This window comes from Pan troglodytes, chromosome 20, assembly GCF_028858775.2.
Source record: "Pan troglodytes isolate AG18354 chromosome 20, NHGRI_mPanTro3-v2.0_pri, whole genome shotgun sequence".
NCBI classification, from domain to species: Eukaryota; Metazoa; Chordata; class Mammalia; order Primates; family Hominidae; genus Pan; species Pan troglodytes.
The window spans coordinates 60,759,615-60,880,146 of record NC_072418.2 but is presented as its reverse complement, the minus strand read 5'-3'; the positions used below and the strand labels follow the sequence as shown (position 1 = coordinate 60,880,146).

The window sequence follows — 120,532 nt, the reverse complement described above, 5'->3', positions numbered from 1 at the left end:
ATTAAATTATTTATTTGGAGACAGAGTCTTGCTCTGCTGCCCAGGCTGGCCTCAAACTCCTTTGCTGAAGTGATCCTCCCTCTAAGCCTCCCAAGTAGGTAGGTGAACAGGCACAATTTTTCTCCACCTTGGTATTGTTCAATGTTTTTAATAAAGAAAAAAAAATCTCATTTTAATGACAAAACCAACAAGGGGGCCATTTTTAATCACATGCTGACCTTAATTCCATCTCTTCTTAGACATCACTGTTAAAACTTCTGGGCCGGGCGAGGTGGCTCACACCTGTAGTCCCAGCACTTTGGGAGGCCACCTCGGGTGGATCACCTGAGGTGAGGAGTTTGCGGCCAGCCTGGCCAAAATGGTGAAACCTTGTGTCTACTAAAAATACAAAAATTAGCTGAGTGTGGTGGCAGGCACCTGTAATCCCAGCTACTTGGGAGGCTGAGGCAGGAGAATGAATTGCTTGACCCAGGAGGAGGAGGTTGCAGTGAGCTGAAACTGCGCCATTGTACTCCAGCCTGGACAACAAGAGTGAAACTCCTTCTCAAAACAAACAAACAAACAAACACCTGTAAAGTCAGCTGGGAGCAGTGACTTATGCCTGTAATGTCAGCATTGTGGGAGAAGGAGGTAGGCAGGTCAGAGGTCAAGAGTTTGAGACCAGTCTGGCCAACATGGTGAAACCTTGTCTCTACTAAAAATACAAAAATTAGCTGGGCGTGGTGGCAGGCATCTGTTATCCCAGCTACTTGGGAGACTGAGGCAGGAGAATCGCTTGAACCTGGGAGGTGGAGGTTGCAGTGAGCCAAGATGGCGCCACTGCACTCCAGTCTGGGACAGAACGAGACTTTGTCTCAAAAAAAAAAAAAAAAAAAGAAAGAAAGAAAAACTTCTGTGAAGTGTAAATTTTTTTCACCATCCACTCATGTTTCAATTGACCTATTTCTGTCATCGCATTTATTAGATAGTCGTTGGTAATAAGTTTCTGTAACTGGCATTTCACCTGTTTTTCTGGTATCATATTAGTTCCTCATGCAGAACACTCCCCGCTGTCACAAGAGAAACAAATGATAATCACTTCCCAGGAAAGATAACAAGCTCGATAATTTAACATACGCCTAGTGTCTCCAGGTGGAGATTATCACCACCATTACCAATACCAAGCTGAGATTTCTCATTGTTCTTTACCTGAGACTGACTTCAAGTTCCTAAAATGAGTTGAAAATATAAGTTAGAATACCAAGTAAGGGATATTACATGAATAAATGTTTTGCTCAATGAATTGGACACAATAATTGACTATATAAGCAGGAGAGTTGTTTTTCCGTGGGAACGACTGATTGACCTTTGTACTCTTTCTTTAGCCTCTCCTCTATCTTCCTTGGCATGGTCCTATCTGGATTAGTTCTCTTTTGTCCCTGGCAGACTGAAAAACCAACTCTAATGCCTCAGAGTGAGGCAGGAGAATAGGGAATTAGGGTAACCAAGAATGAAGGCATAAGCAAAAGAACAGCAGGTGCAGCTAGTTCTAGGCAAGATGAGGCAGCACACAGGCCACGTCCTCACTCCTGTGGTAACAAGACAGAAGTCTCCACTTCAGCCTCTGATTGGTTGTGCACCAGTCCTTCATAGGATTGGAGGCCTTTAAAGAACTCTTGGGGTATTATAAAATTCTAGCTTATTCATGGCAAAAACCGCAATTACTTTTGCACCAACCTAATAAAACCCTAAAAAACATTGTAATCGGGGTTCTTGAGCCGCTTGGTCGCCTGCTCCCACACCTACATTCCACTTCTGTGGAGTGTACTTTCCCCTCAATAAATCTGCGCTTTCATTGGTCCGTTCTTTCGTTGCCTTTTTTGTGTGTTTTGTTCACTTCTTTGTTCAATGCGCCAACAACTGGACAACTCACAGTCAAGACATTCTATCCGGTAACAAGAGTGCATTCATGTGAATTATAACAGAGTAATGTTTATCAGCCTCTGCTTCCAGTGCAGGCATTTTGTGTCTAAACGATTGTATAAAGTGATACACGAATTTGGATTTGTAGCCTTTGGGGGCCTTCACAATATTTTTAGCGCCTGGGAGCTTGAATTTACAGAAATGTGAATTAATATTTTTGCAAACACTTGGGTGGTCAGTTACAAACAGGGATTCCCCAGGAATCTCAATATGGCCTCTAAGGAGGGGCGAGACCATCCTCTGCCCTAAAAGGGTACGCGCTTTAATGAACCCCCTGAGGTAGAGCTGGGACTTCCCTGCAGAAGCGCCTTTGGGAAGCGGCAGCTTTACTACCTTGGAACCTGGGGAACTACATTACCCAGAAAGCTCTACATTGAATGACAGCGCAACAGAACCAGTAAGGGCTCAGAATAAAGGCGTTTCTGTGTGCGCACGTAACGTAGTGGCGGGATTCTCAGCGTTCTCTGGTAGCGACCATTTTGGTTAATGTTGGGTGTGTTTCTGCGGTTTGTGAGGTGAGAGGCGCAGGAGCTATGGGTCCGAACCGCGGTGTCTGAACCCAGAAGGTGAAGAGTCCTTCTTGCTGCACAGAGGCAGATCTTAGGCCCCGTAACGGCGCCCGCCGCTCCCGGCAGTGCTTTCCCCGCGTACTCGGATGGCGCCGGCCGCGCTGAGGCTCCCGGCTCAGGTAATTGTGCCTTCCCTGCCCTCAGGTCACCTCATCCTAACCCGAGTCCTGAAGCAGCGAGAGAGCGGCGACTGTTCACAGGTCTGCAGCCCGGACCCGGCGTCGGGACACTGAGGCGTTCGCGGGAGAGGTCCTTGTTTCTGACACCTGTGGGATGCGGTGGGGAGAGCGACAGGCACAGGGACCGGCGCGGGCTATGGCCTGGAGAAGGACAGACCCGGGAGGATGGAACCTGGGGTCCACAGGCGCCTGTAGGGAACAACGTGTGAGGCGAAGCTTCTCCTGGAAGAGCAGGCTGGGGGCTGTGTATTCGCTGTGAAGACGCTAGAAGCCATGGAGAGTTTCGAAGAAAGGAGGGATGCGATCCAAGTCCAGGCTTTTAAGGTTTCCCAAAGGCCAAAGGAAGAACATAGTAGAGGAGATGAGGACCTTGGGGTTCTGGGAGGTTGACTCCTTTGTTGATAGATCACATAGGTGGTAGAGATGACATTTTGCACTGAGACACGCAGGTCAGACAACCAGTCTGAGGTCACCTGGCTCCAGCGATAAGAAAAGGTTCAAGGAGACCTGAGCTTATCAGATCCCCTTTGTAACGTCTGCTTTCCCCTCAGACACTCCTGGCTACAAAAGCACGTAAAGAACCCACTGAGGGGGTCGGGCAAGGTGGCTCCCACCTGTAATCCCAGCACTTTGGGAGGCCGAGGCGGGCGGATCACCTGAGGTCGGGAGTTCGAGACCAGCCTGACCAACATGGAAAAACCCCGTCTCTAACAAAAATACAAAATTAGCCAGGCGTGGTGGCGCCGCATGACTGTAATCCCAGCTACTCAGAGGCTAAGGCAGGAGAATTGCTTGAACTCGGGAGGCAGAGGTTGCGGTGAGCCATTGCACTCCACCCTGGGCAACAAGAGCGAAACTCTGGCTCAAAAAAAAAAAAAAAAAAAAAAAAAAAAAAAAAAAAAAGGAACCCACAGAGGGAATTAGAGGGTGTTCCATTCCCTCACTGGCCTTATTCCCCATTCACATGTTCTCTAGCTTGTGATGTCCTGGGACTCTTACTTGCCATTTTTTCAGTCCTTTGATCTGAGAACACTGGAGAATCCTAAGTCCATGACACAGGATGTATGGAGGTATTCCCATTTCTGTCAACCCATGTAAACATACTTTGAAGGTTAACTACAGAGTTGGTACCAGGTCATGAAATGCTTAGAGGTAAAAATTCGGTGGGGAGGCAAGAGGGCGGCGAGGAGGTGATGTTACCACAGTCCCATTTGTCTGCAGGCATCATCTGGCTGCAAAGAAAAGAACACACTGTGTTTGAGGGAGGAGGAAGGAGGATCAGAGTTTAAACTCCTGCCATAATGCAGGTGAGGGTTACTAGACCATATTAATGAGTAAGGAGCTGTGGCTGGATTCAAGATTCACAGTTTGTAAAATGGCAACTAGATTTTCCTTTTTTTTTTTGAGCGGGAGTCTCGCTCTATCGCCCAGGCTGGAGTGCAGTGGCACGATCTTGGCTCATTGCAAGCTCCGCCTCCCGGGTTCACGCCATTCTCCTGCCTCAACCTCCTGAGTAGCTGGGACTACAGGCGCCCGCCACCATGCTCAGCTAATTTTTTGGATTTTTCAGTAGAGACGGTTTCACTGTGTTAGCCAGGATAGTCTCAATCTCCTGACCTCGTGATCCACCGGCCTCGGCCTCCCAAAGTACTGGGATTACAGGCATGAGCCACCAAGCCCGGCCATGCCCGGCTAATTTTTAATATTTTTAGTAGAGATGGGGTTTCACCGTGTTAGCCAGATGGTCTCGATCTCCTGACCTCGTGATCTACCCGTCTCGGCCTCCCAAAGTGCTGGGATTACAGGCGTGAGCCACCAAGCCCGGCCGGTAACTAGATTTTCTAATGGACTGTGAGGGCATGAAAGGGGAATCAGGTATGACCACCAGGTTTTTGGTCTTAGCATCTGCAGTGATGGAAGCTGCATCAACTGAGATGAGCACATAGTAGGTATAATATTCATTGGGGATGTGAAGAATGTTGTTTTGACCATGTTAAGAGTCTGAGATAGTTTAGCCTCCATTATGACATTGACACACTTCAAATTTTCATGGTAAATCTTTTGTGGGGGCCAGGAAGGGGTGGTTGCAGGCTGAGGGCTGAATTTCTTGCTTGGGTCCCTGGCTGACATTGCCACAGGAGAAGGAGGCAAGGGCTCATGAAGATAGGGTATGTCAGACAACATGGTTTGTCAGGGGGCATAGGCTTCCAAGGGTAGAATAGATAAGAGATGTAAGCAGAAGCATAGAAATAATTGAAGGAAGATGACACTTGGGCCAAGGCTGGTACTTATTCACCACTCTGTGGACTCACCAAGATTTTGAGAAAACTTTGTTGGTGCTTGGGGGTTTTCATTCGGCCTGGTGGATACATGCTCAGGGTAAATTTGGTTATCTGTGACAGACATTGGGCCTGGGGTGGACAGCTGATGGGCTGGGATTTTATTTATTTTTTTCTTTTGTTTTCCACTTTTCTTAGACCATTCTCCATAACAAGGGAGTGGGATTTAAATGACTCTAGGTGGACAGAGGAAAGTCGTCATTATAGAGGGGTCACCAAGTGCAACACAGAAGTGGAATAGGGCCATGGATATCTAAAGCCCCACCTGGTTCTGTGGGGATGTGGAGCCATGCAAGAAGGCCTTCATAGAATGACTTGGGACTGCATTGCTATTGGGAGCCATGAGAGTTCTGTGGTAATATTGGATCCTGTTTGAATTTGCCAAGCATACTCTGAATTCTGTCAGCCACATTGTGGCATAAGGCCGAAAATGAAAGCCCAATGTGATGTGCAACCTTGGTGTGTGGTGATACTGTATGACCTCAAATGGCCTGAGCACAAATCCCCTTCCCACTCTGTTCTATTGGATAATGTATCCTGGCCTAACAACCCTTTTCATTAAGGGATCAGGCACAGCTTCTGGTTATTATACTTTGTACTGGGTTTCAATTCCATTTCTACTCAGAATTATTTAAGCAAGTCAGTGGCACCCTCCTGAGAAATCAGGGGCTATCACACCCTCTTCATCCTACAAAGTGTGCATAACACTGTCCCTGGTTTCCATTTGTTGTCCACAGTGCAACCCCCATGTGGCCCTCTCTGCCAGGCTGTGAGTTATTTGATTTTGAAATTGCTGTGGATGGCATCTGTACAGTCTCAGGTGTCAATTGTTTCCCCAACACTATAACCCTAAGGGGAGAATCCCACTCAGAGCAGTAGAAGGAAAAGAAGGGGATTAAAATACTTTGTTGGCCAGGCTTGAAGGCTCATGCTGTAATCCCAGCACTTTGGGAGGCTGAGGTGGGAGAATGGCTTGAGGCCAGGAGTTTGAGATCAGCCTGGGCAACTTAGCAACACCCCATCTCTTAAAGTGGTTGATGTTGCACATACGTAAGATCCCATCTCCACAGAAGGCTGAGGCCTGGGGCTAAGGGGTTTGAACTTTCCATGAGCCATGATCACACTACTCCCCTCCAGCTTAGGCGACCAAAGGAGAACCTGACTAAAAGAAACCAAAACTGTAGTTTGTGTTAAGGCTCAAAAGAAGCTGATGGTTGGGGGATGTCATGTTGGGCTGGCCATGACATGTGCCTGTGCTATCTAAAGAATGATGTGTAAGGCCGGGCGTGGTGGCTTATGCCTGTAATCCCAGCACTATGGGAGGCCGAGGTGGGTGGATCACCTGAGATCAGGAGTTTGAGACCAGCCTAGCCAACATGGTGAAACCCCATTTCTACTAAAAATACAAAAATTAGCCAGGTGTGGTGGTGGGTGCCTGTAATCCCAGTTACTTGGGAGGCTGAGGCAGGAAAATTGCTTGAACCTGGGAGGTGGAGGTTGCAGTGAGCTGAGATCCCGCCACCGCACTCTTGTCTGGGCAACAAGAGCGAAACTCCATCTCAGAAAAAAAAGAAGGATGTGTATTTAGAGAGGGAGTATGTCTAATGGACCCAGGCAACTGCACTGGGCTTTATGTGAGCTCGGATATACCACAGGCATTAGCTGTCAGGAGGGGGTGGACCCTTTTATGTTAAGAGCACAGCATAGCCGGGCACGGTGGCTCACGCCTATAATCCCAACACTTTGGGAGGCTGAGGCGGGTGGATCACGAGGTCAGGAGTTCAAGACCAGCCTGGCCAAGATGGTGAAACCCTGTCTCTACTAAAAATACCAAAATGAGCCAGAAGTGGTGGTGGGTGCCTGTAATCCCAGCTACTCGGGCGGCTGAGGCAGAGAATTGCTTGAACCCAGGAGGCAGAGGTTGCAGTGAGCTGAGGTCATGCCGCTGCACTCCAGCCTGGGTGACAGAGCGAGACTCTGTCTCAAAAAAAAAAACCAAAAAACAAGCACAGCATAGATCCCTATTTTTCCCCTACTTCTTAATTGCTGATGGCTATACTGAGTGACCAGTGGGCCCACGAAGAGACAAAGGCACCAGTGGACTAGTTTCTCCTCTGTGCTGAGGATGTTGGGAGGAGGATGGGCAAGGGGGTGGGGGTGTGGGAGAGGTGGATTGTGGTACCTCAGCATAGGAGCTGTTTGTGGTTTCATCTGTCACCATCATAGCAGGGCACTGTGGCATTTGAAGATGTGGCTGTGAACTTTTCCCAGGAGGAATGGAGTCTCCTTAGTGAGGTTCAGAGATGCCTTTACCATGATGTGATGCTGGAGAACTGGGTACTTATATCCTCCCTGGGTAAGTTCCTCACACCCTATCCTATTTCCTGAATAGATCTCTGCCCTTCCCCTTTTTTCCCATTGGCAAGACTGTCTTTTATCATGTCAGGACCATGGGCACAGCTTCCTTCTCCACTTCTCTGGGTAGGTTTTGTGGTTGGTAGGTCTGAGGTTTGTGTACTGCCTTTTCTCCTTGAGCAGTCCCAATACGTGCTTTGCTGCAGACTCTCAGGGAAGGAGTCAGAGTCAGGTGTCTCGTAGTCAATCTAATGCATTTCACCTTGCATGTCCCTGTGTTGCTGTTTGACTTTGTCCAGATCTGAGACTCCTGTGTGTCCAGGTTCTACTTCCTTCCTTTAGCTGACATTACTTGATGCCTGCCTGTGGCAGGAATTGCCATCACTCCCGTTGTCACTGCCTACATAGACCAAAGGCAAGACCCTCCTTAGAAATTCTGTTTTTAGGCCGGGTGCGGTGGCTCACGCCTGTAATCCCAGCACTTTGGGAGGCCGAGGTGGGTGGATCACGAGGTCAGGAGATGGAGACCATCCTGGCTAACAAGGTGAAACCCTGTCTCCACTAAAAAATACAAAAAAATTAGCTGGGCGTGGTGGCGGGCACCTGTAGTCCCAGCTACTAGGGAGGCTGAGGCAGGAGAATGGTGTGAACCTGGGAGGCGGAGCTTGCAGTGAGCTGAGATCGCACCACTGCACTCCAGCCTGAGCAACAGAGCAAGACTCCGTCTCAAAAAAAAAAAAAGAAATTCTGTTTTTAGTAATTAGTTTCCTTTCCTGTGTGTTGTCATGTTTTGAACCACTGTTGCTGAAAACTACCCAGCACATATTGGCAGGAGGAAGAGGATAGGGAGTCCAGTGATGTGGCCTTTGTGACCAGCCAGCATTTCGATTTAATCAGGTGGAAATGGCCTTCCTGGCTCATCACTGTTTGCTGCCACAGAGGCTAGTTGCCCCAGTTCTGCCCTATCTTTGCCTTAGTACTTACGTCATCCAGGTTCCATGTACTTCATCATTGTAATGGTGGGATGGAGAGTCCTCAGTGCTGCAGAAGAGGCAGTTGAATCCAGGCTCAGCCTGATGTGCTCAGAGGGAGCCTGTCACTGAGGAGTGGCACCTGGTGGGAGGGCATGAGTTCGAGATTTTCTTCAAATCGTATCAGAAACCTATTCTATTTGACTAGAATTTTTGTGGCCAGTAGGCACTGTTTCTGTCTTTTCCTTTCCATTCTTGAGAGCATCAGATTTGTCAGTTGTACACCTTGTCACTTGTACTCTGATGTCCATTCCCCAACGAATCTTCCAGTCTCTGGACTCCACATTTCACCCATTTATTTTCTCATGTTTACTTCTAGAGTGCTGTCCGATACTGGCATACACATTGTGTATTAGCAAGTGTGTACAAATTGTGTTTTGGTTTTGTTTTTGTTTTTGAGATGGAGTCTCTCTTTGTCGCCCAGGCTGGAGTACAGTGGCGTGATCTCAGCTCACTGCAAGCTCCACCTCCTGGGTTCACGCCATTCTCCTGCCTCAGCCTCCCGAGTAGCTGAGACTACAGACGCCCGCCACCACGCCCGGCTAATTTTTTTGTATTTTTAGTAGAGACGGGGTTTCACTGTGTTAGCCAGGATGGTCTCGATCTCCTGACCTCGTGATCCACCCACCTTGGCCTCCCAAAGTGCTGGGATTACAGGTGTGAGCCACCGCACCTGGCCAAGTGTGTGCAAATTGTTAAACTGTTCTGACCAAGAGCTGTTGTCTTATAAATCATTTTCTTAGGCCTGGACATAGCCTTCTATATAGCATTAACATGTCATCAGATAATTTCCTGCAGACAAGTGGTTTGCAAAGGAAAGAGTTATACAGCAGGTGCATTGGCTTACACCTGTAATCCCAGCACTTTGGGAGGCTGATGTGGGTGGATTTCTTGAACCTGGGAGTTTGAGACCAGCCTGGGCAACAAGGCAAAACCCCACCTCTACAAAAAGTAGCTGGGCATATTGGCCTGTGCCTGTGGTCCCAGCTACTGTGGAGGCTGAGGTGGGAGGATCACCTGAGCCCAGGAGACAGAGATTATGCCACTGCACTCTGTGCTGGATGACAGAGTGAGATCCTGTCTCTCAAGAAGAAAAAAAAAATTGTAGACCCTGGCTCAATTCTCTGTGTTGCATGTATGCTAATGCCCTTCATATCATGAGGCCGAGATTCTGTGACCTTTATAGCCCAGTAATGATAGCCTCATCTTCCACGTGAAGCCAACTTTCTGTTCCTGCAAATATTTCCATGGAGTAATTCCTTGGTTTGTCAGACACGCTTGTGGGTGGGCTGTGCCTTCCCACCAGAGTTAACTTGAATTCATCAGCATTTTCTTGCTTTCAGGTTGTTGGTGTGGATCAGAAGATGAGGAGGCACCTTCTAAGAAGAGCATTTCTATACAAAGAGTGTCTCAGGTCAGCACTCCTGGGGCAGGTGTGTCTCCCAAGAAGGCCCACTCTTGTGAAATGTGTGGCGCAATCTTGGGAGACATTTTGCACTTGGCAGATCATCCGGGGACACATCACAAGCAGAAACTGCACAGGTGTGAGGCATGGGGGAATAAATTGTATGATAGTTCAAACCGTCCGCACCAGAATCAGTACCTTGGAGAGAAACACTATAGAAGCAGTGTTGAGGAAGCATTGTTTGTGAAGAGGTGTAAGTTCCATGTGTCAGAGGAGTCATCTATCTTCATTCAGAGTGGAAAGGACTTTTTGCCCAGCTCAGGATTACTGCTGCAGGAGGCCACTCACACTGGGGAGAAGTCAAACAGCAAACCTGAGTGTGAGTCTCCCTTTCAGCGGGGAGATACTCATTACAGCTGTGGAGAATGCATGAAACATTCTAGCACCAAACACGTATTTGTTCAACAGCAGAGACTTCCCTCTAGAGAGGAATGTTATTGCTGGGAATGTGGGAAATCCTTTAGCAAATATGATAGTGTCAGTAATCATCAGAGAGTTCACACTGGGAAAAGACCTTATGAATGTGGAGAATGTGGGAAATCTTTTAGTCATAAGGGCAGCCTTGTTCAGCATCAGCGAGTTCATACTGGAGAAAGACCTTATGAGTGTGGAGAATGTGGGAAATCTTTTAGTCAAAATGGTACTCTCATTAAACATCAACGAGTTCACACTGGAGAAAGACCTTATGAGTGTGAAGAATGTGGGAAATGTTTTACTCAGAAGGGCAATCTCATTCAACATCAACGAGGTCACACTAGTGAAAGACCTTATGAGTGTGAAGAATGTGGAAAATGTTTTAGTCAAAAGGGCACCCTCACTGAACATCATCGAGTTCACACTAGAGAAAGACCTTATGAGTGTGGAGAATGTGGGAAATCTTTTAGTCGAAAGGGACACCTTAGGAACCATCAGCGAGGTCACACTGGAGAAAGACCTTACGAGTGTGGAGAATGTGGGAAATCTTTTAGTCGAAAGGGCAACCTCATTCAGCATCAGCGAAGCCACACTGGAGAAAGGCCTTATGAGTGTAGGGAGTGTAGGAAATTATTTAGGGGCAAGTCCCACCTCATTGAACACCAGAGAGTTCACACTGGAGAAAGGCCATATGAATGTAATAAATGTGGGAAATCATTTCAAGACAGCTCTGGGTTTCGTGTTCATCAGAGAGTTCACACTGGAGAAAAACCGTTTGAGTGCAGTGAATGTGGGAAGTCATTTCCTCAAAGCTGTTCCCTCCTTCGACATCGGAGAGTTCATACTGGAGAAAGGCCTTATGAATGTGGAGAATGTGGAAAGTCATTTCATCAGAGCTCTTCCCTCCTTCGACATCAGAAAACTCACACTGCAGAAAGACCTTATGAGTGCAGAGAATGTGGGAAATTCTTCTCCAGTCTCCTTGAACACAGGAGAGTTCACACTGGAGAAAGGCCTTATGAATGCAGGGAATGTGGAAAAACATTTACTCGAAGGTCTGCGCATTTTAAACATCAGAGACTTCATACTCGAGGAAAGCCTTACGAGTGCAGCGAATGTGGGAAATCCTTTGCTGAAACCTTCAGTCTTACTGAACACAGGAGAGTTCACACTGGAGAAAGGCCTTATGAGTGCAGTGAATGTGGAAAATCATTTCATCGAAGCTCTTCTCTCCTTCGACATCAGAGAGTTCACACAGAAAGAAGTCCTTACAAGTGAAAAGAAATTTGGGAAATTCTTTAGCTAAACCTCTGTGCATCTTCTTGATCAGAGGGTTCTTACTGGCTCAGGACCTTATGAGTGTGACAAACGTGGGATATTCTTTATGCAGAAGTCTTGTTTTATTACATACAGAAGAGCTCCCACTGCAGAAGGGCCTCTTGAGTGCGATGAATGTGAGAAAGCCTTCTGCCTTCTGTCATTGGGTAACAGATTGTTCTCATAAGGAAAACACTGTACACATACATGAAATATTATTTCTTGTAAAACATAACACTGGAGGAGATTTCTTATGACGGAGCCATCTGCCTAAATTGACATAACTTCAGCATCTGCATAAACTCAATTATGTTGGAGCTGTGTGGCATTTTTCACCCTGCCGGGTTCCCTTGCCAGACATGACTGTCAGTTATCTGGCAAAAGCCATTTTATGTCAGCCACGAGGCAGGTGTTCACTGTGCATCATTCATGCACCCCATGATGTTCTGGAAGTAAACCTTGGTTGTCTTTCGTTGGCCAGAGGAATTGGTGAGTAGTCTCAGCTGTCATTCCTTTCTCATTTCTTTTGGATGAGCGAGACCATGGATCTCTCTCAGTACTGGTCCAGAGGGGTCTTCTGTCAGCTTGAAAAGATGGACTACCTTTTTCAGGGACCTTATGGGTCTCATGTGATATTTTTTTTTTTTTTTTTTGAGACGGAGTCTCGCTCTGTCGCCCAGGCTGGAGTACAGTGGCGTGATCTCAGCTCACTGCAAGCTCCGCCTCCCGGGTTCACGCCATTCTCCTGCCTCAGCCTCCCGAGTAGCCGGGACTACAGGTGCCCACCACCATGCCCAGCTAATTTTTTTGTATTTTTAGTAGAAATGGGGTTTCTCCGTGTTAGCCAGGATGGTCTCGATCTCCTGACCTCGTGATCTGCCCTCCTTGGCCTCCCAAAGTGCTGGGATTACAGGCGTGAGCCACCGCGCCCAGCGGGTCTCATGTGATTCTTTAGGCTCTTAAGTTCCAACCAAAGAACATTCTGCTTCCCATTGCTCTGATTTGCGCAATGAATAAGGCCTTATTGTTTAAGCTTCCTTCAGTCTTGAGAGTTGTATTTACTCTTTCGGGTGGTTTGGAAACAACTGGGTTCTGGTGTCATAAAGGGGCAGACAGCTTTTGTTGGGATCACTAGACTTTGTGTGCCTCAGAGGGGACAGTATGATGACAGAATATACTGTCTCTTCACTTGTGGCATAGTTTTCATGGCTGCCCAAGGCCCCCAAAGACTCCAGAACTTTGTGGTCCTTATTTGTTGACTAGATACTCCAATAATTTCTGGGTTTATAGATCAACCTGAGAAGGGAACAGTGTTTGTGACATCCTCTGATGCTTCTGAGATCGACACGAAAATTTCCTCTCTTTTACAAGGGATATTGCATTCTGCTCAGTACTGCTGCGGGAAATCTGTTCCCTAGGTCCTGGAATGCAGCCATGTGCCCTGATATCCAGAGTTTCGTAGTGTGGTGTCCCAGGTTATGAGATTATAACAGGAAGTCATAATTTATAGAATTTCTGCATTTATAGGCAGTGGAGGACACTGCAAGAACAGAGTTGGAATGCACGTCATCCACATTGATTCAGTTACTATGTATGTGGTGGACTGTCAGGTACAGAAATTCTCAGAACCTCCATAATTATGAATCTTGTGTAGCTGAGGCCATTGTCAAAGGAAATAATATAAAGGATTCGTGTATTCCTGTACCCTTTCTCGGCTGTTCACCTCAAGGCAATTCCTGCATTGGCAGGAGGAAGAGGATAGGGAGTAGGGAGATCTCTTAGTCCAGTGATGTGGTCTTTGTGACCAACCAGTGTTCCAATTTAATCAGGTGAAAATGGCCTTCCTGGCTTATCAGTATTTGCTGCCGCAGAGACTCATTGCTGCACTTAGGACATGAGGAGATTTTGTATAGTTGTCAAGCATTTTTGTCAAAAATAATAGAAAATCCATGTTTTTCTTTTTTTTCTTTTTTCTAAGACAAGGTGTTGCTCTGTGACCCAGGCTGGAGTACAGTGGCGAGATCATAGTTCACTGCAGCGTCGAACTCCTCAAGCAATCCTTTTCCCTCAGCCTCCCAAAGTGCTGGGATTACAGGCCTCAGCCATCATGTCCAGCCCACATTTTTCTTTTGAACCAATTCTTTAAAGCCATAATAAGGAATAAATGACATTCTGTAAACTATACATATTTAAACTGTACCATGTGGTAAGTTTAGACTTTCATAGAAACCCATGAAAGTGGCCGGGCACGGTGGCTCACGCCTGTAATCCCAGCACTTTGGGAGGCTGAGGCAGGCGGATCACGAGGTCAGGAGATCGAGACCATCCTGGCTAACATGGTGAAACCCCATCTCTACTAAAAAAATATAAAAAATTAGCTGGGCGTGGTGGCAGGCGCCTGTAGTCCCAGCTACTCGGGAGGCTGAGGCAGGAGAATGGAGTGAACCCGGGAGGTGGAGCTTGCCGTGAGCCAAGATCGCACCACTGTACTCCAGCCTGGGTGACAGAGCAAGACTCGGTCTCAAAAAATATATATATATGTGTATATATGTGTATATATGTGTGTGTGTGTGTGTATATGTATATATATGTATATATGTATGTGTATATATGTTTATACATGTATGTATATGTATGTATATATATGTGTATATATATGTATGTGTGTGTGTATATATATATATTTTTTGCATCCCTTGGCATAAATGGGTTAGGTAAGTGTGTCACTAAATAGAAAAATACTCCCGTCTGCAATGAATTAGAAAGTTGCTTTTGATTCTTTCTTTATTTTTTTTGTTTTTGAGACAGAGTGTCCGTCTGTCTGCCCAGGCTGGAGTGGCACGATCTCAGCTCACTGCAGCCTCCACCTCCAGGGTTCAAGCGATTCTCCTGCCTCAGCCTCCCGGGTAGCTGGGATTACAGGCATGCACCACCATGCCTGGTTAATTTTTGTATTTTTAGTGGAGATGGGGTTTTACCATGTTGTTCAAGCTGGTCTTGAAGTCCTGACCTTGTGATGATCCGCCCGCCTCGGCCTCCCAAAGTGCTGGGATTTCAGGCATGAGCCATAGTGCCTGGCCCTTTTTTTTTTTTTTTTCGAGACAGTGTCACTCTGTTGCCCAGGCTGGAGTACAGTGACACAATCACAATTCACTGCAGCCTTGACCTGCTGGACTCAAGTCATCCTCCCACCTCAGCCTCCCAAGTTGCTAGGACAGGCATGTGCCACCACGCACAGCTAATTTTTAAAATTTTTCTGTAGAGATTAGGTCTCACTATGTTGCCCAGGCTGCTCTCAAAACTCCTGAGCTCAAGGGATCTTCCCACCTTGGCCTCTCAAAATGCTAAGATTACAGGATGAGCCACTGTGCCTGGCATGCTTTTGGTTTTTTTCTTGAAATTTAACAAAGTGGTGTCCCATATATTTAAGTATCAAATGTATAACTGAATTTTCTTTCTTTTCAGGGATCTCAAGGGCATTTCCCTTTGCCCACCTCACCTTTTCATATTTGGTAAACTGTATGCATTTGCCTCCAGCCCAAGGTTATAAATATGAACTGATTATGATCTGCATGTTCTCTCTTTGGGTTCAAGCATTTCCTTACAGAAGAGCCACCGTGGAAGTCATGGGTAAATATGTGTTGAATTGGTAACTCCCTCTTGGAGAATTTCTTGTGAATTACACAGCAATAGGGGAACTCATTTAACTGGAGACATAATCTCAATTTGTAAAGTGTGGCCCATTTTCTAACATTTTTATTTTGCATACCCTCCCCTCTCTTCTGGATTGATGAAACTAACAAAGAGGTTAATAAAAGCCCATCTCGTCATGTACAGGGACTCATGCCTTTAATTCCAGTGTTTTGGGAGACTAAGGCAAGAACATCCTTGAGGCCAGGAGTTCGACACTGTATAACAGATATATCTGACAGCAGTAACTCAAGCACACCCTAAGAATGACCCTGTGGTCTAAGAAGAGTGTTGGTTCAGCGTTCCAAACGAAGAAATCCAGGAGTGGCCAACCTGGAGGTTTCTGAACCCCTGGCCTGTTCCTTGGAATGAGGCCCTTTGTTTTGAGCTAGGCGGAGGGTGATAAGTGAAAATACTATATAAACTGCATGCTTCTTTCAAATGATAGTGGTTTTCTTGTCCAGCCTGCCGCTCCTGGACTGCCCTGTATCTAAGTCCTCAATAAACCCTATGTCTCATTTTCTTTCTTTCTTTCTTTTTTGAGATGGAGTTTCGCTCCTGTTGCCCAGGCTGGAGTGCAGTGGCGTGATCTCGGCTCACTGCAACCTCCACCTCCCGGTTCAAGCGATTCTCCTGCCTCAGCCTCCCAAGTAGCAGGGATTACAGGCATGTGCCACTACACCTGGCTAATTTTGTATTTTTAGTAGAGACGGGGTTTCTGCGTTTTGATCACGGTGGTCTCGAACTCCCAACCTCAGGTGATCCGCCTGCCTTGGCCTCCCAAAGTGCTGGGATTACAGGCGTGAGCCACACGCCTAGCTCTATGTCTCATTTTCTAGCTCTGGCTCTCATTCAGTTCTTGGACATGGTGCCATCCTTGTTGAAGTCAACAGGGTAGGGATCAAGCATGATAGAGACCAGCTGGGCAACACAGCACAACCCTGTCTCTACCAAAACAGCTGGGCATGGTGGCAAATGCCTATAGTCCTAGCTGTGTGGGAGACTGAGGTGGGAGGATCATTTGAGCCCAGGGATTTGAGGTTACAGTGGGCCATGGTTGCCCCATTGCACTCTATCCTAGACAGCAGAGTAAGACCTTGTCTCTCACCTGGCGAAATTAACAGAAGCTTTTCATATTACTTTGCTGAAAGCTCTTAAATTGGTTTTGCTTAACCTATAAACAACTCCTTTCAGAAAACAAGTATTCCGTTGTGAGAAAATTACCTATCATGCCATGAGGTTGGATGGAGGATTGTATGAACCAACTTAATTCAAAGGGGATTGACCAGGCATGGTGGCTAACGCCTGTAATCCCAGCATTTGGTAGGCCAAGGCAGGTGGATCGCCTGAGGTCAGGAGTTCGATACCAGCCTTGCCAACATGGTGAAACCTCGTCTCTTCTAAAAATCCAAAAATTTGCTGGGCGTGGTGGTGGATGTCTGTAATCCCATCTACTCTGGAGGCTGAGGCATCTTTTTATGTATTTATTTATTTTTTTGAGACATAGTCTCACTCTGTCACCCAGGCTGGAGTGCAGTGGTGCAACCTCTGCTCACTGCAACCTCTGACTCCTGGGTTCAAGTGATTCTCTTGCCTCAACCTCCCAGGTAGCTGGGATTACAGGCGTGCGCCACCATAACCATACCCAGCTAATTTTTGTATTTTTAGTAGAGACAGGGTTTCACCATGTTGGCCAGGCTGGTCTTGAACTCCTGACCTCAGGCGAGCCACCCGCCTCAGCCCCCCAAAGGGCTAGAATTACAGGCATGAGCCACCACACCCGGTAGGCGAATCGCTTGAACCCAGGAGGCGGAGGTTGCAGTGAGCTGAGATCGCACCACTGCACTCCAGCCTGGGTGACAGAGTGAGACTCTGTCTCAAAAAAAAAAAAAAGAAGAAGAATAATAATCTCATTTTAAAGCCAAAACCATCAGACTGACCATTCCAATTATGTGCTGAGCATAATTTAATCTCTTGGACATTGGTGCTAACATTTCTCTGAGATCCTAAGCTTTTTCACCATCTACTGATGTTTCCATAGACCCACTTCTGTCAAAACTGTTTAATAATTACCTAGTCAATGTTTTCTTGTTTTTTGCTTTTTATATTTTTGGGGGAGCGGGAGGGAGACGGAGTCTCGCTCTGTCGCCCAGGCTGTAGTGCAATTGCACGATCTAGGCTCACTACAACCTCTGCCTCCCGGGTTCAAGCAGTTCTTCTGTCTCAGCCTCCAGCACTTGCTACCACGCCTGGCTAATTTTTTTTTTTTGAGATGCCTAGGCTGGAGTGCAGTGGCGTGATCTCCGCTCACTCCAAGCTCCGTCTCCTGGATTCACGCATTTCTCCTGCCTCAGCCTCCCCTGTAGCTGGGACTACAGGCACCCGCCACCAGGCCTGGCTAATTATTTGTATTTTTAGTAGAGACGGGGTTTCACCGTCTTAGCCAGGATGGTCTCGATCTCCTGACCTTGTGATCTGCCCACCTCGGCCTCCCAAAGTGCTGGGATTACAGGCGTGAGCCACCACGCCCAGCCTACCTAGTCAGTATTAATAGGCTTTTGTATCTTGCAATTTACAACTGTTTCTCTTATGTAATATTAATTTTTCATGCAGAACACTCCCTCCTCTCAAATCAATGATAATCACTTCCCATCAATGACATGAACTCATGGCTTTTACAAATGCCCAGTATGAACAGATGGAGAGCACCAACTTTAAGTACTGTTTGAAATGCTTGTTCTTTAGTGCCGTAAAGAAATAGCACTTGACTTGGCCGGGCGCGGTGGCTCATGCCTATAATCCCAGCACTTTGGGAGGCCGAGGTGGGAGGATCACCTGAGGTCAGGAGTTCAAGACCAGCCTGACCAACATGGAGAGACCCCATCTCTACTAAAAATACAAAATTAGCTGGGCATGGTGGCGCATGCCTGTAATCCTAGCTACTCAGGAGGCTGAGGCAGGAGAATCACTTGAACCTGGGAGATGGAGGTTGTGGTGAGCCAAGATCGCGCCATTGCTCTCCAGCCTGGGCAACAAGAGCGAAACTCCGTCTCAAAAAAAAAAAAAAGAAAGAAATAGCACTTGAACATAAATTTAATTTCCTCAGCAAGGCCATTTTTACTTTCTGCAGAAACGGTGTACTCGCCAGCAGTTTTGCTGTGAGATTACACTGAACAAAGGAAACAGGGTCATTTATAACCTGCCTGACGCATCCACCTTACTGCTGTGTCCGGTTTCCACTGGCTAAATACAAATTCACATTCTGTATTTGTCCTGATTGACTAGCAACTTAGAACATTTTTAAAAGAGGCAAAGGCAAGAGGAAAACGAAGGAGGAATTAACTTGTGGAATGCTAAGAAAGGCAAAAACACCTTCAAATAAGAGGAACAGGCTATGACAATGCTTGCTTGGACCAGTGTAAACATGCCAGGGCAAATATTTAGGCTAAATTGTGGGAGCTAAGAACATAAAGTACATGGATTTTTTTTATTACGGCTAGAAGATATTTAAGAATGTTAGCACAGGTCTTTGAATAAATTTTGCTTCTAAGAGAAGTTACTATTTATTCCTAATTAGATGGGAGGAAAGTCTTTGAAGAGGAACCTGTACTTTACTTTTTACAGACTGTAGCCATCACTACTACCAAGATACCATTTATTTTATTGTTTTTTGTTTCTTTGTTTGAGAGAGTCTCGCTCTGTCGCCAGGCTGCAGTGCAATGGTGGGATCTCAGCTCACAGCAACCTCTGCCTCCCGGGTTCAAGCGATTCTCCTGCCTTAGCCTCCTGAGTAGCTGGGACTACAGGCGTGTGCCACCACACCCGGCTAATTTTTTTTTGTATTTTTAGTAGAGACGGGGTTTCACCATGTTAGCCAGGATGGTCTCGATCTCCTGAACTGGTGATCCGCCTGCCTCGGCCTCCCAAAGTGCGAGGATTACAGACGTGAGCCACCGTGCCCAGCCTTATTGTTCTTTATAAGACTGATGTCAAATTACTAAAAGGAGTTGAATGTAAGTTAGAATATCAAGTAAAGGATACTAAGTGGGAAAAAGTGTTGTTCAATTAATTGAATGCTATAATGATTTGTGAACCCCCCAAATTTGAGACAGGTCTCAGTTAATTTAAAAAGTTTATTTTGCTGGCCAGGCGTGGTGACTCATGCCTGTAACCCCAACACATTGGAGGGTGAGGCAGGCGGATCACGAGGGAGATCGAGACCATCCTAAACAAGGTGAAACCCCCGTCTGTACTGAAACTACAAAAATTGGCGTGATGCCACGTGCCTGTACTCCCAGCTACTCGGGAGGCTGAGGCAGGAGAATCACTTGAACCCGAGAGGCAGAGGTTGCAGTGAGCCGAGATCGCGCCACTGCACTGGAGCCTGACCAAAGGGCGAGACTCCGTCTCATAAAAAAAAAATTTATTTTGCCAAGGTTGAGGACACATGCCCATGACACAGCCTTAGGAAGTCCTGATGACATGGGCCCATGGTGGTTGGGGTACAGGTTGGTTTTATACATTTTAGGGGGACATGAGACATCAGTGAATATATGTAAGAAGTACATTGGTTCCTACCAGAAAGGCGGGAACAACTCGAAGCAGGGAGGGGACTTCCAGGTCACAGGTAGACAGGTAGAGAGACAAATAGTTGGATTCTTTTTAATTTCTGATAAGTCCTTCCAAAGGAGGCAATCAGAATAGGCATCTATCTCAGTGAGGAGAGGGAAGACTTTGAATAGAATGGGAGGCAAGTTTGCCCTGAGCAGTTCCCAGATTGACTTTTCCCTTTAGCTAAGTAATTTTGAGGCCACAAGATTTTCCTTTCACAGATTCTATCAGCAGGAGAGTTGTTTTCTGTAGGAATCACAGAGATTCAGCTTTGCACTCCTGCTGTAGGGGAGCACATCCCTAACTTCCTTCATTTGCCTTAGGCACTCTAAGGCTTCTGAGGGCCTTCGGACACACTATAACACAACAACGCTTATCAGCCTCTGCTTCCAGTGCAGGTATTTTGCGACTGAACGACTGTTTCAAACGGTGTGGTAATTTGGATTTTTAGCCTTTGGGAGAATCCTAAATAATAGTTTCAGCTTGAGCTCCCTATTATTTACCTTGAGCTCCCCGAAATCTGAAACAGTATTTTTCCAGATTCTTGAGTGATTAGTTACAGACACTAGTCTCCAGGAATCTCAATATGGCTTCTAAGGCTAGGTGAGACCCCTCCTCTGCCCTAGAAAGGCGCCTTTTTTTTTTTTTTTTGAGACAGAGTCTTGCTCTGTCGCGCAGGCTGGAGTGCAGTGGCGCGATCCCAGCTCACTGCAAGCTCCGCCTCCCAGGTTCACGCCATTCTCCTCCAGCCTCAGCCTCCAGAGTAGCTGTGACTATAGGCGCCCGCCACCACGCCCAGCTAACTTTTTTTTTTTTTGAATTTTTAGTAGACACGGGGTTTCACCGTGTTAGCCAGGATGGTCTCCATCTCCTGACTTCGTGATCCGCCCACCTCCGCCTCCCAAAGTGCTGAGATTACAGGCTTGAGCCACTGCGCCCGGCCAGAAGGGTGCGCTTTTTAAGGAGAACCCCTGACCTGATGGCGGGCTTTTCCTGCAGACGGACTCTGGGTATCGCCCTCTTTAGCGCCATGGAAAGTGGGGAACTACATTACCCAGAAAGCTCTGCGTTAAACGACAGCCGGTCAGAGCCAATGAGCACTCGGAAAGAAGGCATTTCCACGTGTGCACGTAACGGAAGGCCAAGACTTCCGGGGTCTCTAGTAGCGGCTGTGTATCGGTGACGCGGGTGTTTCCCCAGTTTGTGGCCCCTGAGTGCTGGGTGGGACCGCGGTGACTGAACCTAGAAGGTGGAGAGGAATCGTCCTCGGTGCCCAGAGGCGGCTCTGCAGCCCCGTGACGGCGACCACTGCTCCCGGGCCGTGCTTCCCCAAGTAGTCCGATGGCAGCGGCTGCGCCGAGGCGCCCGACTCAGGTAATTGTGGCGCCTTCTGTGCCCTCACGTCACCCCATCGTCACCCAGGTCCTAAGCCAGCGAGGGAGCGGCTCCTGCTCACGGGTCTGTAGCCGGTACCCGGCGTAGGAACACTGAGGCGCTCGCAGGAGGGGTCCCTGTGTAACTGTCCAGTGGGTTCACCTTGCCAGCTGCCTAGACAGAGCCGATTTATGAAGACTGGGGAATTGCAGTGGAGAAATAGTAATTGACGCAGAGCCGTCAGGCTGTTCTGGAGACAGGAGTTTTATTATTACTCAAATCAGTCTCTATTAGCATTCCGGGATCAGAGTTTTCAAAATTAATTTGGCGGGTAGGGGCTTGGGAAGTGGGGAGTGCTGAACGGTCAGGTTGGAGATGGATTTATAGAGGGTTGAAGTGAGTTTTTCATGCTGTTTTCTGTTGTGGGTGGGATGGCAGAACTGATTGACCCAGATTACCGGTCTGTGTGTTGTCAGCTGATCCATCTAGTGCAGGATCTGCAAAATACCTCAAGCACTGATCTTAGGTTTTACAATAGTGATTTATCTTCAGGAGCAACTTGGGGAGGTTCAGACTCTTGGAGTCAGAAGCGGCATGACCCCTAAACGGTAATTTCTAACGTTGTAGCTAATTCGTTAGTCCTGCAAAGGCAGGCTGTTCTCCAGGCAAGAAGGGGGTCTTTTCAGGAAAGGGCTATTATCAATTTTGTTTCAGAGTGAAACCATGAACTGAATTCCTTCCCTAAGTTAATTCAGCCTATACCCAGGAATGAACAAGGACAGCTGAAAGGTTGGAAGCAAGACGGAGTCAGTAAGGTCTGATTTCTTTCACTGTCATAATTTCCTCAGTTATAATTTTGCAAAGCCGGTTTCACCTGTTTCTGACACCCGTGGGATGCGGTGGGGAGAGCAACAAGCACAGGGAGGGGCGCAGGCAATGGCCTGGAGATGGACGGAGCCGGGAGGATGGAACCTGTCTGGAACAAAGTGTGAGGTGGAGCTCTCCCTGGAAGAGTAAGCAGGCCAAGGGCTGTGCATTCAAGGTGAGGACGCTAGAAGCCATGGAGAGTTTTGAATAAAGGAGGGACATGATCCAAATCCAGGCTTTTAAGGTTTCCCACAGGACATTCAAAGGAAGAATATCGTAGAGAGGATGAAGACTTTGGGGTCTTGGGAGGTTGAATCCTTTTTGTAGCTCACATAGGTGGTAGAGATGACATTTTGCACTGAGACAAGCAGGTCAGACAACCAGCCTGAGTGCCACCTGGCTCCGGGGACAAGAAAGGGTTCAGGGAGTCCTGAGCTTATCAAATCCCGTGACATGTTTGTAATGTCTGCCTCTCCCCTCAGGCACTCCTGGCTGCAGAAGCACTTAGGGAACCCACACAGGGAAGTGGAGGGTGTTCAATCCCCTCATTGGTCCTGACCCCATCCACAGGTTCTCTAGCTTGTGGTGTGCTGGGACTCTTAAGTGCCATTTTTTCAGTCCTTTGATCCGAGGACCCTGGAGAATCTCTAAAGCCAGGATACTGAGGCCATGGCAGGTTATATGCAAGTATGCCCATTTCTGTCAGCCAGTGTAAACACTCTTGTAAGATTAACCCAGGATTTGCTACCAGGTTGTGAAATGCTTAGAGATAAAAAGGATCAAAGTCAGAAGGTGATATTACCACAGTTCTACTGGCTACCGGCTTCATCTGGTTGGACCTTGGTGCACACACTATGGGTTGAGGGAAGAGGAAGAAATGTCAGAGATAAGGCTCCTGCCATAATCCAGGTGAGGGTTAGTGGATCAGATACGTGGCAAATCACATGAGTCTGGATACAGGATTCACTTTTTGTAAAGAGACAGCTAGGTTTTCTTTCTGTCTGTCTTTTTTTTTTTTTTTTTTTTTTTTTGTGGAGTTTCGGTCTTGTTGCCCAGGCTGGAGTGCAATGGTGCAATCTTGGCTCACTGGAACCTCTGCCTCCCGGGTTCAAGCGATTCTCCTGCCTCAGCCTCCAAGGTAGCTGGGATTACAGGTGCTTGCCACCACGCCCAGCTAATTTTTGTATTTTTAGTAGAAACGGGGTTTCATCATATTGGCCAGACTGGTCTCGAACTCATGACCTCAGGTGATTCGCCTGCCTCAGCCTCCCAAAATGCTGGGATTACAGACATGAGCCATCATGCCTGACAGACAGCTAGGTTTTCTAATGTGGATGATAAGGGCATGAAAGAGGAATCAGGCATGAGCCCAAGGTTTTTGATCTTAGCAGCTGTAACCATGGACGCTGCATCAGCTGACATGAAGTTGGTATTGACATAATATTGACTGTGGATATCAAGAGTGTTGATTTGGCCATATGAAGAGTCAGTGACCAATAAATGGTGGCATCAAATGGATAACTAGACATACAGGATGGGGTATCTGGGAGGGTGTTGATACTGGAGACATCCAATATATGAAAGCTAATGGGTGAACTTCAGTACGTTAGTTATGGGTCCATTTAGGAGGACATGCTTCAGATTTTGGTGGTAAATCTTTTCAGGGGCCAGGAAGGTGTGACTACAGGCTGAGGAGTGGATCTCTTACTTACGTCCCTGAGTGATGTTATTGGGCTTCCTAAACACCTGACAGGGTGTGAGTGACCATCATGGCAGGATGTATCAGACAGTAGAGTTTGGAAGGGGACATAGACATCCGAGGAGAGAATAGACGAGATAGATGCATGCAGAAGCATAGGAGTAAGGAAGATGACACTTATGCCTGAGTTGGTGCCAAGTTGTAACTATTTATCACTGTCTGGACTCATAAACGTTTTGATATGACTTTGGGAGTGCCTGGGGAGTTTCATTCAGCCTGGTGCATATGGGCAGTGAAAAATATGCTCATCTGTGATAGTAGATGTGGTTTGGTTCACAAATCCAGGGGCTGGGCTTTAAACAGCATTAGATGGACAGAGGAGGGTTGCTACAGCTGAGGTCTCAGCTGGTGCAGCACAAAAGTGAAATAGGTCCATGGATATCTGAAGCCATATGTGGTTCTGTGTGGCTATGGAGTCATTCCGGGAGACGTTCACAGGATGATTTGGGATTACCACTGCTATTGTAAACCATGGAAATTCTGTGTTAATATTGGATCCTATTTGTATTTGTCAAGCATAGTCTGGATGCTTATCCACATTTTGGTATAAGGCCAGAATTGAAGGCCCAATATGATGTGTCACTTTGACATCTTGTGAAAGTGGGACAACCTTAAAAGGTGTGAGTACAAATCTCATTCCCACTCTGCTCTCTTGAATAATGTATCCTAGCCTAACAGCCCGTTTTATCAAGGTGATAAGGCAGGGTTCCAGGTTGTTATATTTTGTGGTGGGTTTCAATTCCATCCCTACCAGCAGAGTTATGGAAACAAACCATTGCATATTCCCAAGGGAATCATGGGCCGTTATACCCTCTTCATCTTGTGAAATAATTTTATTTGTGGGGGCTGGGTGCAGTGACCCACCCCTGTAATCTCACTTTTGGAGGCCAAGGCGGGTGGATCACTTGAGACCAGGAGTTCAAGACCAGCCTGGCCAACATGGTGAAACCCCCTCTCTACCAAAAAAAAAAATACAAAAATTAGCCGGGTATAGTGGTGCGTGGCTGTAATCCCGGCTACCTGGGAGGCTGGGGCATGAGAATCACTTGAACCCAGGAGGCGGAGGCTGCAAAGAGCCAAGATCATGCCACTGCACTCCAGCCTGGGTGACAGAGCTAGACTATGTCTCAAAAAAACCCCCAAAAAACAAAGTTCTATTTGTGGGGATGCCAGAGAGAGGCTGATGGTAGGGAAAACTCAGGTAGGGGTGGCCATGGGGATGTGTCTTTGCAGTATAAAGAATGATGTATATTTAGAGAGGGAGTTTGTCCAGTGGGCTCAGGCAGCTGCCCTGGGCTTTACATGAGCTTGGATATTGCTATTCAGAAGGGGATGGACCTTTTTATGTCAGGACCTCAGCATGGATACCTGTTTGTCCACTTACTGCTTATTGCTGATGGCAATTGACCAGTGGGCCCATGAAGAGACAAAGGCACTAGTGGACATAGTTTCAACACTATGTTGGGGACCTTGGGAGGAGGATGGGCAAGGGTGGGCGTGTGGGAGAGGTGGGTTGTGGTACCTCAGCAGAGGGGCTGCTTGTGGTTTCATCTGTCACTATCATAGCAGGGCACTGTGACCTTTGAAGATGTGGCTGTGAACTTTTCCCAGGAGGAGTGGTGTCTTCTTAGTGAGGCTCAGAGGTGCTTGTACCGTGATGTGATGCTAGAGAACCTGGCTCTCATATCCTCGCTGGGTAAGTTGCTCACGCTCACCTTTGTGACCTGAGCTAGTGTTACTGTTCCCCTGTTTTTCATTGACAGGACTGTCTTTCTCACTTAAGGAGCCTGGACACAGGTTCCTTCTACACTTCTCTATGTAAGTTGTGTGGTTGGTAGAAGTAAGGTGTGTGTATTGCCTTTTCCTCTCCTTAAGCACCTCCAACACCTGCTTTGCTCCAGGCTCCCAGGGAAGGAGTCAGAGTCAGGAGTCTAATAGGCACCTAAGTGTATCCACTTTGCCTGCTCTCTGGCTGTCAGGTGACTGTCCAAATCGGTAGCTCTTGTGTGCCCAGGTTCTATTAACACTTCCTTCCTCTATCTGACAATGCTTTGTGCCTCCCTGTGCCAAGAATTGCCTTCATTGACATTGTCACTACCTACATAGACCATAGACTCTTCTTGCAAGACCCTGCTTAGGAATTCTTTTGTAATACTTACCTTACTCTCCTGTGGGCTGTCAGGTGCTTAGTTGTCCTGAGCTAGTGTTGGGTGTTCATCTCTGCTCTCTCTCCCTTCATACTTATATCATCCAGTCCTATGTACTGGGTGTGAGATGGAGAATCCTCCGTGTTTGACAAGATGTGGTTCAATTCAGGCTCATCACGATAGGCTCAAAGGGAGCCTGTCCCTCAGGAGTGCCATGCTGGGGGAGGGCATGACTTCAGGGGTTTATCCAAATCATACCAGAAAGCATTTATATTTGCCAAGTATTTTTGTGGCAATATGAGTAGGCACACACTATTTGTCTTTTTCTCCCCATTGTTGAGAGTTTCACATGTGTTAGTTCTGTACCTTTTCACTTCTACTGTGATATCCACCCCAGCACTAATACTCACATCTCACCCATTTTTCTTGTGCTTTCATCTGCACTTGTCTCTGATATTGGTGTATCGATTACGTATTAGGAAGTGTATGCCCATGGTTAAACCATCCATGACCACCCTCTGCTGTGTTGTACTCATGTTTTCTTGGTCTTGACATATGCTTCTATATTTATATTTTTTGAGATGGAGTTTTGCTCTTGTTGCCCAAGCTGGGGTGCAATGGCACAATCTTGGCTCATTGCAACCTCTGCTTCCCAGGTTGAAGTGATTTTCCTGCCTCAGCCGCCCAAGTAGCTGGGATTACAGGCCTGCGCCACCACACCTAGCTAATTTTTTCTTTTTTTAGTAGACACAGGGTTTCACCGTGTTAGCCAGGCTCGTCTCCAACTACTGAACTCAGGTTATCCACTTGCCTCAGCCTTGCAAAGTGCTGGGATTACAGGCGTGAGCCACCGCGCCCAGTCCATATGCTTCTACATAGCACTCACATGTCATTAGGAGATAAGGTCCCGTACACAACTTGTGTTTAGAGGAAGGAGCTGTGGACCCTGCCTCTACTTCCTGTGTTGCCTGTATGCTTGTGCTTTTTACATCATGAGGCCTCCTGGATTCTGTGACCTTTATAGCCCAGTAATGCTAGGCAGCTCATTCTTCTTCTTCTTCTTCTTCTTCTTCTTCTTCTTCTTATTATTATTATTATTATTTTGAGATGGAGTCTCGCTCTGTTATCCAGGCTGCAGTGCAGTGGTGCGATCATGGCTCAATGCAAACCTCCACCTCCCGGGTTCAAATGATTCTCCTGCCTCAGCCTCCCGAGTGGCTGGGATTACAGGCGCCCACCACCACATCCAGCTAATTTTTGTATTTTCAGTAGAGATGGGGTTTCACCATGTTGGTCACGCTGGTCTTGAACTTCTGACCTCAGGTGATCCACCCGCCTCAGCCTCCCAAAGTGCTGGGATTACAGGCGTGAGCCACTGCGCCCGGCCAGCAGCCCCATCTTCAACTTGAAGCCAACATTGTGTTCCTGCAAATATTTCTATAGATTAATTCCTCAATTTGTGAGACGTACTTGTGGGTGGGCTGTGCCTTCCCGTCGGAGGTACTTTGCACTTGACCAGCATTTTCTTGCTCTCAGGTTGTTGGTGTGGATCAAAAGATGAGGAGGCACCTTGTAAGCAGAGAATTTCTGTACAAAGAGAGTCTCAGAGCAGGACTCCTAGGGCAGGTGTTTCTCCTAAGAAGGCTCACCCCTGTGAAATGTGTGGCCTCATCTTGGAGGATGTTTTTCACTTTGCTGACCACCAGGAAACTCATCACAAGCAGAAGCTGAACAGGAGTGGAACATGTGGAAAAAACTTGGATGACACTGCAAACCTTCATCAGCACCAGAAGCAGCATATTGGAGAGAAATTCTACAGAAAGAGTGTCAGAGAAGCATCGTTTGTAAAGAAACGTAAGCTCAGGGTGTCACAGGAGCCATTTGTCTTCCGCGAGTTTGGGAAGGACGTTCTGCCCAGTTCAGGATTGTGCCAAGAAGAAGCCGCTTACCCCGTAGAGAAGAAAGACAGTGAAACTACGCATGGCCCACCCTTTCAGGAGGGAAAAACTAATTACAGGTGTGGAAAACGCACAAAAGCCTTCAGCACCAAACACTCAGTTATTCCACACCAGAAACTTTTCACTAGAGATGGATGTTATGTGTGCAGTGATTGTGGAAAATCCTTTAGCAGATATGTCAGCTTCAGTAATCATCAGCGAGATCACACTGGAAAAGGACCTTATGATTGTGGAGAGTGTGGGAAATCTTATAGTCGAAAGAGCAGCCTTATTCAACATCAGCGAGTCCACACTGGAAAGACAGCTTATCCCTGTGGGGAGTGTGGGAAATCTTTTAGTCAGAAGGGCAGCCTTATTAGCCATCAGCGTGTTCACACTGGAGAAGGGCCTTATGAGTGTGGAGAATATGGGAAATCTTTTGGTCAAAAGGGTAACCTCATTCAACATCAGCGAGGTCACACTGGAGAGAGAGCTTATCACTGTGGGGAATGTGGGAAATCTTTTCGTCAGAAGTTCTGCTTTATTAACCATCAGCGTGTTCACACTGGAGAAAGGCCTTACAAGTGTGGAGAATGTGGAAAATCTTTTGGTCAAAAGGGCAACCTCGTTCAACATCAGCGAGGTCACACTGGAGAAAGGCCCTATGAGTGCAGGGAATGTGGGAAATCATTTAGGTACAGATCCCACCTCACTGAACACCAGAGACTTCACACTGGGGAAAGACCTTACAATTGTAGGGAATGTGGGAAATTATTTAACAGGAAGTATCATCTTCTCGTTCATGAGAGAGTTCACACTGGAGAAAGGCCATATGCGTGTGAGGTATGTGGGAAATTATTTGGTAATAAGAACTGCGTGACTATACATCAGAGGATTCACACTGGAGAAAGGCCGTATGAATGCAGTGAATGTGGTAAATCATTTCTTTCCAGCTCTGCGCTTCATGTTCATAAAAGAGTTCATTCTGGACAAAAGCCTTACAAGTGCAGTGAATGTGGAAAATCCTTTGCTGAATGTTCCAGTCTCATTAAACACAGGAGAATTCATACTGGAGAAAGGCCTTATGAATGCACCAAATGTGGAAAAACATTTCAGCGAAGCTCTACCCTCCTTCATCATCAGAGTTCCCACAGGAGAAAGGCCTTATGAGTACAGTGAATACGGGAAATCCTTTGCTGAAGCATCCCATCTCGTTAAACACAGGAGAGTTCATATTGGAGAAAGGCCTTATGAGTGCTGTCAATGTGGGAAACATCAGAATGTCTGCTCTCCTTGGTCTTAAGAGACTTCGCGTTGGAACGGAGTCTCATTCTGTCACCCAGGCTGGAGTGCAGTGGTGCAATCTTGGCTCACTGCAACTTGGGCCTCCCAGGTTCAAGTGATTCTCCTACCTCAGCCTCCCAAGGAGCTGAGATTACGAGTACACCACACCATGCCCGGCCAAATACTTGGTTTTCGGTACCACAAGAACTATGAGCTGGTTATCCACTTCATGTGGAATCATAAGTGTCCCCAAGTGACAATACGTATAGATTGCTGGGCAGTGAAACAGTTAAGATGTCACCGTAGCTTGCTTTCTATTCAACATCTTTCTAAGATTACCTTACTATTTCTTTTGTTCCAAGTTTGTATTTCCTCAGAGTTCTCACATATGGAAAGGATACACACTTTGTAGAAACAAGAACTTTATGTTATCCAAGTTCCAGGATAGCCATGAGCTCCAGTTACCTCAGAGCTCCGAGTCCTCTACTCAGTACCCGTTGAGATTTATGTGTTCTGAGGCTTTTGTCTTCTAGCTACTTACTTCATTCTCCATGGGTAACGTCATCCATCCACATTAACTAATTTCCTCACTCCAAGCTCTTTTCTAGAGATAATCTCCAGTCCCTGTGCAGACACTGTCATTGCACTTTCTGCTGAAACGGTAGTTTCTTGCCAGCAAGGTGAGATTATGGAATCCAGAATCTTTTTTCAGGGGCCACATGCCCATTTCCCCACTTGCATGAATGTCGACACTGCAGCCACAGTTTTGGCCGTAAATGTGAATTTGGCAAGTAACCACTGTTCCCAAATTGGGAAATGTCCCAATCAGAAGAAGATTATCTGGGACACTGATACTGACAGGGAGATGGGACATTCTGAGGGACCCGGAGGCAGGGTGCCACCTCCTCAGCTTCCCTGAGGGCTGCCTAGAATCTCTGTTTCCTCTCACTCTGAATTATTCTTCCTCTCATGACTGACCAAACACATGGAACCTCACAAAGTCCGTTTTAAGAGCTTTATCTTGTGAAGTGAAGAACATGAAGACAGTTTGAATCAAAGTTATTGAGTGGACACTTAATGTCTTTATAACATTTTTTACATATGTGTTTGTGTTTTGGGGGGAGCATAATTTGCAAATGGAATATCTGTTATTTTACTAAGATGCTTCATGGATACAAGAGTTAAAACTTCCTGTCCCATTTAGTGAAACAAAAGGTTAAGAAATGTGGATAAAGCTTGTAAGTTAGAAATGGCAAGATAATCAGCTATATGAAGAATCTCAGCTGGGTGTTTTGGCTCAGGCCTGTAATCCCAGCACTTTGGGAGGCTGAGGTGGGCGGCTTACAAGGTCAGGAGTTCAAGACCACCCTGGACAATATGGTGAAACCCTGTCTCTACTAAAAATACAAAAATTACCCAAGCATAGTGGTGGGTGCCTGTAGTCCCAGCTGCTTAGGAGGCTGAGGCAGGAGAATTCGTTAAACCTGGGAGGCATAGGTTGCAGTGAGCCGAGATTGCACCACTGCACTCCAGCCTGGTGACAGAGCGAGACTCCGTCTCAAAAAAAAAAAAAAAAAAAAAAAAAAATCTCAATCCCTAAATGTTACCTTTTATAACAGCAGGTTATATGGGCTTAGATATTATCCCTAAATTTTTTTTTTTTTTTTTTTTTTGAGACAGTCTCACTCTGTCACCCAGACTGAAGTGCAATGGCATGGTCTCGGCTCACTGCAACCTCCGCCTCCCAGGTTCAAGTGATTCTCTTGCCTCAGCCTCCCGAGTAGCTGGGCCTATAGGTTCCCTCCACCACGCCCAGCTAATTTTTGTATTTTTAGTAGAGATGGGCTTTCACTACGTTAGCCAGGCTGGTCTCAAACTCCTGACCTCATGATCCACCCCCCTCGGCCTCCTAAAGTGCTGGGATTACAGGCATCTGCCACCGCACTTGGCTTATCCCTAGAAATCCTATGATAGCATGATGTATAGGCACCTAAAGGCATGGCACTTGAGAAATGTGAATAAAAGATTGTAAATTACAAATAGCAAGGTACAGTCAGATGTTAACAGTCTCAACCCCTAAATGTCACCTTGTATTACAGTATGTTATATAAGTACATACAGGCACATACATGAAATAGTGATACTTCATTCTCAGTAATATTTTTCATCCTTCTCACTAGAAAGATCTTTGATGATTTTTAATCAACATAGGAGTTTCAATGATATCTAGAAGTTTAAAAGGGCTCGTTCAAACAAATTATGACTATACACCCTGAAGAGTATGTGTCTGTCTCTTGTGGTGTAAATTTTTATTTTATTACACCCAATTATGTTCCCACAAAACCTTTATAATTGGGAAATTAAGGAGCCTTCCTCGGAAATGGAGGTTGCAATCAGCTGAGATGGTACCACTGCACTCTAGCCTGGGCAAAAGAGCAAGGCCCTGCCTCAAAAAAAACAAAACTTTTTTCTTCATAAACTACAGTTTATATAGGCAAAACTTTCAGTACTAAGCAATTTTAGTCTCTGCAGGCTCTTGTCTTGAATTAAAACAATTTTTGTTAATTCTCTTACGAAGTTAAATCTTCCTGCTTGTATGGAACTTATATGTTGAAATTTTTTTGTACAAAAGATTCATACATCTTTCCTGTTTGAAATTATTTTACTGTGCTTCATCAATCTAATGTTTGTTATTTTTATTACACCAGTAATTTCCTCATTGTGTTGAATCTGAAAGTGGCATAGAAATTGATACATACCTAGAAATGTTTAGCCAGTCGGTGTGTATTTGATGTAGCAATTTTTTCCTTTGAATCACATACTCTAAGAGAAGTAACTTCCTCTTGCTAACCTCTACTTTGCCTAAGTGATGAATTAATCCTCTTTAGATGATTATAGTTATCTTTTCAACACTTAGCAAGAAAGAATCTATAAAGAAGAACTATAAATCTGTAAAGAAGAACTTTCCCAGCCGGGCGCGGTGGCTTTGGTTCAATGCTTCTCAGCCTTTTGGCTAAGATCAAGTGTGAGACGCAGTTTCACTCTTATTGCCCAGGCTGGAGTGCAATGGTGAAATCTCGGCTTACCGCAACCTCCGCCTCCCAGGTTCCAATGATTCTCCTGCCTCGACCTCCAGAGTAGCTGGGATTACAGGCACCCGCCACCACACCTGGCTACTTTTTTATATTTTTAGTAGTGACAGGGTTTCACCCTGTTGGTCAGGCTGGACTTGAACTCCTGACCTCAGGTGATCCACATGCCTCGACCTCCCAAAGTGCTGGGATTATAGGCATGAGCCACTGCACCCAGCCCCCAGCATCATTTTCTTCAGAGAACATTCGAGGATTCTTCATGATGGCTGGGCTTTTTTTTTTTTTTTTTTGAGACGGAGTTTCACTCTTGTTGCCCAGGCTGGAGTGCAATGGCACAATCTTGGCTCACCACAACTTCTGCCCCCTGAGTTCAAGCAGTTCTGCCTCAGCTTCCCGAGTAGCTAGGATTATAGGCATGCACAATCACAGCCGGCTAATTTTGTATTTTTAGTAGAGACGAGGTTTCTCCATGTTGATCAAGCTAGTCAGGAACGCTCGACCTCAGGTGATCCGCCCGCCTTGGCCTCCCAAAGTGCTGGGATTACAGGCGTGGGCCACCACTCCCGGCGATGCCTGGGCTTTCATTGGGTATTAAGTCTACAAACAGCACCTTCAATTTAAACTGTCAATTACAGTTCTTAAGATTTAGGAAGTGATGGAGCTTGGAAAGTTATGAGATTACAAAATCCGTGAAAGTCCATTAGAAAAACCACAAGATGGAAAAACGTATAAACCAGGCCACAAAGAAGCTTCAGAGGTCCCTGCTGTCCCAGGGACAGATACCTGCAGTGTCCAGCATCTCAGTGAACATGACCTGCTTTCAAAGGCAGGGGCTTAAAGCGAGGGTGGCATGGGACCGGTGGAGGCAAAGTGTTGGGGTGATCAGACCCAACACCTGGTCACTGGGGCTATGAAGTCTGGCAGAGTCAAAGGAATGAGACAAGACAAGAGTACATAGGGTGGGTCTCAGGGGCCAACGCCAGTATGGAGGCTGCAAAGGCCCTGAGCTCTAGGAGCCCACACTGTTTATTGGTAATCAAAGAAGCAGGTGAAGAGGACGTGCGGACGTGGGGGTAGAAAGCGGTGCATCAAGCGTAGCTGTGATGGCTTAGCATATGCTCTGCTACTTGAGATAAGGGAGAATAGGTTCTTCTAATTCAAGATACAATCAGTTTATGATCTTGGGAGAACAAAGTGCAAGGGGCCAGTGAGTCTGGACACACTCCAAAGGCTACAGGGGGTTTTATGCCCTGAGCCCTGGGTTCTCTCCGAGCCACAAGGGGTTTTATACCCTGGGTTTAGATTGTAGTGCGGCAGGGCAGCCTTCCACCCTTTGGCACAGAGGTTGGTGTTCCAAAGGTCATGAGGGGTTTTAGACCCTGGACCCAGGACATGTTCCAAGACTCTTTTACATTATGTCAGAAAAACGAGCCCTGCCTCAGCTCTTCTGCCAACATGTCTCCCTTTTTTGTCCTGCAAAACCGCCACAGCTATCATTGCTTGTTCTTGGCAGCGGCTTTCTCTCCAGAAGCGGCTTCCGCATCTGTAGATTAAAAGGAGACAGCACAAGCACATAATTATTAGAACAAAATCTACAAGTGTAGAGTTTCCAGTGGTCTTAATCCATTTAAGAGAATTGATTGCAGACAACCCATTGGCTGCCTCGCTGAAAATATCAGTTCCAGGGAGCAGGGCTAAGTGAGCCTGAGAGGCTTCAAAAACCTGCTCTTTTACTTTTACAATATCAAGGGTGAGATTTTCCTCTCTGCCCACTAGATGGCATTTAATTTCCCATTGGTGTTCTGTTTCATTCTAACTATGAGGAGTAACGCAAAAATCGGATGTATTCCAGTCACATTGCATTTGAATTCTAGTTTCTAAACTTATGATGCAATCCCCCATCCAAGTTACTGTCTGAGGGACATCATTAATTTGACTAACTATATTTTGATCTGTTTGGGCCTGAGAGCTCCATAATTTCATAGAATTCTTTTTCCATTTATCAACAAATTTGACAGTTTGCACAGATGAGTGTAAAGCCACACTAGCTACTGCAGCAGTGGTGGTAACTGCAATGAGGCCAATTATAGCAAATATAAGAGCAACTATAAATCTTTTTGAACGGGATAAGAGTTTTGTAAGGATCTCAGTTATAATGTGAATGGATGGTGATGCCTCCCATGGTCTATTTGGAGACACAGGGATCCAAACTCCTTCTCTGGCTCTAATTAACAAGATAGTTTGATTTTTATCAAGATGTCGTTAATGCAAGTAAACAAGTGACATTCCTGGCAGGTGATAAAACGGGTATTTATGTCAAGAGTAATATTTCCGGCCTGGCGGGGTGGCTCACACCTGTAATCCCAGCACTTTGGGAGGCTGCGGCAGGCGGATCACGAGGCCAGAAGATCAAGACCATCCTGGCTAACACGGTGAAACTCCGTCTCTACTAAAAAAAATAAATAAATAAAAAGCCACAAAAAATTAGCCGGGCATGGTGGTGGGCGCCTGTAGTCCCAGCTACTCGGGAGGCTGAGGCAGGAGAAAGGCATGAACCAGGGAGGCGGAGCGTGCAGTGGGCCTAGATCACACCACTGCACTCCAGCCTGGGGGACAGAGCAAGACTCCGTCTCAAAAAAAAAAAAAAAAAAAAAGAGTAATATTTCCTACTGCTAACATAAAAGGTGGTCGGACACAATTTTGATTCCAAAAGGTCCTGTTAGAAAGAAAAGAGAGAACATATTTATATTTACCTCCCTCCCCTTTATACTTATTATATTTACCCTCCCAAATTTTGATTGAACTTTGAGCCATAGCTAATTTCCATAATCCTGAATGTTCCTGTCCTATGGCAGGAGATATCATTTTTGGAATAGGGGTGACAATGCCACCAGGGCTCCATATAATAGGGACATCAGCTTCCGTCTGAATGTACTGTGTATGGTTCTCTTTCCAATGAGTCCATCAGCTTATTTTATAAGAAGGCCCTTCAGTGCAATTTTTCTTAAAAATCCCCTTAGGGGACCAATCAATGACGATTCCATAGGAATTATTTTGTAGCACCCCAGCCTTACTTGCTACACAATTTCCCCAATGCCAAGCACCCACACCTTCAAACCAAACTCTATTTTGTTTACATTCGAGTTTGTCTGGTCAGAACTGCTGAGTTTCAGGGCTGGAATGGTTATATTTTAAACTTTGCCCTGAAATCATATATAAAGTAGCCTGTGATTTATTTTTTCCAGGGATTACTGCCAACCATACTTGTGTGCCAATTCGTAAGCATCCAGCAGCAGGTCCTAGGCATATTGGAGGATATTTATATCCTATTGATATATTCATTTTCATCCCTTCCTCATTAGGATGCATCGGCACTCTGTTATCTATGGGCTCAGGCATCGAGGTTCTGTCATTGTTGTACACCTCAATAATAGGGTCCATCCAACTCACAGACCTAATTAAAGGAGGAAATGGGACATAAGTCCAATAAGTAAAATTTTGAGTTGCTTTTACAGTAGGGAGGCTTACCGCCACAGTAAGTACCACCATCATAGCCACCATTAGGTTACTAGTTGTTTTTGATTTGTTCTGTGCTCTCAGATTGTCATCTGCCATCTGTGCCAGTTTCTTGATTTGTCCCCATGTTGGAGGGTCTGCCTGGCGAGTATTCTTGGTCTTTTCCTTTGTCTCTGAGATGTTCATTCATGCCATCACTCGTATAGGGAGTTCTGGCTCTTCCCAGAGTCCTCTCTTCCTGGTGTGGCTCATGATAGACCTTCAGATGTTTGGTGGGCACCCACAGAGGCACCTGATTGTCACTTGGAGAGACAGAAGCAAATCCTCTTCCCCATGTAATTATTTTTCCTTTTCCCCAACTCTTTGTATGTGCATCCCTCCACTGTATATCTTGTCTGGCATTTTTATTTTCCTTTTGTGCTGTTAAGTGTTGTTCAGCTGCTGTCATGGGCTGATCCTTTTGTAAATTTAAAAAATTTAATGTTAATAAAGCGAGGTGTAATTGTATATGTAGGGTTTTATATACCTGGTCTCCCTCTTTCTGTTTTTGTAACTGAGTTTTTAAGTTAACAATGAGCTCTTTCAACTGTCTCTCGTCCCTGTGAGTTATATGGAATACTTGTAGTATGAGTCATATTTCACTGCTGTTAAAATGCAGCCATGGCTGCCGGGCGCGGTGGCTCACACCTGTAATCCCAGCACTTTGGGAGGCCAAGGCGGGCGGATCACGAGGTCAGGAGATCAAGACCATGGTGAAACCCCATCTCTACTAAAAATACACAAAAAATTAGCCGGGCGCAGCTGCGGGTGCCTGTAGTCCCAGCTACTCGGGAGGCTGAGGCAGGAGAATGGCGTGAACCCGGGAGGCGGAGCTTGCAGTGAACCGAGAATGGCCGCTGCACTCCAGCCTGAGCGACAGAGCAAGACTCCGTCTCAAAAAAAAAAAAAAAAAAAAAATGCAGCCATGGCTTTGCTGCAATACTCTGGGCCATTATCGGTTTTGGTTTTTTCTGGGATTCCCATAACTGCAAAGCAAAAAAAAGGTTTTTTAACATGAGCTGTAGCTTCCCCTGTTTGATATGTGGCCAGATAAAATGTGAATAAGTATCTACTGAAACATGAACAAAGGACAATTTTCCAAAAGTGGGAATGTGTGTTATGTCCATCTGACAGACGGAATTTGGAGATAGACCTCTAGGGTTAACTCCTGCTCCCTGATGTGGCAGATGCAGGACTTCACCGGCAGAAAAGTGTTTTACAATCTCCTTAACCTGCTTCCAGGATAAGCCGTATCTTTTTCTGAGGCCTGCAGCATTAAGATGGGTTAAGGAATGGAACGTTTGTGCATCGGCAAAAGCTGCAGAAACCAGTGCATCCGCCCTTTGATTAAGTTAAAAGGACCAGGGAGTTTAGTATGTGCTCTCATATGAGTAATATAGAAAGGGGAATGTCTTTGTTGTACTGCTTGTTGTAAAGAATGAAATAAAAGATTAAGTTGTTCATCAATATTTTGTGTGGTTTGCACCACATAAGCTGAATCAGAAACAATATTAACTGGCTTTTTTAAAGTTTTCAGTACTGTAATTACAGCTATAAGTTCAGCCCTTTGAGCAGAAGCAAAGTCAGTTTGAAAAACTTGTTGTTGACGTCCCACAAATGAGGCTTTTCTATTACTAGACCCATCAGTAAAAACAGTAATGGCCCCTTCATTAAGGGCTTTTTGAGTAATAGAAGGCAATATCCAGGATGTTAATTTTAGAAATGGAAATATCTTAGATTTAGGATAATGATTATCAAGAATGCCAACAAAACCTGCCAAATTAACGTGCCATTCCTGGGAATTAATGTAAGTTTGCTGAATTTGTTGTTTGTTTACTGGAACTGTAATTTGATTTGGATCATATCCCATTAACTTTGTTGTGTGCAGCCTTGCTTGTCCTATTAGTACAGCAATTTGATCTGAATACAGAGTAAGCGTTTTGGTTGTATTGTGAGGTAGAAAAAGCCACTTAACCAGATCATTCTGTTGAACAATAACTCCTGTAGGTGAATATTTAGTAGGAAAAACTAAAAACTGTAATGGCTGCATAGGGTTAATTCGTTTCACTTGTGCTTGTTGAATTTTTTCTTCAAGTAATTGAAGTTCCCCTAATGCCTCTTTGGACGGGGAGCATTTACTGTTTAAGTTAGAATCACCTTGTAAGGCAGAAAAAAGGTGAGACATAGCATAGGTAGGAATGCCTAAAGTTGGACAAATCCAATTAACGTCTCCTAATAATTTTTGAAAGTCATTTAAAGTTTTTAAATTATCTCTTTGAATTTGAACCTTTTGAGACTTAGTAGCACTTTGTTCTACCTTCATTCCTAAATATTGAAAGGGAATAGAAGTTTGGATTTTATGGGGGGCTATGATTAATCCTGCAGCAGTTATAGACTTTTCTGTTTGTAGCATAGTGTTAATTCCTCCCTAGTGTCAGCTGCACATAAAATATCATCCATGTAATTGATAATATAACATTTTTAAAATTGTTCTCTAACTGGCTTAATAGCTTTTCCAACATAAGTTTGACAAATAGTTGGACTACTTAACATGCCTTGTGGGAGTACTTTCCAGTGGTATCCGCTGATTCTTTGTTATTTATAGCGGGAACAGTAAAAGCAAATTTTTCATAATCTTGGGTAGCTAAAGGAATGGTAAATAAGCAATATTAGAGGCCAGTATTTTGGAATCATTGTTGGAGAGGGCAGCCCTGGTTGCAGTGAGCGCATGGGTTGAATTACAGCATTAACAGCCCTTAAATCTGTTAACATTCTCCAGTTACCTGATTTTTTCTTTTTCTTTTTCTTTTTTTTTTTTTTTTTTGAGACAGAGTCTGGCCCTGTCACCCAGGCTGGAGTGCAGTGGCACGATCTCAGCTCACTGTAAGCTCCGCCTCCCTGGTTCAGCCATTCTCCTGCCTCAGCCTCCCCAGCAGCTGGGACTACAGGCACATGCCGCCACACCCGGCTAATGTTTGTATTTTTAGTAGAGACAGGGTTTCACTGTGTTAGCCAGGATAGTCTCAATCTCTTGACCTTGCCATCCACCCGCCTCGGCCTCCCAAGTGCTGGGATTACAGGCATGAGCCACCGCGTCCGTCTGATTTTTTTCTTAATAACAAACAGGAGAATTCCAAGGAGAGAAAGTAGGCTCTATGTGTCCCTTTTGCAATTGTTCCTGTACTAATTCTTTTAAAGCCTCCAGTTTTTTCCTGTTTCAGCGGCCATTGCTCCACCCAAACTGGTTTGGCAGTTAACCAAACAAGAGGAATGGGAGCTGGAGGCTCAGCAATAGCCGCTCCTAAAAATGATACCCTAATGAGGTTCGATCTGTTCGCCCTTTTAGTTCTAAAGGTTCTGGTTGGTCACTTTCATTCTTTCCTAATCCTTTTCCTGGGAGATATCCCACTTTTCTCATCATTTGTTTACTGTTATTACTATACTGATCCATAGGAATAGATATTTCAGCACCCCATTGTTGCAATATGCCCCTTCCCCATAAATTGACAGGAATAGCTATAATAATAGGTTGAATTGTCCCTTCTTGGCCATCCAGCCCTAGACATGGCAAAATTAAGGAACTTTAAAAAACTTCTGAAGCAGCTCCTACTCCAACAATACCAATGGATGCCTTTTGTTTGGGCCAGTGTCAGGGCCATTGATTTAAAGCAATAATAGAAACATCAGCTCCAGTATCTACTAACCCTTCAAAGTCCTTTCCTTGGATGGTTACTGTACAAATAGGTCTCTTATCAGACATTCAATTAACCAAATATACAGCTTTTCCTGCTGAGTTAGTACTACCAAAGCCTCCTGTTCTTTTTACAGTGCTGTTTCCCAGTTTTGTATAAGGTAACAGCAACAACTGAGCAATTCTTTTTCCTGGGGAAACAGACCACAGAGTTGAGGAACTAACAACTAGTTGAATCTCTCTGGCATAATCAGAATCAATTATTCCTCTATGTACAGTGACACCTTTTAAATTTAAGCTAGACCTTCCAAGCAATAGACCAACTTTTTCTGAGGGTAAAGGGCCCCTAACACCCATGGGGACCTTCTTTGGTGGCTCCCCAGGAAGTAGGGAGATGGGAATTGTGCTGCAGAGATATATGGCAGCACTGCCTGCTGTGGTGGGGGACAATTGTTGTACGTTTGTAAGGGCACTGACTGTGCGGATATGCCTTGGTTTGTTGAGGGGCCTGAGGTGTGCCCCTCTTCCCTTTTCCCAAAAGAGGTTGTCCATCTTTACTAAATTTAGAATGACACTGTTTTGTCCAGTGATTGCCTTTCTTATACCGGGGGTATACATCGGGACTTTTCTGTTGATTGATGGTAATAGTTTTGCCTTTTGATTTCCTTTTCTACATTCTTTTTTGTGTGTCCAAATTGCCCACAATTAAAGCAAGAGCCTGAAAAATGGGACGTATTTTTTTCCACCTTTAATCCAGCCATAGCTTGAGCTAAAAGAGTAGCCTTGTGTAAGTTACCCCCAATGCCATCACAAGCCTTAATATATTCAGCCAAATGAGCCTTCCCTCTCATAGGTCTAATAGCATTTTGACACTCTGTATTAGCATTTTCATATGCAAGAAGCTGTATTACAACATCTTGAGCTGTTTTGTCAGTTATGGCCTTATTCACAGCCTCCTGGAGCTGAGCAATAAAATCAGTATATGGTTCTTTAGGTCCTTGTCAGACAGAACTGAAAAAAGGATATTTTTCTCCTGTAACATTTATTCTGTCACATGCCCGTAAGCACACAGTGCATAACTGAACAATGGCAACATTCTCCATTACTGCTTGATTTTCTAATTGACCCCAATTAGGACTGACTCCCTTTAACTGTTGAAAGGAAACAGGCACAGATGGCTGTGCTTGTGTTTTTTCCCTTGCCTGAGTTTGAGCTTCATCAGCCCACCAGGTTTTAAACTGTAAGTACTGAGATAGAGTGAGAACAGATTTTGTTAAAGTATCCCAGTCATATTTTATCAATCTATTATCAAGAGCCACATTTTTTAGTACAGTTTGTACAAAAGGAGAATTTGGCCCATATTGACTAATGGCTTGCTTAAATTCCATTAATAGCTTAAAAGAAAATGTGGCCCAACTAGCTATATTTTTCCCTCCTTGCTGGGTGATAGTAACAGGAAATTGCCATGCTTCAAGGTCTCCCTCAGCTCTAGCCTTTTGAATAGAATTTTGTATAGCACCACCAATTCCTCCAGACTTTAATGTTGCAACTACAGGAGCAGTAAATTTTACAGCTAATTCATTTTCTCGCCCATTATGGGGAGGGAAAGGAGGTGGCCATTCACTTAATTCAGCAGGTGGAGCTGACGGGCTAGTAAAACATACCCTTTTCAGTTTCCCTTTCTTAATTTCCTCTGGTTTTTGCTCCTCGCATTCAGAATCTGAAGTTAGTTTTTTACACACTTGTCTTCCTCATCTGAATCTGTCTCGTGATCTGTTTGAAATGGCTCAAGAGCAGCCTTTATCAATGCCCACACCAACCAATCAGAAACTGGAATTTTGGCTCCTTCTTTATAAGCCTTTTTAAAATCTCTGCCAATTCTTTTTTTTTTTTTTTTTTTTTTTTGAGATGGAGTCTCGCTCACAAAAGTGGCTCGCTCAAAGGCTCTCGTGCCCCTTGTTTCAGGTGCGCTCTCATGGCGACTGGCCAAAGAGGCACCCCTCTGTGCAAAAGTAAAATTTCTTTGGTAAAAATCCTTTGTTCGAGTGTTCAATTTCCTTAAAATTTTGAGCGTTATTCCTGACACTATGTATAAACAAGTACCTAGGGTGGACGCATTCCTCCTCTGACTTTCGGGAAGAGCCTGCTCTGTCTATGGAGTGGCTATTCTGTCATCACTTTACTCTCTTAACAAATTTACTTTTCTTTGCACTGTGGACTCACCCTGAATTCTTTCTTGTGTGAGATCCAAAGAACCCTCTCTTGGGGTCTGAATTGGGACGCCCTTTCTGGTAACATCTTTCTGGTGAACCTTGAAGGGATGATACTGAAGAAACCCACCGGCCCAAAGGAAATAGGCTGCAGCACTAATTGGCCGACTTTGGGTAAGTGGTGGAGCACCTGGGTAAAGGATGAGATTGGGTTAGAGGCCCAGCTTAGGGAGTTAGTCTCTCCTAAGACAGAGAGGGTTAAAGTTTCCTCTCAATAAAAGGCAAGGACGTGGCCAGGTGCGGTGACTTACACCTGTAATTCCAGCACTTTGGGAGGCCGAGGCGGGCGGATTGCCTGAGACCAGGAGTTCGAGACCAGCCTGGCCAACATGGTGAAACCCCATCTCTACTAAAAATACACAAATCAGCCAGGTGTGGTGGCACACACCTGTAATCCCAGCTACTAGGGAGGCTGAGGCAAGAGAATTGCTTCAACCCAGGAGGCAGAGGTTGCAGTGAGCCAAGATCACACCACTGCACTCCAGCCTGGGCAACAGAGTGAGACTTCATCTCAAAAAAGAAAAGAAAAGAAAAGAAAAGGCAAGGAGGCTTGACTGACCCTGGGTTTGAGGCCCAATTTAGGAAGGTTAGAGTCCTTCCTAAGATGTAGTCCTTCCTAAGAGTTAGAGGCCCCTCTCAGTAAAGTCCCTCTTGGCTAAGAACTGGTTTGGCACCACAGGATGTTAACTTTGCATTAATCTGTCTTGTCCTCTTTGCTGTATGAATCAATCTCTTGGTTGCTCTGCTTCAGTGTCATTTTCAGGGGACTTCATTTAACTTGTCTTAGGGCTTTTATTATACTCTTCCCCTGTGTGCCTTCTGATTTCCATCCATTTGCTTGTGAAACATTGGGAACAAAAAGCATTGAAGGCTCCGTTTCTAAAATTGCGTATTCAGGTTTGGTATTTAACAGCTATGAGCAATAAGATTAGATAGATGTGGCTATGATTTTTTTTTTTTTTTCCTGAGACGGAGTCTCGCTCTGTTGCCCAGGCTGGAGTGCAGTGGTGCAATCTCGGCTCACTGCAAGCTCCGCCTCCCAGGTTCATGCCATTGTCCTGCCTCAGCCTCCCAAGTAGCTGGGACTACAGGCACCCGCCACCATGTCTGGCTAATTTTTTTTTTTTTGTATTTTTAGTAGAGACGGGGTTTCACCGTGTTAGCCAGGATGGTCTGGATCTCCTGACCTCGTGATCTGCCCGTCTCAGCCTCCCAAAGTACTGGGATTACAGGCGTGAGCCACTGCACCCAGCCGGCTATGCTTTTTGCAGCTATGCCAACTAGGTGTGATCAAGAAGCACTAGGATACAAATCAGGGGACTTTTCTCCTTGCTGTTTTGTTTCATTTACAGACTAAAAACAAAATGAAACAAAATAAGAAAACCCACTTCTTTTCTTTCTTTGATTTGGGCAAATCGGCTTCTTTTTTTTTTTTTTTTTTTTTTTTTTTTTTTTGAGATGGAGTCTCACTCTGTTGCCAGGCTGGAGTGCAGTGGCATGATCTCAGCTCCCTGCAACCCCCATCTCCTGGGTTCAAGCAATTCTCCAGCCTCAGCCTCCTGAGCAGCTGGGACTACAGCCACCATGTCCAGCTAATTTTTGTATTTTTAGTAGAGACGGGGTTTCACCATGCTGGCCAGGATAGTCTTGAGCTCTTAACCTCGTGATCCCCTCACTTCAGCCCAAAGTGCTGGGGTTACAGGTGTGAGCCACTGCACCTGGACTTTTTTTTTTTTTCGAGACAGAGTCTCACTCTGTCACCCAGGCTGGAGTGCAGTGGCACCATCTCAGCTCACTGTAACCTCCACCTCCTGGGTTCAAGTGATTTCCTGCCTCAGCCTCCCGAGAAGCTGGGATTACAGGTGCACACCAACGTGCACGACTAATTTTTTTTTTTTTTTTTTTGAGATGGGGTCTCTCTCTGCCACCCACACTGGAGTGCAATGGTGCGATCTCAGCTCACTACAATCTCCACCTCCCAGGTTTAAGTGATTCTCCTGCCTCAGCCTCCCAAGTAGCTGGGATTACATGCATGCACCACCACACCCGGCTTATTTTTTCAATTTCTAGTAGAGACGGGGTTTTACCATGTTGGCCAGGCTGGTCTCGAACTCCTGGCCTCAAGTGATCTGCCCACCTCGGCCTCCCAAAGAGCTGGGATTACAGGCATGAGCCCCCGCACCCGGCCATGACTAATTTTTTGTATTTTTAGTAGAGATGTTGTTTCACCATGTTGGCCAGGCTGTTGTCGAACTCCTGACCTCAGGTGATCCACCTGCCTCTGCCTCCCCAAGTGCTGGGATTACAGGTGTGAGCCACCACACCCAGCCAACTGACTGGTAAGAAATTCTTGCTGGGTGCAGTGGCTCACGCCTGTAATTCCAGCACTTTGGGGGGCCCAGGCGGGCAGATCACCTGAAGTCAAGAGTTGGAGACCAGCCTGGCCAACATGGTGAAACCTCGTCTGTACTAAAAATACAAAAATTAACTAGGCATGGTGGTGCGTGCCTGTAATCCCACCTACTCAGGAGGCTGAGGCAAGAGAATCGTTTGAACCCGGGAGGCGGAGGTTGCAGTGAGCCGAAATCACACCACTGCACTCCAGCCTGGGCAACAGTGCGAGACTCCGTCTCCAAAAAAAAAAAAAAAAAAAATCAATAACAAAAAAGAAATTCTTACCCTTTTGCTGGCATTCCAGCATTCCAGGCTTCTGGTTTGCCTTTCCCTGAGAGCCTCTAGTGACCCAGCTGGCTGCACCACAGCCCTGGGGGCCAATCTGCAATACAAAGCTAAATTATCTTTTTCCATTCTGGCCAGAGCAAAATACGTGTGACAAAACATACACATTAGCCACTCGGCTCCGCCTGGAATATCTAACAGGCAAGGCTTAAACTTGCCCTGGTTGGGCCCCATCATCTTTAATCCAACCTCCGACCATGAGTTTCAACTTGGTCTCTGGGCAAGATGGTCACCCTGAATAACAGAAAAGATAAGAAAGGGAAAGGAGACAGAGAAAAACATTGCCTGTGGCAGGGTGGGGAAGGCCAGGAGCTTAGAGAGGCCAGAGAAGCCCCCCCACCATTGCAGTGACACTGAAAAGTTCAGGTGGCTGCTTGTCAGTAGCAAGGGGATCTTTTCCAGCAGTCCCATCAGCTTGCAAGTTTTCCCTTTTGGGGAGGAAAAAGCTCCCCATGTCCCATGATCCTGTACATTCCTAGTCCTGTCACCCATAGCCATCAGCAAGGCAGATTATTCCAAAGAGAACAGCAGTTAACAGCCCATTGTGCCAAACCCATTCCTAGCCAAGAGGGACTTTACTGAGAGGGGCCTCTAACCCCCTAACTCTTAGGAAGTAATCTAATCTTCCTAATTTGGGCATTGAACCAAACTTTGGTCAAGTGTCCTTGCCTTTTATTGAGAGGAGCCTTTAACCAGGAGAGACTCTAACTCCACTAAGTTGGGCCTGTAAACCAATCTCATTCTTTATCTGGGTATATGCACCCCACTCACTCAAAGTGAGCCAAGTGGTGCACACAGATGATTTTCCTCTGGGTTGGGGGTTTCTTCAGTGTCAATGAAAAGAGTCAAACTCTGTAGACTATGTGAAGAGATTTATTCTGAGCCAAATATGAGTGACCATGGCCTGTGACACAGCCCTCAAGAGGTCCTGAGAACATGTACCCAAGGTGGTCAGGGCGCAGCTTGGTTTTATACATTTTAAGGAGGCAAGAGACATCAATCAAATACATTAAAGAAATACATTGGTCTGGGCCGGGTGCAGTGGCTCACGCCTGTAAACCCAGCACTTTGGGAGGCTGAGGTGGGCAGATCACAAGGTTGGGAGCTTGAAACCAGCCTGGCCAACATAGTGAAACCGCGTTTATACTAAAAATACAAAAGTTAGCCGGGCATAGTGGTGCGCACCTGTAGTCCCAGGTACTCAGGATGCTGAGGCAGAAGAATTGCTCGAACCCAGGAGGTGGAGGTTGCAGTGAGCCGAGATCATGCCACTGCACTCCAGCCTGGGTGACAGAGCAAAACTCCTGCTCAAAAAACAGAAAAGAAAGTAAAGGAATAAAAGAGTGGGTACTCCATAGACAGAGCCGCCCGGCTAATTTTTTCGTATTTTTAGTAGAGATTGGGTTTCACCCTGTTAGCCAGGATGGTCTCCATCTCCTGATCCTCCCACCTTGGCCTCCCAAAGTGCTGGGATTACAGGGGTGAGCCACCACGCCTGGCATGGCTGCCCATTTTTATGGTTATTTCTTGATTTTTTTTTTTTTTTTTGAGGCGGAGTCTCACTCTGTCACCCAGGCTGGAGTGCAGTGGTGCAATCTCGGCTCACTGCAAGCTCCACCTCCCGGGTTCACGCCATTCCCCTGCCTCAGCCTCCCAAGTAGCTGGGACTACAGGCACCCGCCACCACGCCCAGCTAATTTTTTGGATTTTTAGTAGAGACAGGATTTCACCGTGTTACCCTGGATGGTCTCGATCTCCTGACCTTGTGATCCACCCACCTCGGCCTCCCAAAGTGCTGGGATTACAGGCGTGAGCCACCGCGCCCGGCCCCTATTTCTTGATTATATACTAAACAAAGGGTGGATTATTCATGCCTCCTTTTTTTAGACCATATAGGATAACTTCCTGATGTTGCCATGGCATTTGTAAACTGTCATGGCACTGATGGGAGTGTTGCAGTGAGGACGACCAGAGGTCACTCTCATGGCCATCTTGGTTTTGGTGGGTTTTAGCCGGCTTCTTTACTGCAAACTGTTTTATCAGCAACGTCTTTATGGCCTGTATCTTGTGCTGACCTCCTATCTCATCCTGTGACTTAGAATGCCTTCACTGTCTGGGAATGCAGCTCAGCCTCATTTTATCCAACCCCTATTCAAGACGGAGTTGCTCTGTTAAACACTTCTGACAGCTGTGGTTTCTTCCCACAAAGAGGTTGCAGATGGGGTTAGGTTCTTGTTCTGCCAGCTTGGCTCCTTCCCAATTCCTGTTAACTTACTGATTTATTAGGGCCCCATAGATTAGAAATTATCATTTAGGAGTCATGCAGCCAGGGGCCACAAGACTGTAAACATCCCCAGTTGTTCCTAGGGATGGTATAACTATTGCAAAAGCTAAGATTGGTGCTGGAGATATTTTTCAGACCCTGAACTTGATGGATCTGATGGCACCACTCAGATGGATAAACTGGCTTATCTGGTCTTGTGCCTCCCTCTCCCCCAGAACCCACTCAGCACAAGAGAACAACTTTGACTCCCTATGATTTCATCTCCAACCCAACCAATCAGCATTCCCCAATTCATGGCCCCCTATCTACCAAATTATCCTTAAAAAACCCCAGTCTCAGGAGGCGGAGGTTGCAGTGAGCTGAGATCGTGACATTGCACTTCAGCCTGGGCAACAGGAGCAAAATTCCGTCTCAAAAAACAAAAAAACAAACAAATAAACAACAACAATAACAAAAAACCCCAGTCTCGCAATTTTCAGGGAGACTGATTTGAGTAATACTAGTAAGACTCCAGTATGCTGTTCCTCCAACTCTGTGTGAATAAAACTCTTTTTCTTTTGCAATTCCCCTGTCCTGATAAATTGGCTTTATCTGGGCAGTGGGAAAAATGAACCCTCTGGGTGTTTACACATTCATTTTAACAATACAATAATGGTTATTAATCTTTGCATTAATCTTTGCTTCCAGTGGAAGAATTTTGCATCTGAAGGACCATCTGAAATGATAGGTGAATTTGGATCTGTAGCCTTTGGGAACATCTACACTAACTCTGAAATAATATTTTTCCATACACTAGGGTAATCATTTACAGCCAATAATCCCAAGAAATCTCAATGTGAGTTCTAAGGAGAGGTAGGATGATCCTCTGCCTAGTAGAAAGATCTGCAATCTTTTATTTATTTATTTATTTTTATTATTTTTACTTTTTCCAACATGGAGTCTTGCTGTGTCGCCCAGGCTGGAGTGCAGTGGCAGGATCTCGCTCACCGCAACCTCTGACTCCCATGTTCAAGAGATTCTCCTGCCTCGGCCTCCCGAGTAGCTGGGATTACAGGCGCATGTCACCATGCGGGTTAATTTTTGTATTTTTAGTAGAGGCGGGGTTTCACCATGTTGGCCAGGCCGGTCTTGAACTCCTGACCTCAGGTGATCCACCTGCCTCGGCCTCCCAAAGTGCTGGGATTACAGGCGTGAGCCGCCCGCACCTGGCCCTTATTTTTATTTTTTAGATAAGAGGTCTTGTTCTGTTGCCCAGGCTGGAATGCAGTGGCACGATCTCGGCTTACAGCAGCTTCGAACTCCTGAGCTCAAGCGATTCTCCCTTCTCAGGCTCCCTAACCCTAACCCCAACCTTAGGGCAGCTGGGACCACAGGCCCGCCCGACCACACTCCGCTAATATTTTTTCATTTTTGTAGAGACAGGATTTTGCTTTGTTGCTCAGGCTAATTTCTAACTCCTGACCTCAAATGATCCTTGTGACTTGGCCTCCCAAACTGGTGGAATTACAGGCGGGAGCCACCATACCAGTCAGGACGCACATCTTAAGGATACTCCTGAGGTGGAGCTGGGCTTTTCCTGCAGAAGCGCCTCTGGGAATTGCGCCCTTTACCCTCCTTGTTGCCTAGGGAACTACATTACCCAGAAAACTCAGCCTCGAATGATAGCGTAGAAGACCCCTGAGGGCTCAGAATAAAGGCGTTTCCTGTGTGCACGTGACAATGGGTCCGGACTTCCGGCGCCCTCTGGTGGCGGCCATTTTGATTGGTGTTGGGTTTATTTGTCGGAGAGGCTCCTGAGCGCTAGGTCCGCACTGTGGTGACTGAACCCAGAAGTCGGGGTGCAGTTGCCCTCTGCTGCACAGAGGCGACTCTGGAGCTCTGTGACGGCGCCCAGCGTGACCCACTCCTGGGCCAGGATACGGACCGTCATGCCCATATCTCCTGGCTGGTCGCCCTCTCCTCCCGACCCTGCTTAAAACCACGTGGTTCGATGGCTGCCGCGGCCACGCTGAGGCTCTCCGCTCAGGTAATTGTGGGGCCTTCTGTGTCCTCAGGTCACCTCATCGTCACCCAAAAGCAGCGAGGTAGCAGCGCCTGTTCACGGCTCTGCAGCCCGGACGCCGGCGTTGGGACACTGAGGCGCTTGCAGGAGGGGCCCCATTTCTGACACCCGTGGGATGCGGTGGGGAGACCGGCAGGTACAGGGACTGGCGCGGGCAAAGGCCTGGAAGTGAACTGAGCCAGAAGGATGGAATCTGGGGTCCACAGGTGCCTGTTGGGAGCAAATTATGAGGCGGAGCTCCTCCTGGAAGAGCAAGCAGGCTGGGGGCTATGAACTCACGTGAGGACGCTAGAAGGCGTGGAGATTTTCCAAGAAAGGAGGGATGTCATGAGCATTGTAAGGGTAGAGATAATCAGGTCCATGCATGTTTCTGTCTTTCCACAGTGTCAGGTGATATTTGAGTCCACAAAAGCCATGAGCTAAATGGAGTTCGGAGGAGGCAATTCTCTTGTGATTCCAGTTCACTTGGTAGTCGGCCATGGGCACAGAGGCTGAAGACACTCCACAAGTCAGTCAATATAGCAAACAATACACAATAGTATACTTAACATGTAAGTGTTATAGGTTAAACATAACACTGTTGTACCCGGGCGAGTTAGAAAAACGCCACACTTTGAGACGAATTAAGAGTCCTTTATTCAGCTGGCGGCCAAAGAGACGGCTAACGCTCAAAATTCTCTCGGCCCCGAGGAAGGGGCTTGATTAACTTTTATACTTTGGTTTAGGAAGGGGAGGGGAGCTTAAATGCAACAACTCTTCAGAAGTAAAAACATGCAAAAAATTAAAAGGATAAATGGTTACAGAGAAACAAACAATTTAAAAGACAAATGGTTACAAAAAGGCAAGGTACCAGGTGTGGCGCTCTAAATCCTTCATAAGAGTTAGATATGGGCACTACGCCAGACACAAACTCAAGGCTTTATGGTGTTATCTTTTGAGCAAAATCCTGGGAACTTCATACATGGTTTGTTCCCAGTCCCTTATCAGTTAATTGGACTCCTTTGATATGTTGAGAATCTGCTTACACAAGTTAACTCCTTGAGGAAAGGGGGATGGGTAAGGAGTCCTTAATGTCTTGTAAATCAAGGGGGCCAGGTGGAGCTCGTCTGGCTTTCTCAGCTAAGGGAGAGTCTATTCATGTGGAAACGAGGCTAGGTGATTAAGAGAGCAAAAGGGAGAGTCTAAAAACAGGATCAGTGAAAACAAGGTTGGGCATTACAACACAAGGAACAAAATAATGCTTAGCATCAAGAGGAAAAAGATATAGGAGCAAACGTTATGGAACCAGTTTAGAGGGAGCAAAGAAGACAAAAGGCATCTTGGTCTGGGCCAGTTGGTGGGCAATTGGCCTGCAGTCTTACAAGGAAGAGTCTTTGAGGTGGCAGAGCCTTAGGCAGCAGATGCTGAGTTTTGAGCTGCTGAAGGCCTAATCTTTTACAGTTACAGAATCCTCTGGTGAGAACTGATAGTGGAAGAGTTTGCTTGTTTGTGACCTTACCTGGTTAGATGTAGTCTTTATTTTTTATTTTGTTTTATTTTCTTGAGACGGAGTTTCGCTCTTGTTGCCCAGGCAGGAGTGCAATGGTGTGATCTCGGCTCACTGCAATCTCCGCCTCCCGGGTTCAAGCGATTCTCCTGCCTCAGCCTCCCAGTAGCTGGGATTGCAGGCATGCGCCACCACACCCGGCTAATTTTTTGTATGTTTAGTAGAGACGGGGTTTCTCCATGTTGGTCAGGCTGGTCTCAAACTCCCGACTTCAACTGATCCGCCCGCCTCAGCCTCCCAACTTGCTAGGATTACAGGCATAAGCCACCGCACTCAGCCTATTTTATTTATTTATTTATTTTACTTTTTGAGACAGCGTCTCAGTCTGTCACCCAGCCTGGAGTGCAGTGGTGTGATCTCGGCTCACTGCAACCTCTGCCTCCCGGGTTCAAGAGATTCTCTTGTTTCAACCTCCCGAGTAGCTGGGATTACAGGCACCCGCCACCACACCTGGCTAATTTTTTGTATTTTTAGTAGAGATGGGGTTTCGCCATGTTGCCTAGGCTGCTTTTGAACTCCCAAGCTCAGGCAATCCGCTCGCCTCGGCCTCCGAAAGTGCTGGGATTATAGGCGTGAACCACCGTGCCTGGCCGTCTTTATTTTTTTGTTTATTAAACAAAGCATCTTACCCTTGATGGCAGAGTGCCCTGTGAAATACAAATTGTCTTTTTCTAAGATGGAGTTAGTTATGTCAAGTGTGCTCTATACAAAGGACAGGATCAAAATCTGGATTTTAAAGGTTTTCCGAAGGCCAATCAAAGGAAGAACAGAGTGGAGAGAAGTGATGAGCACCGTGGGGCCCTGGGAGGTTGAATCTTTGTTGTAGATCACATAGGTGGCAGAGATTACATTTTACATTGAGGCACGCAGGTCAGACAAGCAGTCTGAGGTCACCTGACTGCAGGGCCAAGGAGGGGTACCTGGAGGTCTGAGCTTATCACATCCTATCAGGGACACATTCCTGTAATGTCTGCCTCTCCTCCAAGCACTTAGAAGCATTTTAGGAACTCAGATAAGGAAATGGAGAGTGTTCCATTCCCTCACTGGTACTGACCCCGACCCATATGTTCTCTAGCTTGTGGTGTTGTGGGACTCTTTATTTTTTATTTTTTAAAATATTTTCTATTTTAAATTTTAAATTTTTGTGGGTATATAGTAGGTGTATGTCTTTATGAATTATAGGAGTTTTGTTTTGTTTTGTTTTTTTGAGAAGGAGTCTCACTCTGTCACCCAGACTGGAGTGCAGTGGCGTGATCACGGCTCACCACAACCTCCGCCTACAGGAGATATTTTGATACAGGCAAGCAGTGGGTAATAATCATACTAGGGTTAATGTATTCGTCACCTCAAGTATTATCCTTTGTGTTTCAAACAATCCAATTATACTCTTTTTGTTATTTAAAAATGTACAATTAGGTTGTTTTTACTGTAGTCACCCTGTTGTGCTACTAAATACTAGATCTTATTCTCTTTTTCTAGGTCTTATTCTCTTTTTCCAGATCTTATTCTCTTTTTCTAGATCTTATTCTTTGTTTTTTTTTTTTTTTTTGAGACACAGTCTTACTCTGTCGTCCAGGCTGTAGTGCAGTGGCGCAATCTCGGCTCACTGCAACCTCTGCTGCCCAGATTCAAGCGATTCTCCTGCCTCAGCCTCTGGAGTAGCTGGGATTACAGGCGCCTGCCATTGCGGCTGGCTAATTTTTGTAGTTTATAGTAGAGATGGGGTTTCACCATCTTGGCCAGGCTGGTTTTGAACGCCTGACCTCATGATCCACCCACCTCAGCCTCCCGAAGTGCTGAGATTACAGGTGTGAGCCACCACCGCGCCCTCACATTTTCTTTTCTTTTTTTTTTTGAGATGGAGTCCCTCTCTGTTGCCCGGGCTGGAGTGCAGTGGTGTGATCATGGCTCACTGCAACCTCCGCCTCCTGGGTTCAAGCGATTCTCATGTCTCAGCCTCCCAAGTAGCTGAGACTAAACACGTGTGCCACCACACCTGGGTAATTTTTTGTATTTTTAGTAGAGATTGGGATTTCACTGTGTTAGCCAGGACGGTCTCCATCTCCTGACCTCCTGATCCACCGGCCTCGTCCTCCCAAAGTGCTGGGATTACAGGTGTGAGCCACTGTGTCCGGCCTACATTTTCTTTATCCATTCATCTGTTGATGACCACTTAGGTCACTTCCAAGTCTTAGCTGCTGTGAACAGTGCTGCAGCAAACATGGGAGTGCAGATATCTCTGTGATATACTGGATTCCTTTTGGTTTATACCCAGCAGTGGGATTGCTGGATTATATGCTAGCTTAATGTTTAGTTTTTTAAGGAACCCCCAAACTGTTCTACATAGTGGTTGTACTAATTTCCATTCCCACCAACAATGTACGAGAGGTCCTTTTTCTTCACATCCTCACCAGCATTTGTTATTGCCTGTCTTTTGGATATAAATAAGCCATTTTAATGGGGTGAGATGATGTGCATTCTCTTATGACCAGTGATGTTGAGCACCTTTTCCTATACCTGTTTGCCATTTGTATGTCATTGTCTTTTGTTTGTATTTTTGAGACAGGATCTTGCTCTGTCACCCAGGCTGGAATGCTGTAGTGTGATGATGGCTCACTGCAGCTTCGACCACCTGGGCTCAGGCTATCCTGCTACCTCAGCCTCCCAAGTGGCAGGGACCACAGGCATGTGCCACCTTGCCTTGGCTAGCTTTTAAACTTTTTTGTAGAGATGGGGGTCTCACTGGTTAAACAGGGTGGTTATAAACTCCTAGGCTCAAGTGGTCTTTCTGCCTCAGTCTCCCAAACTGCTATGATTATAGCTGGGAGGCACTGCTCCTGACTGTATGTCTTCTTTTGAGAAATGTCTATTGAGATTTTTAAATGGGATTATTAAGGGTTTTTCCTATAGAGTTGTTTGAACTCTATATATTCTGGTAATTAATCCCTTTGCAGATGGGTAGTTTGCAGATATATTCTCCCATTCTGTGGGTTATCTCTTCACTTTGTTGATTGTTTTCTTTGCTGTACAGAAGCTTTTTAACTTGATCTGATGCCATTAGTCCAATTTTGCTTTGGTTGCCTGTGCTTGAAAGGTATTACTCAAGAAGTCTTTGTCGGCCAGACTCGGTGACTCAGGCCTGCAATCCCAGCACTTTGGGAGGCCAAGGTGGGCAGGTCACCTGAGGTCAGGAGTTTGAGACCAGCCTGGGCAACATGGGGAAACCCCATCTCTACTAAAAATACAAAAATTAGCTGGGTGTGGTGGTACATGCCTGTAATCACAGCTACTTGGAAGCTGAGGCAGGAGAATCACTTGAACCTGGGAGGTGGAGGTTGCAGTGAGCCGAGATTGTGCCATTGCACTCCAGCCTGGGCAACAGAGTGAGACTTCATCTCAAAAAAAAAAAATAAAGAAATCTTTGCCCACTTCAGTCTTTTTTGGTAGTAGTTTCATAGTTTTAGGTTTTAGATTTAAGTCTTTTTTAATCCATTTTGATTTTTTTTTTTTTTTTGAGACAGGGTCTCTCTCTGTCACCCAGGCTGCAGTGCAGTGCTGCGATCTCAGCTCAATGCAGCCTCCGCCTCCCAGGTTCAAGCGATTCTCCTGCCTCAGCCTCCCGAGTAGGTGGGACTACAGGTGTGCACTACCACATCTGGCTAATTTTTGTATTTTTAGTAGAAACGGGGTTCCACTATATTGGCCAGAATAGTCTCGATCTCTTGACCTCATGATCCACCCGCCTTGGCCTCCCAAAGTGCTGGGATTACAGGCATGAGCCATCATGCCTGGCCAGTTCTATTTTTTTTTTTTTTTTTTTTTGAGATGGAGTCTCGCTGTCGCCCAGGCTAGAGTGCAGTGGCGTGATCTCAGCTCACTGTAGGCTCTGCCCCCCGGGGTTCATGCCATTCTCCTGCCTCAGCCTCCCGTGTAGCTGGGACTACAGGTGCCCGCCACCTCACCTGGCTAATTTTTTGTATTTTTAGTACAGATGGGGTTTCACCCCATTAGCCAGGATGATCTCGATCTCCTGACATTGTGATCCGCCCGCCTCGGCCTCCCAAAGTGCTGGGATTACAGGTGTGAGCCACCACACCCGGCCAGTTCTGTTTAATTATTTTAATTTCTTTGCCAAATTTATCTGATAGAATTCTGAATTCTTTCTCTGTGTTTGTCTTGAGAAATTCCTCACAATAGCTATCTTGAATTATCTGTCTGAAAGGTCACGTGTCTCTGTTTCTCCAGGATTCGTCTTTGGTGCTTTATTTAGTTTGTTTGGTGAGGTCACCTTTTCCTGGATGGTGTTGATGCTTGTAGATGTTCATCAGTGTCTGGGCATTAAACAGTTAGGTGTTTATTGTGGTCTTCACAGTCTGGGCTCATTTGTACCTGTCCTTCTTAGGAAGAGTTTCCAGGTATTTGAAAGGACTCGGGTGTTGTGATCTAAGCTGAATCTACTTTAGCAGGAACCCTACACTCAGTAATGCTGTGACTCTTGCAGACTCAGAGAGCTATACCAGCTTTGTAGTCTTGAATAAGATCTGAAAGATTTCCCTTGATTAACAGGTAGAGACTCTTGTTGGGTCTTCCCTCACTTTGTCCCAGCATGTCTCTGTCAGTGCTGAAGTGCCTGAAACTGGGAGTTGGGACAGAAGCACCCCTTTAGCTACCATCACTGGGACTGTGCTGGGTGAGAGCTGAAGCCAGCACAGCACTGGGTTTCACCCAAGGCTCCTGTGACCACTACATGGCTATCGCCTGTGTTCCCTCAAGGCCCTAGCCCTGTACAGTCAGCAGGTGGCAAAGCCAGACAGGCTTATGTCCTTCTCCTTAGGGCGGTGAGTTCCCCAGGCCTCAGGTTGGTATACAGATGCCATCCATGAGCCAGGGATTGGAGTAAAAATCCTTAGAAATCTACCTGGTGTTCCTTTGCACTGCAGCTGAGTTGGCACTCAAACTACAAGCTACAGCCCTTCCCACTCTTCCGTCCCCTTTCCACAGGCAGAGCAGCCTCACTCTGTGGCCACCACCAGCACGGGCCCACAGGGAGTGCTGTCAGACTACCACTGAGGTTCCATTAAGGGCTAAGAGCTCTTCAGTCAGCTTGTGGTGAATGTTGCCTGGTCTGAGGCTGACTCTTCAAGACTCACCCAGGGCAGGTCCAGCAATGTCATCCACGAGCCAAGGCCTGGAATCAGGGATCCCAAGAGGCTTCTTGGTGCTCTATCCCTCTGTGGTTGAGCTGGCAGCTGAGGTGCAAGACAAGGTCCCCTTTACTTTTTCCTCTGTTATTCTCAAGCAGGTGGGGTCTCTGACCGTAACCACCACAGCTAGCAGTGTGCTGTGTTACATCTGAAGCTGGCGTGTCTCAGAGTCTCACCCAGTGCCATCGCATACTACCTGGGTACTGCTGCTAGTTATTCAGGGTCCAAGGGTTGTGTAGTCAGAAGGTGATGGGTCCTCCCATGACTGAATTCTTCCCTTCAAGGCAGCAGGTTCTGTTTTGGTCCAGAGTGTGTCTAGAAATATTATCTGGGTGGGCCTGGAATGGGGCCTCACAACCCTGCCCAGTGCCCTATCCTGTGGCTGAGGTGACATCCAAAATGCAAGACAAAGTTCTTTTTGCTGTTCCCTCTCCTCTCCTCGAGTGGAAGGAAGGAGCCACGTAGCCTGGGGTTGCATGAGGGGTGGCACAAGCACACCCTTAGCTACCTCAACTGGTGTCTCAGTAGGTTGTGCTCCCCCAACCCAACCAGGTCCCCTGGCTCGGAGCCCAGCTCAGCACAGGACATGCCTAGGGGTTGCAGTCCTTGTGGCCTCGACCGCCTTTCAAGTTTATTTAGGACTTCAGAGCCCTCCAGCCCACAGTGGCAAGGCTTGCCAGATCTCAAGTCCTGACCATTGGGGTGGGCGATTCCCCTCTGGCTGGGCTGGTCGTTATGCTTACTCCCTGGGTAGGCGTCCGTTGAGTTCAGCCCAGTTTTGCTTTCTGCTATGACAGGGAAGCACTGAGTTCTGTGCAACGTCTGACAGTCACTGCGCTTTCCCTTCCCAGGAGCACAGATTCTCCACAACAGGCAGGCACTGCTAGGGGATGGGGAGGGGTGGCATTGGCAACTCAAGACTCTACAGCCCCTTTTAGTGCCATTTCCAGTAATACAAAATTAAATCCAGGTACTGTGAGTGCTCATTTGATTTTTGGATCTCATAAAGGTGATTTTTTTCTGTGTTGATAGTGTTTAAATTTTGTGTTCTGGGCTGGGTGTGGTGGCTCACGCCTGTAATCCCAGCACTTTGGGAGGCTGAGGCAGGCGGATCAACTGAAGTCAGGAATTTGAGACCAGCCTGGCCAACATGGCAAAACCATGTCTCTACTAAAAATACAAAAATTAGTCAGGTGTGGTGGCAGGTGCCTGTAATCCCAGCTACTTGGGAGGCTGAGGCAGGGAGAATTAGGGAGAATTGCTTGAACCCCGGAGGCAGAGGTTGCAGTGAGCCAAGGTAGCACTACTGGACTCCAGCCCTGGTGACAGAGCGAGACTCTATCTTAAAAAAAAAAAAAGAAAAAAATAAAAGGTGTTCTGTTAAGGGTATGATGGGTGCAGCTTTCTATTCTGCCATCCTGCTCTGTTGCACCTCTCGAACTCAGTCCTTTCAACCGGAAACACTAGAGAAACCCTAAACCCTAGGCCCTAAGTCCATAACGCAGGTTGTATGGAGGTATTCCCATTTCAGTGAAACTGTGTAAACACTTAGAAGGTCAGCCTTGGATTTGGTAGCAGTATGTGAAATGCTCAGAGATAAAACTGATCAGAGTGGGGAGGTGATGTGACTTCTCTGCCTGGCTCCACATTGGAGAAAGGAACATGGGGTTAAGGGAGGAGGAAGGAAGACAGCTGAGGCTCATTCTGTCATCCAGGTGAGGTTTAATGGATGATTGTTGGCCAAGGAGATGTCGCTAGAATTGTGATTTACATTTGGTAAAGGAGCAGCTAGATTTTCTAATGCGGTCGGTAAGGACATGCAAGAGGGTTTCAGGTATGACGCTGGGGTTTTTTTGTTTTTGCTTTTTTTTTTTTTTTAGGTGGAGTCTTGTTCTGTCACCAGGCTGGAGTGCAGTAGCATGATCTCTGCTCACTGCAACCTCTGCCTCCCAGGTTCAAGCAATTCTCCTGCCTCAGCCTCCTGAGTAGCTGGGACTACAGGAGGCACATGGCATCACGCCCGGCTAATTTTTGTAATTTTAGTAGAGACAGAGTTTTTCACCGTATTGGTCAGGCTGGTCTTGAACTCCTGACCTCAGGTGATCCACCCACCTCAGGCTTCCAAAGTGCTGGGATTACAGACTCGAGCCACCGTGCCTGGCAACCCTAAGGTTTTTGGCCTTAGCAGCAGCAGTGATAGAAGCTGTATCAGCTGAGATGAGCAAGTTGGGAGTAGGCATAATATAGTCACTGGGAATATAAGGAGGGTTGTTTTCACCGTGCTCAGACCCTGAGATGCTTGTCCACATAGGTTGGGATATCTGGGAAGGAATTGATATTGGAGACATCCAGTATATGATAGCTAATGTGTGGACTAAGGTGCGTTAGCCATGGGTCCCATTTTGGAGGGCACACTTCATAATAAGGTAGTAAATCTTTTAGGGAACCAGAAAGGACTGGTTGGAGGCTGAGGACTAGATGTTTTGCCTGGGTCCCTGGCGGACATTATTGGCATTCATAACCTGTGTTATGCATTCACACAGGAGAGGGAGGTAAGTGACAATGAATGTAGGGTGTATCAGAGGGCATAGCTTGTCGTGGGGCAGACTTCCATGGAGATAATAGAGATGAGATGCAGGCAGAAGTACAGAAGTAATTGAGGGAAAGGTCATCATTGCTGAGGGGCTGGCAAGTGTAGCACAGAAGTGGAATAGGGTCATGGATAGCTGAAGCCACACATGGTTCTGTGTTTCTATGGAGCCATGCAAGGAGGTCCTCACAGAATTACTTGAGACCACCACTCCTTTTAGGATCCAATAGAATTGCAATTCTGTGGTAATATTGGATCGGTTTGAATGGGCCATACACTCTGGATGGTGTCAGCTACGATGTAGTGTAAGGCCAAAAATGAAGGCCCAGTGTGATTTGCCACCTGGATGCCTGGTGATATTGGTATAACCACAAATGGCCTGAGTGCAAGTTTCTTTCCCATTTAACTCTCTTTTTATATATTTTAAATCTTTTTCCCTTGTGTGCATGTGTATGTGTGCGTGTGTGTGTGTGCATGTATGTAGAAAAAGACCTTGCTGTGTTGTCCAGGCTGCTCTTGAACTCCTGGAATCAAGCAGTCCTTACACTTTGGCCTCCCAGAGTGCTGGGATTACAGGTGTGAGACACCATGACTGGCCACTTCACACTCTTAAGTAATAATATCTGTACAGGTGCAGCGGCTCACGCCTGTAATCCCAGCACTTTAGTAGGCTGAGGCGGGTGGATCATTTGACATCAGGGGTTTGAAAGCAGCCTGCCCAATATGGTGAAACGCCATCTCTATTAAAAATATAGAAATTAGCTGGGCATGGTGGTACATGCCTGTAATCCCAGCTACTGAGGAGCTGAGGCAGGAGAATTGCTTGAACCCAGGAGGCGGAGGTTGCAGTGAGCCGAGATTGCACCACCCCACTCGAGCCTGGTGACAGAGTGAGACTCCGTCACAAAAAAAAAAAAAAAAAGGTAATGTATCCTAGCCTCTTAAGCCTTTCGATCAATGGGACCAGACAGAGTTCCTGTTATAGTTTGTAGTGAGTTTCAATTCCATTTTTATGTCCAGAGTTATTCGAATAAGTCAATGGCATCCTCCTGAGGGAATCAGGCCATTACACTCTCTTCATCTTACAAAGCTTGCATGCCATGGCCATGGTTGCTCTCTCTTATCCACAGTGCAACCCCCATGTGGCTCTCTGTGGTGAGTGGTGTCCCTCTTATCAGGCTGTTAATATATTTGATTTTTTTTTTTTTTTTTGAGACAGAGTTTTGCTCTTGTTGCCCAGGCTAGAGTGCAACGGCGCAATCTCGGCTCACTGCAACTTCTGCCTTCTGGGTTCAAGCGATTCTCCTGCCTCAGCCTCCCAAGTAGCTGGGATCACAGGTGCCCGACACCACGCTCAGCTAATTTTTTGTATTTTTAGTAGAGCCGAGGTTTCACATTGTTAACCAGGCTGGTCTCAAACTCCGGACCTCAGGCAATCCACCTGGCTCAGCCTCTGAAAGCACTGGAATTACAAATGTGAGCCACCGCGCCTGGCTCAATACAATTGATTTGTAGATTGCTCTTGATGACATGTGTAAAATATCAGATGTAATTTGTTTTACCAACATTATAACCCTAGGGGTAGATTTCAACCCACACTAGTTGAAGAAAAAGGAGGGAATTAAGATACTTTAAGCTGGCTGGGCACAGTGCCTCATGCCTGTAGTTTTAGCACTTTGGGAGGCCGAGGTGGGAGGATTACAAGGTCAGGAGTTCGAGACCAGCTTGGCCAACATGGTGAAATCCTATCACTACTAAAAATACAAAAATTAGCCAGGTGTGGTAGTACATGCCTGTAATCCCAGCTGCTCGGGAGGCTGAGGCAGGATAATTGCTTGAACCCAGGAGGTGGAGGTTGCAGTGAGCCGAGATCATGCCACTACACTTCAGCCTGGTGACAGAGTGAGACTCTGTCTCAAACAAACAAACAAACAAAAAATATATACTTTAAGTTGTTTAAAGGCCAGAGAGAGGCCAGTGGTGTGTGGCAGTCACCTGGGGATGGACATGGAATGTACCTGGAAGTCTAAAGAATGAGGTGCGTTCAGAGAGGGTATCTCTGCTGTGCTGAAGGTGCCACATTGGGCTTTCCATGACCTCAGCCATACTAGGGAAAGTGCCTGTCAGGAGGGGGTGGACTCTTACGTCACAACCACCACACAGATACCTATTTGTTCAACTAACTATTGTTGGTGGCTGTACCCCATGACCAGTGGGCCTAGTTTCTCCTATGTTTGAGGACCTTGAGAGGGGGATGTGCAAGAGTAGATGTGTGGGAGAGATGGATTGTGATACCTCAGCATAGGGGCAGTTTGTAGTTTCATCTGTCAACATCATAACAGGGCACAGTGACTTTTGAAGACGTGGCTGTGAACTTTACCTGGGAGGAATGGAATCTCCTTAGTGAGGCTCAGAGATGCCTGTACCGTGATGTGACGCTGGAGAACCTGGCACTTATATCCTCCCTGGGTAAGTTGCTCACACTCACCCTGTGACCTGAGCTAGTCTCTGTTTTCCCCTGTCTTTCCCCATTGGTAAGACTTTCTCATGTCAGGAGCATGGACACAGCTTCCTGCTTCAGTTCTGTGGGTAGGTTCTTGGTTGGTAGGTCTGAGGTGTACATACTGCCCTACTCCTTTCTTGGAGCAGCCCCAGCACCTGCTTTACTGCAGGCTCCCAGGGAGGGATTCCCAGTCAGAAGCCCACCTTGTTAGTCCTGTGGATGTTTGGGTGTCCTTGTCCAGATTTCAGGTTCCTGTGTACCCACAGTCTACTTCCTTTCTCTAGCTGCTATTTTCTTATGCCTTCCTGTGGCAGGAATTGCCTTCACAGACTACATCACTGCCTATATAGACCAGAGGCTGTTCTTGCAAGACCTTCTTTAGAAATTCTCCTTGAAATACTCAGTTTTTTTCTCTCATGGGCTTTCATGGGCTGAGTTGTTCTGAGACAATATTGGCTGTTCCCTTGTTCTGTCTTTCCCTTAGTGTGTGCATCATTCATGTCCCATGTATTTGGTCATCATTGTGGTGGGAGGCACAGTCCTCCATTTGATCCAGAAGATGCAAATGAATTCAGCCTCAGCATAATAGGCTCAGAAGGAGTGAGTCCCTAAAGAGTGGCACCCTGGGCTGGGGATGGTGGCTCACTCTTGTAATCCCAGCACTTTGGGAGGCCCTGGCAGGTGGATCATGAGGTCAGGAGTTCAAGACCAGCCTGGCCAAGATGGTGAAACCCTGTCTCTACTAAAATACAAAAAGTAGTCAGGCCTGGTGGTACATGCCTGTAATCCCAGTGACTCGGGAGGCTGAGGCAGAGAATTGCTTGAACCCAGGAGGGGAGGTTGCGGTGAGCCCAGATTGCACCACTGCACTCCAGCCTGGGTGACAGAGCGAGACTCCATCTCAAAAAAAAAAAAAAAAAAAAAAGTGGCACCCTGGAGGAAGTCATGGAGTCAGGGCTTTATTGAAACCATACCAACAACCTCTTCTATTTTAGTAGTAGTTTTGTGGCAAGGCAAGTAGGCACACATAATTTGTCTTTTCTTCCTCATTCTTGAGAGCATCACACTTGTCTACCTTATCGCTTCCACTCTTTCTTTTTTAACTTTTGACCTACTTGTACATGAACTTGTACCCTAATATCCATTCTCCTATCTAATCTTCATATCTCTGGACCCCAAATCTCATCCATTTACATACGTCACCATCTACAGTGTTCTCTCCAGTGTTGGCATAGAGATTTGTGTTAGCGAACATATATACTTTGTTAAACTCTCCTCGAGTAGCTGCTGTGTTGTGCTTGTGTTTTCCTTGGCCTGGACAAATCCCTCTCTACAGCACTCACATGTCATGAGGACATAAATTCTGCAGATGAGTGGTTTGCAGATGCAGGGATTGTAGACCCTGCCTCTACTCCCTGTGTTACATACATGGTTGTGTCCTTTAACTTATGAGGCCTCCTACATTCTGTGACCGTTATAGTCCAGTAATAATACATAGCACCATCTTCCACCTGAAGCCAACATCCTGTTCCTCCAAGTAGTTCCTTGGAGTAATTCCTCAGTTTGTCAGATACACTTGTGGGTGGTCTGTGCCTTCCCACCAGAGTTAACATGCACTTCACCAGCATTTTCTTGCTTTCAGGTTGTTGGTGTGGAGTGGAAGATGAGGCGGCACCTTCTAAGCAGAGTATTTATATACAAAGAGAGACTCAGGTCAGGACTCCTATGACAGGTGTGTCTCCCAAGAAGGCCCACCCCTGTGAGATGTGTGGCCCGATCTTGGGAGACATTTTGCATGTGGCAGATCATCAGGGAACACATCACAAGCAGAAACTGCACAGGTGTGAGGCCTGGGGGAATAAATTGTATGACAGTGGAAACTTTCATCAGCACCAGAATGAGCACATTGGAGAGAAACCCTACAGAGGGAGTGTTGAGGAGGCGTTGTTTGCGAAGAGGTGTAAGTTGCATGTGTCAGGGGAGTCATCCGTCTTCAGTGAGAGTGGGAAGGACTTTTTGCCCAGGTCAGGATTACTCCAGCAGGAGGCCAGTCACACTGGGGAGAAGTCAAACAGCAAAACTGAGTGTGTGTCTCCCATTCAGTGTGGGGGAGCTTACTATAGCTGTGGAGAATCCATGAAACATTTTAGCACCAAACATATACTCAGTCAGCACCAGAGACTTCTCCCTCGAGAAGAATGTTATGTGTGCTGTGAATGTGGGAAATCCTTTAGCAAATATGTTAGCTTCAGTAATCATCAGAGAGTTCACACTGAAAAAAAACATGAATGTGGAGAATGTGGGAAATCCTTTAGCAAATATGTTAGCTTCAGTAATCATCAGAGAGTTCACACTGAAAAAAAACATTATGAATGTGGAGAATGTGGGAAATCCTTTAGCAAATATGTTAGCTTCAGTAATCATCAGAGAGTTCACACTGAAAAAAAACATGAATGTGGAGAATGTGGGAAATCCTTTAGCAAATATGTTAGCTTCAGTAATCATCAGAGAGTTCACACTGAAAAAAAACATTATGAATGTGGAGAATGTGGGAAATCGTTTAGCAAATATGATAGCTTCAGTAATCATCAGAGAGTTCACACTGACAAAAAACATTATGAATGTGGAGAATGTGGGAAATCTTTTAGTCAAAAGAGCAGCCTCATTCAACATCAGCGATTTCACACTGGAGAAAAACCTTATGGGTGTGAAGAATGTGGGAAATCTTTTAGTTCAGAAGGACATCTTAGGAGCCATCAACGAGTTCACGCCGGAGAAAGACCTTTCAAGTGTGGAGAATGTGTGAAATCTTTCAGTCATAAGCGCAGCCTTGTTCACCATCAGCGAGTTCACAGTGGAGAAAGACCTTATCAGTGTGGAGAATGTGGGAAATCTTTCAGTCAAAAGGGCAACCTCGTTCTACACCAGCGAGTTCACACTGGAGCAAGACCTTATGAGTGTGGAGAATGTGGGAAATCATTTAGTTCAAAAGGACATCTTAGGAACCATCAGCAGATTCACACTGGGGACAGACTTTATGAGTGTGGAGAGTGTGGGAAATCTTTTAGTCATAAAGGCACCCTCATTCTACATCAGCGAGTTCACCCTAGAGAAAGATCTTATGGGTGTGGAGAATGTGGGAAATCTTTTAGTTCAATCGGGCACCTTAGGAGCCATCAGCGCGTTCATACTGGAGAGAGGCCTTATGAGTGTGGAGAATGTGGGAAATCTTTTAGTCATAAGCGCAGCCTTGTTCACCATCAGCGCATGCACACTGGAGAAAGACCTTACAAGTGTGGAGACTGTGGGAAATCTTTTAATGAAAAAGGACACCTTAGGAATCATCAGCGAGTTCACACTACAGAAAGACCTTTTAAGTGTGGGGAATGTGGGAAATGTTTTAGTCACAAGGGTAACCTCATTCTACACCAGCATGGCCATACTGGAGAAAGACCTTATGTATGTAGGGAATGTGGAAAATTATTTAAGAAGAAGTCTCACCTCCTTGTACACCAGAGAATTCACAATGGAGAAAAGCCATATGCATGTGAGGCTTGTCAGAAATTTTTTAGAAACAAGTACCAACTCATTGCACATCAGAGAGTTCACACTGGAGAAAGGCCTTATGAATGCAATGATTGTGGAAAATCGTTTACCCACAGCTCTACATTCTGTGTTCATAAGCGAATTCACACTGGAGAAAAGCCTTATGAGTGCAGTGAATGTGGAAAATCTTTTGCTGAAAGCTCCAGTTTCACAAAACACAAAAGAGTTCACACTGGAGAAAAGCCTTATGAGTGCAGTGAATGTGGAAAATCTTTTGCTGAAAGCTCCAGTCTCACTAAACACAAGAGAGTTCACACTGGAGAAAAGCCTTATAAATGTGAGAAATGTGGGAAATTATTTAACAAGAAGTCTCACCTCCTTGTACACCAGAGTTCACACTGGAGAAAAGCCATATGAGTGTGAGGATTGTCAGAAAGTTTTTAGCAAGAAGGACCACCTCATTGCACACCAGAGAGTTCACACTGGAGAAAGGCCATATGAATGCAGTGATTGTGGGAAGTCATCTACCCACATTCCGTGTTCATAAGAGAGTTGACACTGGTCACACCACCTTATGAGTGCAGTGAATGTGGGAAATCCTTTGCTGAAACTTTCAGTCTCATTAAACACAGGAGAGTTCACACTGGAGTAAGGTCTTGTGATTGCAGCAAATGTGGAAAAAAAGTTACCTGAAGGTCTTTTCTCCTTGAATATCAGAGAGTTCACACTAGACAAATAAAATACATTTGGGCAATTTTGTAGCCACACCTCTTTGCTCCTTCAAGATCAGAGTTAACACTGGATCAGGGCCTTACCAGTGTGACATGTGAGATATTTATGTAGAAATCTAGCTTCATAACAGGAGACTTCCCACTGCAGAAATGCCTTTTGAATGTAATGAATGCAAGAAAGCCTTCAGGCTTTTTATTGGAGCCTCAAACATTGACATGAGAAAAACGCCATAGATGTATATGGAATGTTATTTCTTTTTCAATGTAACCCTTTGAGAGTGCCACCTACCTAGATTGAATGTCATTTATTGAGCATCTGCAAAAGTTCCAAGCGTCCGGTAGCTACAGTGCATTTTTCACTATACCCAGGTACCTTGCTAGATTTTTTTTGAGACAGGTTGTCACTGTGTCGCTCAGGATGGTGTGCAGTGGTGTGTTCACATTTCACTGCACCCTTGATCTGGGCTTAAGTGATTCTGTTGCCTCGGCCTCCTGAGTAGCTGAAACCACAGGCATGCACTACCATGCTCCACTAATTTTTTTAAGTTTTGGAGAGACAGGGTCTCACCATGTTGCCCAGGCTGGTCTTAAACTCCTGGCTCAAGCGATCCTTCCACCTTGGCCTCCAAACATGCTGGGATTACAGGTGTGAGTTACTGTGCCTGGCCTTTTTTTTTTTTTTTTAACTTTTAATTTCTGATCGAGTCACAGGATTTGTTGAGTAGCTTTAGCACTTCTTCCTTTGTCATTTTTTTCTGTCTGATAAGTCATGCCATGGACGTTACCCATTTTTATCCCAGAGGCCTCTTACGTTGACTTGAAAAGACGGACTATGTCTTTCAGAGATCTTGTGGGTATCACATCAGTCTTGACAAATTTTCTACCCTCCAAGTTATGATCCTAAGAACAGCTTGCCTCCCATTTCTCCGGTTTGTGCTATTATGAAGGCCTTATTGTTTCAGCCTTCTTCAATCTTGAGGGTTGTTGTCACTGTATGGGTGGTTCAGAAACAAGTAGGTCCTGTTGCTATGAAGGGGGTCACAGCTTTTGTTGGCATAGCTAAACTTTGTGGCTCATGGAACAGTATGAATGTAGAATGTAGCTTTCTCCACTTGTGGACTGCTTTGCATAGCTGCCAGAGGCCTCCAGAGAAGACCTTCAGGGCTTTGTGGTCTTTATCTGTAGCACGGATACTAAAATTTGTGGGTTCATAGGTCAGCTGGATACAGGGCATTTTTTGTGACAATTTCTGGCATTTTTTGAACAAGACAAAATTCTTTTACGAGGTATATTGCATTGTACTTGGTACGGCTGAGGGAAGTCTGTTGCCCAGCTCTTGCAATGCAGACACATGCCCTGATATCCAGAATTCTGTAGGATAACATCACAGATTGTAATGCTATCAGGTGAAATTATAATTTTATAGAATTACTTTATTTATAGGCAGTGGAGAAGACAGAATAATGTAACTGCAACTCATGTCTTTTTTTTTTTTTTTTTTTGAGGCAGAGCCTCGCCCTGTTGCCCAGGCTGGAGTGCAGTGGCATAATCTTGGCTCATGGCAACCTCTGCCTCCCAGGTTCAAACGATTCTCCTGCCTCAGCCTCCTGAGTAGCTGGGACTACAGGCACATGCCACCACACCCAGCTAATTTTTGTATTTTTAGTAGAGATGGGGTTTCACCATGTTGGCCAGGCTGGTCTCGAACTCCTGACCTTGTGATCTGCTGGCCTCAGCCTCCCAAAGTCCTGGGATTATAGGTGTGAGCCACCACGTGCAGCGTAATGCATGTCTTTAAAAAGGGCATCCACAATGATCCAGTCACTACTTATATGATGAATATGCAGATACAGGAATTATCAGGACTTCCATAATGATGAATGTTGTATTGTTGAGGCCATTGTCAGAGGAAATAATCTAAAGGTTTTGTGAATTCCTGTACTCATTCTGGGCTGTTCTCCTCAAGGTCATTCCTGCATTAGCAGGAGGAAGATGATTGATAGGGAGAAGGGAGATCTCAGTTCAGTGATGTGGCCTTTGTGACCAGCCAGCCTGTTAATCAGGTGGAAATGGCCTTAGTGCCACATCAATATTTGCTACTGTGGAGGCTAGTTTTCCCACTTAGGGCATGAGAAGAATTGGTGTAGTCAGTATAGAGTTGCCAAACCTGTTTTCCAAAAATAATGGTAAATCTATATTTTTCTTTTGAACTGCATTTTTAAAATTATTATTATTATTTATTTTGAGACGGAGTTGCCCAGGCTGGATGGAGTGCAGTGGCACGATCTCGGCTCACTGCAAGCTCCGCCTCCTGGGTTCACACCATTCTTCTGCCTCAGCCTCCCGAGTAGCTGGGACTACAGGTGCCCGCCACCATGCCCAACTAATTTTTTGTATCTTTACTAGAGACGGGGTTTCACCATGTTAACTAGGATGGTCTCGATCTCCTGACCTCGTGATCCGCCTGCCTTGGCCTCCCAAAGTGCTGGGATTACAGGCATGAGCCACTGTGCCCAACCTTTTTTTTTTTTTTTTTTTTTTTTTTTTGAGACAGAGTCTCACTGTCACCCAGGCTGGAGTGCAGTGGCATGACCTTGGCTCATTGCAACCTCTACCTCCTAGGTTCAAGCAATTCTCCTGGCCTCCCATGTAGGTGGGACTGGAAGCATGTGCCACCATGCCCAGCCAAGTTTTGTATTTTTAGTAGAGACGGAGTTTTGCCATGTGGGCCAGGCTGATCTTGGACTCCTGACCTCAGGTGATATGCCTGCCTCAGCCTCCCAGAGTGGTGGGAATACAGGTGTGAGCCACTGCTGCCAGTCTGAAGTATATTTTAAAGCTGTGATGAGTTATAAATGACATTCAGTAAGCTATGCATATTTAAGCTGTAGTATGTGATAAATCTTGAGTTTCATATAATCCCATGAAACCATTAACATAGTCACAATAATGAACGTAACACCTTTATATTTACCTGGAACCTTTTTATAAAGGCTTTCTTTCTGTTCCCCAGACAACCAATGATTTACTTTGCTGTACAGTAGAGTACTTTCCATTTTCTGAAATGTTAGATGAGTGATGTAATAAAATGTTTCCTCTTATAATCCCTGGGTGCTCTCTCGTATCATTTTTTTTGTTTTTTAATGACCAAAATGTTTTCTTTTTTTTTTTTTTTTTTTTTTTTGAGATGGAGTCTTGCTCTGTGCCCAGCCTGGAGTGCAGTGGTGCAATCTCAGCTCACTGCAAGCTCCACCTCCCGGGTTCATGCCATTCTCCTGCCTCAGCCTCCTGAGCAGCTGGGACTATAGGCACCCGCCACCACGCCCGGCTAATTTTTTTGTATTTTTAGTAGAGACGAGGTTTCACCGTGTTAGGCAGGATGGTCTCGATCTCCTGACCTCAAGATTCGCCTGCCTCAGCCTCCCAAAGTGCTGGGATTACAGGCTAGAGGCACCACACCCAGCCCAAAATGTATCTATTTAATATTCATCACAAGGGCTCCACCAAGGCTTAAATTAAAAGACAAAAGAAAAATAGTACCACAGCTCAAGATACAGAGTTCTACACAGAAATCACGGAAAGGGCAGACCATCTAAGGGAAAATTAAAAAGACAACACAAGGATAGGCTGGGCAGCCTGGGTCAGAGCTCCTGGCTGGTGACCTACTTTGAGTAGCTTTCTTGCAGGTACTTCCTTATTTTTATTTTTATTTTATTTTTTTTTTTTGAGGCAGAGTTTCACTCTTGTTGCCCAGGCTGGAGTGCAACAGCGAGATCTCGGCTCACTGCAACCTCCACCTCCCAGGTTCAAGTGATTCTCCTGCCTCAGCCTCCCGAGTAGCTGGGATTACAGGCGTGTGACACCACACTTGGCTAATTTTTTTATTTTTTTAAATAGGGATGACGTTTCTCCATGTTTGTCAGGCCTTGGACTCTCTACGTCAGGTGATCCACCCACCTCAGCCTCCCAAAGTGCTGGGATTACAGGTGTGAGCCACTGCGCCTGGCCCTTGCAGGTACTTCTTAAAGCTATGGGGTTTTCCCAGAGCTTGGTAGCATGTGTGTTCAAAGGGCTATCAATGTTGAGTTGTCCTAGCAGGCACTGGATAGAGAGCAGGATGGTCCTGATATCATACGGGGCAGACCACTTCTCCTTCAGGATGTCCAGGCATATGTTACCCTGGGTGTCCACGTTAGGGTGGTAGCAGGGTGTGAGGAACTTCACTGTGGGTGCATCGTAAAGGTAGGTAGTCATTGAGGAACTCCAGCAAGAGCTTATACCTCAGATCTTCATACACTGTGCCAGCTGCTTCATGGATGGTGTCCATTTGATAAGGCTTTCAGGGCAGGCAGAAATTCTTTTGTCACCAGGCATCATGAGGGTCATCAGCTCCTGCTGTAGCCTTTTGCCTACAGGGCCCCAGGCAGTGCCCCTGCTGGGCTCAGCTCCTTTATGGGCGGTGGTGACACTAACAGTGGCTGGGTCAAAGTTTTGTGAGGCTATCTGGGTGGCACTGGCAGAGAGACAAGAACTCAGAAAACGTGAGTGCATCTGTGATCATCATGTTTATTTTTTATTTTTATTTATTTATTTTGAGACGGAGTCTTGCTCTTGTCACCCAGGCTGGAGTGCAGTGCTGTGATCTCGGCTCACCACAACCTCTGCCTCCCGGGTTCAAGCCATCCTCTTGCCTCAGCCTCCCGAGTAGCTGGGATTACAGGCACGTGCCACCACGCCCGGCTAGGTTTTTGTATTTTTAGTAGAGACAGGGTTTCTTCAAAGTTGATCAGGCTGGTCTCGAACTCCCAACTTCAGGTGATCCACCCACCTTGGCCTCCCAAAGTGTGGGGTTACAGGTGTGAGCCACCGCACCTGGCTGAAAAATAATGCGGTGGCTCTGGCCAACATGGTGAAACCCCGTCTCTACTAAAAATACAAAAATGAGCCGGGCTTAGTGGCACACACCTGTAATCCCAGCTACTTGGGGGGCTGAGGCAAGAGAATCACTTGAACCCAGGAGATGGAGGTTGCAGTGAGCCGAGATCACGCCACTGCACTCCAGCCTGGGCGACAAAGTGAGGCTCCATCTCAAAAAAAAAAAAGAAATAGTTTTAAGTTCTCCCATCCAAGTAGTAACCAGGCCCGACCCTGCTTAGCTTCCGAGATCAGACGAGATCGGGCGCGTTCAGAGTGGTATGGCCATAGACGGAAATAGTTTTAAGTTCTCAATCAACTTCAACTGAATGGTTAGTGGTCAGTTTTGTAATCACAATGACATTCTTGCAAACAAATACAATGTGTGGCATCTCTCTTTGATATACTGGATAGTTAAAAATTGTTTTAAAGCTTTGCCTAATATTTTGTGATTTATCTCAATGTAATCTGTATAAGTAGTAAAATTATAGATGACTCCTTTCCTTTTTTTTTTTTTTTTTTAAGACAAGGGTCTAGCTCTGTTGCCTAGGCTGGAGGGCAATGGCATGATCACAGCTTACTGCAACCTCTGCTCCTGCATTCAAGCGATTCTCGTGCCTCAGCCTCCCGAACAGCTGGGATTACAGGTGCATGATACCACATCCGGCTAATTTTTGGATTTTTAGTAGAGACAGTGTTTCACGGTATTGGCCTGACTGGTCTCGAACTCCTGTCCTCAAGTGACCCACCTGACTTGGCCTCCCAAAGTGGGATTACAGGCATGAACCACTGCACCCAGCCTAAATTACTACCTTTTATGTTGCACATTTTAAGTAACTTTTGTCATTTCCATCTTGGGTTGTTGCTTTTTTGTTTTTTGAGACAGAGTCACTCTGTCGCCCAGGCTGGAGTGCAGTGGCATGATCTTGGCTCACCGCAAACTCCGCCTCCTGGGTTCATGCCATTCTCCTGCCTCAGCCTCCTGAGTAGCTGGGACGACAGGCGCGTGCCACCACACCTGGCTAACTTTCTGTATTTTTAGTAGAGATGGGGTTTCACTGTGTTAGCCAGGATGGTCTCGATCTCCTGACCTTGTGATCCGCCCACATCATCCACCCAAAGTGCTGGGATTACAGGTGTGAGTCACTGTGCCCGGCCGTGTTGTCACTTTTAATGTGCTTTGGTTTTAATTTTCTGTAGAAAAGTAAAACAAATTTTTCCCTTTAAATTTAATCCTTGCTTTTAATGACTTAATCCTTGCTTTTAATGACTTGTGCACCCCAATTTACTAAGAAAATAAACCATTTAAAAAATAATCTTGAGTTGGGCATAGTAGTTTATTCCTGTAATCCCAACACATTGGGAGGCAGAGGCAGGCTGTTGACTTGAGCCGAGGAGATTGAGACCAGCCTGGGCAACATGGCAAAACCCTGTGTCCACAAAAAATGCAAAAATTAGCCAGGCAGGGTGCCTGTCTGTAGTCCCAGCTACCCAGCAGGCTGAGGTGGCAGGATCACTTGAACCCTGGGGGTGGTCAAGGCTGCAGTGAACCATGATCATGCTACTGCATTCCAGCCTGGGCAGCAGAGCAAGATTCTGTCCAAAAATAACATAAAAAGTATGTGTGTGTGTGTGTGTGTGTGTGTGTATGTACACACATATATATGTATATATGTGTGTACATATACACACACATATATATGTATATATATATATAAAATGCCTTTATGTGTAGGCTTGATTTAATTTTCAATTTTATGTGAAGCATAAATTGAGCAGTTTTTCTATCTCAATTTTTAATCTATTTTAACATTGTATTACATTATCTATTATTTTCTCTGCAAATTGATAAGCAACGTACACCCCTCAGACATGGACTGTGATTTCTTTTTTTTTTTTTTTTTTTTTTGAGACAGAGTCTTGCTCTGTTGCCCATGCTGTAGTGCAGTGCCATGATCTTAACTCACTGCAACCTCCGCCTGCCAGGTTCAAGCAATTCTATGCCTCAGCCTCCTGAGTAGCTGGGATTACAGGTGCGCACCACCACACCCAGCTAATTTTTGCATTTTTAGTAAAGACATGGTTTAACCATGTTGGTCAGGCTGGTCTGGAACTCCTGACCTCGTGATCCACCCACCTCGGCCTCCTGAAGTGCTGGGATTACAGGCATGAGCCACCACACCCAGCCAGGAAAGTTCTTCTTTATAGATTCTTTCTAGCTATGTGTTGAAAAGAGAATTATAGTCATCTAAAGAGGATTAATTCAACACTTAGGGAAAGTAGAGGTTAGCAAGAGGAAGTTACTTCTCTTAGAGTATGTGATTCAAAGGAAAAAATGTGCCACATCAAATATACATGGACTGGCTAAACATTTCTAGGTACATGTCGATTTATAAGCCACTGTAAGATTCAACACAATGAGGAAATTACTGGTGTAATAAAAATAAACATTAGATTGATGAAACACAGTAAAATAATTTCAAACAGGAAAGAGGTATGAATCTTTTGTACAAAAAAAGTTTGACATATTTAATTCACATACAAGCAGGAAGATTAACTTCATAAGAGAATTAACAAAAGTTGTAAAGTTGTATTAATTCAAGACAAGAGACTGCAGAGACTAAAATTGCTTAGTACTGAAAGTTTTGCTTATATAAACTGTAGTTTATGGAGAAAATAAAGAAATTTTTTGTTTTTTTTGAGGCAGGTTCTCACTCTATTCCCCAGGCTAGAGTGCGATGGCACCATCTCGGCTGATTGCAACCTCCATTTTCCAGGAAGGCTCTTTAATTCCTCCTGATTACAAAGGTTTTGTGTGAACATAATTTGGTGTAATAGAAAAAAATTTACACCACAAGAGGCAAACATACTCTTCAGTGTGTGTGGTCATAATTTGTTTGCACGAGCCCTTTTAAACTTCTAGATATCATTGAAACTCCTATGTTGATTAAAAATCATCAAAGATCTTTCTAGTGAGAAGGATGAAAAATATTACTGAGAATGAAGTATCACTATTTCATGTATGTGCCTGCATGTACTTATATAACATGCTGTAATACAAGGTGACATTTAGGGGTTGAGACTGTTAACATCTGACTGTACCTTGCTATTTGTAATTTACAATCTTTTATTCACATTTCTCAAGTGCCATGCCTTTAGGTGCCTATACATCATGCTATCATAGGATTTCTAGGGATAAGCCAAGTGCAGTGGCAGATGCCTGTAATCCCAGCACTTTAGGAGGCCGAGGGGGGTGGATCATGAGGTCAGGGAGTTTGAGACCAGCCTGGCTAACGTAGTGAAAGCCCATCTCTACTAAAAATACAAAAATTAGCTGGGCGTGGTGGAGGGAACCTATAGGCCCAGCTACTCGGGAGGCTGAGGCAAGAGAATCACTTGAACCTGGGAGGCGGAGGTTGCAGTGAGCCGAGACCATGCCATTGCACTTCAGCCTGGGTGACAGAGTGAGACTCTGTCTCAAAAAAAAAAAAAAATTTTTTTTAGGGATAATATCTAAGCCCATATAACATGCTGTTATAAAGTTATAAAGTATAACATTTATGGATTGAGATTTTTTTTTTTTTTTTGAGATGATGTGTCTCTCTGTCACCAGGTTGGAGTGCACTGGTGTGATATTGGCTCAGTGCACCTTCCACCTCCCAGGTTCAACCACCTCCCAGGTTCAACCGATTTTCCGGCCTCAGCCTCCCGAGTAGCTGGGACTACAGGCACTACAGGCACCCGCCACCATGCCCGACTAATTTTTGTATTTTTAGTAGAGACAGGAATTCAAGTAGAGACAGGAATTCACAATATTGGCCAGGGTGGTCTTGAACTCCTGACCTTGTGATCCACCCACCTCAGCCTCCCAAAGTGGTGGGATTACAGGCCTCAGCCACCACACCTGGCCAAGATTCTTCATATAGCTGATTATCTTGCCATTTCTAACTTACAATCTTTTATCCACATTTCTTAACTTTCTTTTGTTACACTAAACGGGACAGGAAGTCTTAACTCTTGTATCCACCAAGCATGTTAGGAAAATAACAGAGATTCCATTAGCAAATTAAGCTCCCCAAAAAACACAAATACATAGCTAAAAAATGTTGCAAAGACACCAAGTGGCCAGGGCGTGTTGGCTCACGCCTATAATCCCAGCACTTTGGGAGGCTAAGGCGGGCGGATCACGAGGTCTGGAGATCGAGACCATACAGTAAAACCCCGTCTCTACTAAAGAAAAAAATACAGGCCAGGTGCAGTGGCTCACGCCTGTAATTCCAGCACTTTGGGAGGCCGAGGTGGGTGGATCACGAGGTCAGGAGTTTGAGACCAGCCTGACCAACATGGTGAAACCTGGTCTCTGCTAAAAATACAAAAATTAGCTGAAATACAAAAATTAGCTGGGTATGGTGGCACGCACCTGTAATCCCAGCTAATGAGGTGGCTGAGGCAAGGAGAATTGCTGGAATCCAGGAGGTAGAAGTTGCAGTGAGCCGAGATTGCGACACGGCACTCCAACCTGGGCAACAGAGCAAGACTCTGTCTCAAGAAACAAAACAAAAAAATTAAGCTGACGTGGTGGGCGCTTGTGGTCCCAGCTACTCAGGAGGCTGAGGCAAGAGAATGGCGTGAACCCGGGAGGTGGAGTTGCAGTGAGCCGAGATCATGCCACTGCACTCCAGCCTGGGTGAAAGAGTGAGACTTCTCAAAAAAAAACACAGAGTGTCCACTCAATAACTTTGATTGAAACTGTCTTCATGTTCTTCACTTCACAAATATAAAGCTGTTACAGTGGACTTTGTGAGGTTCCATGTGTTTGGTCAGCCATAAGAGGAAGAATAATTCAGAGTGAGAGGAAACAAGAGAGATTCTAGGCAGCCCTCAGGGAAGCTGAGGAGGTGGCACCCTGCCTCCGGGTCCCTCAGAATGTCCCATCTCCCTGTCAGTATCAGTGTCCCAGATAATCTTCTTCTGATTGGGACATTTCCCAATTTGGGAACAGTGGTTACTTGCCAAATTCACATTTACGGCCAAAACTGTGGCTGTAGTGTCGACATTCATGCAAGTGGGGAAATGGGCATGTGGCCCCTGAAAAAAGATTCTGGATTCCATAATCTCACCTTGCTGAGAAGAAACTACCGTTTCAGCAGAAAGTGCAATGACAGTGTCTGCACAGGGACTGGAGATTATCTCTAGAAAAGAGCTTGGAGTGAGGAAATTAGTTAATGTGGATGAATGACGTTACCCATGGAGAATGAAGTAAGTAGGTAGAAGACAAAAGCCTCAGAACACATAAATCTCAACGGGTACTGAGTAGAGGACTCGGAGCTCTGAGGTAACTGGAGCTCATGGCTATCCTGGAACTTGGATAACATAAAGTTCTTGTTTCTACAAAGTGTGTATCCTTTCCATATGTGAGAACTCTGAGGAAATACAAACTTGGAACAAAAGAAATAGTAAGGTAATCTTAGAAAGATGTTGAATAGAAAGCAAGCTACGGTGACATCTTAACTGTTTCACTGCCCAGCAATCTATACGTATTGTCACTTGGGGACACTTATGATTCCACATGAAGTGGATAACCAGCTCATAGTTCTTGTGGTACTGAAAACCAAGTATTCAGCCAGGTACAGTGGCTAACACCTGTAATCCCAGCACTTTGGGAGGCCGAGGCAGGTGGATCACTTGAGCTCAGAAGGTAGAGAGCAGCCTGGGTAACATGGTGAAACCCTATCTCTACTAAAATAAATAAATAAAATTAGCCAGGTATAATGGCACATGCCTGTAGTCCCAGCGACTCAGGAGGCTGAGGCAGAATCGCTTGAACACAGGAGGTGGAGGTTGCAGTGGGCCGAGATCGTGCCACTTCACTGTAGCTTAGGAGACAGAGCTAGACTCCATCTGAAAAAAAAAAAAGAAAAGAAAACCAAATATTCCTTGCAGCAAAGTGACATCACTGAGGAATGAATGAAGTCCAACATACGTCTTTGTTATTTCATTATTTTTAAATATCTTAATGAAATGGGAAATAGATAAAATTCATTTTAAAAAACAAGCCTACAGGTGAGGCCAGGCAGGGTGCCTCACCCCTGTAGACCAAGCACTTTTGGAGGCCTAGGCAAGTGGATCGCCTGAGCCCAGGAGTTCGCGATCAGACTGGGCAAAAAGGTAAAACCCTCTCTACAGAAAATACAACAGTTATCCAGTTGTGGTGGTGCATACCTGTATTTCCAGCTACTCTGGAGGCTGAGGTGGGCAGAGTGCTTGAGCCCAGGAAGCAGAGGTTGCAATGAGCTGAGATTGTGCCACGGTACTCTAGCCTGGGAGACAGAGCGAGACTTTGTCTCAAAACAAAAAAAAATGCAAAACATAAACCACTGACTCAAAAAGTTATAACCACTTATTAAAATAATAAACAATTTCAAATACTAACCATACTCCCTCTTGGTAAGACAGAACAGAAATCCTTGGACACTGATGGTAGATAGATATACAAACGAGCAATAATTTCATTCTTAAGTCATAGTTTGGCATTGCTTAAAAAGTTGTACATTAGGCCAAGCACAGTAGGTCACACCTGAGAAGCTGAGGCGGGCAGATCACTTGAGGTCAGTTCATAACAAAGCCTGGCCAGCATGGTGAAACCCCATTGCTAATAAAAATAAAAAAAAAGTTATCCAGGCATGGTGGTGCACACCGGTAATCCCTGCTACTCGGGAGGCTGAGGCAGGAGAATCAGTTGAACTTGGGAGGCAGAGGTTGCAGTGAGCCGAAATCATGCCACCTAACTCCAGCCTGGGTGACAGAGTGAGACTCTGTCTCAAAAAAGAGTTGTACTTTAATCTATCACGTGACCCAGGCACTGCACACCACCATATGACCATAGTGAAACATACCTACATGAACAACTGCATTCAAATATAGCAGTTTCATTTATAACAGACAAAAACAAGAAGCGTGTCATTCGTTTTTCTTTTTGTAGAGAGGAGGTCTGGCTATGTTGCCCAGGCTGATCTCTAACTCCTGGCCTCCAATGAACCACCTTGTCCTCCCAAAGCATCAGGTTTACAAGCATGAGCCACCATGCCTGGTTCAGCATGTCATATTCTAAGCAATACGAAAAGAATGAAGGCCAGTTGCAGAGGCTCATGCCTGTAATTTCAGCACTTTGGGAGTCAAGGTGGGTGGATCACTTGAGGTCAGGAGTTTGAGACCAGCCTGGCCAACATGGTAAAACCCCATCTCCACTAAAAACACAAAAATTAGCTGGGCGTGGTGGTGTGTACTCATAATCCCAGCTACTCAGGAGGCTGAGGTAGGAGGATTGCATGAACCCAGGAGGCCCAAGTTACAGCAAGCCAAGACTGCACCACTGCACTCCAGCCTGGGTGACAGAATGAGACTCCGTTCCAACGCGAAGTCTCTTAAGACCAAGGAGAGCAGACATTCTGATGTTTCCCACATTGACAGCACTCATAAGGCCTTTCTCCAGTATGAACTCTCCTGTGTTTAACGAGATGGGATGCTTCAGCAAAGGATTTCCCGTATTCACTGTACTCATAAGGCCTTTCTCCTGTGGGAACTCTGATGATGAAGGAGGGTAGAGCTTCGCTGAAATGTTTTTCCACATTTGGTGCATTCATAAGGCCTTTCTCCAGTATGAATTCTCCTGTGTTTAATGAGACTGGAACATTCAGCAAAGGATTTTCCACATTCACTGCACTTGTAAGGCTTTTGTCCAGAATGAACTCTTTTATGAACATGAAGAGCAGAGCTGGAAAGAAATGATTTACCACATTCACTGCATTCATACGGCCTTTCTCCAGTGTGAATCCTCTGATGTATAGTCACGCTGTGCTTATTGCCAAATAGTTTCCCACATACCTCACACGCATATGGCCTTTCTCCAGTGTGAACTCTCTCATGAACGAGAAGATGATACTTCCTGTTAAATAATTTCCCACATTCCCTACAATTGTAAGGTCTTTCCCCAGTGTGAAGTCTCTGGTGTTCAGTGAGGTGGGATCTGTACCTAAATGATTTCCCACATTCCTTGCACTCATAGGGCCTTTCTCCAGTGTGACCTCGCTGATGGTGAACGAGGTTGCCCTTTTGACCAAAAGATTTTCCACATTCTCCACACTTGTAAGGCCTTTCTCCAGTGTGAACACGCTGATGGTTAATAAGGCAAAACTTCTGACGAAAAGATTTCCCACATTCCCCACAGTGATAAGCTCTCTCTCCAGTGTGACCTCGCTGATGTTGAATGAGGTTACCCTTTTGACCAAAAGATTTCCCATATTCTCCACACTCATAAGGCCCTTCTCCAGTGTGAACACGCTGATGGCTAATAAGGCTGCCCTTCTGACTAAAAGATTTCCCACACTCCCCACAGGGATAAGCTGTCTTTCCAGTGTGGACTCGCTGATGTTGAATAAGGCTGCTCTTTCGACTATAAGATTTCCCACACTCTCCACAATCATAAGGTCCTTTTCCAGTGTGATCTCGCTGATGATTACTGAAGCTGACATATCTGCTAAAGGATTTTCCACAATCACTGCACACATAACATCCATCTCTAGTGAAAAGTTTCTGGTGTGGAATAACTGAGTGTTTGGTGCTGAAGGCTTTTGTGCGTTTTCCACACCTGTAATTAGTTTTTCCCTCCTGAAAGGGTGGGCCATGCGTAGTTTCACTGTCTTTCTTCTCTACGGGGTAAGCGGCTTCTTCTTGGCACAATCCTGAACTGGGCAGAACGTCCTTCCCAAACTCGCGGAAGACAAATGGCTCCTGTGACACCCTGAGCTTACGTTTCTTTACAAACGATGCTTCTCTGACACTCTTTCTGTAGAATTTCTCTCCAATATGCTGCTTCTGGTGCTGATGAAGGTTTGCAGTGTCATCCAAGTTTTTTCCACATGCTCCACTCCTGTTCAGCTTCTGCTTGTGATGAGTTTCCTGGTGGTCAGCAAAGTGAAAAACATCCTCCAAGTTGAGGCCACACATTTCACAGGGGTGAGCCTTCTTAGGAGAAACACCTGCCCTAGGAGTCCTGCTCTGAGACTCTCTTTGTACAGAAATGCTCTGCTTACAAGGTGCCTCCTCATCTTTTGATCCACACCAACAACCTGAGAGCAAGAAAATGCTGGTCAAGTGCAAAGTACCTCCGACGGGAAGGCACAGCCCACCCACAAGTACATCTCACAAATTGAGGAATTAATCTATAGAAATATTTGCAGGAACACAATGTTGGCTTCAAGTTAAAGATGGGGCTGCTGGCTGGGCGCAGTGGCTCACACCTGTAATCCCAGCACTTTGGGAGGCTGAGGCGGGTGGATCACCTGAGGTCAGAAGTTCAAGACCAGCGTGACCAACATGGTGAAACCCCATCTCTACTGAAAATACAAAAATTAGCTGGGTGTGGTTGTGGACACCTGTAATCCCAGCTACTCGGGAGGCTAAAGCAGGAGAATCATTTGAACCCAGAAGGCGTAGGTTTGTAGTGAGCAGTGATTATGCCACTGCACCCCAGCCTGGACAACAGAGTGAGACTCATTCACAAAAAAAAAAAAAAAAAAAAAAAAAAAAAGATGGGGCTTCTTAGAATTCCTGGGCTATAAAGGTCACAGAATCCAGGAGGCTTCATGATGTAAAGAGCACAAGCATATATGCAACACAGGGAGTAGAGGCAGGGTCTACAGCTCCTTCCTCTACAATCAAGTTGTGTACAGGATCTTATCTCCTGATGACATGTGAGTGCTATATAGAAGAATATGGGCTGGGCACGGTGGCTCACTCCTGTAATCCCAGCACTTTGCAAGGCCGAGGCGGGCAGATCACCTGACGTCAGGAGTTCGAGACCAGCCTGGCTAATATAGTGAAACCCTGTATCTACTAAAAATACAAAAAGTCAGTCAGGCATGGTGGCATGTGCCTGTAATCCCAGCTACTTGGGAGGCTGAGGCAGGAGAATCGCTTGAACCCAGGAGGCAGAGGTTACACTGAGCCGAGATCATACCATTGCACTCCAGCTTGGGCAACAAGAGCAAAACTCTCTCTCAAAAATATACATACACACACACACACACATATATATACACATACACACATATATATACATCTGTATATATATAGAAACATGTGAAGACCAAGAAAACATGAGTACAACACAGCAGGGGGTGGTCATAGATGGTTTAACCATGGGCATACACTTCCTAATACGTAATCAATACACCAATATCAGAGACAACTGCAGATGAAAGCACAAGAAAAATGGGTGAGATGTGGAGTCCAGAAATGTGAGTATTAGTGCTGGGGTGGATATCACTGCAGAAATGAAAAGGTACAGAACTAACACGTGTGAAACTCTCAACAATGGGGAGAAAAAGACAAATAGTGTGTGCCTACTCATATTGCCACAAAAATACTTGGCAAATATAAATGCTTTCTGGTATGATTTGGATAAACCCCTGAAGTCATGCCCTCCCCCAGCATGGCACTCCTGAGGGACAGGCTCCCTTTGAGCCTATCGTGATGAGCCTGAATTGAACCACATCTTGTCAAACACGGAGGACTCTCCATCTCACACCCAGTACATAGGACCGGACGATGTAACTATGAAGGGAGAGATAGCAGAGATGAACACCCAACACTAGCTCAGGACAACTAAGCACCTGACAGCCCACAGGAGAGTAAACTAAGTATTACAAGAGAATTCCTAAGCAGGGTCTTGCAAGAAGAGTCTATGGTCTACGTAGGTAGTGACAATGTCAATGAAGGCAATTCTTGGCACAGGGAAGCACGAAGGATTGTCAGATAGAGGAAGGAAGTGTTAATAGAACCTGGGCACACAAGAGCTACCGATTTGGACAGTCACCTGACAGCCAGAGGCAGGCAAAGTGGATACATTAAGGTGCCTATAAGACTCCTGACTCTGACTCCTTCCCTGGGAGCCTGGAGCAAAGCAGGTGTTGGAGCTGCTTAAGGAGAGGAAAAGGTGGCTGGGCGTGGTGGCTCACGCCTATAATCCCAGCACTTTGGGAGGCCAAGGCAGGTGGATCACGAGGTCAGGAGATCAAGACCATCCTGGCTAACACGGTGAAACCTCATCTCTACTAAAAATACAAAAAAAATTAGCCAGGCGTGGTGGTAGTCGCCTGTAGTCCCAGCTACTTGAGAGGCTGAGGCAGGAGAACCGCATGAACCCAGGAGGTGGAGCTTGCAGTGAGCCGAGATGGCGCCGCTGTACTCCAGCCTGGGTGACAGAGCGAGACACTGTCTCAGAAAAAAAAAACAGGAGAGGAAAAGGCAATACACACACCTTACTTCTACCAACCACACAACTTACATAGAGAAGTGTAGAAGGAACCTGTGTCCAGGCTCCTTAAGTGAGAAAGACAGTCCTGTCAATGAAAAACAGGGGAACAGTAACACTACCTCAGGTCACAAAGGTGAGCGTGAGCAACTTACCCAGCGAGGATATGAGAGCCAGGTTCTCTAGCATCACATCACGGTACAAGCACCTCTGAGCCTCACTAAGAAGACACCACTCCTCCTGGGAAAAGTTCACAGCCACATCTTCAAAGGTCACAGTGCCCTGCTATGATAGTGACAGATGAAACCACAAGCAGCCCCTCTGCTGAGGTACCACAACCCACCTCTCCCACACACCCACCCTTGCCCATCCTCCTCCCAAGGTCCCCAACATGGAGTTGAAACCACATCCACTGGTGCCTTTGTCTCTTCATGGGCCTGCTGGTCAAATGCCATCAGCAACAAGAAGTACGTGGACAAATAGGTATCCATGCTGAGGTCCTGACATAAAAAGGTCCACTCCCTTCTGGGCTGGGTGCGGTGGCTCACGCCTGTAATCCCAGCACTTTGGGACACTGATTCGGGCAGATCTTGCGGTCAGGGGATAGAGACTATGCTGGTTAACATGGTGAAACCCTGTCTCTACTAAAAATACAAAAAATTAGCCGGGCATGGTGGTGGACACCTGTAGTCCCAGCTACTCGGGAGGCTGAGGCCGGAGAATGGCATGAACCCAGGAGGTGGGGTTTGTAGTGAGCCGAGATCACACCACTGCACTCCACCCTGGCCAACAGAGCGAGACACCATCTCAAAAAAAAACAAAACAAAAAAGCCCACACCCCCTTCTGAATAGCGATATCCAAGGTCACGTAAAGCCCAAGGCAGCTGCCTGAGTCCATCAGACAACCTCGCTCTCTAAATATATATCATTCTTTATACTGTACAGACACATGCCCATGGCCACCCCTACCAGAGTTTCCCCAACCTTCAGCCCCTCTCCGGCATCCCCAGAAGTAAAAGTTTATTTTTGGGGGATTTTTTTGAGACATAGTCTAGCTCTGCCACCCAGGCTGGAGTGCAGGAACACAATCATGACTCACTGTAGCCTCCGCCTCCCAGGTTCAAGTGATTCTTGTGCCTCAGCCTCCCAAGTAGCTGGGATTACAGCCATGCACCACTACACTCGGCTAATTTTTTTTTTTTTGAGACGGAGTCTTGCTGTGTCCCCCAGGCTGGAGGGCAGTAGCATGATCTCAGCTCAGTGCAAGCTCTGCCTCCCGGGTTCAGGCCATTCTCCTGCCTCAACCTCCCGAGTAGCTGGGACTACAGGTGCCCACCACCACAGCTGGCTAATTTTTTGTATTTTTTTTTTTTAGTAGAGACGGGGTTTCACTGTGTTAGCCAGGATGGTCTCGATCTCCACACTTCCTGATCCACCCACCTCAGCATCCCAAAGTGCTGGGATTCCAGGCGTGAGCCACCATGCCTGGCCTGTATTTTTTTTTTTTAGTAGAGACGGGGTTTCACCATGTTGGCCAGGCTGGTCTTGAACTTCTGGTCTCAAGTGATCCACCAGCCTTGGCCTCTGAAAGTGAGGAGATTATAGGGGTGAGCCACCACACTCAGCGCCTATAAATAAAATTATTTCACAAGATGAAGAGGGTATAACGGCCCATGATTCCCTTGGGAATATGCAATGGTTTGTTTCCATAACTCTGCTGGTAGGGATGGAATTGAAACCCACCACAAAATATAACAACCTGGAACCCTGCCTTATCACCTTGATAAAACGGGCTGTTAGGCTAGGATACATTATTCAAGAGAGCAGAGTGGGAATGAGATTTGTACTCACACCTTTTAAGGTTGTCCCACTATCACAAGATGTCAAAGTGACACATCATATTGGGCCTTCAATTCTGGCCTTATACCAAAATGTGGATAAGCATCCAGACTATGCTTGACAAATACAAATAGCATCTAATATTAACACAGAATTTCCATGGTTTACAATAGCAGTGGTAATCCCAAATCATCCTGTGAACGTCTCCCGGAATGACTCCATAGCCACACAGAACCACATATGGCTTCAGATATCCATGGCCTTATTTCACTTTTGTGCTGCACCAGCTGAGACCTCAGCTGTAGCAACCCTCCTCTGTCCACCTAATGCCATTTAAAGCCCAGCCCCTGGATTTGTGAACCAAACCACATCTACTATCACAGATGAGCATATTTTTCACTGCCCATATGCACCAGGCTGAACGAAACTCCCCAGGCACTCCCAAAGTCATCTCAAAACGTTTATGAGTCCAGACAGTGATAAATAGTTACAACTGGCCAGGCACAGTGGCTCACGCCTGCAATTCCAGCACTTTGAGGCCGAGGCAGGCAGATCACCCGGTCAGGAGTTCAAGACTAGCCTGGTCAGCATGGTGAAACCCTGTCTCTACCAAAAATACAAAAATTAGCCTGCTGTGGTGGCAGGTGCCTGTAATACTAGCTACTTGGGAGGCTGAGGCAGGAGAATTGCTTGAACCCAGGAGGTGGAGGTTGCAGTGAGCCGAGATGGCACCATTGCACTCCAGCTTGGGCAACAAGAGCGAAACTCCATCTGAAAAAAAAAAAAAGTTACAACTTTGGCACCAACTCAGGCCTAAGTGTCATCTTCCCTGAATTACTCCTGTGCTTCTGCATGCATCTATCTCTTGTCTATTATCTCTTTGGATGTCTATGTCCCCTTCCAAACTCTACTGTATTAAATGTCCTGCTATGATGGTCACTCACACCCTCTCAGGTGTTTAGGAAGCCCAGTAACATCAATTGAGGACGTAAGTAAGAGATCCAGTCCTCAGCCTGTAATCACACCTTTCTGCCCCCTGAAAAGATTTACCACCAGAATCTGAAGCACGTCCTCCTAAGTGGACCCATAACTAATCATAGTTCACTCATTAGCTTTCATATGTTGGATGTCTCCAGTATCAACACCCTCCCAGATACCCCATCCAGTATGTCTAGTTATTGATTTGATGCCACCACTTATTGGTCTCTGATTCTTCATATGGCCAAAACAACCCTCTGGATATCCACAGTGAATATTATGTCAACACCAACCTCATCTCAGCTGAAGCAGTGTGCATGGTTACAGCTGCTAAGATCAAAAACCTTGGGCTCATGCCCGATTCCTCTTTCATGCTCCTATCATCCACATTAGAAAACCTAGCTGTCTGCAAGGCATGGTGGCTCGTGCCTATAATCCCAGCACTTGGGGAGGCAGAGGCCAGCGAATCTCCTGAGGTCAGGAGTTTGAGACTAGCCTGGCCAACATGGTGAAACCCCGACTTTACTAAAAATAGAAAAATTAGCCGAGTGTGGTGGTACATGCCTATAATCCCAGCTACTCAGGAGGCTGAGGCAGTAGAATCACTTGAACCCAGGAGGTGAAGGTTGCAGTGGGCTGAGATTGTGCCACTAGACTCCAGGCTGGACAAGAGAGTGAAACTCCGTCTCAAAAAAAAAAAAAAAAAAAAAAAAAGAAAACCTAGCTGTCTTGGCTGGGCGCATTGGTCCATGCCTATAATCCCAGCACTTTGGGAGGCCGAGACGTGACGATCACTTGAGGTCAGGAGTTCGAGACCAGCCTGGCCAACATGGTAAAACCTCGTCTCCACTAAAAATACAAAAATTAGCTGGGCATGATGGTGGGTGCCTGTAATGCCAGCTACCTTGAATGCTGAGGCAGGAGAATTGCTTGAACCTGGGAGGCAGAGGCTCCAGTGAGCCAAGATTGCGCCACTGCACTCCAGCCTGGGCAACAAGACTGAAATTCCACGTTAAAAAAAAAAAAAAGAAAACCTAGTTGTCTCTTTACAAAAAGTGAATCCTGAATCCAGACCCATGTGATTTATACCACTTATCTGATCCATTAACCCTCACCTGGATTATGGCAGGAGCCTTATCTCTGACCTTTCTTCCTCTTCCCTCAACCCACAGTCTATGCAACAAGGTCCAACCAGATGAAGCCTGTAGCCAGGTAGAACTGTGGTAATATCACCTCCTGACTTTGATCCGTTTTATCTCTAAGCATTTCACAACCTGGTAGCAAATCCTGGGTTAATCTTACAAGGGTGTTTACATTGGTTGACAGAAATGGGAATACCTCCATATAACCTGCCATGGCCTCAGTATCCTGGGTTTAGAGATTCTCCAGGGTCCTCGGATCAAAGGACTGAAAAAATGGCACTTAAGAGTCCCAGCACACCACAAGCTAGAGAACCTGTGGATGGGGTCAGGACCAATGAGGGGATTGAACACCCTCCACTTTACTGTGTGGGTTCCCTAAGTGCTTCTGCAGCCAGGAGTGCCTGAGGGGAGAGGCAGACATTACAAACATGTCACGGGATTTGATAAGCTCAGGCCTCCCTGAACCCTTTCTTGTCCCTGGAGCCAGGTGGCACTCAGGCTGGTTGTCTGACCTGCTTGTCTCAGTGCAAAATGTCATCTCTACCATCTATGTGATCTACAAAACGGATTCAACCTCCCAAGGCCCCAAAGTCCTCATCCTCTCTCTCTATGATGTTCTTCCTTTGATTGGCCTTTGGGAAACTTCTTAAAAGCCTGGATTTGGATCATGTCCCTCCTTTCTTCAAAACTCTCCATGGCTTCTAGAATCCTCATGATGAATGCACAGCCCCTGGCCTGCTTGCTCTACCAGGAAGAGCCCCATCTCACACGTTGTTCCTGACAGATGCCTGTGGACCCCAGGTTCCATCCTTCCAGCTCTGTCCATCTGCAGGCCATTGCCTGCACCCCTACCTGTGCCTGTCACTCTCCCCACTGCATCCCACTGGTGTCAGAAACAGGTGAAACCGACTTTGCAAAATTATAACTGATGAAATTATGACAGTGAAAGAAATCAGACCTAACCGACTCCATCTTGCTTCCAACCTTTCAGCCGTCTTTTGTCATTCCTGGGCACAGGCTGAATTAACTTAGGAAAAGAATTCAGTTCATAGTTTCACTCTGAAACAAAATTGATAATAGCCCTTTCCTGAAAAGACCCCTTTCTTGCCTGGGGACCAGCCTGTCTTTGCAGGACTAACAAATTAGCTACAAGAATAGAAATTACGGTTTAGGGGTCATGCAGCTTCTGGCTCCAAGAGTCTGAACCTCCCCAAGTTGCTCCTGAAGATAACGTTACTATTTATTGTAAAACCTAATGTGAGTTTCTGGGGTGCTAGTTGAGTTGGTCTCCCCTGTGTGAGACACCCATGGGAAGCCATGGGCGGCCTCTGAGGAGAAAAGTCTCCTTATTGCCTTCATGTCTTTATGCCCCGAGAGCATAACTCTTCAGCAGCATTCCATGGGTTGCTCAGGGAGATCACACTCCCTTGAAGCAGTGGAGCATAATGAAACATCTTGGCTCCTCCTGAAACCCGCAGCCACCCGTTTCAGTTAAGTTAAAGATCTTAAGTAGTTTAGACACACACCTTTGTTCAAGGAAATTCACAGAAACAGCCAGTGCTTTACATCTTATCGAATGACTCACGAGTTCTCCTTTACTGATTAATCCTTTTCCTGATCCCTTCCTCCCCCTCCAATCAGCCATAAGAACAAAGAGCTTGTAAACCAATAAACTGGGTGGAGCCAAAGAGCTCTGGGCCGCCAGGAAGCCTCCAATGCTCTGGCCACCTGGACCCGCCTTTTAAATGCGTATTCTGTCTCTTTCTAACTCCTTTGTCTCCGCCGGACTCGGGGTATCTGCTGGGTGGTGTGGGGCTGGTTTCCCCAACATCTAAGATCAGTGCTTGAGGTATTTTGCAGATCCTGCACTGGATGGATCAGCGGACAACACACAGACCGGTAATCTGGGTCAATCACTTCTGCCATCCCACCCACAACAGAAAACAGCATGAAAAACTCACTTTAACCCCCTATGAATCCATCTCCAACCTGACTGATCAGCACTCCCCACTTCCCAAGCCCCTACCCGCCAAATTAATTTTGAAAACTCTGATCCCAGAATGCTCAGGGAGACTGATAAAACTCCTGTCTCCCGAACAGCAGGGCGGCTCTGCATGAATTATTATTTCTCCACTGCAATTCCCCAGTCTTCATAAATCGGCTCTGTCTAGGCAGCTGGCAAGGTGAACCCACTGGATGGTTACAAGGAGAGGCCTCCTGCGAGCGCCTCAGTGTCCCTACGCCGGGTACCGGCTACAGACCCACGAGCAGGAGCCGCTCCCTCGCTGGTTTAGGACCTGGGTGACGATGGGGTGACCTGAGGGCACAGAAGGCGCCACAATTACCTGAGTCGGGTGCCTCGGCGCAGCCGCTGCCATCGGACTACTTGGGGAAGCACGGCCCGGGAGCAGTGGTCGCCGTCACGGGGCTGCAGAGCCGCCTCTGGGCACCGAGGACGATTCCTCTCCACCTTCTAGGTTCAGTCACCGCGGTCCCACCCAGCACTCAGGGGCCACAAACTGGGGAAACACCCGCGTCACCGATACACAGCCGCTACTAGAGACCCCGGAAGTCTCGGCCTTACGTTACGTGCACACGTGGAAATGCCTTCTTTCCGAGTGCTCATTGGCTCTGACCGGCTGTCGTTTAAAGCAGAGCTTTCTGGGTAATGTAGTTCCCCACTTTCCATGACACAACATGGTTACCAGGTTCTGAAATGTTCATGGCTCAGATGCACCTCCAAGCCTTTGCACCTATTGGTTCCTCTACCTGTATTACTCTACCTGGGGTGAAGCCTGTAATACACAGCATTTACCTGAGCTAGGTCCCTCAGTGTGGCTGCTGCCATCAACTGTGGGTGGAGCAGGCATCACCCCAGCCAGTGCCTATGAGCCTCAGACCTGCCACTTGGGAGCAGAGATGACTACTCCTCTTGTGCCTTCTCAGTCCCAACCCAGTACTCCCTGGCCTGACAAGCATGCCCAGAAATCCCTCATCCTGGGCCTTGCAACTAGCGCCTTCTGGGTAAAGTACTTCTCAGAGCTCTCAGCCAACAATGGTGGTATCCTCCAAGAGCAAACCGAATGCAGACCATGTTACACTCTGAGGGCTGCTGGAAAGCCCTGCTCACACCTCAAGGGAGGAAGACTATTGATTCTTTGTAAAAGCATCAAATAGGTATCACATCAGACTCTAGGAATCTCATCCTGCACCCAGAGAATAAAAATACTATTTGAGATGCTCCCAAACTTTACTTATCTAAGTGGCCATATCATTGGCATCATTCAGACTTACAATGTGTGCACTCAGAGCTGAGAACATTAAGTATTGATTGCTCTTTAAATTCACATAGACTGAATCATTACAGTCAGTTTTGCGAGTTTCATTGTTTTGTTGGGAACAAAAGAAAATTCTCCATAAGACATGATGACAGGATGGGTACAAAAAACAGTGAGCAAAAATGAATAAGACCTAATATTTGCTACCATAACAGGGTGGCTATAGTCAAAATAATTTAATCATATATTTAAAAATAACTAAAAGAGTATAACTGGACTGTTTATAATACAGAGGATAAATGTTGAGGTGACTGAGACCCCATTTACCCTATGTGATTATCACATATGGCATGGCTACATCAAAATATCTAATGTAATCTACAAATATATACACTACTATATACCCACAAAAAATAAAAATAAAGGCCAGACATGGTGGCTCACACCTGTAATCCCAGCACTTTGGGAGGCCAGGGCAGGTGGATCACCTGAGGTCGGGAGTTCGAGACCAGCCTGGCCAACATGGAGAAACTGTGTCTCTACTGAAAGTACAAAATTTTCCAGGCATGGTGCTGCATGCCTCCAATTCCAGCTACTCGGGAGGCTGAGGTAGGAGAATTACTTGAACCCTGGAGGTGGAGGTTGCGGTGAGTCGAGATCATGCCATTGCACTCCAGCCTGGGCAACAGGAGTGAGACTCTGTCTCAAAAAAAATAAAAAATAAAAAATAAATAAATTGCTGGGTGCGGTGGCTCATGCCTATAATCCCAACACTTTGGGAGGCTGAGTCAGGTGGATCATGAGGTCAGGAGTTCGAGACCAGCCTGACCAATATGGTGAAACCCCATCTCTAATAAAAATACAAAAATTAGCCGGGCACGGTGGCTCACGCCTGTAATCCCAGCACTTTGGGAGGCCGAGGTGGACAGATCATGAAGTCAGGAGATCAAGATCATCCTGGCTAACACAGCAAAACCCATGTTAAAAAAATTGCTGGGCATGGTGGCAGACACCTGTAGTCCCGGCTACTCGGGAGGCTGAGGCAGGAGAATCACCTGAACTCTGGAGACAGAGGTTGCAATGAGCTGAGATCGCACGACTGCACTCCAGCCTGGCGACAGAGCTAGACTCCGTCTAAAAAAAATAAAATAATAATAAGGATCTAATGACAGGGAAATAGACGGATGTTGGTACACCCTGAAGCAGGTAGTGAAGCTGGCAGTTGGCCACTGGTTCCCACAGAAAATTGCTCTACTGATGCCAGCAAACCCCAAAAGTGGAGCTCAATCTAGGAGGGTTCCTGGCTTCATAAAGGAAATAATTCAAGAGCAAGCCAAGAGTGTAAAGTGAAGGCAAAGCAAGTTTATGAGAACAAGAGAACAGGAAAATGGCTGCTCCACAGACAGAGCAGGGCTACTCCACAGGCAAAGTAGCACCCGTGGATTGTTGGCTAGCTATATTTACAGCTACTCCTTAATTATGTGCTAAATAAGAGGTGGGTTATTCATGAATTTTCTAGAAAAAGAGTGGGGAGTCCCCAGAACCAGGGGTTCCTTCTCTTTTAAACTACATGAGGTAGCTTCTGGGCATTGCCATAGCATTTGTAAATGGCCATGGTGCTGGTGGGAGTGTCTTTTAGCATGCTAATGCATTATAATGAGCATATAATGAGCAGTGAGGCAATGAGGGTAACTAGAGTTCATATTCTTGCCATCTTAGTTTTACTGCTTTCAGCTGGTTTCTTTAGTGCATCCTGTTTTGACCAGATCCTGTTTCATCATGAGCAGGGTCATGACCAGTGCTCAGAACACAAGTCCTGCTGATCTATGTCACTATGAGGATCACTATGTCCATATGATTCTTAATTCATATGCTAAGGTGTACTCAATTTCTTTAATCACATTGACATCTATCTCAAAGGAAGAGCAACTTAGCCAATGCCATTGTGGTACACACATCAGTGGCTACAACTTTCACCATTAAAGCACAGGTTAAAAAGGCCATCTGAATAACAATATAAACATGGCATCTGAGCTCCAAAATTTCATCTCCTTACAAGAAAGTGGTTATTATTTTCCAGTGACTGCAGGAATAGTTTCACACTGGGAACTGGGATTATCTCAGAATAAATGTTTTTTTTTTTTTTTCTTTTTTGAAACAGAGTCTCACTCTGTTGCGCAGGCTGGAGTGCAGTGGTGTGATCTCAGCTCACTGTAACCTCTGCCTCCTGGGTTCAAGTGATTCTCCTGCCTCAGCCTTCCGAGTGAGTAGCTGGGATTACAGGCATGCGCCACCATGCCTGGCTAATTTCTGTATTTTTAGTACAGATGGGGATTCACCATGTTGGCCAGCCTGGTCTCAAACTCCTGACCTCAAGTGATCCACCCACCTGGGCTTCCCAAAGTGCTGGGATTATAGGTGTGAGCCATCGTGCCTGGCCTCAGAACCAATTACAGGTGCGGTGGCTCATGGCTCAGGCCTGTAATCTGAACACTTTTGTAGGCCAAGGCAGGCAGATCACTTGAGGCCCAGAGTTTGAGATGAACCCGGTAACACAGTGAAACCCCATCTCTACCAAAAATACAAAAAACAGCTGGGCATGGTGGCTTACGCATGTAATCCCAGCTACGTGGGAGGCTGAGGTGGGAGACTCACTTGAACCTGGGAGGTGGAGGTTGCAATAAGCCAAAATCACACCACTGCACTCCAACCTGGTAGAGAGTCTTGAAAAAAAAAAAAAAAAAAAAAAAAGTATGCAGCAACTAAAATATCCATAAATGGATGGATGAATGAATGAATATACAATGACATTTCACGGCAGACTATACTTCTCAGCAACATAAAACGAATGAACAACTCATATATCTACATTGACATCAAAATAAGCATGATGCAGGAGAGCACCCAGGGATTATAAGAGGAAACACTTTATTACATCAGTCAGAAAATTCCAGAAAATGGAAAGTACTGTATCATACAGCAAAGTAAATCAATGGTTGTTTGAAGAGCAGAGAGAAAAACTTTATAAAGGCTCCAAGTAAATACAAAGGTGATAGATTAGATAAATTCATTATGGTGACTCTGATGATGGTTTCACGGGATTATAATAAAATTTAAGACTTATCCTACAGCTCAAATATGTGTACTTTATTGGATGTCATTTATATCTTTATTTTATTTTTAAGATGGGGTGTCACTCTATCACCCAGGCTGGACTGCAGCGTTGCAATCTTAGCTCACTGCAACTTCTGCCTCCCAGGCTCAAGCAATCCTCCCACATCGCTAAGACTAAGGTACATGCCACCATACCTGGCTATTTTTCCTAGAGACAATGTTTTGCCATGTTCCCCACACTGGTCTCAACCTCCTGGGCTCAAGGAATCTGGCCTCCCAAAGTGCTGGGAATACAGGCATGAGCCATGATGCTCAGCCTATATCTTATTACAGCTTTTATAACATGGTTTAAGAGAAAAATACAGATTTGCCATCATTTTTGGTGACAGGTTTGGCAATTTTATGTTGACTTCACCAATTCTTCTCATGCCCTAAGTGGGGAAACTAGCCTCCATAGAAGCAAATATTGATGTAGCAGGCAGGTCATTTCTACCTGATTGAACTGGATCACTGGCTGGTCACAAAGCTACATCACTGAACTGAGATCTTTTTCCCTATTCTGTTCCTCCTGTTAATACAGGAGTTACCTTAAGGTGAGCAGCCCAAAAGGTTACATGAATTCACAAAACCTTTAGATTATTTCCTCTGACCAAAGCTTAGCTACACAACATTCATCATTATGGAAGTCCTGAGAATTTCTGTATCTGCTTATCCATCACAGACACAGTGACTGGATAACTGTGGACACTCCTTTAAAAGACATACATTTCAGCCAAACACAGCGGCCCACACCTGTAGTCCCAGCACTTTGGAAGGCGGAGGTGAGCAGATCACCTGAGCTCAAGAGTTGAATTCAAGACCAGCCTGTGCAACACGGTGAAACCCGTCTCTACTAAAACCACAAAACATTAGTGGTGTGGTGGCATGCACCTGTAATTCTAGCTACTTGGGTGACTGAGGTGGGAGAATCGCTTGAACCCAGAAGGCACAGGTTGCAGTGAGCCGAGATGGTGCAACAGCACTCTAGCCTGGGTGACAGAGTGAGACTGTGTCTCAAAAAAAAAAAAAAAGATATATTTCAAAAACTTTATTGCTGTCCCCTCTGCTGACTATAAATGCAGTAACTAAGTAACCATAAAATTATAATTTCATCCTATAGCCTTACAACCTGTGATGTTGCCCTACAGAATTCTGGATGTCATGGCACATGTGTGCCTTGTAAGATCTGCTGAACAGAGTTCCCTCAACAGTAACGAGCACAGTGCAATATACCTCATAAGAGAGAATTTTGTCTGGTTCAAAAAAAATCACCAATCTTTCAGTGTGATATTGACACTAAAATAAAAAACCCACCAGAGGTTGTTATAAAAACTGCCCTGTACCCAGCTGACCTATGAACCCACAATCTGTAGTATCCATGCTACAGATGAAGACCACAAAGCCATGAAGTCGTCCACTGGAGGCCTTGGGCAGCTATGCAAATAGGCCACAAGTGAAGAAAGCTATATTCTGCATTCATGCTGTCCCTTGGGCCACGCAGTTTAGCTATGCTGTCCTTCAAGGTAGCAGGACCCAGGCTGGAGTGCAGTGGCACGATCTCAGCTCACTGCAACCTCTACCTCCCGGGGTTCAAGCGATTTTCCTGCCTCAGCCTCCTGAGTAGCTGGGACTACAGGTGCGCCACCATGCCCGGCTAATTTTTATATTTTTAGAAGAGACGGGATTTCACTATATTGCCCAGGCTGGTCTTGAACTCCTTCCTGTCCTTGTGATCCACCCACCTCAGCCTCCGAAAGTGTTGGGATTACAGGCATGAGCCACCATGCTTAGCCAAAATAGTCCATCTTTTCAAGTCAGCACAAGAGTCCTCTGGGACAAAAATGGGGAAGGTCCATGGTGTAACTTATCAGAAAGAAATGAAAAAGCAAGAAGTGCTGAGGCTACTCAACAAATCCTTCTGTGACCAGATCTGGAATTAAAAATTAAAGAAATAAAAAAGTCCCAGCATGGTGACTTACGCCATGCCTATAATCCCAACATTCTGGGAAGCCAGGCAGAAGGATCACTCGAGACCAGCAGTTTAAGACCAGACTGTGCAACACAGCAAGACCCTGTCTCTACAAAAAATATAAATTTAAAAAATTTTTTAAAAGGCCAGAAGCAGTGGCTCACACTGTAATCCCAGCACTTTGGGAGGCCAAGGCAGGTGGATCACGAGGTTAGGAGTTCAAGATCTGTTTGACCAACATAGTGAAACCCCATCTCTACTAAAAGTACAAAAATTACCTGGGTGTGGTGGCAGGCGCCTGTAATCCCAGCTACTCAGGAGGCTGAGAAAGGAGAATTGCTTGAACTCAGGAGGCAGAGGTTGCAATGAGCCAGGATCACACCACTGCACTCCAGTCTCGGTGACAGTGAGACTTTGTCTCCAAAAAAAAAAAAAAAAAACCAACCAACCAACCAACCAAACAAACAAAAAACTTAAAAAAAAATATTTCTCGTGAATGGGAGACAACCAAAATATACTTCTAGAATACGAAATAGGTGAATGATGCAATGTGGGTACCTACCAAGTAGCTGAGATGTAATGGCTTTTGCCAGATAAGTGGCAGTCACATAAGTCTAGCAAGATAACAGGGCATAGTAAAAAATATAATACAGATGCCACATGCCTGGAGTTTTTTCAATTTGGGCACATGGTGCCCTCAAAGGATCTCCTCCCATGTTACACAGAAAAACATAATTGGCTGAGCACAGTGATTCAAACCTACAATCTCAGCACTTTGGGAGGCTGAGGTGTACAGATTGCTTGAGCTCAGGAGTTCGATACCAGCCTGGAAACATGGTAAAACCCTATATCTACTAATACGAGAAAATAGCCAGGCATGGTGGTGCATGCCTGTGGACCCAGCTACATGGAGGCTAAGGTGGGAAGATCACTTGAGCCTAGGGGGTGGAGGATGCAGTGAGCTACGATCGCAGCACTGCACACCAGCATGGGTGATGGAGTGAGACCGTCTCTCCAAAAAAAGGAAAAAATAATAACATTCCCTATATATCTAACCTATACATCTACAGTGTTTTTCTCATCTCAGTGTTCTAGGATTCAATGACAGAAGGCACAGTGCTTTTTTGCAAACATTACATTCAAAAGGCATTTCCGTAGTGACAGCTCTCCTGTGAGTTTTGAAGCCAGACTTCTGGATAAATAGCCTATATTTGCCACACTAGTAAGGCCTTCATTCAGTGTTAAGTATAATCCTGAAGGAATACAGAGGTGTGGCTACAAAACTGCCAAATTTATTTTACTTGTAAGGACTTTTCTCTAGTGTGAACTCTCCAATGTCCAAGGAGAGCGGACTTCTTTCGGGTAAACATTTTCCACATTTGCTGCAATCACAGGATCTTACTCAGGTGTGTGCTCTCCTGTATTTAATGAGACTGGACTCATTCTCTGCACTCATAAGGCCTTTCTTTCATGAACTCTCTGACGGTAACGAAGTGAAGAGCTTTTCCTAAATTTTTTTTCACATTCACTACACCCATAAGGCTTTTCTCCAGTGTGAACTCTCCTATGATTAGTGAGACTGGAGATTCCAGCAAAAGATTTCCCACATTCACTGCACTCAAGGCTTCTGACCAGTGTGAACTCTCCTGTGACTAGTGAGATAGGAGCTTGCAGCAAAAGATTTCCCACATTCACTGCACTCATAAGGCTTCTGACCAGTGTGAACTCTCTTATGAACAATGAATGCACAGCTGTGGGTAAATGACTTCCCACAATCACTGCATTCATATGGCCTTTCTCCAGTGTGAACTCTCTGGTGTGCAGTGAGGTGGCACTTGTGCCTAAAAAATTTCTGACAAGCCTCACATGCATATGGCTTTTCTCCACTGTGAATTCTCTGGTGTACAAGGAGGTGAGACTTCTTCTTAAATAATTTTCCACATTCCCAACACATATAAGGCCTTTTTCTAGTATGGCCATGCTGGTGTAGAATTAGGTTACCCTTGTGACTAAAACATTTCCCACATTCCCCACACTTATAAGGTCTTTCTGTAGTGTGAACTCGCTGATGACTCCTAAGGTGTCCTTTTTCATTAAAAGATTTCCCACAGTCTCCACACTTGTAAGGTCTTTCTCCAGTGTGCATGCGCTGATGGATCCTAAGGTGCCCCTTTGAAATATAAGATTTCCCACATTCTCCACACTTGTAAGGTCTTACTTCAGTGTGAATGCGCTGATGGTAACTAAGGCTGGGCTTCCGACTAAAAGATTTCTCACATTCTCCACACTTGTAAGGTCTCTCTCCAGTGTGAATGCGCTGATGACTCTTAAGGTTCACGTTTGAACTAAAAGATTTCCCACATTCCCCACACTCATAAGGCCCTTTTCCAGCGTGAACTTTTTGATGGCGCCTAAGATGTCCTTCTAAGCTAAAATATTTCCCACATTCTTCACACCCATAAGGTTTTCCTCCAGTGTGAAATTGCTGATGTTGAATGAGGCTGCTCTTTTGACTAAAAGATTTCCCACATTCTTCACACCCATAAGGTTTTTCTCCAGTGTGAACTCTCTGATGATTACTGAAGCTAACATATTTGCTAAAGGATTTCCCACATTCTCCACATTCATAATGTTTTTTGTCAGTGTGAACTCTCTGATGATTACTGAAGCTAACATATTTGCTAAAGGATTTCCCACATTCTCCACATTCATAAGGTCTTTTCCCAGTGTGAACTCTCTGATGATTACTGAAGCTAACATATTTGCTAAAGGATTTCCCACATTCTCCACATTCATAATGTTTTTTGTCAGTGTGAACTCTCTGATGATTACTCAAGCTATCATATTTGCTAAACGATTTCCCACATTCTCCACATTCATAAGGTCTTTTCACAGTGTGAACTCTCTGATGATTACTGAAGCTAACATATTTGCTAAAGGATTTCCCACATTCACAGCACACATAACATTCTTCTCGAGGGAGAAGTCTCTGGTGCTGACTGAGTATATGTTTGGTGCTAAAATGTTTCATGGAATCTCCATGGCTATAGTGAGCTCCCCCACACTGAATGGGAGACACACACTCAGTTTTGCTGTTTGACTTCTCCCCAGTGTGACTGGCCTCCTGCTGGAGTAATCCTGACCTGGGCAAAAAGTCCTTCCCATTCTCACTGAAGACGGATGACTCCCCTGACACATGCAACTTACACCTCTTCGCAAACAACGCCTCCTCAACACTCTCTCTGTAGGGTTTCTCTCCAATGTGCTCATTCTGGTGCTGATGAAAGTTTCCACTGTCATACAATTTATTCCCCCAGGCCTCACACCTGTGCAGTTTCTGCTTGTGATGTGTTCCCTGATGATCTGCCACATGCAAAATGTCTCCCAAGATCGGGCCACACATCTCACAGGGGTGGGCCTTCTTGGGAGACACACCTGTCATAGGAGTCCTGACCTGAGTCTCTCTTTGTATATAAATACTCTGCTTAGAAGGTGCCGCCTCATCTTCCACTCCACACCAACAACCTGAAAGCAAGAAAATGCTGGTGAAGTGCATGTTAACTCTGGTGGGAAGGCACAGACCACCCACAAGTGTATCTGACAAACTGAGGAATTACTCCAAGGAACTACTTGGAGGAACAGGATGTTGGCTTCAGGTGGAAGATGGTGCTATGTATTATTACTGGACTATAACGGTCACAGAATGTAGGAGGCCTCATAAGTTAAAGGACACAACCATGTATGTAACACAGGGAGTAGAGGCAGGGTCTAGAATCCCTGCATCTGCAAACCACTCATCTGCAGAATTTATGTCCTCATGACATGTGAGTGCTGTAGAGAGGGATTTGTCCAGGCCAAGGAAAACACAAGCACAACACAGCAGCTTCTGCTTGAGGACAGTTTGTAACAAAGCGTATACACTTGCTAACACAAATCTCTATGCAAATACTGGAGAACACGCAAATGGTGACATATGTAAAATGGATGAGATTTGGGGTCCAGAGATGTGAAGATTAGATAGGAGAATGGATATTAGGGTACGAGTTCATGTACAAGTAGGTCAAAGGTTAAAAAAAAGAGTAGAAATGATAAGATAGACAAGTGACAAGTGTGATGTTCTCAAGAATGAGGAAGAAAAGACAAATTATGTGTGCCTACTTCTCTTGCCACAAAAATGCTACTAAAGTAGAATAGGTTCCTGGTATGCTTTCAATAAAGCCCTGACTCCATGACTTCCTCCAGGGTGCTGCTTTTTTTTTTTTTTTTTTTTTTGGAGACAGAGTCTCGCTCTGTTACCCAGGCTGGAGTGCAGTGGCATGATCTGGGCTCACCACCTCTGCCTCCTGGGTTCAAGCAGTTCTCTGCCTCAGCCTCCTGAGTCGCTGGGACTACAGGCACATGCCATCATGCTCGAGTGATTTTTTTATATTTAGTAGAGACAGGGTTTCACCATCTTGGCCAGGCTGGTCTTGATCTCCTGACCTTATGATCCACCTGCCAGGGCCTCCCAAAGTGCTGGGATTACAGGAGCGAGCCACCATCCCCAGCCCAGGGTGCCACTCTTTAGGGACTCACTCCTTCTGAGCCTATTATGCTGAGGCTGAATTCATTTGCATCTTCTGGATCAAAAGGAGGACTGTGCCTCCCGCCACAATGATGACCAAATACATGGGACATGAATGATGCACACACTAAGGGAAAGACAGAACAAGGGAACAGCCAACATTGTCTCAGAACAACTCAGTCCATGAGAGAAAAAAACTGAGTATTTCAAGGAGAATTTCTAAAGAAGATCTTGCAAGAACAGCGTTCTGGTCTATACAGGCAGTGATGTAGTCTGTGAAGGCAATTCCTGCCACAGGAAGGCATAAGAAAATAGCAGCTAGAGAAAGGAAGTAGACTGTGGGTACACAGGAACCTGAAATCTGGACAAGGACACCCAAACATCCACAGGACTAACAAGGTGGGCTTCTGACTGGGAATCCCTCCCTGGGAGCCTGCAGTAAAGCAGGTGCTGGGGCTGCTCCAAGAAAGGAGTAGGGCAGTATGTACACTTCAGTCCTACAACCAAGAACCTACCCATAGAACTGAAGCAGGAAGCTGTGTCCATGCTCCTGACATGAGAAAGTCTTACCAATGGGGAAAGACAGGGGAAAACAAAGACTAGCTCAGGTCACAGGGTGAGTGTGAGCAACTTACCCAGGGAGGACATAAGTGCCAGGTTCTCCAGCGTCACATCACGGTACAGGCATCTCTGAGCCTCACTAAGGAGATTCCATTCCTCCTGGGTAAATTTCACAGCCACGTCTTCAAAAGTCACTGTGCCCTGTTATGATGTTGACAGATGAAACCACAAACCACCCCTATGCTGAGGTATCACAATCCATCTCTCCCACACATCTACTCTCGCACATCCTCCTCTCAAGGCCCTCAAACATAGGAGAAACTAGGCCCACTGGTCATGGGGTACAGCCACCAACAATAGTTAGTTGAACAAATAGGTATCTGTGTGGTGGTTGTGACGTAAGAGTCCACCCCCTCCTGACAGGCACTTCCCCTAGTATGGCCGAGGTCATGGAAAGCCCAATGTGGCACCTTCAGCACAGCAGAGATACCCTCTCTGAACGCACCTCATTCTTTAGACTTCCAGGTACATTCCATGTCCATCCCCAGCTGACTGCCACACACCACTGGCCTCTCTCTGGCCTTTAAACAACTTAAAGTATCTTTTTTTGTTTGTTTGTTTGTTTGAGATGGAGTCTCCCACTACTGCCAGGCTGGAGTGCAGTGGCACAATCTCGGCTCACTGCAACCTCTGCCTCCTGGGTTCCAGCAATTCTTCTGCCTCAGCCTCCTAAGTAGCTGGGGCTACAGGCACCCGCCACCACATCTGGCTAATTTTTATATTTTTAGTAGAGACGGGGTTTCATCATGTTGGCCAGGATGGTCTTGATCTCTTAACCTCATGATCCATCTGCCTCGGCCTCCCAAAGTACTGGGATTACAGGCGTGAGCCACTGTGCCCGGCCACAATTTAAAGTATCTTTTTTTTTTTCCTTTTTTTTGAGACGGAGTGCAATGACACGATCTAGACTCACTGCAACCTCTGCCTCCTGGGTTCTCCTGAGGATTCTCCTGCCTCAGCCTCCTGAACAGCTGGGATTACAGGTGTGCACCACCACACCTGGCTAATTTTTGTATTTTTAGTAGAGATAGGATTTCACCATGTTGGCCAGGCTGGTCTCGAACTCCTGACTTTGTGATCCACCCACCTCAGCTTCCCAAAGTGCTGGGACTACAGGCATGAGGGACTGTGTCCAGCCAACTTAAAGTATCTTAATTTCCTCCTTTCTCTTCTACTAGTGTGGGTTGAAATTTCCCCCTAGGGTTACATTTTTGGTAAAACAAATGACATCTGATATTCTACAGATGTCGTCAAGAGCAGTTTCCAAATCAAATGCATTGAGCCAGGCGTGGTGGCTCGCACCTGTAGTACCAGTGCTTTAGGAGGCTGAGCCGGGTGGATCGCCTGAGGTCAGGAGTTTGAGACCAGCCTGGCCAACATAGTGAAACTGCATCTCTACTAAAAATACAAAAAAACTAGGCCGGGGGCGTGGCTCATGCCTGTAATCCCAGCACTTTGGGAGGCTGAGACGGGCAGATGACGAGGTCAGGAGATCGAGACCATCCTGCCTAACACGGTGAAACCCCGTCTCTACTAAAAATACAAAAAATTAGCTGGGTGTGGTGGCGGGCACCTGTAGTCCCAGCTACTTGGGAGGCTGAGGCAGGAGAATGGCGTGAACCTGGGAGGCGGAGCTTGCAGTGAGCCGAAATAGCACCACTGCACCCCAGCCTGGGCTACAGAGCGAGACTCCATCTCAAACTAAACCAAACCAAAAAAAAAAAAAAAAAAAAAACTAGCTGAGCGTGGTGGTGGGCACCTGTGATCCCAGCTACTCGGGAGGTTGAGGCAGGAGAATCACTTGAACCAGGGAGGCGAAGGTTGCAGTGAGTCAAGATCGCGCCATTGCACTCCAGCCTGGGCAACAAAAGCAAAGTTGTGCCTCAAAAAAAAAGAAGGTATCACATATATTAACAGCCTGATAAGAGGGACACCACTCACCACAAAGAGCCACATGGGGGTTGGATTGTGGATAAAAGAGAGCAACCATGGCCATGGCATGCAAGCTTTGTAAGATGAAGAGAGTGTAATGGCCTGATTCCCTCAGGAGGATGCCATTGACTTATTTGAATAACTCTGGACATAAAAATGGAATTGAAACTCACTACAAACTATAACAGGAACTCTGCCTGGTCCCATTGATCGAAAGGCTTCAGAGGCTAGGATACATTCCTTTTTTTTTTTTTTTTTTGTGACGGAGTCTCGCTCTGTCACCCAGGCTGGAGCGGGGTGGTGCAATCTCAGCTCACTGCAACCTCCGCATCCTGGGTTCAAGCAATTCTCTTGCTTCAGCTCCTCAGTAGCTGGGATTACATGCGTGTACCACCATGCCTGGTTAATTTTTGTATTTTTAGTAGAGATGGTGTTTCACCATATTGGGCAGGCTGGTTTCAAACTCCTGATGTCAAATGATCCACCCGTCTCGGCCTCCTAAAGTGCTAGGATTATAGGCATGAGGCACTGCACCCGTTCAGATATATTACTTAAGAGAGTGAAGTGGCCAGTCATGGTGTCTCACACCTGTAATCCCAGCACTCTGAGAGGTCGAAGTGGAAGCACTGCTTGATCCTAGGAGTTCAAGAACAGCCTGGACGACAAGGCAAGACCCTGTTTCTACATACATACATGAGAGAAAAAATTTTAAATATATAAAAAGAGAGTTAAATGGGAAAGAAACTTGCACTCAGCCATTTGTGGTCATACCAATATCACCAGGCATCCAGGTGGCAAATCGCATTGGGCCTTCATTTTTGGCCTTACACTACATCGTAGCTGACACCATCCAGAGTGTATGGCCCATTCAAACCGATCCAATATTACCACAGAATTGCAATTCTATTGGATCCTAAAAGGAGCGGTGGTCTCAAGTAATTCTGTGAGGACCTCCTTGCATGGCTCCATAGAAACACAGAACCATGTGTGGCTTCAGCTATCCATGACCCTATTCCACTTCTGTGCTACACTTGCCAGCCCCTCAGCAATGATGACCTTTCCCTCAATTACTTCTGTACTTCTGCCTGCATCTCATCTCTATTATCTCCATGGAAGTCTGCCCCACAACAAGCTATGCCCTCTGATACACCCTACATTCATTGTCACTTACCTCCCTCCCCTGTGTGAATGCATAACACAGGTTATGAATGCCAATAATGTCCGCCAGGGACCCAGGCAAAACATCTAGTCCTCAGCCTCCAACCAGTCCTTTCTGGTTCCCTAAAAGATTTACTACCTTATTATGAAGTGTGCCCTCCAAAATGGGACTCATGGCTAACGCACCTTAGTCCACACATTAGCTATCATATACTGGATGTCTCCAATATCAATTCCTTCCCAGATATCCCAACCTATGTGGACAAGCATCTCAGGGTCTGAGCATGGTGAAAACAACCCTCTTTATATTCCCAGTGACTATATTATGCCTACTCCCAACTTGCTCATCTCAGCTGATACAGCTTCTATCACTGCTGCTGCTAAGGCCAAAAACCCTAGGGTTGCCAGGCACGGTGGCTCGAGTCTGTAATCCCAGCACTTTGGAAGCCTGAGGTGGGTGGATCACCTGAGGTCAGGAGTTCAAGACCAGCCTGACCAATACGGTGAAAAACTCTGTCTCTACTAAAATTACAAAAATTAGCCGGGCGTGATGCCATGTGCCTCCTGTGGTCCCAGCTACTCAGGAGGCTGAGGCAGGAGAATTGCTTGAACCTGGGAGGCAGAGGTTGCAGTGAGCAGAGATCATGCTACTGCACTCCAGCCTGGTGACAGAACAAGACTCCACCTAAAAAAAAAAAAAAAGCAAAAACAAAAAACCCCAGCGTCATACCTGAAACCCTCTTGCATGTCCTTACCGACCGCATTAGAAAATCTAGCTGCTCCTTTACCAAATGTAAATCACAATTCTAGCGACATCTCCTTGGCCAACAATCATCCATTAAACCTCACCTGGATGACAGAATGAGCCTCAACGCTGTCTTCCTTCCTCCTCCCTTAACCCCATGTTCCTTTCTCCAATGTGGAGCCAGGCAGAGAAGTCACATCACCTCCCCACTCTGATCAGTTTTATCTCTGAGCATTTCACATACTGCTACTAAATCCAAGGCTGACCTTCTAAGTGTTTACACAGTTTCACTGAAATGGGAATACCTCCATACAACCTGCGTTATGGACTTAGGGCCTAGGGTTTAGGGTTTCTCTAGTGTTTCCACTTGAAAGGACTGAGTTCGAGAGGTGCAACAGAGCAGGATGGCAGAATAGAAAGCTGCACCCATCATACCCTTAACAGAACACCTTTTTTTTTCCTTTTTTTTTTTAAGATAGAGTCTCGCTCTGTCACCAGGGCTGGAGTACAGTAGTGCTACCTTGGCTCACTGCAACCTCTGCCTCCGGGGTTCAAGCAATTCTCCCTAATTCTCCCTGCCTCAGCCTCCCAAGTAGCTGGGATTACAGGCACCTGCCACCACACTCGACTAATTTTTGTATTTTTAGTAGAGACATGGTTTTGCCATGTTGGCCAGGCTGGTCTCAAATTCCTGACTTCAGTTGATCCGCCTGCCTCAGCCTCCCAAAGTGCTGGGATTACAGGCGTGAGCCACCACACCCGGCCCAGAACACCAAATTTAAACACTATCAACACAGAAAAAAATCACCTTTGTAAGAACCAAAAATCAAATGAGCACTCACAGTACCTGGATTTAATTTTGTATTACTGGAAATGGCACTAAAAGGGGTTGTAGAGTCTTGAGTTGCCAATGCCACCCCTCCCCATCCCCCAGCAGTGCCTGCCTGTTATGGAGAATCTGTGCTCCTGGGAAGGGAAAGCGCAGTGACTGTCAGACGTTGTACAGAACTCAGTGCTTCCCTGTCATAGCAGAAAGCAAAACTGGGCTGAACTCAACGGACGCCTACCCAGGGAGTAAGCATAACGACCAGCCCAGCCAGAGGGGAATCGCCCACCCCAATGGTCAGGACTTGAGATCTGGCAAGCCTTGCCACTGTGGGCTGGAGGGCTCTGAAGTCCTAAATAAACTCGAAAGGTGGTCGAGGCCACAAGGACTGCAACCCCTAGGCATGTCCTGTGCTGAGCTGGGCTCCGAGCCAGGGGACCTGGTTGGGTTGGGGGAGCACAACCTACTGAGACACCAGTTGAGGTAGCTAAGGGTGTGCTTGTGCCACCCCTCATGCAACCCCAGGCTACGTGGCTCCTTCCTTCCACTCGAGGAGAGGAGAGGGAACAGCAAAAAGAACTTTGTCTTGCATTTTGGATGTCACCTTAGCCACAGGATAGGGCACTGGGCAGGGTTGTGAGGCCCCATTCCAGGCCCACCCAGATAATATTTCTAGACACACTCTGGACCAAAACAGAACCTGCTGCCTTGAAGGGAAGAATTCAGTCATGGGAGGACCCATCACCTTCTGACTACACAACCCTTGGACCCTGAATAACTAGCAGCAGTACCCAGGTAGTATGCGATGGCACTGGGTGAGACTCTGAGACACGCCAGCTTCAGATGTAACACAGCACACTGCTAGCTGTGGTGGTTACGGTCAGAGACCCCACCTGCTTGAGAATAACAGAGGAAAAAGTAAAGGGGACCTTGTCTTGCACCTCAGCTGCCAGCTCAACCACAGAGGGACAGAGCACCAAGAAGCCTCTTGGGGTCCCTGATTCCAGGCCTTGGCTCGTGGATGACATTGCTGGACCTGCCCTGGGTGAGTCTTGAAGAGTCAGCCTCAGACCAGGCAACATTCACCACAAGCTGACTGAAGAGCTCTTAGCCCTTAATGGAACCTCAGTGGTAGTCTGACAGCACTCCCTGTGGGCCCGTGCTGGTGGTGGCCACAGAGTGAGGCTGCTCTGCCTGTGGAAAGGGGATGGAAGAGTGGGAAGGGCTCTAGCTTGTAGTTTGAGTGCCAGCTCAGCTGCAGTGCAAAGGAACACCAGGTAGATTTCTAAGGATTTTTACTCCAATCCCTGGCTCATGGATGGCATCTGTATACCAACCTGAGGCCTGGGGAACTCACCGTCCTAAGGAGAAGGACATAAGCCTGTCTGGCTTTGCCACCTGCTGACTGTACAGGGCTGGGGCCTTGAGGGAACACAGGCGATAGCCATGTAGTGGTCACAGGAGCCTTGGGTGAAACCCAGTGCTGTGCTGGCTTCAGCTCTCACCCAGCACAGTCCCAGTGGTGGTAGCTAAAGGGGTGCTTCTGTCCCAACTCCCAGTTTCAGGCACTTCAGCACTGACAGAGACATGCTGGGACAAAGTGAGGGAAGACCCAACAAGAGTCTCTACCTGTTATGTTAATCAAGGGAAATCTTTCAGATCTTACTCAAGACCACAAAGGTGGTATAGCTCTCTGAGTCTGCAAGAGTCACAGCATTACTGAGTGTGGGGTTCCCGCTAAAGTAGATTCAGCTTAGATCACAACACCCGGGTCCTTTCAAATACCTGGAAACTCTTCCTAAGAAGGACAGGTACAAATGAGCCCAGACTGAAGACCACAATAAACACCTAACTGTTTAATGCCCAGACACTGACGAATATCTACAAGCATCAACACCATCCAGGAAAACGTGACCTCACCAAAAAAACTAAATAAAGCACCAAAGACGAATCCTGGAGAAACAGAGATACGTGACCTTTCAGACAGATAATTCAAGATAGCTATTTTGAGGAAATTCCAAGAAATTCAAGACAAACACGGAGAAAAAATTCAGAATTCTATCAGATAAATTCAGCAAAGAAATTAAAATAATTAAATAGAATTGGCCGGGCACAGTGGCTCATGCCTGTAATCCCAACACTTTGGGAGGCCGAGGCGGGCGGATCACAATGTCAAGAGATCGAGACCATTCTGGCCAACATGGTGGAACCCCGTCTCTACTACAAATGCAAAAATAAGCCGGCCATAGTAGTGCATGCCTGTAGTCCAAGCCACTCGGGAGGCTGAGGCAGAAGAACTGCTTGAACCTGGGAGGCGGAGGTTGCAGTGAGCCAAGATTGCACCACTGCACTCTAGCCTGGGTGACAGAGGGAGACTCTGTCTCCAAAAAAAAAAAAAAAAAAAAAAAAGGCCGGGTGCAGTGTCTTCTGCCTGTAATCCCAGCACTTTGGGAGGCCGACGCGGGTGGATCACAAGGTCAGAAGATCGAGACTATCCTGGCTAACACACTGAAACTCCATCTCTACCAAAAATACACAAAATTAGCCGGCCGGGCATGGTGGCGGTCGCCTGTAGTCTCAGCTACTCGGGAGGCTGAGGCAGGAGAATGGCATGAACCCGGGAGGTGGAGCTTGCAGTGAGCCGAGATTGTGCCACTGCGCTCCAGTCTGGGCAATAGAGCAAGACTCTGTCTCAAAAAAAACAAAAAGAAAAAGACAATTTGTATTTCACAGGGCACTCTGCTATAAAGGGTAAGATGTTTTGTTTAGTAAACAAATAAAAAAATAAAGACGGCCAGGCACGGTGGCTCACGTCTGTAATCCCAGCACTTTCGGAGGCCGCGGCGAGTGTATTGCCTGAGCTCGGGAGTTCGAAACCAGGCTAGGCAACATGGCGAAACCCCGTCTCTACTAAAAATACAAAAAATTAGCCGGGCATGGTGGCGGGTGTCTGTAATCCCAGCTACTTGGGAGGCTGAAGCAGGAGAATCGCTTGAACCTGGCAGGCGGAGGTTGCAGTGAGCCGAGATCACGCCACTGTACTCCCGCCTGGGTGACAGACTGAGACTCTGTCTCAAAAAAATAAATAAATAAATAAAATAAGCTGGGCTCAGTGGCTCGCGCCTGTAACCCCAGCACTTTGGGAGGCCGAGGCAGGTGAATCACCTGAGATCAGGTGTTCGAGACCGGCCTGACCTACATGGAGAAACTCCATCTCTACTAAACATATAAAAAATTAGCCAGGTGCAGTGGCGCATGCCTGTAATGCCACCTACTCGGGAGGCTGAGGCAGGAGAATCGCCTGAACCCAGGAGGCGGAGATTGCGGTGAGCCGAGATCACGCCATTGCATCCAGCCTGGGCAACAAGAGTGAAACTCCGTCTCAAAAAAATAAAAAATAAAGACTGCATCTAACGAGGTAAGGTCACCAACGAGCACACTCTTCCACTATCAGTTCTCACTAGAGGATTCTGTGATGTAATGCCTAACCTTGTTTTTACTAACCCTGTTTTTAGATTCTCCCTTTCCTTTAATCACCTAGACTTGTTTCCACCTGAATTGACTCTCCCTTAGCTAAGAGAGCCAGACAGACTCCATCTTGGCTCTTTCACTGGCAGCCCCTTCCTCAAGGACTTAACTTGTGCAAGCTGACTCCCAGCACGTCCAAGAATGCAATTAACTGATAAGATACTGTGGCGAGCTATATCCGCAGTTCCCAGGAATTCGTCTGATTGATAACGCCCAAAGCCCCGCATCTATCACCTTGTAATAGTCTTAAAGCCCCTGCACCTGGAACTGTTTACTTTCCTGTAACCATTTATCCTTTTAACTTTTCTTGCCTACTTTACTTCTGTAAAATTGTTTTAACTAGACCCCCCCTCCCCTTTCTAAACCAAAGTATAAAAGAAAATCTAGCCCCTTCTTTGGGGCGGCGAGAACTTTGAGCGTTACCCATCTCTTGGCCGCCGGCTAAATAAACGGATTTTTTTTTAAATAAACGGACTCTTAATTCGTCTCAAAGTGTGGCGTTTTCTCTAACTCGCTCAGGTACAACAGTGACTATAAAAGATTAGACCTTCAGCAGCTCAAAAGGGCTGTCCTGACAGTCACTCCTAATAAAAACTCAGCATCTGCTGCCTACGGCTCTGCCACCTCAAAGACTCTTCCTTGCAAGACTACAGGCTTTTGGGTGATGATGAGGTGACCTGAGGGCATGGAAGGCACCACAATTACCTGAGCAGAGAGCCTCAGCGTGACCGCCACCGCCATCGAACCACGTGGTTTAAAGCAGGGTTGGGAGGAGAGGGCGACCAGCCAGGAGATATGGGCATGACGGTCCCTATCCTGGCCCAGGGGTGGGTCACGCTTGGCGCCGTCACAGAGCTCCAGAGTCGCCTCTGTGCAGCAGAGGGCAACTGTTCTCCGCCTTCTGGGTTCAGTCACCGCAGTGCCGACCTAGCGCTCAGGAGCCTCTCCGACAAATAAACCCAACACCAATCAAAATGGCCGCCACCAGAGGGCGCCGGAAGTCCGGACCCATTGTCACGTGCACACAGGAAATGCCTTTATTCTGAGCCCCCATGGCTCTTCCACTCTGTCATTCCGTGCGGAGTTTTCTGGGTAATGTAGTTCCCTAGGTAACAAGGAGGGTAAAGGGCACAATTCCCAGAGGCGCTTCTGCAGGAAAAGCCCAGCTCCACCTCTGGAGTATCCTTAAGATATGCGTCCTGACTGGTATGGAGGCTAGCTCCTGTAATTCCACCAGTTTGGGAGGCCAAGTCAGAAGGATCATTTGAGGCCAAGAGTTAGAGATTAGCCTGAGCAACAAAGCAAAATCCTGTTTGAAGGGGGCCTGCCCCTCCATACCTATGGGTATTTCTCATCAGGTGTAGACGAGAGACTGAGAAAAGAAATTAGACACAGAGAAAAAGTACAGAGAAAGAATAGTGGGCCCAGGGGACTGGCACATTCAGCATGTGAGGACCTTCACCGGCGCCGGTCTCTGAGTTCCCTCAGTATTTATTGATCATTATTTTTACTCTCTTGGTGAGGGGAGTGTGGCAGGGCAACAGGGTGATGGTGGGGAGAAGGTCAGCAGGGAAACACGTGAGCAAAGGAATCTGTATCATGAATAAGTTCAACGAAAGGTACTGTGCGTGGATGTGCACATAGGCCAGATTTATGTTTCACTTTAAACAAACATCTCAGTGTAGCAAAGAGCAACAGAGCAGTATTGCTGCCAGCATATCTCGCTTCTAGCCACAGGGCAGTTTTCTCCTATCTCAGAATACAACGAATGGGAATGGTTGGCTTTACACCATGACATTCCATTCCCAGGAATGAGCAGGAGACAGAAGCCTTACTCTTATCTCAACTGCAAAGAGGCCTCCCTCTTTCACTCCTCCTTCTCAGCACAGACCCTTTAAGGGTGTCCGGCTGGGGGATGTAAGGTCTTTCCTTTCCCATGAGGCCATATCTCAGGCTGTCTCAGTGGGGGAAACCTTGGACAATACCCAGGCTTTCTCAGGCAGAGGTCCCTGCAGCTTTCCGCAGTGCATTGTGTCCCTGGTTAATAGAGAATGGAGAATGGCGATGACTTTTACCAAGCATACTGCCTGCAAACATATTGTTAACAAGGCACATCCTGCACAGCCCTAAATCCCTTAAACCTTGATTCAATACAGTACGTTTCTGTGAGCACAGGGTTGGGGCTAAAGTTACAGATTAACAGCATCTCAAAGCAGAATAATTTTTCTTAATACAGATCAAAATGGAGTTTCTTATGTCTTCCTTTTCTACATAGACACAGTAACAATCTGATTTCTTTTCCCCATATCCTGTCTCTGCAAAAAATAAAAAATATTAGTGGGGTGAGGTCAGGCGGGCCAGTGGTCCCAGCTGCCCCAAGGTTGGGGTTAGGGTTAGGGAGCCTGAAGGAGGGAGAATCGCTTGAGCTCAGGAGTTTGAAGCTGCGGTAAGCCGAGATCGTGCCACTGCACTCCAGCCTGGGCAACAGAGCAAGACCTCTTCTCTAAAAAATAAAAATAAGGGCTGGGTGTGGGTGGCTCACGCCTGTAATCCCAGCACTTTGGGAGGCTGAGGCGGGTGGATCACCTGAGGTCAGGAGTTCAAGTCCGGTCTGGCCAACATGGTGAAACCCCACCTCTACTAAAAATACAAAAATTAGCTTGGCATGATGGCATATGCATATAATCCCAGCTACTCAGGAGGCTGTGGCAGGAGAATCTCCTGAACCCAGGAGTCAGAGGTTGCGGTGAGCTGAGATTGTGCCACTGCACTCTAGCCTGGGCAACAGAGCAAGACTCTGTATTGGAAAAAAATAAAAATAAATAAATAAATAAATAAAAGATTGCAGATCTTTCTACTGGGCAGAGGATCATCCTGCCTTTCCTTAAAACTCCTATTGAGATTTCTTGCAATTATTAGCTGTAGCTGATTACCCTAGTGTATGGAAAAATATTATTTCAGAGTTAGTGTAGGTGCTCCCAAAGGCTATAGATCTAAATTCACCTATCATTTCAAGTGGTCCTTTGATGCAAAATTCTTCCACTGGAAGCAGAGATTAATGCAAAGGTTAATAACCATTATTGTATTGTTAAAATGAATGTGTAAACACCCAGCGGGTTCATTTTGCCCACTGCCCAGATAGAGCCAATTTATCAGGACAGGAGAATTGTAAAAGAAAGAGTTTGATTCACACAGAGTTGGATGAACAGCAGACTGGAGTCTTATTAATATTACTCAAATCAGTCTTCCTGAAAACTTGGAGACTGGGTTTTTTTTTTTTTGTTTATTTGTTTGTTTGTTTTTTGAGATGGAGTTTTGCTCCTGTTGCCCAGGCTGGAGTGCAAGGTCATGATCTCGGTTCATTGCAACCTCCACCTCCTGAGACTGGGGTTTTTAAAGGATAATTTGGTAGATAGGGGGCCATGAAGTGGGCAGTCCTGATTGGTTGGGTTGGAGATGAAATCATAGGTATAGCAGGACAAGCTGCAGACTAAACCCCTCAGACACCGAGTTAAAGAAGGAAGGGCTTTATTCAGCTGGGAGCTTTGGCAAGACTCACATCTCCAACAACTGAGCTCCCCAAGTGAGCAATTCCCGTACCTTTTACGGGCTCACAACTCTAAGGGGGTCTGTGTGAGAGGGTCGTGATCGATTCAGCAAGCAGGGGGTACATGACTGGGGGCTGCATGCACTGGTAATTACAACGGAACAGAACAGGACAGGGATCTTCACAGTGCTTTTCTATATAATGTTTGTAATCTGTATAACGTAACTGATTAGGTCAGGGGTCGATTTTTCTTTTTTTTGATTTGAGTCTTGCTCTGTCGCCCAGGCTGGAGTGCAGTGGCATGATCTCGGCTCACTGCAAGCTCCGCCTCCCGAGTTCACGCCATTCTCCTGCCTCACCCTCCCGAGTAGCTGGGACTACAGGTGCCCGCCACCACGCCCGGCTAATTTTTTGTATTTTTAGTAGAGACAGGGTTTCACCGTGTTAGTCAGGATGGTCTCGATCTCCTGACCTCGTGGTCCGCCCGCCTCGCCCTCCCAAAGTGCTGGGATTACAGGTGTGAGCCACCGCGCCTGGCCAAAAAAAAAAAAAAAAAGTCCAGGCCCAGTGGCTCACGCCTGTAACCCCAGCACTCTGGGCAGAGGTGAGGGGATCACGAGGTTAAGAGCTACAGACTATCCTGGCCAACATGGTGAAACCCCGTCTCTACTAAAAATACAAAAATTAGCTGGGCATGGTGGCGCATGCCTGTAATCCCAGCTACTGGGGAGGCTGAGGCAGGAGAATCGCTTGAATCCGGGAGGCAGAGGTTGCTGTGAGCCAAGATCGTGCCACTGCACTCCAGCCTGGGTGACAAAGAGAGGCTCTGTATCAAAAAATAAATAAATAAATAAATAAATAAAAGCCAAGGGTCTAGCCAGAGCTGTGGAACCGCCGCCAGGTCGCTGTTGGTCCACACCGCCCGTCGCGCTACCCGCCCACCCAGCATCGGCCGCCGCCATGGGAGTGCAGGTGGAAACCATCTGCCCAGGAGAGGAGCGCACCTTCCCGAGGCACGGCCAGACCTGCGTGGTGCATTACACCGGGATGCTTGAAGATGGAAAGAAATTTGATTCCTCCCGGGACAGAAACAAGCCCCTTAATTTTTAGCAGGAGGTGATCCGAGGCTGGGAAGAAAGGGTTGCTTAGATGAGTGTGGGTCAGACAGCCCAACTGACTATATCTCTCCAGATTCTGCCTACGGTGCCACTGGGCACCCAGGCCATCATCCCACCACACGCCACTCTCGTCTTCGATGTGGAGCTTCTAAAACTGGAATGAAGGGAATGGCCTTCTCCCTCAGCTCCCTGTTCTTGGATCTGCCATGGAGGGATCTGGTGCCTCCAGACGCGTGCGCATGAATCCATATGAAGCTTTTCCTGAGGTTCCACTACACTCTGTATAGACATCTGCCCTGACTGAATGTGTTCTGTCACTGAGCTTTGCTTCCGACACCTTCCATTTCCTCTTCCCCCTTCTCCTTGTGTGTGTGTTTACCCAAACTATATGCCATAAACCTCAAGTTACTCATTTTATTTTGTTTTCATTTTGGGGTGAAGATTCAGTTTCAGTCTTTTGGATCTAGGTTTCCAATTAAGTACATGGTCAAGTATCAACAGCACAAGTGATAGATTCACTTTAGAATAGGAATTGGTGTTGGGGGGGTGTTGCAAGAATATTTTAATTTTTTCGATGAAATTTTTATCTGTTAGATACTAAACATTCTTTCTGCTGCGCTGCAAAGCCATAGCAGATATGAGGTGCTGTTGAGGGATTAATTATTGTCCAAGTTGAGAGATGTCCTTCGGTTAAATTAAAATCCCTACCTAAAACCAAGGTGGTGATGGGGAGAGCCTTTGCTTCCACCAGTCCCACCCCACCCTCGCTTTAAGCCCCTGCCTTTGAAAGTAGATCATGTTCACTGAGATGCTGGACACTGCAGGTATCTGTCCCTGGGCCAGCAGGGACCTCTGAAGCTTTGTTGCCTGGCTTATTTTTTTTTCCATCCTGTGGTTTTTCTAATGGACTTTCCGGAATTTTGTAATCTCATAACTTTCCAAGCTCCATCATTTCCTAAATCTTAAGAACTTTAACTGACAGTTTAAATTGAAGATGCTGTTTGTAGACTTCACACCCAATGAAAGCCCAGCCATCGCCGGGCATGGTGGCTCACGCCTGTAATCTCAGCACTTTGGGAAGCCAAGGTGGGTGGATCACCTGAGGTTGGGCGTTCGTGACTAGCCTGATCAACATGGAGAAACCTGGTCTCTACTAAAAATACAAAATTAGCCAGGCATGATTGTGCATGCCTGTAATCCCAGCTACTCGGGAGGCTGAGGCAGAATTGCTTGAACTGGGAGGCAGAGGTTGTGGTGGGCCGAGATCGTGCCATTGATTGCACTCCAGCCTGGGCAACAGGAGCGAAACTCCGTCTCAAATTAAAAAAAAAAAAAGGAAGCCAAGCCATAAAAAGATTCCTCGAATATTCTCTGAAGAAAATGATGCTGGGGGCCGGACACACTGGCTCATGCCTGTAATTCCAGCACTTTGGGAGGCCTAGGCAGGTGGATCACCTGAGGTCAGCAGTTCAAGACCAGCCTGACCAACACGGTGAAACCCTGTCTCTACTAAAAATATTAAAAAGTAGCCAGGTGTGGTGGCAGGCGCCTGTAATCCCAGCTACTCCGGAGGCTGAGGCAGGATAATCACTGGAACCTGGGAGGCGGAGGTTGCAGTGAGCTGAGATTTCACCATTGCACTCCAGATGGGGCAATGAGAGCGAAACTCCATCTCACACTTGATCTTAGCCAAAAGGTGGAGAAGCGTTGAACCAAAGCCACTGTGCCCGGGTGGGAAAGTTCTTTATAGATTTATAGTCCTTCTTTATAGATTAGTTCTAAGTGTTGAAAAGAGAATTATAATTATCTAAAGAGGATTAATTGATCACTTAGGAAAAGCAGAGGTTAGTAAGAGGAAGTTACTTCTTTTAGAGTATGTGATTCAAAGGAAAAAATGTGATACATCAAATATACATGAACTGGCTAAACATTTCTAGGTACATATCGATTTATAAGCCACTGTAAGATTCAACACAATGAGGAAATTACTGGTGTAATAAAAATAACTGAGAGAGTGAAGGGGTGGCCTGCCCCTCCACACCTGTGGGCATTTCTCATCAGGTGGGATGAGAGGCTGAGAAAAGAAATAAGAGACAGAGACAAAGTATAGAGAAAGAAAAGTGGGCCCAGAGGACCGGGGCTCAGCATACGGAGGAACCCTGATGGCACTGGTCTCTGAGTTCCCTCGGTATTTATTGATCATTATCTCTACCATCTCGGAGAGGGGGATGTGGCAGGACAACAGGGTAATAGAGGCAAGAGGGTCAGCAGGAAAACCTGTGAACAAATGTCTCTACATCATAAACAAGGTAAAGAAAAAAGTGCTGTGCTTTTGATGTGCAGATACATAAACATCTCAATGCATTAAAGAGCAGTATTGCCTCCAGCATGTCTCACCTCCAGCCCTAAGGCAGTTTTCTCCTATCTCAGTAGATGGAATATACAATTGGGTTTTACACTGAGACATTCTGTTGCCCAGGGATAAGCAGGCGACAGATGCCTTCCCTTATCTCAACTGCAAAGAGGCCTTCCTCTTTCACTAATCCTCCTCAGCACAGACCCTTTACAGGTGTCAGGCTGGGGGAACAGTAAGATCTTTCCTTTCCCATGAGGCCACATCTCAGGCTGTCTCAGTTGGGGGAGACCTTGGACAATACCCAGGCTTTCTCAGGCAGAGGTCCCTGCGGCCTTCCGCAGTGCATTGTGTCCCTGGGTACCCGAGACGGGAGAATGGCCATGACTTTTACCAAGCATACTGCTTGCAAACACATGTTTACCAAGGCACATCCTGCACAGCCCTAACTCCATTAAACCTTGAGTCAATACAGCACATGTTACTGTGAGCACAGGGTTGGGGCTAGGGTTACAGATTAACAGCATCTCAAGGCAAAATAATTTTTCTTAGTACAGGTCAAAATGGAGTTTCTTATGTCTTCCTTTTTCTACATAGACACAGTAACAGTCTGATCTCTCTTTCTTTCCCCCAGAGGAACCCTGCCTCATTGCCTTGATAAAAAGGGTTGTTAGGCTAGGATACATTATTCAAGACAGCAGAGTGGGAATGAGATGAGATTTGTGCTCACACCTTTTAAGGTTGTCCCACTATCACAAGATGTCAAAGTGACACATCATATTGGGCCTTCAATTCTGGCCTTATACCAAAATGTGGATAAACATCCAGACTATGCTTGACAAATACAAATAGGATCCAATATTAACACAGAATTTCCATGATTTACAATAGCAGTGGTAATCCCAAATCATCCTGTGAATGTCTCCCGGAATGACTCCATAGCCACACAGAACCACATATGGCTTTAGATATCCATGGCCCTATTCCACTTCTGTGCTGCACCAGCTGAGACCTCAGCTGTAGCAACCCTCCTCTGTCCACCTAATGCCGTTTAAAGCCCAGCCCCTGGATTTGTGAACCAAACCACATCTACTATCACAGATGAGCATATTTTTCACTGCCCATATGCACCAGGCTGAATGAAACTCCCCAGGCACTCCCAAAGTCATCTCAAAACGTTTGTGAGTCCAGACAGTGATAAATAGTTACAACTTGGCACCAACTCAGGCCTAAGTGTCATCTTCCCTGAATTACTCCTATGCTTCTGCATGCATCTATCTCGTCTATTCTCTCCTCGGATGTCTATGTCCCCTTCCAAACTCTACTGTCTGATACATCCTGCCATGATGGTCACTCACACCCTCTCAGGTGTTTAGGAAGCCCAATAACATCATTCAGGGACGTAAGTAAGAGATCCACTCCTCAGCCTGTAGTCACACCTTCCTGGCCCCTGAAAAGATTTACCACCATAATCTGAAGCATGTCCTCCTAAATGGACCCATAACTAACTTACTGTAGTTCGCTCATTAGCTTTCATATATTGGATGTCTCCATTATCAACACCCTCCCAGATACCCCATCCTGTATGTCTAGTTATCCATTTGATGCCAAGACTTATTGGTCTCTGATTCTTCATATGGCCAAAACAACCCTCTTGCTATCCACAGTGAATATTGTGTCAATACCAACTTCATGTCAGCAGATGCAGCATCCATGGTTACAGCTGCAAAGATCAAAAACCTTGGGCTCATGCCCAATTCCTCTTTCATGCTCTTATCACCCACATTAGAAAACCTAGCTGTCGGCCGGGCATGGTGGCTCACACCTGTAATCCCAGCACTTTGGGAGGCTGAGGCGTGCGGATCACCTGAGGTCGGGAGTTCAAGACCAGCCTAACCAACATGGAGAAACCCCATCTTTACTAAAAATACAAAATTAGCCAGGGTGGTGGTGCATGCCTGTAATCCCAGCTACTGGGGAGGCTGAGGCAGGAGAATCACTTGAACCCGGGTGATGGAAGTTGCGGTGAGCCGAGATCGCGCCATTGCACTCCAGCCTGGGCAACAAAAGCAAACTCCGTCTCAAAAAAAAAAAAAAAAAAAAAAAAAGAGAGAAAACCTAGCTGTCTGCCAGGTACGGTGTCTCATGCCTGTAATCCCAGCACTTTGGGAGGCCGAGGCAGGTGAATCACCTGAGGTCAGGAGTTCGAGACCAGCCTGGCCGACATGGTGAAACCTCGTGTCTACTAAAAATACAAAAATTAGCCAAGTGTGGTGGTTCATGCCTGGAATCCCAACTGCTCGGAATGCTGAGGCAAGAGAATCACTTGAACCCGGGAGGCGGAGGTTCCAGTGAGCAGAGATCATGCCATTGCACTCCAGCCTGGGTGACAAGACCGAAACTGCGTCTCAAAAAAGAAAGAAAGAAAGAAAGAAAACCTAGCTGTCTTTTTACAAAAAGTGAATCCTGAATCCAGACCCAAGTGATTTACCACATATCTGATCCATTAAGCCTCACCTAGATTATGGCAGGAGCCTTATCTCTGACCTTTCTTCCTCTTCCCTCAACCCACAGTCTATGCAACAAGGTCCAACCAGATGAAGCCTGTAGCCAGGTAGAACTGTGGTAATATCACCTCCTGACTTTGATCCGTTTTATCTCTAAGCATTTCACAACCTGGTAGCAAATCCTGGGTTAATCTTACAAGGGTGTTTACATTGGTTGACAGAAATGGGAATACCTCCATATAACCTGCCATGGCCTCAGTATCCTGGGTTTAGAGATTCTCCAGGGTCCTCGGATCAAAGGACTGAAAAAATGGCACTTAAGAGTCCCAGCACACCACAAGCTAGAGAACCTGTGGATGGGGTCAGGACCAATGAGGGGATTGAACACCCTCCACTTTCCTGTGTGGGTTCCCTAAGTGCTTCTGCAGCCAGGAGTGCCTGAGGGGAGAGGCAGACATTACAAACATGTCACGGGATTTGATAAGCTCAGGCCTCCCTGAACCCTTTCTTGTCCCTGGAGCCAGGTGGCACTCAGGCTGGTTGTCTGACCTGCTTGTCTCAGTGCAAAATGTCATCTCTACCACCTATGTGAGCTACAAAAAGGATTCAACCTCCCAAGGCCCCAAAGTCCTCATCCTCTCTCTCTATGATGTTCTTCCTTTGATTGGCCTTTGGGAAATCTTAAAAGCCTGGATTTGGATCATGTCCCTCCTTTCTTCAAAACTCTCCATGGCTTCTAGAATCCTCATGATGAATGCACAGCCCTCAGCCTGTGTGCTCTTCCAGGAGTAGCTCCGCCTCACACTTCGTTCCCGACAGGTGCCTGTGGACCCCAGGTTCCATCCTCCCAGCTGCCTCCATCTCCAGACCATCGCCTAGGCCCCTCCCTGTGCCTGTTGCTCTCCCCACCGCATCCCACTGATGTCAAACACAGGTGAAACCGTCTTTGCAAAATTATAACTGAGGAAATTATGACAGTGAAAGAAATCAGACCTAACCGACTCCATCTTGCTTTTAACCTTTCAGCTGTCCTTGTTCATTCCTGGGCACAGGCTGAATTAACTTAGGGAAGGAATTCAGTTCATGGTTTCACTCTGAAACAAAATTGATAATAGCCCTTTCCTGAAAAGACCCCCTTCTTGCCTGGGGACCAGCCTGCCTTTGCAGGACTAACAGTTTAGCTACAAGATTAGAAATTACCGTTTAGGGGTCATGTAGCTTCTGGCTCCAAGAGTCTGAACCTCGCCAAGTTGCTCCTGAAGATAACATAACAATTGTAAAAGCTAAGATCAGTGCTTGAGGTATTTTGGAGATCCTCCACTGAATGGATCAGCTGACAACACACAGACCGGTAATCTGGGTCAATCAGTTCTGCCATCCCACCCACAACAGAAAACAGCATGAAAAACTCACTTCAACCCTCTATAAATCCATCTCCAACCTGACCGTTCAGCACTCCCCACTTCCCAAGCCCCTACCCGCCAAATTAACTTTGAAAACTCTGATCCGGAAATGCTCGGGGAGACTGATTTGAATAATAATAAAACTCCTGTCTCCCGAACAGCCGGCTCTGCGTGAATTACTATTTCTCCTTACAATTCCCCTGTCTTCACAAATCGGCTCTCTCTAGGCAGCTGGCAAGGTGAATCCACTGGACGTTTACACAGGGACCCCTCCTGCCAGCGCCTCAGTGTCCCTACGCCGGGTACCGGCTACAGACCCGTGAGCAGGAGCCGCTCCCTCGCTGGTTTAGGACCTGGGTGACGATGAGGTGACCTGAGGGCACAGAAAACGCCACAATTACCTGAGTCGGGCGCCTCGGCGCAGCCGCAGCCATCGGACTACTTGGGGAAAGCACTGCCCGGGAGCAGCAGGCGCCCTCACCGGGCTGCAGAGCCGCCTCTGTGCACCGAGAACGGTTCCTCTCAACCTTCTGGGTTCATTCACCGCAGTCCCACGTAGCAGTCCGGGGCCACTCACTGGGCAAACACGCGTATCGCAGATCAACGTCGCCGCTACAAGAGACCCCGGAAGTCTCGGCCCTACATTAGGCGCACACACGGAAATGCTTCTTTCCGAGCCCTCATTGGCTCTGACGGCATTCGTTCAACGCAGAGCTTTCTGAGTAATGTAGTTGACCAGGTTTCAAGGCTGTAAAGAGGGCGCTACCCAGAGGTGCATCTGCAGGAAAAGCCCACCGTCATGTCAGGAACTCTCCTTAAAAGCGCGCCCTGAGGCCGGGCGCGGTGGCTCACGCCAGTAATCCCAGCACTTTTGGAGGCTGAGGCGGGCGGATCGCGAGGTCAGGAGATCGAGACCATCCTGGCTAACACGTGAAACCCCGTGTCTACTAAAAATTCAAAAAAAAAAGTTAGCTGGGCGTGGTGGCGGGCGCCTATAGTCACAGCTACTCCGGAGGCTGAGGCTGGAGGAGAATGGCGTGAACCTCCTTGCAGTGAGCTGGGATCGCGCCACTGCACTCCAGCCTGGGCGACAGAGCACGACTCTGTCTCAAAAAAAAAAAAAAAAAAAAAAGGCGCCTTTCTAGGGCAGAGGAGGGGTCTCACCTAGCCTTAGAAGCCGTATTGAGATTCCTGGAGACTAGTGTCTGTAACTAATCACTCAAGAATTTGGAAAAATACTACTTCAGATTTCGGGGAGCTCAAGGTAAATAATAGGGAGCTCAAGCTGAAACTATTATTTAGGATTCTCCCAAAGGCTAAAAATCCAAATTACCACACCGTTTGAAACAGTCGTTCAGTCGCAAAATACCTGCACTGGAAGCAGAAGCTGATAAGCGTTGTTGTGTTATAGTGTGTCCGAAGGCCCTCAGAAGCCTTAGAGTGCCTAAGGCAAATGAAGGAAGTTAGGGATGTGCTCCCCTACAGCAGGAGTGCAAAGCTGAATCTCTGTGATTCCTACAGAAAACAACTCTCCTGCTGATAGAATCTGTGAAAGGAAAATCTTGTGGCCTCAAAATTACTAAGCTAAAGGGAAAAGTCAATCTGGGAACTGCTCAGGGCAAACTTGCCTCCCATTCTATTCAGTCATCGCTCTCCTCACTGAGACAGGTGCATAGTCTGATTGCCTCCTTTGGAAACGCTTATCAGAAACGAAAAAGAATCCAACTATTTGTCTCTCACCTACATGTGACCTGGAAGTCCCCTCCCTGCTTGGAGTTGTCCCCGCCTTTCTGGTCAGAACCGATGTAATTCTTACAAATATTCACTGATGTCTCATGCCCCCCTAAAATGTATAAAACCAGCCGGCGCGGTGGCTCAGGCCTGTAATCCCAGCACTTTGGCAGGCGGAGGTGGGCGGATCACGAGGTCAGGAGATCCAGACCGTCCTGGCTAGCAGGGTGAAACCCCGTCTCTTTTAAAAATACAAAAAAAAATTAGCCATCCTAGTGGTGGGCGCCTGTAGTCCCAGCTACTAGAGAGGCTGAGGCAGGAGAATGGCGTGAGCCCGGAAGGCGGAGCTTTCAGTGAGCAGAGATTGCGCTACTCCACTCCAGCATGGTCGACAGAGCAAGACTCCGTCTCAAACAAAACAAAACAAAACAAAACATACAATCTGTGCCCCAACCACCTTGGGCACGTGCCGTCAGGACTTCCTGAAGCTGTGTCACGGGCATGCGTCCTCACCTTTGGCAAAATAAACTTTTTTTTTTTTTGAGATGGAGTCTCCCTCAGTCGCCAGGCTGAAGTGCAGTGGCGAGATCTTGGCTCACTGCAACCTCCGTCTCCCAGGTTCAATCGATTTTCCTGCCTTAGCCTCCCGAGTAACTGGGCCTACAAGCGCGCAGCACCTTGCCCAGCTAATTATTATATTTTTAGTGGTTTCACCTTGTTGGCCAGGATGGTCTCGATCTCTTGACCTCGTGATCCGCCTGCCTCGGCCTCCCAAAATGCTGGGATTACAGGAGTCAGC

At 46.3% G+C, this 120,532-nt stretch overlaps 4 protein-coding genes and 2 pseudogenes across 25 annotated transcripts; 3 read left to right on the top strand and 3 right to left on the bottom strand.

Moving 5' to 3' along the window:
* The first annotated feature begins 2,401 nt into the window (after positions 1 to 2,401).
* ZNF418 (zinc finger protein 418) lies at positions 2,402 to 15,840 on the top strand. Of its 10 annotated transcripts, none has more exons than XM_063802317.1 (6): positions 2,407 to 2,650; positions 3,932 to 4,017; positions 7,279 to 7,405; positions 9,779 to 12,120; positions 15,097 to 15,261; positions 15,469 to 15,840. In XM_063802317.1, exons 2-4 carry the CDS (start codon positions 4,012 to 4,014, stop codon positions 11,590 to 11,592), a joined length of 1,947 nt encoding a protein of 648 aa, XP_063658387.1. In that variant the 5' UTR covers positions 2,407 to 2,650; positions 3,932 to 4,011; the 3' UTR covers positions 11,593 to 12,120; positions 15,097 to 15,261; positions 15,469 to 15,840. The 10 variants fall into 10 exon arrangements, with proteins under 10 accessions (XP_063658388.1, XP_063658386.1, XP_063658387.1 ...); XM_063802315.1 differs by having other exon boundaries at positions 2,429 to 2,650; positions 7,276 to 7,405; XM_063802316.1 differs by lacking the exon at positions 15,469 to 15,840 and having other exon boundaries at positions 2,404 to 2,650; positions 15,097 to 15,465.
* Positions 15,841 to 20,759: 4,919 nt separating this feature from the next.
* Positions 20,760 to 67,130, top strand: LOC107969600 (zinc finger protein 814). 9 transcript variants are annotated; one of them, XM_063802312.1, is made up of 5 exons: positions 48,441 to 48,957; positions 49,378 to 49,544; positions 51,753 to 51,839; positions 60,676 to 60,802; positions 62,479 to 67,130. In XM_063802312.1, the coding sequence occupies exon 5, from the start codon at positions 62,562 to 62,564 to the stop codon at positions 64,797 to 64,799; it is 2,238 nt and encodes a 745-aa protein (XP_063658382.1). In that variant the 5' UTR covers positions 48,441 to 48,957; positions 49,378 to 49,544; positions 51,753 to 51,839; positions 60,676 to 60,802; positions 62,479 to 62,561; the 3' UTR covers positions 64,800 to 67,130. The 9 variants fall into 9 exon arrangements, with proteins under 9 accessions (XP_024207483.1, XP_024207484.1, XP_054529005.1 ...); XM_063802310.1 differs by lacking the exon at positions 51,753 to 51,839 and having other exon boundaries at positions 48,655 to 48,957; positions 49,378 to 49,501; XM_063802311.1 differs by lacking the exon at positions 51,753 to 51,839 and having other exon boundaries at positions 48,699 to 48,957.
* A 1,730-nt stretch (positions 67,131 to 68,860) lies between these two features.
* LOC107969830 (ubiquitin-conjugating enzyme E2 C-like) lies at positions 68,861 to 69,806 on the bottom strand (annotated as a pseudogene).
* Positions 69,807 to 72,528: 2,722 nt separating this feature from the next.
* Positions 72,529 to 87,897, bottom strand: ZNF587 (zinc finger protein 587). 5 transcript variants are annotated; one of them, XR_010153981.1, is made up of 5 exons: positions 87,646 to 87,897; positions 81,497 to 81,623; positions 76,461 to 79,155; positions 76,250 to 76,371; positions 72,529 to 75,928 (listed from the first exon to the last, which is right to left on the bottom strand). XR_010153981.1 is itself a non-coding variant. In XM_024351710.3 (3 exons), exons 1-3 carry the CDS (start codon positions 87,676 to 87,678, stop codon positions 77,585 to 77,587), a joined length of 1,731 nt encoding a protein of 576 aa, XP_024207478.2. In that variant the 5' UTR covers positions 87,679 to 87,897; the 3' UTR covers positions 72,529 to 77,584. The 5 variants fall into 5 exon arrangements, 2 of the variants coding, with proteins under 2 accessions (XP_024207478.2, XP_024207477.2); XR_010153980.1 differs by having other exon boundaries at positions 76,250 to 79,155; XR_010153979.1 differs by having other exon boundaries at positions 73,820 to 75,928; positions 76,250 to 79,155; positions 81,497 to 81,626; positions 87,646 to 87,891.
* A 7,113-nt stretch (positions 87,898 to 95,010) lies between these two features.
* LOC456336 (zinc finger protein 814) lies at positions 95,011 to 108,035 on the bottom strand. Its single transcript, XM_024351708.3, is given in 4 exon segments — positions 95,011 to 95,321; positions 95,323 to 97,225; positions 98,900 to 99,026; positions 107,780 to 108,035. Coding segments are annotated over 4 exon segments (2,235 nt in total). The 5' UTR covers positions 107,816 to 108,035; the 3' UTR covers positions 95,011 to 95,152.
* Positions 108,036 to 111,500: 3,465 nt separating this feature from the next.
* LOC134809132 (peptidyl-prolyl cis-trans isomerase FKBP1A-like) lies at positions 111,501 to 112,004 on the top strand (annotated as a pseudogene).
* The last annotated feature ends 8,528 nt before the right edge of the window (positions 112,005 to 120,532 follow it).

Bases quoted from the DNA above. Each gene is read 5' to 3' on its own strand.
- ZNF418 (XM_054673031.2), top strand. From the start codon at position 2,618: ATGGCGCCGGCCGCGCTGAGGCTCCCGGCTCAG. The intron at 2,651-7,275 runs GTAATTGTGCCT...TCACCATCATAG, and splicing joins CGCTGAGGCTCCCGGCTCAG to CAGGGCACTGTGGCATTTGA. The intron at 7,406-9,778 runs GTAAGTTCCTCA...TCTTGCTTTCAG, and splicing joins GGTACTTATATCCTCCCTGG to GTTGTTGGTGTGGATCAGAA.
- LOC107969600 (XM_063802309.1), top strand. From the start codon at position 51,711: ATGAATTATAGGAGTTTTGTTTTGTTTTGTTTTTTTGAGAAGGAGTCT. The intron at 51,840-60,675 runs GCAAGCAGTGGG...ACATCATAACAG, and splicing joins CAGGAGATATTTTGATACAG to GGCACAGTGACTTTTGAAGA. The intron at 60,803-62,478 runs GTAAGTTGCTCA...TCTTGCTTTCAG, and splicing joins GGCACTTATATCCTCCCTGG to GTTGTTGGTGTGGAGTGGAA.
- ZNF587 (XM_024351709.3), bottom strand. From the start codon at position 87,678: ATGGCAGCGGCTGCGCCGAGGCACCCGACTCAG. The intron at 81,627-87,645 runs GTAATTGTGGCG...TCACTATCATAG, and splicing joins CGCCGAGGCACCCGACTCAG to CAGGGCACTGTGACCTTTGA. The intron at 79,156-81,496 runs GTAAGTTGCTCA...TCTTGCTCTCAG, and splicing joins GGCTCTCATATCCTCGCTGG to GTTGTTGGTGTGGATCAAAA.